The sequence below is a fragment of the Myotis yumanensis genome, unplaced genomic scaffold (genome assembly GCF_028538775.1).
Source record: "Myotis yumanensis isolate MYYU_CA2020_CCGP unplaced genomic scaffold, mMyoYum1.0.hap1 SCAF_8, whole genome shotgun sequence".
Taxonomy (NCBI): Eukaryota; Metazoa; Chordata; class Mammalia; order Chiroptera; family Vespertilionidae; genus Myotis; species Myotis yumanensis.
This window is the reverse complement of record NW_027223759.1, coordinates 9,807,018-9,918,705: the sequence shown is the minus strand read 5'-3', so window position 1 is coordinate 9,918,705 and position 111,688 is coordinate 9,807,018. Positions and strand designations below refer to the sequence as shown.

The window sequence follows — 111,688 nt, the reverse complement described above, 5'->3', positions numbered from 1 at the left end:
GCCCCCCACCAACGAGGGAGTTAACCCTTTCTATGCCCCGGGTCTGGGTCCACCCACTCTTCCCTGCTGAGAAGGTTTGAGGGTGTGTGTGTGTGTGTGTGTGTGTGTGTAGACGGAGCCCCAAGGAGACAAACAAGCACCTGGAAGTCCAAACACTTACTTTTAAATCCTGTGGTCTCCGCCCAGCCTCGATTCGATGGCACTTGCTCCTCCACTCTCAGCCACTGGGCTGGGCGTGTGTGACTTGGGAAAAGGAATGAGGGTGCGATTTGTTTCTATCACATAATCCTTCATCCTCAGGAAACGGAGGGACTGTTGGTTTCCTCTTGAGGCCTCCCACGCCAGAAGGCCAACTTGGTAGGTGTGCAGTTTCACACCCGGGGCGTCTCCCATCAGGGGACCAGCGGGGCAGACGGGAAGGAAAACATCCCTGGATCCAGCTGGGGTCCCCTCCTGCTCTGTGGGAGGGTTGGGGAGCAGCCAGGGAGGCCTGGACCAGGGCAGGGCAGGGTGTTACTAGGTGGCAGGAGCCGGAACAAATGTGGGTGAAGTGGACGAAGTTTAATTTAGCAAAGGAAGTGTCATAACCGTCTCTTCAGTAACCACAAGGTACACACTCTGGGGAGCTTGACTGTCTGCACGCCCTTATTTAAAGATCCATATATACCCATGAGTATTAATAATGCAAAATGGACTCTTTTTTAAAATTTCAGTGGTAAGATTTTTGGCTAAAAATCAGTGTTTACGCTAAAGGTTTTTCTGAAGCTGCCCAGTTAAACTCAAAATTAAAAACAAGCAACAAGCCTGGCTGGGTGGTTCAGTTGGTTGGAGCGATGTCCCATACACCAAAAGGTCACAGGTTCAATTCCTGGTCAGGGCACATACCTAGGTTTCGGGTTCGATCCCCAGAGTGTAGGGGAAGCAACCCGTCGATATTCTCTCACATCCATGTTTATCTGTCACATCGGTGTTTCTTTCTTTCTCCCTCCCTCTCAAAATGAATTAAAAAAACATATCCTCGGGTGCGGATAAAGATAAATTAAAAACAACAATATTCTGCCTTTATTCCCAACTTCTAAGCTGCCTGTCTCTTCTCTTAAACCTTGGCTCATGCCATGCTGTGGTTTCTGTATATTCCCCCCTCCTCTCCCCGTGGAGAAACATCTCAATCAGTCAACAGTCTTTACAGATCCAATAGACAGGGCCGAGTCGCTGCGTGCCAGAGTATGGGGGGTGCCTGCCTTCAACCCAGCAGCCCCTGCGCTCCACACGGGAAGATGACAACAAAGTACAGAAGGCAAGTGCCCAGATGACCTGAGCTTCCTTCTCTCACCCAGGGTGCTCTCTCTGTGCCACACTTAGTGACTTCCTCCGTTTAACCTCAGTTGTGTTCTGATACTAATACTAATTGTTAACACTAATTGCTAACATTATTGAGTGCTTGCCATGTGCCAGGCACGGCACTACAACAGTCACTTACATTTTCCCTTGATGTCTTCATGTCAAGCTGGTATTCCTCTCCCATTTTTCAGATGAGGAAACAGAGGCTCAGAGGCACTGACTGGCTTGAAGGCACCAGGCTCAGAGTTGGTAAAGCCTGTGCTTGGGCCTCCATGTATCTTGTCTCCAAATCCTATGTGCTTTAAAAAAATATATTTATTTTTTAGACAGGAGGAGGAGGACGGAGAGGAGGAGGAGGACGAGGAGGAGAGAGAAACATCGATTTGTTGTTCCACTTATTTATGCATTAATTGGTTGCTTCTTATATGTGCCCTGACTGGGGATCGAACCCACAACCTTGGCATGTCGGGATGACGCTCTAACCAACTGAGGTACTCTGCTAGGGCAATCCTAAATCCTATGCGCTTTTTATTGCACCAATGCCCTCTACAGCAACCCTGTGAAACAGGTATTGTTCATCCCATTAGCCAATAGGGAAACCGAGGCTGAGAGAGTCCAAGTGATGATTGCCCACAGGTTTACCACTAGGAAATAGCAAAGCTGGAACTAGAACTTGGGTTTTTTGACTCCAAACTCAATGCTCCTGCCCTTCCTCCTGCAGTAGCCCCGGGTCACTGGCAAATTAAGAAAGGAGAGAAAGCTGGTTCATCATTCCTCCAGGGCCCCTGGCCTTGACCTGTCATTACCTAAGCCCTGAACTCAGCTACAGGCACCTTCAGAGCCCTTGGGTTGAGCGAGCAGATGACCCTCCAAGGCACCTGTCATCAAACAATCACTTTTCAGGGCAATTGAACCACAACTGTCCTCACCTTGGCTGGGCTCCTGTTATTGATTCTCAAGGTCCCTCCTGGGTCCTTCTCCATGAAGATTCCCCTTCCCAGCCCCCCCTCTCCAGGCGACCTGCCTTCCCTCTTTGGCTCAGGTTACTCTGCTGGAACCTTCTGGTGATGTTGGCTGTTTTCCCCTGGACTTTTCTGCCCTGGGTCATGCATGTGTCTATGCTAAGTCCCAGGTGTGGTCTCCAGCGCCCCCTTGAAGGCCTACCCCACCTATGGTGAGCTAGGAAACCCAATGGGCCCTCTTCCTGGCACCTTCTCCAGAACCATTCCCAGTTCTGCTGCTACCACCTTGGGCTCACCTCCTGGAAGAGGTTTGAGTTGGCAATGGAGTTAACGCAATCCAGTTCTCGCTTGAGGGAGAGCTTGGCACTGGTCATAAACCTTCTCATCGCCAGGGCGGCCCTGCTCTCTGTCATCCTCTGCTCCTTCCCCCCAATAAAATGACCCACTGAAACCAGATTTTTCTTATTAATGAGCCTCTGCTAAATGGCTTCAGCTGTGCTTGTTGATTTATGGGGCTCCGAAAGCAATGCTCAGCCGTGCGGTCCCAGTGGGTCCAAGGGCCTACCTGCGTCGTCTGGTCCTGGTGGCACCGTGGGAGGGCAGGAGCCACCCCCCATGTGGCAGCAACAGGGGCAGCTTCTCTTCCTTCTTACTGTTTTCATTTTCAAAATGCTCAAACGCACAAAATTTAAAAAATAATATGATGGGACCCTTGAACCATCACCTTGTTTTCTGGGTGTCTCCCTGCTTCCTGAGCTGCCCCCACCCGCTACATAATTGTAAGTTAAATACAAAACACTTTATCGTTTCGCCGATGAATATTTCTGTATATTTTCTAAAAGGTAAAGTCTTTTAACATAACCATAAGACCATGATCGCATTAAAAATATTAACAATACCTCAATATTATCTAATATCCACTCAGTATTCAAATTTTCTTAATTGTCCCATAATTTTTTTTATATTTGATTCATTTATGTCAGGAACTAATCAATGCTCCCAGTTGCATTTGATGAATATGACTCTTACGTTTCTTTTTAATCTATAACAGTTTTCCTCCTCTTTCATTTTCCCCAGGGGTATCTTGATGTAGACAAGTTCCCCAAACATATGTTCACTGTGTGGTCGCCAACAAGGAAATCCTGAGGGCATCCTGGTCAGCGGAGACCTTCCTTACACCATGGGTTAAGAGATCTATCCCCTTACACATGGCTCTAACCCACGGGCCTCCGCCGGCTGTCCTCGGAACATCTTAAGAAGGTTAAATCATCTTGTCCCCATACTGGTTGCAGTTACCAACCCACTCACCCCAATAGTAAGTCATATTTATTAGCACCTTTGTGTTTCCCACCACACACCAGGATTGGTCCTCTGCTACCCCTATTTCCAGAAGAGGAGGAAGATAGGAGGAACTGTCTGCTCTCTCTGATTGGTGGATTTGGGCTTTGAAATTAGACCGTCTGATGGATTCGCCCACTTGCTTAGCCATGGAGAGGCCCTGCCTCATGGCGCAAGGCCTCATTTCCCACCAGGGGCTCTGCTGGGCTTCCAGGCCCCTCTCAGGCGGGGCAGCAGGGGAAGAGGAGACATTTTGATTAGTAGGACGAGTTTGCAGTTCTGGGGGGAGATAAGGGCAAGGAGGCAGCAGAGAGGCGCAGCCCACACAGAGCTCCGGATCTGCCGCGGCTTCCCTTTGTCCGGGCTGGGCTTGTGCCCATACCCGCGCAGTCCCCGAGGGAGGCTGTGAGCAGGCCTCCCCACCTCCTCTGTTTCACAAGTCCACACAAACCATCATTACCACACACTCTCAAGCCCACACAAATACCACATCCACATGCCCTCAGACCCACACCACTCAGCAGCAGGCCAGCCCCCACACAGCTCATTCCAGCAAGCACAAACTTGCCGACACACAGACACACACCTCACTGTGCTGAACAAACAGACTCTGGAGGCAGTGGGGGGGGTGGTGGTGGTGGTGGTGGTGGTGGTGTCCTGGTGGCAGCCAGAACAAAAGGCTATCTGACTTTAGATCTTTAGATAGAAAGGCTGTCTGTCTATCTATCTATCTATCTATCTATCTATCTATTATCTATCTTCTATCTATTACCTATCTATCTATTTATTATCTATCTATCTATCTATCTATCTATCTATCTATCTATCTATCTATCATCTATCTATGTTTAATAGGCCTTCTTTAGTTCTGGAAAAGGCAAAGGCTTTGAAGCTCCTGGGCTATGTAGGTCCAGGAAGTCTGAGAGAAGCCTGAGGGTTATAGTGAAGCCAGGACCGGGAGCTGGGGAGGGGTGAGGAGCCGGCTGGTTAAATAGGGCTAAATCGAATCCCCACCCACCCCCTGTCTGAAGGAGGGAGGATCTCTATCTGTGGTTCTAAGAGAGAGAAAAACACCAACTGCCAGCAAGATAATCCAATTTCCTTTCTCCTCCTCTGAAGGGGCCGGCCCTGGCCCTCCTGCTCCACTTCCCGCTGGGTCTCAGTCTGGCTCGAACTCTCTACCCCTCCAGCAGAACTCATATCAAAGCCTCAGCCCCCAGGGCTCATTAGGAGGCATTTATTTCTGCATATTCTTGGAGAGCAGGAGGGAGGATAACTTGATTCGCAATGCAAATTGCTTGGCTGTAATTTCACCTCTCCCTCCCTTCTCACAGGGAGACTTTGCAGGTCATTAAAAATATATGATTGCCTCCAAAATAGCAGTGACAGCCGCTCTGCTGGGCAGGGCCAGGTGCTGGGGCTTGAGAGCCACTGAAGAGCTGCCGGGGCCAACGGAGCCAGGCCCTCGCTCCTGTTCCAGCCTCTAGGCTCCAGAGCACAGGGTTGGTGCCGGGTTCCACTCAGACCCACCCTGGGTTCAGTTCGGCTTTGCTGTCTACCGCTGCAGGGCACCTGAGCTCTTGGGTTCCCACCTCCCGGCTCTTGGCTTCTTCCTCTGTAAAGATGGCGGGCAATTGCGGAGCTAGACCCGGAGCACCTGGTGCTAGGAGACGATGAGCATCTTCCCTGCCATCCAGGCCACTCCCCACCCAGGCGTCACCCCATCGCTCTCCCCAGTGTGGGCTCCAAGGACCGAACCAGTCAAAGAAATATTGCCCAGATGTTCTGGTCGCCATGGGTCTCACTTGGTGTTTCCATCCCTGTATGGCCATGGGAATTCAGAAGCCTCATGACTCCAGGGCTGTGTCTTCAACCTAATTGATCCTGTAGACATTGGTCAATGTATAGAGGGAGGGGGCGTCTACGGCCTCATTTTATACCTCTCCATAAAACCAAGAAAAGATTTTAGGTGAGGCAGGAAGGAAACGGTCCTTCCATGAGTCTGAGGCACCAAACCCGATCCCCCCAGGAAGATGAGATCCTGTTAGGCTTGGCCCCCTGAGTCCCCGGATGCTGCAGCCCTGAATTCGGGGATAAAGATGTCCTTTTTATACAATAAACACGTAACCCTGGAGGAGCACGGATTGCTGTGTACAATTGTTAGAGGGGAGGCATATCTTTTGAAGGTTTAAAGTTGCCTTTTAAATCAGATTTTAAGCTATATGAGAAGACAGTTTGGCAGTTTCTCAAAATGCCAGAATTACCACATGACCCAACAATTTCATTCCTAGATCTTAAAGAAAGGAAAACATGGGACCATGTGAAGACTTGTGCATAAAGGGTCACAGAAGCATTATTTGAAATAGTCCCACAGTGAAAACAACCCAAATGGGCCATCAAAGAATGAAGGGATAAACAAAATGTTCTCTCTCTCATACACACGCACACACACACACAACCCTGCCTACATTTCTGGCCTCGTTTCTATAGTTTAATGAAAATACCAGGAGTCTTCTCCATAGAAGGGTCTGGAGCCAGGTTTACTCCAGGAGCCTGGAAAGAGAGGTCCCTCCTCCCAGCCTCACCCGAGCTGTTCCTCTGATGTCCTTCCTCCTAGTCACCTTCTGCTTCTGCTGCCTCAACTTTTTGCAGTTCTGGGGGCCCTCGGGGACTGCACCCGGCCTTGGAAGGCCTTCCTCCTGCTTCTCCGCCCATCGGACACCTACTTGTCTTCCAGAGTCTCCCCATCTTCTCCTTTTGCCGGAAGTTCCCTGACCTTCCCCTCCCTGAACCACGGCTCCTCCTCAGGCTCTGGTGCAGTTTGTGGCTGTCCCCTGAGTAGGGAGCAAGCACTGCCCCTCCTGGACCGTGTGCCCTGAGGCACAGGAACTGGGGTTCCCTCACTCAAATCCTGGCACAACTCAGGACAGGCGCTCAGTGAGGATGGAAAGGGAAAAGGAAAAGAAGGCAGAGGGGCAGAAGGAAATGGGAGACCATTTTTGTATCATTTCTATTTGTAGACACTAACATTTAAAAAGAAGGGAAAGGAATTCATGACAAAAGGTCTTTGCATTCTATGTAATTTTAATTAATAAAGTGGAAAAGGAGAAATTCAGGCATCTTTTACATTCTCATGCCATTCAAGTAGACTTAAGGACCTAAAATGGTTCTCTTCTCTAGTCAATATTCATTTCTTCCCTATAGAATAATCATTTTTTCTCTCCAAGAATGACCTTGGTCCTTACTGTTTCTAGGAAAATGGGGTTTGAGGATGGAGTTTCTTTTCTCTTTGTTCAAGTGGAAAGTACACACACAGTCGTGGCCTTTCAAATCAGAAGGAGCTTAACTTCTTTTCTTTGGCCCAAGCCCACCCCCCTTAACACTCCCTGTGTACAAATGCATCAAGTTTATAGACTTCAAAGGGAGTTCCACATGAGCGCTGGAGATATGGGGGTTCGGGAGGTGGGAATGGCCCCTCTTTATTAGTTAGCATTTACCAAGCCTTTATAATCATTAACTAGTTACACTGTTGGAGCAATTCCCACAGATGAGGATTGTATGACTATATCAGCGTAGCAACTGACCTGCTGACTTGTAACTCTAGTCCTGTCCCTAAAGAGGTCCCTTAATTTTGTTATTTTTTAAAAAAAATATTTTTATTGATTTCAGAGAAGAAGGGAGAGGGGGGGGAGAGAGAGAGAAATATCAATGATGAGAGAGAATCATTGATTAGTTGCCTCCTGCACGCCCCACACTAGGGATCGAGCCCACAAGCTGGGCATGTGCCCTTGACCAGGAATCGAACCGTGACCTCCTGGTTCATAGGTTGTGCACCGGCCGGGCTAACCAAGTCCCTTTAGGAAGTGCTTTTCAGAACTGGGGGCAGGCAGTATGGGAGAGGAAAACACATCGAACTGACTCTTGTTCCCACTTTGTCGTTAACCAGCTCTGTGACCTTGGCTGTACTATGGCTGGTCTCAATCAGGGGGAGCACACGGTCGCTTATGTGCCACGTCGATGCTCTCCTGCCACCAGGGCAGACATTGCCCATCAACCCCAGCCCTTTTCCTGAGCCTGGACGGAGCTCCCGAAGCCCCCACATCTGCGGTGGATCAGACGGCCTCGGAGCTGCGGCTTCTTCGCCACGCCTGGGTTCGATGGTCTCCTTCCGTCCCTTCCAAGACTAACAGCCAATCATTCTAAGTATTACAGCTATTTGTTTTGTTGTGGCAACCACCACCACAGACTCCATGAAATTGCGCTAGTCCATTCCAAGGCTCACAAAGAATTTCCTTCCTCAAAGCACTTGCTAAGACCCAGAGAAATAGGCATTCCATTCCAACCGTCCCAGAGGTGGAGGCTGCTGAAACGAAGGGGGTGGCCTCCGTGCTCTCCAACAAGTTCCAAGCGGGGCTGAACGCACAGGCGGCCACGGCAAACACTTCCCACTTCTTCCCTGGGGATTCGGGGCCAGGAGCCAGTGCTGGAACCGGAGGGGAATTCCTATAGGAGTTAATGAGAACTTGGCATGCAAATGAATAGGTTCCTCTCATACGCTGCTGGTGGGAACGTGAAATGGAGCCACTGCTTTGGAAAACAGTCTGGCAGTTCTTCAAAATGTTAAACACAGAGATACCATATGACCCAGCAATTTATTCCTAGGGACACACCCAAGAGAAATAAAAGCACATGTCCACGTAAAAATCACATGAATGTTCCTAGTAGCATGGTTCATAGTAGCAACGAAGTAGACATAACCAAGATGTCCATTGACTGACGGAGTAAAAAAATCAAATGTGCTACATCCACCCAGTGGAATAGTATTCAGCCATAAAAAGGAATGAAGTACTGATACATACAGAAACGAGCCTTGAAAACACGATACTAAGTGAAAATAGCCAGTTACAAAAGACCACAAATTTTGTCATTTCATTTACATGAAATTTCCAGAATAACCAAATCTATACAGACAGAAAGTAGATTCTTGGTTTCCTCGGGCTGTGGGGATTGAGCAGTTGGGGGTGATGGCTAAGAGCTATGAGGTTTCTTTTTTTGGGGTGTTGAAAATGTCCTGACATTGTGCAACTCTATGAATATACCAAAAGCCACTAAATTCACTTTGAATAAGTGAATTATATGGTATGTGAATTGTATTTTTTTGTGAATTATATTTCAATAAAGCTATTAAAAAACAAAGCTATTATATTAAAAATTTTTTTAAAAAATGAATAGATTCCAGTTTTAAGGAGTCAATGTGCAAGTTAAAGGCAGTGTTTTGTGTGTGTGTGTGTGTGTGTGTGCCCTAATAGTGACAATAGAATAACATCCTATAAAGTATCTTATGGCCTTTTGGTCATTAACACAACTAAATACTGATCTGATTATTTTTTCAATCACAGTTTACAATCAATAGCACTGATCTGAGTTTTTAAGGTTTGACTAATGTGTCCCAGTCCATCCCCAATACCTTTAATTTAATGATGCAAAAGGGGAAAACTATATATTTGCTCCTCTGTGGGGTGCACAATCATGCTGGTCTCCTTCGATTGCTCTCCTCTGACTATAAGATAAAGTCAGAACATAAGCAACTCTTAGCAAGCTGCCCCCTACTTAACTTACTAGATCATCTCCGGTCACTTCCCCTAACACCTTCTATTCTCTAGTCATTCAGAATGGTTATCTAGTCGTCCTGTGCAATTTCACACCTCCGAGCCTTCACAGATAAGGTTCCCTCCTCCTTAATGCTTTGCTCCATCCACTCAACTCTTCCTTATCTGGCAAAATTCAACCCACTCCTTGGGCAGCTAAAGCCTCTGGGTCCCTAGGCAGGTTACTTGTGCCCCGAACTCTGTATAAACCCCATCACTTCACACATGCTTTGCTGACTTGTTCATCTGCCTCATGCCTCGGCGAGCACCTTAAGGGAGGGGTGATGTCATGAGATTTATTAATTCCAGGGCCTCGCGACATACCTGACACATAAGTGAATGAATGAACACTCGAGGGCCCTGAGCTCGTGACAGTAAAACTGCATTATTTTAGAAGGTTATGTGTTTGTTTTCTTTTCTTTTGGAATGGAGGAGAGGCAACCAAGTTCATGTGCAAACAGAACCTTCAAGAGTTTGGTTTCATTCTGATGACAGCTTTTTCTACAAAAATCCGATTGTTGTGTGGAATATAGGCACACCACCCACCTAATTAGGGATGTCTCTTCCCTCGGACTCAGGATAATCCTCTTCAACGTGGAGGAAAATTCTTGATCGTTTCAGTCAGTAGGAACAGAGAAAAGAATGAAAGGTACAGTTTCTCTGGAGAAGGTACAGTTTCTTGTGAGAAAACCACCACATGGCCACTGGTCACCACCATCAATGACAGCGTAAGTCTGGCTCACTCCAATACACCTGCAGTTATAAATCATGTGTACACAACCCAGCCAGTGTGGCTCAGTGGTTGAGTATCGACCTATGAACTGGGAGGTCACGGTTAGATTCCCAGTCAGGGCACATGCCTAGGTTGTGGGCTCAGTCCCTAGTGGGGGATGTGCAGGAGGCAGCCGATCAATGATTCTCTCTCATCGTTGACATTTCTATCTTTCTCTTCCTCTCCCTTTCTCTCTGAAATCAATAAAAATATTTTTTTAAAAAATAAAGCATGGCCCTGACTGGTTTGGCTCAGTGGATAGAGCATCGGCCTGCGGACTGAAGGGTCCCGGGTTCGATTCCGGTCAAAGGCATGTACCTTGGTTGCGGGCACATCCCCAGTGGGGGGCGTGCAGGAGGCAGCTGATCGATGTTTCTCTCCCATCGATGTTTCTAACTCTCTATCCCTCTCCCTTCCTCTCTGTAAAAAATCAATAGACTATATTAAAAAAAATAAAAATTAAGCATGTATATCTGCTGTACTCATTGTATACGTGCTAAATCACACAAGGGTTTTATGTATAAAAACACACACATACATATATAATATAGTTCTAACCCTTGTGTGCATTTAAATTTAAATATTTAACAACTATTTATATTTATTAGTGTGTATATAATAATATAATCCTGTATAAGAAAAGGCTAATATGCAAACAGACCGAATGGTGGAACAACCGGAACAACTGAACAACCAAACAACCAGTCGCTATGACGTGTGCTGGCCACCAGGGGGCATGTGCAGAACATGGCGGGTGTCGGCTGCGGCGGGATGGTGGAGCAGGTGAGCGGGGGTGCCAGATCAAGGCGGGCGCTGGTTACTGTCATTGAGGCAAGCCTCTGGTGGTTACTGAAAATTCTTTGCTCCCACATGCCTCAATCCCACCTGGTGCTTGCACTCGCTGCCGGTGCCTGGCACCAGCACCGATCCCGATCACCCTGCACCATCAGCAGGTGCGAGTACAGCTGCCAGCTCTGATCGCCCCTGAGGGCTTTTCCACCTCCCCCTGCTCCTGAGGTGCGATCAGGGCAGCAGCCACCACTCGCACCTGCTGCTGGCGGTGGCCCAATCATTCTGCACTGTCAGTGGGGCCGGCGCTGTCAGCGGGCATAGGAGCAGCAGTGGCGGGAGCAGGGCTGCTGACAGACAGAGGACCAGGGGGCAGAGGATGGGCCGAGACCCACCCCTGTGCCTACAGCAGCCTCATGGCCCACAGTTCCTTTCAAGGTGCACGAATTGGTGCACTGGGTCCCTAGTATTATATAAATGCAACGATATTCATAAATTCAAATTTTTTCCAGTAGCTTAAAGAATCTTACTCTGTATTGCTACTCCCTTCCCACTCTGCCTCCAATTTGGGGCCTACTGATCTAATTTAGCACAATTCCAGGCAGCATACGGATGAGAAACACAGGCTCAGGGAGTTCAAGGAACAGCTTCAAGCCCCACAGCCCATAGACGGCAGAGCCAGGCCTCACCCTTCCCAGATAGTCTCATGCTCATCCCACCGGCCCCAGTGGCAGGGGAGGTGCCAGGGGCTGCGTGGGGAGAGTCCGCAAGAAATGGGAAGGGCAGCTACACGCTGCAGAGCCAGAAATGCTGTGCAAATCATTTAAGAACGAATGGGAACCAATCCTCAGCCCCATTTGAAAATATTGGAACCTGCAAAATACGTGTTTTAGTGAAGTGTCTCTGCTCCAAACAATTCCAGGGCCTGAGACCTTGCACGCAGTGAGTGAGGTCAGAGGGCAAGGCAGCCTTCTGTGCATGTGTGCCGAAGGCAGGGCCCCATAAAGCATGGCTTCTTTAATCCGGAGGGAGCACCCCTAACAAGACACCGAGGGCACAGCTGTGTTTACTCTGGGGTCGCCTCCTGTTATTTATAATAAACGCTTTCGCTTTTGTGCTCCGGCGACCACCTTCTCCTTTCCAGGATATGATGTAGGTTTTCACAGAACCAGACGCCGTTAATGGGCCCTCACGGCTAACACACACCCCAGCTGGTCCTCGACTTTATAGCATCCATCACGGGACACCAGGGTCCTTATGAAAGAAGAGACTCTTACAGCCCTTCTCAGAGCATCATATTTGCTAAACCCGCTGCAGCGAGCGAGACTGCCTCACAGGCCATGAGAGGGGTCTGGGCCCGACGGGGAGGGGAGAAAACCAGCAAACGGTATTTATTATGTGCCGTCCTGTGTCGACTTGGCTCCCGGGGCCAGACGTGGAAAGGTGGACCATCCTGATGCTTCTCCCCCAGGAACTTCCATTCGGAAAGGGAACGCCGAGACCTACGTACAACTTGTGACCCAATTCGCCGTTTACAAGGTGGAGCAAAAATGCAATTAACTTTGATTTACAGCGTGTAGTACAGACCTTGATCTGCTCACCCCTTCGGGCCACCAGCAGTTCTTCTCCATTTCGACCCTTGTTTAATAGCTTATCAGCCGGTCTCGGGCCCCTTTTCCTATTTAGGAAGCGGAGTTTGCCGAATAGAATCTTATCTTTCTTTGGGGGCCAAGAATGGTGCAGTGTCAGATGGATGTTTGTGGACGTTAACTCGCTCCCTGAGGACTAGCTCTGTTCTCCGTGTGCTCAGTGGTGGACGGGATTAAGTGGGGCAGCTCAGATGGCTTTGATGTCAAAACCCCACTCTGCCACTTCACAAGCTGGGTGGCCCGGGACGAGCTGCTTCACCAGCCTGGGCGTCTGAGCCTCAGTGTCCACATCTGTGAAATGGAACTGGTAGGAGCTACTCCCTAGGATTCGGGATGATAAATGTAGAGTCCGTAAGCATAGTAGTATCTGCTATCTAAGAAACACCAAACCAGAATAGTTCTTCTTATCTGTCGTATCAATATGAGATGGAATATAGATCCCTCTGAGGACATTCCCCAGAAATATTGCTTGCAGCGTGTGAATGCTATGGTGCCTGTCCGGATCTCTCCTCCCGGCCAACCCACCTGGTCCCAGGAGCTGGGAATGTCAGCTGCTGCTGATTCACAGTGTGTTTCTAGCTGGGCATTTCTCTCAGTCACCAGGAACTGCCTGGCCCAAGGCTATGCTCCCTCCTAGAATGGATGCTGTGGACACAAAAGTTCAGCCCCGTTGCCTCAATTTGGGGCAACTTTGAGGGGCTCTCCCAGCTCCCGAGTTGCCTGTAGAATCAGCTGAGGCCTCAGATACAGGACCTTGGCCAGCCCCTCACCTCTTACTGGAGTGTGTCCCCAGAGTTCTTCCCAATAACCCTGTGCCCCTCCCCAGGCCCCCCGAAACTTTACCTGTCAGAGTCTATTTCAAGAGACCGAGACCCAATATAAAATCCCACTTAAAAGTAAATTGTTGAGCCCTGGCTAGTGTGGCTCAGTTGGTTGAGCATCATCTCATGAACTGACAGGTTGCTGGTTGGATTCCCCGTCAGGGCACATGCCTAGGTTTTGGGCTTGATCCCCTGTAGGGGGTGTGTAGGAGGCAGCCAGTTGATGCTTCTCCCTCCTTCTCTCACTACAACTAATAAAAACATATTTTTTAAAAAGTAAATTGTTTATTTAAGCTTTTCTTGAGATTTGGCTATTTCTCTCAAAAGTGGTAAGTGGAAAAAATGTCAGTGAGTTGTATTTTTTGGTTATTTAGGTCCTAGCTATTTAGTTTCCTCTTGCTGCTGTAACAAATCACATAATCAGAAATTCAGGGGCTTGAGGCACACAAATTTATTATCTTAAATGCTGTTGTTCATATGTCTGAAATAGGTCTCACTAGGCTAAAATCGAGGTCTCCGCAGGACTGCCTTCCATTTTGGAGGCCGAGGGGAGAACCGGTATCCTTGACCTTTCTAGCTTCTAAAAGCTGCCCACACTCTTCAGTTCATGGCCTTCCTTCTCCATCTTTTTTCTCTTTTTTTAAATCTTCACCCAAGGATATTTTTTCATTGATTTTCAGAGAGTGGAAGAGAGAGGGAAAGACAGAAAAAAGTGTCGATGTGAGAGAAACACATAGACTTGTTGCCTCCTGCACATACCCTGACCAGGTCCCAGGCCAGGGAGGAGCTTGCAACCTAGGTATGTGCCCTTGACCAGAATCAAACCTGGGACCCTTCCGTCCACAGGCTGATGCTCTATCCACTGAGCCAAATCCACTAGGGCCCTCCTCCATCTTCACAGCCAGCAATAGAGGGTCCAGTTTTGTATTGCATAATTCTGACCTCCTCTCTTACACTTTGAAGGACCTTGCCATAGCATTAGCTCTACCTCGATAATCCAGGATAAACTCCCTGTTTCAAGGTCAGTTGATTACAACATTGATTCCATCTGCAACTTTAATTCTTCTCAGTCATGTCATATAACATATTCATGGTTTCCTGGCTTAGGATGTGAACATCTTTGAGGAGCCATTATTCTGCCTACCATTCTAATCAAAGTTTTACTATTTAACTGATAAGACAAATGGGAACCAGACCAGAGTAAGTGAAGATGGACTGACTTGGACAATTACAATGTGTATACATTTTGTCATCTGGGTTATTTTAGGATTGCGAACATCTGGGAAGCACAGGATGGTGGAGGGGGAGCTTTGGGAGGAGCTGAGCAGCAGTGTAGGCAAAACTAAAAGGGGCCAGAGCTCGACACAATCAAAGTTAGGCTACTGCAAAAAGTCAAAGGGCCGTGCTTCGAGAAACTTTGAAAGGAGGGGTTTCTGTAGGGGCTGATGCAATGGCTAAACCCAGATAGGATGGGTTAGTAGTATTTGCCATATAAGAAACACCAAAACAAAACAGTTCTTATCTGTCATATCAATGTGAGATGCAATATAGATCCCTCTGAGGACATACCTCAGAAATATTGGGCTGAGTTAGCCACCCTGGCTCCTCACGTGCTGGAGATTGAGAAAGGCTATGGAAGGATGGTCCCACATGCCCGACACTACATTGATTAAAAACCAAATGGAGAAATTTTATCAAAAGTTATCTGGCACTAGCCAGGGTCAGATGCAATACCAGGATTCTAGCAATTGGGAGGTGTTTAAGTTTAGGATAGCTCCGTGAATGAATTTGCTGACTTCCTATCAAAACAGCTGTACCCAATACTTTCCTTTGTCTTTTCAGAGCCCAGGACTCTCTGGTTTAGGGCTCAGAATTGCAGAACAGAGAGCAGGTTCAAGGTGTGTGTGTGTGTAGGGGTGTCTTTGTTTAAGTGCTGGGGCAGGGTGGTGTCCCTTTCCGCAATGAACACGTTCGCTTATGTTTATAATCCACATAATAAATGTTTAAAAGTCTGGACAAGACACAATTGAAAAGGGCTCGCTGACCCGATCCCTTTCCCTTGTCTTAGCCGAGCTGAGTGTCTGGGGCTTTCAGACAAGTTACTTGTGAATATATATGAGGAAACCGAAGGTATGTTTTAAATAAACATACCAGGGCTTATGCATCCCACATGAGTCTCCCCTTCAAAGCCACCTCCTTGGAAGACGAACCACTTATTCCAAAGGTACTGTTAAAAACACTCTGGGTCGTTTCTTTTTAGACACTTAAGAGCATTCTTTGTAGTATCTGGATGGGGCCAATATTTATTCTTTAAAGGTGGACTTGATTTTTAACAACAGGCAAAATACATTTAGATCAAAGTCTGGGGGATAAGGTGGATAATCGAGTGAAGTAATGCCGTCTTAGATTAAAAGATGAGGCTGATATAATTGAATGAGACCAGTCTTCCCGTGAGGGCTGTGGATGGTGCTGAGGGCCAGTGAGTCAGACAATGGCAGCATTGATGGGATAAGTTGGCACCTTTCAAAGCGATTTCTTTAAAAGATCACACAGTTGAAGGGAGCAACTTTTGGAATTTTTTAAGTTCATTACTCCAGAGAGACACTGTGTCTTAGTAGTTAGAAGCGCAGGTTCTGAGTCAGGGCTGAAACCAAAGTTCAGCTCCATCGTTTGTTAGGTGCGTGACCTTAAATGAGTCACTTAACCCTCTCTGAGCTGCATTTTCTTCATCTGAAGAGGAGGATTATAATATTAACTACCTCAGAGGGTGGCTACAAGGAATAAAGTCATTTATGTGAAACATAAGGTCATGCATATAAAGCACCCTGTCTACCGCATGATCCAGAGTAGGTGCTCAATAAATGGTGGCTACTGTTTTTCTCCATCAACACATTGTGTACACACAGACACATGCACACCTAGGCAACCCCAGGTGGAAGCAAATTCATAATAGTGATTCAATTTGTGATGATATGATAATATTAATAACTATCATTTATGGAACATCCTTGGTGGGTCAGACCCTCTCAACCCTCCCTATAACCTCCTCAGAGGTAGGTACTAGTATTAGGCCCATTTTAAAGATGAGGAAACTGAGGCCCAATGAGGTTAAAGAACTTGCTACAAAGCCGTGGAGCCAAGATTCCGACTCCTAAATTGACACATTTCACCCTTTCTAACACGGCTGCTTATGAAGGCTGGTTGGTCCCCTTCACAGTGACATGAGAGTAGGGGTTCGAACATGGACTTTGGAACCACGTGGGCTAGATCTGAATGATTTGTCCTGTGGCGCTTCCGTTTTCTCAACTGTCACGTGGGACTAACCAAGAGGTTCTGTAGGAGCGGTGTCGTGCACAGAGTCGGTACTTGGAAAACAGGGGCTATAATCCAACCTGAATGAAAACCTCAATTAATAGAACATTCTGCAGAGTGGCTTTTGGCCACACATCCTCCTGCCCTTGAGATGTACATGCCTCCAGGGGAGAGCCTATCGCGGCTCTGAAAGCCTTTGGTGATAGCCTAAGTATGAAAACAGCCTTACTGATAGTGGAAAATTCTCCTGAAAGTGGGCAAAGTGTTTCCATCAGATTATGGCTGAATTCCAGTGGGGGTGGAGGAGGTGACAGACAGAACCACTTAGTGTTCCTACTCAGCCCACAAGTTGACTCTCTGATCAAGCACTTTTCCTAACACGTGTTCCTGGAGAGCAGCTTGTTATCTGGGACTGGGGGCTGCCTGCTGACCCCTACTCCTGCCTGGGACTCCCCCTCCTCGCCTCCCCTCTCCAATATGGCTTCTTACATAGTGACCTTAAGAAAAACCCTGCCCAGCTGGTGTGGCTCAGTGGTTGAGCATCAACCTATGAACTAGGAAGTCACGGTTCCATTCCCGGTCAGAGTACATGCCCAGGTGGAGGGCTTGATCCCCAGTGTGGAGTGTGCAGGAGGCAGCCGATCAGTAATTCTCTCTCATCATTGATGTTTTTGTCTCTCTCCCTTCCTCTCTGAAATAAAAAAATATCTATATATAATTAAAAAAAAAAAGAAAAAAGAAAAGAAAAACACTGAGTGGCCAGAGGAAAACCTATCACTGTTTGCAGTTTAGTGTCTGGCTGGTCTAGATCAGTGGTCTCCAGCCAGTGGTCCGCGGACCACCAGTGGGCCGAAAGGTTGGCGACCGCTGTTCTAGATCATTCATTCATTTGTTCGTCCGTTCATTTGTTATCGTTCATCTGCATGAGAGAAGTAAGCAGCCAGTCTTGCAGCTAAGAGGCCTACTATGGGCTGAATCGTGTTCTCCCCCAAATTCACATGTAACGTCCTATCCCCAATACCTCAGAATGTGGCTGTATTTGGAGACAGGGCCTTTAAAGAGGTGATTAAGGTAAAATGAGTTCATTTAGGAGACCCTAATCCAGTATGACTGGTGTCCTCATCAGAAGAGGACATCAGGACACAGACCTAGGGATGACCATGTGAGGACACAGTGAGAAAGTGCCATCTGCCAGCCAAGGAGAGGCCGCCAAAGAAACCAACCCTGCGACACCTTGATCTTGACTTCCAGCCTCCAGAGCTGTGAGGAAATAAATTCCTGTAGTTTAAGCCACCAGTCTGGTGTTTTGTTATGGCACCTCCAGAAAACTAATACAAGGCCTGCATTTCATTTTCAGGCTTGCCTACAAGGTTAGGGGAGGGTGTAGATGCCTCCCAAGGAGGGTCCTACATGGATATGCTTCCTGGAGATCAGGGCACCTGACCAGTTTGGCACAAAGCGCATCCTGGATTTTCCTCCTGCACATCTGAGACCAAGGATCAAACCCACAGCCTTGGTCTGTGCCCTCACCTGGAACTGAACCCGTGACCTTTAGTGCATGGGATGATGCTCAACCAACTGAGCCAAACCAGCCAGGTCCCTTCCTGACATCTAAGTCCCGTCACTCCAGCTCAAACTGCTTTCAGACCTTTTGGGAGTGGCTCAGATCTTCGGGGCAGGTCTACTGAGGTGATTCATTTTTAAAAGAGGCTTATTTAAGTGATGGTATCTGCTAATGCTTTTATCCATTTCTGTTGTTGCTTGAATAACACCTGTTAAATGATCCAAATTTGTGCCCTCTACCTGCCTTTTGAAAGGACACAGTAACATGAATTTAAATGCATAGTGGGTAAAAGGTGTTTTATTTTCCGAGAGAGGAACTATGTAATCTGGAATTGATAACACTCAAAGGTGCCGCCAGCGATCCGTGCCCCCACCCCCCTAAAATTCTTCTCAACCTCTCAGTTTCTCACCACATGACATATTGTTCACTCAACAAGTCACCGTTAGGACAGACTTTTACCAACATGGACTGGTATTCCTACCTGGTCAGCAGCAGTTTGTGACCCAGGAACTCGTTATTAAACATTGACACTACAATGGCTTTCCTGGTTGGTTATCTCCATTTGCTCACCTGTAAGTAAGGAGCTTTAAGGATGATCTCTAAGAAATGTTCCAGCTGCCAAGACTGCAATTTTCTGTTTTGTAAGATGGGCAAATATGTGAGTCTCTCTATGCTCCCCAAGCAGCAAGCCATCATTCGAACCCAAATACTATTCATTGCATTCATTAGCTTAATAAATGCTGTTGACCGAGGGGCTGACTTAATGATGGAATGCCACTGGGTTCCCAGCCCTAGGGATCTCACAGGCAGTTTCTGCCTATCAAGAGCTCATACGCAGATGTAAGAACAGATGCGCTCCTCAGCTCAACTTTTTTTGTTTTGTTTTCAGTTAATTTTAGTTAATATAATAATATAAACTTTATTTCATGCCCACTCTGTGTGAAGCACACTGTGGGGTGCTATACAATGAATCTCTGTACACTACAAAGTAGATATTGGTGACGTTATTTTAAAGATTAAAAAATGAAGGTCTGCAAGTGACAAAACGTAGGTCTAGTTGACCCCTGTTCATATTTATACTACGAGCTATGTGAGCTTTACTGATTCTAGACAGAAGAGCAGAATGGCACCAAACGCTGATCTCAACAAAAGGCAGCAGGAGTTGATCATGTTTTCAGTTCATTCAGATAACAGACATTTATTCAGCATCTTCTTAATGTCCAACCTGTATTAGACACTGGGGACAAAATTAAAAAGCTAAGCATACTTCTGACCTGGTCTGATACAATCAGTTAGAGTGAAGGAGGAAGATGTGTCACTAATAATTACAATGCGATAGGACCAATACTATGGTGTAATAGCAACAGAGAGCTCTGGGATCCCCAAGGAGAGGATTGCTGACTCGGGGGCAGGTGACCTTTGAGCGAAGTCTTTTTTTTTTTTTTTTTAAATATATTTTATTACAGAGAGGAAGGGAGAGAGACAGAGAGCCAGAAACATCGATGAGAGAGAAACATCGACCAGCCGCCTCCTGCACATCTCCCACTGGGGATGTGCCCGCAACCCAGGCACATGCCCTTGACCGGAATCGAACCCGGGACCCCTCAGTCCGCAGGCCGACGCTCCATCCACCGAGCCAAACCGGCTTCGGCAAGCGAAGTCTTGAATAGGAATTCACCAGAAAGAAAGAAAGAAAAAAAGAAAGAAGAAGGACGCTCTAAGCCAGTGGTTCTTAACCTTCCTAATGCTGCGACCCTTTAATACAGTTCCTCATGTTGTGGTGACCCCCAATTTCATTGTTACAAATTGAACATAATTAAAGCACAGTGATAAATCACAAAAACAATTTGTAATCATATATGTGTTTTCCGATGGTCTTAGGCGACCCCTGTGAAAGGGTCGTTCGACCCCCAAAGGGGTCGAGACTCACAGGTTGAGAACCGCTGCTAAGCAGAGGAACAGAAAGTGCAAAAGTCTGGCTGTGAACAGAATACTGCTTTGGGGGAATGAAGAGAAATTCTGTGTGGCTGGGTGTAGGGGGAGCTAGTGAGACTCAAGGTTAATGAAGCCATTGGGAGAGGTTGCAGGAGCCATGCTGAAGAGTTAATTAAGAATTATCCTGAGAGAAACCAAGATGGCGGCATAGGTAAACACTGGAGTTTGCTGCCTCGAACAACCACTTCAAAAATACAACTAAAAGACGGAACGGACATCATCCAGAACCACAGGAAGACTGGCTGAGTGGAAGTTCTACAACTAGGAGGAAAGAGAAAAGCATACCGAGGCTCAGGGGAGGCGCAGTGCTGAAGTAAAATACTAAGGTTCGGAGTGCATGCAGAGCGGGCTGGCTGCTGAGGGCGCGGTTGTCGTTTTCAATCGGGAGGGAGTCTCAGGCTCTGAGCTCCAGTTCCGGGTGAGTCTCTAGGGACCCAGACTCATACGGGAGAAGTGGGACTGTCTGGCATTGCTCAGAACCCTAGGGCAGCTTTCTCTCCGTGGGGCTTGCAGCGATTACTGGGACACTGAGAAGCAGAGCCTCTGAGGGCAAGACTGAGAGCAGCCATAATTGCTAACCCCACTCTGTTGATCCTGTGGGACCCGCCCCGCCCAAGCCCTGCAGGGAGACTCTTGCTGGATAGCCTCAGGCAAAGGCTAGATTAGCACCTCCCTAGAGATCCAGGAGCCAAGAAGCCCAGAGGTCAGAGTGGGACCATCCAGTTTGCAGCTCCATGGAACCATAAAAGACACACTCAGGGGGCAGACTCAGTGAGCACCAAAGCCCCATCGAAGCAAGTCTAGCCCCAGAGGGGTGTCTCCAGCACAGAAATTCTCCCACTGCAGACACAGCTGATTCTCACAGCCAATTGGCCTGGAGGTCAATTTCTCACAGTGATAATTACAACAATCAAAGCTTAACTACAACAAGACTGTGCACAAATCCCACAAGGGGGTGCACCAAGAGTGTCTACCTCAGGTAATTGGGACACTTAGTACAGAAAGGCACTCTATCAACACAGTGAAGCATAAAAAATGCCGAGACAAAGAAACAGGACACAAACGACAGAATTGGAGGAAAGCAAAGTGTTGGATATAGAGTTCAAAATCACACTTTTAAGGTCTTTAAAGAACTGTCTAGAAGCCGCCGATAAATTTAATAAGGCCCTTGAAAAGACTGGTGAGACTGCCGATAAATGTAGTGAGATCTTCAAGAAGACTGGTGAGACCACTGATAAATGTAGTGAGATCCTCAAGAAATCTAATGAGACCCTCGATGTTGTGATAAAGGACCAACTAGAAATTAAGCATACACTGACTGAAATAAAGAACATTATACAGACTCCCAACAGCAGACCAGAGGATCACAAGAATCAAGTCAAAGATTTGAAATACGAAGAAGCAAAAAACACCCAACTGGAAAAGCAAAATGAAAAAAGAATCCAAAAATACGAAGATAGTGTAAGGAAACTCTGGGACAGCTTCAAGTGTACCAACATCTGAATTATAGGGGTGCCAGAAGATGAGAGAGAGCAAGACATTGAAAACCTATTTGAAGAAATAATGACAGAAAACTTCCCCTACCTGGTGAAAGAAATAGACTTCCAAGTCCAGGAAGCGCAGAGAACCCCAAACAAAAGGAACCCAAAGAGGACCACACCAAGACACATCATAATTAAAATGCCAAGAGCAAAAGACAAAGAGAGAATCCTAAAAGCAGCAAGAGAAAGAAAATCAGTTACCAACAAGGGAGTACCCATACGACTGTCAGCTGATTTCTCAACAGAAACTTTGCAGGCCAGAACGGAGTGGCAAGAAATATTCAAAGTGATGAATACCAAGAACCTACAACCAAGACTACTTTATCCAGCAAAGCTATCATTCAGAAGTGAAGGCCAGATAAAGAGCTTCACAGATAAGAAAAAGCTAAAGGAGTTCATCACCACCAAACCAGTATTATATGAAATACTGAAAGGTATCCTTTAAGAAGAGGAAGAAGAAAAAGGTAAAGATACAAATTGTGAACAACAAACATGCATCTATCAACAAGTGAATCTAAAAATCAAGTGAATAAATAATCTGATGAACAGTATGAACTGGTGATTGTAATAGAATCAGGGACATAGAATGGGAATGGACTGACTATTCTTGGGGCGGGGGAAAGGGGTGGGGGGGGTGAGTGAAGAGATTAGACAATAATCGTGCACCTATGGATGAGGACAGTGGGTGGGGAGTGAGGGCGGAGGGTGGGGTGGGAACTGGGTGGAGGGGAGTTATGGTGGGAAAAAAGAGTAACTAATGTAATAATCTGAACAATAAAGATTTAATTAAAAAAAAAAAAGAATTATCCTATGGTGGATGGAGACTTTCTAGGGAGGATAGTGACACCATCTGCTTTGTTTTTTTAACAAGACAGCCCTGGCTTCAGTGTGGAGCAGTGATGATCAGTCCTGGCTGTACATCAGAATAACATGGGGAGCTTTAAACAAATCCAATGCCCAATGCTGCACACCTCCCAGTTTCTTCTCAATGGGACAAGAGTTCCCAGGAGAGGAACCCAAACATAGGTGTTTTTAAAAAACAACTCTCTAGGTAATTCCATTGTGCAGCCAAGGTGGGGAACCACTGGTATAGAGAATACTCCAGAAAGAAAGAATTGGTGGCTGGAGGGCAGTAAGGGGACCTTTGGACAAGGCCTGGAGAACACTGCCAGGGTGATGGTTCTCCAACTGCAGACTTGTGGGGGCCCAGCTCACAGCTTCTGGTTCAGTGGGTCTGGGGTGAGGACTGAGGATTTGCATTTCTAACCATTTCCTAGGTGGTGCTGATGCGGCAGGTGCGAACCACAGTTCTGTTGCCTGGCAGTGGAGATGGAGAGGAGAACATAGACTGGAAGGTATTTCAGAGGTAGGGAGAGGGTCCAGTCAACTGGGTGGACAGTGATGCTGTTGACCAAAATGGGAATGAAGAAGCCTGTTTTGCTTTGTATATGATATGGGGGGAATACGTTCAGACACGGAGCACTTGACATATTTGTCAGAAATATCTAAGTGAAGGCATCTTTTCTAGCTATCAAGAAGAAACGAGGCAAATTCTGGGACCAATCAGGACCTCAGACTTAGGCTAACTCAAGATAGAAGAGACTTATACATAGTTTGTAAATATATATTACTTCTACTGGAGCCATTTTTTTTCCCCTGATGACAATATGACGAATCAACAAAAGACTATGATGGTGTTTTTTTAGCCACTATGCAAAGAAAAAGATCACATTATACATAACCCATTAAACTCAGTTGTTAAGTACATGTAGGTCAAATGTCATACTGCCTCCACCAGGTTTTTCCATATATTTTCACATATGAATTTGAAAAGTAAATATGACCTTTATTTCTTTGTGTGTGTGTGTGTGTGTGTGTGTGTGTGTATGTTTCTTTAATTAAAATTTTTTGTTGTTGTTGACTTTGGGGAGAGAGAGAAAGAAAAACATTGATTTGTTGTTCCACTTATTTATGCGTTCATTGGTTGGTTCTTGTATGTGCCCTGACCAGGGTTGGAACCCACAACCTTGGCATATCAGGATGATGCTCTACCCAACTGAGCTACTCAGCCATGGCTTCTTTGTATATATTATGTTTGCCTCTTATTTGTGAGCCAAGTTCAAGGCACTTGGCCATGGCTCTGTTTTCCCAGGGATGAGCCAGGGGGGGATGGATTTTGTGACTTCCAACTCCGGCACCCCATGAATGTGCCTTTGATTCTGTGTCAGTTTTGCCAGAAGGATCTCCAGGGGCTGGCAACACTGGAAAAGTTTTCTTGCCTATTTTAATTTAACTTTTTTAGAGTACATTTCTATCAAAAAAACAGTAAGGCTTTATTGTCAGAGCTATGTCTTAAAGGTATTTCCAATCTTGTTTCTTATTCCTCACTTGACAAGTGCTGTCACAGGGCTCCATCACTCCTAGGCTAACAGCTACCAATAAACAGAAAATTATTTCCAACCAGCTAACATGCTGTTTACTTTCCAGAAAAATTGCACTATCCAATCTGACAGTTGATCAAGGGGTACCCTGCTGCTGTCAGCAGGGAGAAATGTTTAAACACACAGATAGGAGTTTAAACATTTTCTCATTATCACAGAATAAGGGGGAAAAAACACAAATAAATAAATAAGTAAAAATGGCATCCAGACTCTCCAACCCCCTGCTGGGAGAGTAATGAAGCTGTGTCACGTGACCAGAAGAAGCGGGCTTTTATCTCTAGCCCCAGTCTCGGTACTCAAGTGACACCTGTCACATGACCCAACTCCAGTCTTTTATCTGCCTTCCCTAGCCACACTTTTGGGGAATTGTCTTTTTGAGAGATGTGTGGCCTGTTGTGGTCATTGTAGTGGGCTCTGTAGTTAGTGCTATTAGCTTGGTGTTTTGTGTAGTCTGCCTCAAATCCTCTAGATCTTTCCTCAAACATTATTTAAACATGACAAACGAAAAAACACCTATAAACTAAAAGACAAAAAAAATTTCAGAGAAGACACACACACAAAAACCCAACAATGCTGTTATTATGTTTTATACAAGCTTGCAGGAATTAAAACTTGTCTAGAGAGAAAAATATCTATATTTCAAAGGACTAATCTTCATTTTTGAATGTTTAATAGAGCAAGAGATTAATAAAACCTGAGTACATTTTGTTGTAAAAGTGCCTGCAACTTTAACTAGCCAGGCTCACTGTGCTGATCCATTGTCTTATTATTTTTTTACTCCTCCGTGGAGGACATGTTCGTTGATTTTTAGAGAGAGGAGAAGAGAAACATCCGTGTGAAAGAGAAACATTGATCAGTTGCCTTCCACGTGTGCCCTGACCAGGGCCCGAGACTGAACCTGAAACCTAGGTATGTGCCCTGACCAGGAACCGAACCTGCAACCTTTTGGTGTACAGGGTGACACTCGAACCAATTGAGCCACACTAGCCACGGCTAACTCCTTTAACCTTTAGCTTGTTTTTTTATTGTCCCCCTGGACTCCTGTCTTACCTTGCTACCTAGAACCCCATGGCTTTGGCACCTTTACTTCCCTTGTTTTCTTTTTCTTCTACTTTACTGTGACTAGCACCACTACCACCATATGACTACCACCTCCATCATCACCCCCACCACCACCACTACCACCCTTACTACCACCAGCACTACCACCACCACCACTACTACCACCATCTCTACCACTATTACCACCACCACTAACACCACCACTATCACTACCACCACCACCACCACTACCATCACCACTACTCCACCATCACCACCACCACCACCACCACCACCACCACCACCACCACCATTATTAGCTAATTTTTCTAGTGCTTATTACATGCCAGGCACTGTTTAAAATCCTTTAAATGTGTTAACTCATCTAATTCTCATATGCAAACTCTATGAGATAGATACTATTATCACCGCCATTTTACAAAGGAGGCAATGAAAGCACGGAGAAGGGTTTCTTCTCTTTGTCTGTGTTCTCTTGGACAATCACATCGTTGGCACTTCAAGGACATCCTTATGTAGGGGATGACCACATAGAGCCAGTCCTCATTTCCTGGTCCCAGGCCAGTAGTTCCAATTGTCTGGTGTACATGGCAAACTCAAGATGTTTAGAAATAAGCTCATAACTTTCTCCCCCAAACTAATGACCTGACTCTGAATGATCTTACACGTCATCCAGGCCCCAGATGGGAATCCTTGCAGCCATTCTTCACCCCTCCTCCCACTCCCAAACCAGGAGAACCACAGTTGGTTAGCTGCTGTGGCAGATTCTATTGGTGGTCATTCTCCACTTCTTCCTCAGTTAAAAGAAAACTGATTACTCAGGAATATGAACATCAGGAGAAGTCCTAGCTTCAGGTCAGGAGCAAATCCTGGCCGTTCTAAAGCAGTCGTCTAGCTTCCCTTGCTAGCAGTTTAGGAGAGGAGTGTGCCAGTCTGAACAGTAAGATGTGAAGAGAATGGGCCTTTGAAAAAGAAGCACATGGGAAGGGACATCCTCTTCTTCTGGACACTATCGTACCTGCGTGTGATGCCTGCGACTGTGACAGCATCTTGTGACCATGACAGGGACCAGCCTGAGGATTAAGGCCAAAGAATGCTGGAGACAAAGAGAAAAAAAAGACAGAAAGAACCTGGGTTGTCAGTGATGCTGACCCCTCAAATTACTCAATCCTGGAACCAACGGGTACTTCTGGATTTCTTGTGTGGAATAATATCCCCATGCATTAAGACATTGAATTAGGGTCTTCAATTCTTTTTTTTTTTTTTTTTAATATATTTTATTGATTTTTTACAGAGAGGAAGGGAGAGAGATAGAGAGTTAGAAACATCGATGAGAGAGACATCGATCAGCTGCCTCCTGCACATCCCCCACCGGGGATGTGCCCGCAACCCAGGTACATGCCCTTGACCGGAATCGAACCCGGGACCTTTCAGTCCGCAGGCCGACGCTCTATCCACTGAGCCAAACCGGTTTCGGCTAGGTCTTCAATTCTTTACAGCTAAATATGTCCTGTGCCTTCTATATTTTCCTCTATATCTTCTCATCCCCTCAGTTGCCTGCCTGGCAAACTCTCACTTCAAGGCTTAACTGTCATCTCTTCTGTGACAGGCCACACTGATATGTTGTCATTGGTCTTGTATTTATTTCCATCTAACTCTCCATTAGATTATAGGACCCCTGGAGGGACTATTAATTTTTGTATTTCTAGTGCCTAGATGTTTGTTGAATGAATTAATCAATAGATGGGTTGGTTTACTTTATATTTTGGTTCAATTTTGGGCTCCCACAAGATTTTATTGTAGTGTCCAATGTTAGCTCTTAAGATAGAAACACAATTTTACAAGCATGTTAATAAACTTGAATGAATTCATTACTGAACACCTCAGATCTTACACCAGGTGCTGTTAAGCAACTTAGGGAGAGAGAAGCGTGAGGAGTAGAGAATGTGAACAGCTTCAGACAGGAAGGACTAAAATAAAACTACTCTGGGAATTCATTTACAAAAGGTGTCAAGGGTAACAAAAAGGCAGGAATCCTCTGTGTCAATGTAACCTTCAGGAAAAGACCTTCAGTTCTAAGAAATGGAACCGCTTTGAGTGATGTATTTTCCTCCAGAAGGTAACCTCCACTGGATGCTCCCAGAGATTTCATTTAAAAGAGGTGAAACTTTTGGAGAATAACGCCAAGGTGGTATTAGATGTATACTTAAAATATCAAGAAATCATTGATATTATCTTCTATACTTAGAAGATATCATTACCAACTCATGAAAATCCCAAGCACTGCTCAGCACTGTTCAACAGCACGTTCTTCAACAACGAAAACGTTGTGTATCTGCATTGGGCATTAAGGTTGCCTCTAGCCCAGTGATGGCGAACCTTTTGAGCTTGGCGTGCCAGCATTTTGAAAAACCCTAACTTAACTCTGGTGCCATGTCACATATAGAAATTTTTTTATATTTTCAACCATAGTAAAACAAAGACTTATATTTTTGATATTTATTTTATATATTTAAATGCCATTTAACAAAGAAAAATCAACCAAAAAAATGAGTTCGCGTGTCACAGGTTCGCCATCACTGCTCTAGCCACATGCAGTTATTGAGCCCTTGAGATGTGGTTAGTGGGACTGAGGAATTGAATGTTGAACTTAATTAAATGTAAATATGAATTTACATGTAGCTGGTAGCTACCATGTTGGACAGTGCAGGTATATGTTTTACTTGCCCTGGTGCTGCTAGTCAGGGTAGGCTAGAGCTAGACTGTATTGCAGTAACAACCCCAAAATTTTAGTGGCTTAAAGCAATAAAGTTTTATTCCTCTTTCCTGCCACACATCCATCATATGTCATCAGGGGACTCTGTTCTACATCTCTTCATTCTGGGACCATTCTGAATGCATCTGGTCATTGTAACAGAGGGAAAAGAAGAATGATCTGGAGGGTCTTGCACTGGCAATCAAATGAATGCTGGGCCTGGAAGTGACACGTATCACCTCCACTCACAATTCACTGGCCAGCACGAAGATAGCCCTGCCCACCCACAGAGGGCCGGGAAGTGCCATCCAGTCACGGAGCTCTGCAGGCAAATATTAGGTGAGTAGCACTCGTGAGTTAGTAAGTAAGCATCACTAAAATAACTCACATATCACATTGAACAAAATTAAATTACGTTTTAAAAAGTCAGGTGCATGTCATACAAAAGAATCAATAAAAACGTGGGAGGAAAAACATCTGCACAAACACCAGGCATGCTCCTTTCACAAAATCAAGGAAGAAAGAGTGGAATGGTATTTTGTTGTTTTATATAAAAATTTTATTAAGTTTTTAAAGAAGTGAATTTATGAATTAAAGATAAAGAAGGAAGCATAAGCATAATTTATCTTCCATTGTAATTAGAGAGGATAATTTTAATGATTTCTATTTTTTTAAAATCCCCTTTTAACAATAAAACAAATCTACCCATTCTTGCAACAATAGGATCTTACTATAATTTAAAGTATAGTCTGTCAACAGCTGTTCAAAGCCATTGTCAGACAATGTTGGAATTAGAGGGGACCTTAGAGAATCGCCAATATGAGGATCCCTCCTACAGCTTTCCATATCTTCTGGGTGTAGAGGAAGCCCACTAGAGAGTGGAACTCATTCCATTGGTGGCAGGTTGAAAGTGTTGGAGAACTCTTCCTGCTGTGTAAACAGCACTTTCTCTGAGCTTTCTACGTATTTGTCCTGGCTCCACAGCCACCCAGCAGAAGGCCAACCACTTTGCTCTGTGAGAACCCTCAACCCTCTGGATGGAATTTCTCTGTCTCCTGGGTTTTCTCTCTTGAGCTGTTCTTCCTTGTGCCTTGATCCCCATGCCCTCTGTTCTCCTTGTAGCCCTTCTTGAAGCATGCGGCACAGAGCTGGGGCTAGGGGTGCAAAAAGCACAGACTTTGGGGACAGAGTCTGAGTATCAAATCCTAGTTATTTACATTTGATTCTGTGTTCTCTGTGAAGTGGGGAAGAGCTACATCCACCTCTTAGTCTTAGGAGGATCAAACAGAATTGAGTCTGTAAACTAATAAATGCACAAGAAATATTTCCTTCCATGTGGTGTTTCTTTCAAAGTGTGATGGATAGAGTTAAACTTCATCGTTTGGATGTGATCTCGTCAGAGGAGTAAACTCCATCCCCTCTCTGTGACACCATCCTATGACTTCATTTATCTCACTTAAAAGTGTAGCATTATCTTTTGTGGATGGTCAGACATACTATTAATTCATATTGTACCAATTTCCACTAAGTCACAGCCTTATTTAACTTGTTGACATTTTGAGCCTGAAGTGTAAGAAGTTCAATCAGATGAAATTTGATTGGAATAAAGGTTGTATTGGCTTGTTGCAAATTAGTTATTTACATGTTGTTTGTTTTTAAGACTTTATTTTTTTAGAGCAACTTTAGGTTCAGAGAAATATTCAGCAGAAGTTACAGAGAGCTCCCATATACCCCAGCCCCCACCAGGCGTGGCCTTCCCCATCGTCAACATCCCCAACAGAGTAAGATATTCATTATAGTTGATGAACCTACATTGACACATCATTATCGACCAAAGTCTACTAGTGTAGTTTACATTAGGATTCACTCTTGGGGCTGTGCATTCTATGGATGTGGACAATTTATAGTGACATGTCTCTGCCGTTACAGTACCAAACATAGTTTCATTGTCCTAAGAACCCTCTGTGCTCTGTCTTTTCATCATCTCCTCCCTCCTAACCCCTTGGCAACCTCTGATCCTTTCAGTGTCTCCATAGTTTTTACCTTAACTCTGGTGTACTACCTTGGAGGAGTTAACTTCTCTGAGCTTCCGTTTTCTCCTTTGTAAAATGGAAATAATAAATGAATAATAACAGTATTTACTTCAGTGGGTTGTATGAATAAATTGTGTACCTTCTCTGATTTTTACTCAACTGATTAATAAAAATATTTGACCAGGATGGGACTCAAGACTGAACCTTGTAACACACCACTATCAGCCTTTCTCTAGGTTGAATAACCACCGTTCTTTGAATTCACGTATCTGTCCCATCCACCCAGCCCACACAGTTTTGTATTTCAGGTATATCTGGACAGGCTTTGTCACATGCCTTACCAAAACCAAGTACTCACTAAGGTAGATTTCGTTGGACTGTTTGTATCCCTTTTCCCTTCTTCCATCTCAGATTTTGGGTGGATAGGTACTATTTTTTAATTCTTTCTTAATGAGTTTCTCCTTGTTCTTCTGAAGGATCCATAAAGGTCTCTGGTTTCCAGGCTACCACATTTCCTGAGTAGATGATCCTTTGACAAAGTAATTTGAGTTGTCCTGGCTTCTTTCAGAAGGAGTCATTGAAGAAGATGATACATGTGTTAGTTGAGACAAATCTCCCATTTCATTTCAGGGTCACATGTGTGCATATATGCATGCATGTCTGATGGTGCAACAGCATTTGAATTACGTCTTTGGAACTCTTTGCTCCTATCTGTTTACCCAGTATCTCCACCATCAAACCAGAGCTTAGGTTCCTCATCACTTTTGCAATCATCACAGACAATTAGGATTCAATAGAAGGAGATAAACTGAAATTTAATTCTAAGCAGCAGCTCAATCCAAACTCCTAAAATCTGGCTGGCTGGGGCGGTAAAGTGTTTTGATGGTGCAGGAAGCGAGGGAAGGAGTGCCCTAGGAAACCATAACAAAGAGTCTTAAGCAAGTCCTTTGGTCGACAACTTTATCCAAGAAACCATCTTCTCTGGAGGCTGTTTTAAACCTTAGACGAATCCTCTCCTTGCCACAGAAGTCCTTTTGTTGGGAGGAATTGTAAGTGAACACAGGAGTGACAGGCTTCCGTAAGCACAAGCCCAGACTCCGAATTCTTTCCATTGTCACTCTCCCGTCTGTCCCGTTGTCCTTCCTGCCAGGGATCTATCAGATAACGAAAGGGACAGCATTACTCAGAAGTCCTCTTCTCAGACTGTTTCAGGATGTCTAATGTTTGAGCCAATCACTGTGAAATTCTAGGCAAATGACAATAGCAATAGCCTTCCATTGCTTTTCCTTCAAGTATGATGTACCGTGGACATAACACATTTAAAATATTTCAGGTCACAGGTGATATTTAAAATCCTGGTCCAGTGTGGAGTTAAATTAGAAACTTCTCAGTAAGCTGAAGCAAATTAAAACAGAAACAGCAGTAATGCAGCCCTGGACGTAAATGAAGAATAAACAAAAAATAAAAATAATAATGACATTGTACAGACTGAGTCAGGAAAACCTGTTAAAGATTATTGCAAAGTTATTGATGGAATTATATCTATTGATAGAAAAGGTGATAATAAATGGTAACAGAGGCAGCATTACCCTTGGTAATAAGAACTCGGTAAACTTTTAAAATAATCAAAAATCTATCTTTGGATCTACAGACTATAGTTGCACCACTTTACACCCCACTGTTCAAAACACACCGAGCTTTGAAGTAAGATGTGTGAAGTGCCTGGCACATGGTATATGCACAGTAAGTCTTAGTGCCCCCTATGTCTCCACTGTGGACACCATCTACATTCTTACCAGACCTGAAACTGACATTTTGAGGGTCTTTTAAGAGTCTTAATGTTGAGGCGCTGCTGGCAGTTATAAGTCCTAATACCCCAATTTACATTTTGAATCTCTTGAAAAGTGAATATTTTAACATAAATTCAATTTAGTGGAAAAGACTTTCAGGCCCCAAGTGTCCGCTGATTACCACTTTAGTCTCTTTAACTTCCAGATTTTGCTGATACCAAGCCATTTATTAAGCAGTTTAATTGCTTTAGCTTTTCCCTTTTGTGGTTCATCTCCGATGGGTTTTATCTCCTTGCATTAGTACCAGGGGCCCAGGGACATGGTGAGATTACTCCAGTAGAGGCCCCCGCCCTCCTTCAATTGTTGGCATAAGCATCTCGTTTGCCACCCTGCATTTAACCGATTTTCCATTGTGACCAATTCACATCTACAGGTAACAATTCTTCGTGAAAAGTCACTATTGGTCAGAGAGGCAGGTTCTAAATAAAGCAAAATAACAACAATAGAAGTGATAAAAATGCGTAATGTAGCACCACTATCTGAAACCATCTCCATCCCTGTCGTTGATAATTCTATGAAGCACAAATCCCACACTGTTTAGAATGTAGCTAAAGTAATTCTATTCTCATAACTAGTGGGTTTTAAATGGCATAATTACACAATATAATCTCTGCCCTAGAAAACATTCTGCTGGGGAAATTTCACATTATTGTATTGCCGGTTGTAATTCCAATTATATATTGTCAAAATACAAACTTAGGTAGTTCATAAAATGCTCTGAGGAATAGCTATAATTCTAAACATCCCTGATCTTTCCAAATTTCTAAGATTCTTATAAGATCCAGAGGGGAGACTCCTAGATGTGTACATCATGTCTTTAGATATCAACAGCCAAGGAAAGAGCCGAGACAAAGTGGCAAAGAGCTGAGTCCTGCCATGTGAACAATGTTGGGGTGTAGGGGAGTATGCCAGTGGTGACCATTCAGGTCCCAAAAGTTCTGTTAGGAAGCATAGCCAAGCGTGGTTGCCAAATGGGTGGCCAAATCATAGTCTAAGGTTTGTGGCTTGGGATCTAGCCAGAGTCACCTAAAAGGATGGCTGGCTGGCTGGCTGGCTCTATGCGTGGGTCCCACCTTGAGTCCTCTGTTTAGATCACTTCCCCCTCTGCCCTCCATGGAAGGCCTGGTGCGAGAAGTGCTCTTGTAGCATCGAGGGATGTCTGTACTATGGTAGCTTTGGGGGTTGCCCCACCTGACTTCCTGTGCCTACAGCAGAACTACCTTTAGGGTAGCTTTGGGGAATCCTTCACAGCACCTCTTCCTCCTCAAGATTACTGTGGAAGGCTGGGCTACCCCTGGTTGGTAGAGGGGACACTTGAGAGCAGCTGTGTCTGGGACATTTGTGGATGACTCCTGAACTCACCCTGAATGAAAGGACTCCCTGTAACAACTCCCAGAAGGTGTGGTCTAAGAAGCCTGTAGTAGTGATGACTTGACTCTCATTGGCCTCTAAAACCGTCTCCTGGTCAGGGCCAGGCTCTGGACCAGGTCTTCTCTGGCATATGGAGGCAGGTCAGGTGGTCACTTGCACCACCACAGCGACCAAGCATCCTGGTTCACCTGGAACTGGGTCAGTTTTAGCACCAAACGTCCCACAGTCCCAAGACACCCCCAGGCTCAAGCGCACAGGGATGGTTGCTCACCCTGACCTTTGATTGTGTCCTATTGGCAGACAGAGGAAATGCTGTAGTTAAGGGAATACAGTATGACAGCTGTAACCCTTTATTCCACGCATGTCAGCTGAAGGCCTCACCATGACCTTCCAGCTTTGCTAGGAGCCTTGTCACTCCTTTGGGAATGGGAGAGACAGGTGGTACCCACCATCGCCCTCTTTCACAGCCAGAGGAGGCAGGGCCGCCTGTCCCTAGAGAAGGAATGAAGCGCCAAACACAGGGCAGAGGTGCTCTGGGTCCGTGAACCAGGGCCTCCCCTTCAGGCGGCGATCACTTCTCAATCCTGCCCACCAGGAGCCTCTCTGTTGGGACCACTTACCTGAAGGATCTGGGCGATGTTGCCTTCCTTTTCACCAGCATTTGCTAAAGTGGCCTGTGCGGTGACCTTTCCGGTAGGAAGACAAAAGGTCATACATTTCTGGCTTCAGCCCCACTCCTGAAACTGTAAACAAAGACTCCTCTGTATGGGAAAAAAGGAGAAAAGCACCAACGTATTATTTCCTGGGATTTCACGGTGTACGTTTTATGTCTTTGTAATATTCGTCACCCGAAGAGACATCAAAATATGAGCCAGACGTACCCACCAATAAATTACACTGACTCATGGATAACTGACTTCACCGATTCTGCTAACATCTGTCAAGCGGCTCCTGTTCAATCCACTTCAATGCATGTTTACCAAATGAACACTCGGGTAAGGCCTAGGTGTGGAAGGTGGTAAATGTAGGAATAGAACGGGGAGACACACACACTAACAAACAAGGGCCAAAAGTGCAAACAAAGAACCAGGACAGCCCCTCCCCTAAGTCTACAAGGAGCCTGGGAAAGGCATGGGCAAGGCCCTAGGTGCCTTGAAGGATGGCCCCATCAATAGTCAAGGACTTCTAGGGAGGGCATTTCTGGCTGAGGGATCAGCCTAAGGAAAGGCATGAAGGAAGCAAAGTGTTTGAGAGAATTGCCAGTAATTGTGCATGGTTAGAGCAAGGCGAACTGGGAGATAAAATTGGAAAAATAGAACCAGAAGGTGAAGGGAGTTAGTTATCAAGCCAAGGAGTCTGAACATTTGTCCCAGGGACGATAGGCAGTGGGCGCCTTGCTGGGTTAGGTATGTTTTGGAAAGTTTCAGACCCTGTTACATTAGATACCTTTAGGCAATCTATTTAAATAGACTCTAAATGCAACTTTTGTAAATTAAAACTTTTTTTGAAAAAAGATATATTACATTTGTCATCTGACTGATGTATTTGGGTAGCAGAGTGCGGGCAGTTCGTGTGATTGTAAATGCCTGTGTCTGCTAAGTGTATTGTTCCTGGTGCTTCCTACACTGACGTCATGGGCCGAGACCTCCTAAAGGTAACATGTTAAGGGGCTCATCTGCAGAATGGGGATAATACAACGTCCTGGCAGATTGTTCTACGTCTGAAGAAGACCTATACGAAACATCTTGGGTGGTTCCTGATACATTATATACTTTTAACAACTATAGCCGTTGTTACAAGCATCAGCAGAGATTTCAACTGAGCGAAAGTAAGAGGCAACAGCCACATTGTCACCAAGCACACCCACAACACCTCCTAGGGCATCTTTCCACACAGGCAAGGCTTTGCCAGGCTCACAACCGGAGCAAACCCGCGTGGCTGTAAATATCCCGCAGTTTACAGAAAGAGAAGCTTCTAGATCTGGCGCACCGAGGGCCTAAAACGCCTGAATAATATTGTTTGCTGGGAGCTGCTCACACCCGAAGGGAGGAACTAAATCTGCAGAGTGGGCCCCGCCTCGCTCGGCCTGCGCTGACGCTGTGAGTGATCTGTGGCCTGACCCCTTGGGCTTGGAAACACATATTTTCCAGGGTTGAAAGGGGAGACATCAAGTTTTGTTGATACGCCTAATACATTTCCAGAGGTGCATTTTAATATGCAATTTTATATTCAACTTCCTTTTTAGCTCATGCCATAGCATAAACAGTCAAGCAGCTAAAACAAACAGTGCAGAAACGATGGATTACTCTCAAATCAACGCAAGTCCGAACCGTCTTGGGAACTTCCCTCAGGGGGGAGAGTCTTCTGGCCTTGGGGACCGTGACATGAAGGTCCCCTGAGGCTTCCTTGCCCCTCAAGAGCAGCAGCTCCTCAAAAGCAAGGAGAGAGGGAAGAGGGAGAGGGGGGAGAGAAAGGGAGTGAGGGGAAAAATAAGGGAGAGAGAGAGAGAGACTATCTGACGGAACAGTCCTGGGAAAGCAATCAGTTAATCAAAAGGATTCCAATTTGGCCACGGACTGCCCCACTCTCCTTCCCAATTCATTGGGGGGAAAAAGAAAGAAAAGAAAAGAGAAAAAGAAAGAAGGAAAGAAGCATCTGAGCAGCTATCCTGCAGCAATCTCACAGACGCAAAGCCTTCCACTGGCTGACTCCTCATTAGCTTACTGAGTCTGACAGCATAATTATCGCGGCCGCTCGCGCTTAGAATAAATAAATACGAAAGTGGGTGTTTAAACACTTTTTGAGAAGAATTTGCAGTCATCTAGACAGTCCGTAGGACAAGTTTATTTAAAACTTTTAGAGTTTTATGTATTCAGATCATTTCGGAACAGGATAATGAGATAGTTGTCTTTCAGTCTAATTGAGTTCCTAAGCTCCTGTCACCCCTTTCAAACTTTGCTTTAACTTTCCTTCCTTTAGAAATCGGATCCTGGTGTCTCCGTTTACTCTTCCTGGCTGAGGACCGGGGGAAGGCGCAGGGCACTGGAGTGCAGAAAGCGGCTTAATGGGATTGAGGAGCTAAATAACCTTTCAAGGAAACCGGATAATCAAATCTCTTCTACTTGTCTGTAATGGCTAAAAGAGAGAGCACAAGTTAAAAAGAAAGCTTGGAAATAAGACCATCATTTCAAAATGTCCTGCAATTTCTCGTGTCACGTGGTTTTTGCACTGCTCTCACCCATCGTCAGCCCATCAGCCAGCGTTGCTAAGTCCACTGAATTATTCCGAGTGCACACAGCCGTGTGAGCACGCGGTCATTTTAGCTCATGTGTATGCATATAAGCTTCACATCTGTAAAGCCCAAAGGATCATACGGGGCTTTAAATGGAAGTTGCTAACTAACAAGGAGTTCACTTAAACCTCTGAGTAAGGGCACAGCACATACGCATTTCCGATGAAAGCAGATGATCTTTCCTTATATAACTAATTAGTGCCTATTTATCTTTTCCTCTCCCTCCCACCTCTCATTCTCCCAGGACCAAATTTATATGGACCCTTACATTCAGTAAGTTAAAAGCTTTATAAAATAAACATTCTGCCAATCTGGGATAAAGGAAACGAGTATTAACCCGTTGTGCAGGTTGAGAAATTGAGGTTTATGAAGGTCCATAATGCATCTTACATTGGGGGAAAAAGGAGAAATCTCGGGTCCTTTACTTCTCAATTCAGAGCTTAGAATTCCTGCAGCGTTTGCCATATTTCATTCTTTTAACAATAGAGGCAATATAACATCAACATTAAAGAAAACTTTACAAGAGGAAAAAATTACCCACAATCCTCTTAAATTGGAAGAGCATTTTTATTTTTATATCCCACCTTTCCATTTTGTTGACATGTATAACTCGTTTCACAGGTGCATCATAATATGTAATTTTTTAAAAATATATTTTATTGATTTTTACAGAGAGGAAGGGAGAGGGATAGAGAGTTAGAAACATCGATGAGAGAGAAACATCGACCAGCTGCCTCCTGCACACCTCCTACTGGGAATGTGCCCGCAACCAAGGTACATGCCCTTGACCGGAATCGAACCTGGGACCCTTCAGTCCGCAGGCCGACGCTCTATCCACTGAGCCAAACCGGTTAGGGCCATAATATGTAATTTGTATCCTACTTTTAGCTCATGTCATAGCATAAACATTTCCATATTACCGCACACTCCTGTGAATGATTTGAAATGGTAATGTAGTACTGTGTGCTGAGTCAGTACGCCAATGTTTGTTCAATTGGTTCTCTAGTGTTGAATAGATTGTTTCCTTCATTTTTATTTTGTAATTTTTCAAAATCGTAGACAACACTGCAATGAACATTTTTATGCCCAGAGGGTTTTTTTTTCCTGTTTAATTGTGGGGTTTTTTTTTTTGTATAATTTCCAGGAAACAAAGCATAGGGTTGAAAGTTGTGACCATTTTTATAACTCCTGATATGTATGCCATAATGCTTTGCAAAGATTTCCCCAACTGACACCAACATCAGCAGAGAATTCTTTTACCATAATCTCACAAACACTAGGGGTCATTAGATTAAGGGAAAAAATAAACTAATTTATTAACATTTATTTGTATTTATTTAATCACCAGTAAGGCTGTCTATTCATTCCATGTGCTGATATATTTTTTTCCCTTTGCAGAAATTGCTATTTTATACCTTTGCCCAATTTTCCATTGGATTCCCAACATTTTTCTTATAAAATTGAATGAGTTATAGTGAAACAAAAAATAAACCACCATTGATTAATAAATTGAAAAACCCAAGGTGATTTTTGTATTAAAAAAAAAAAAAGAACAGAAACTAAAACAAAAGGCCAGGGGTCTCTGTTAAACATAAATGGAGCCCTCTTCATTGTGAGGTATTAGACATGTTACCTGGGGACATATGGAAACTTTCCTGGGGAGGCTTTAAAATAAACATAGATAGAACAAGAGATCGTGGAAAGGTCATGGGAATCAAAATCTTGGTTCCAATCTGCATTTTGCTACTAAGTTACCATGTGGTCGTTAGGGAGCAGCAATAAGTAAAATGAAAGAGTGGCTTGAGAGTCTGAAGTCCAATCTTGGCTCTCCCACTTACTAGCTGTGTAACTCAGAGCAATTTACTTAGCCTCTCTCAGACTCAATTTTCTAATCTACATATATAAAAGGCTAATATGCAAAGTGTCCCCTTGGGAGTTTGACCAGGAGACTGGTATTTCCATCGATCACTATGACGTGTGCTGATCATCAGGGGGTGGCCCAGAACAAAGAAAGGCCCCGGCAGGCAGCCGGCAGCTGGGGAAGGAAGGCCCTAGCTTGCTGGTCCTGATTGGCCCTGATCGCCAGCCAGGCCTGGGGACCCTACCCGTGCACGAATTATGAGGATAAGAATACCAGCTTCACCCATTAGTGTATAGATTAAATAAGAATTTATGTAAAGCACATAGATGCCCAACAAGTGGCAACCACTCTTATTCTTCCCTGGGTGCCAGGGATTCATCTATGAACTTTATATAATGATTCTATATAAAAACGAGAATATGAAACAGCAAGTCTCTAAGATCCTTTTCCACTCAAAGGTCTCTAATTCTTTCTTGAAAGGTTTGTCTTTACTTGGAGACTTTTTCATGCCAACAAATTAAGGGCTTGGTGGGGGTGAGCAACTTGGTTGACCCAGACTTCTCCTAGCAACACAACCGTATGCAACCCCATGAGCTGGGTCTCAATCCAACATCTCATCTAATGGACTGGAATGGGTTGAGGACAACTTTGGGCATAGAGGGTGAAGAGGTATGTTATGGAGGACACTTCTTAACTTGCTTCTTGAGTACTGATTAATAAAGGATTTAAAAGGTAGAGGGAGTTTCTGAGTTAGGTGACAAACTCCCAGAGGCAGAATAGAGTCCAGAGACCTGGCTTAGAATCTCCCTTCTCTCTTCCCTGCCAACCCTCACCCTTGAAACCTGGCTTCTAGAATGACAAAATATTCTGGTTAAATTTTGAATAGATAGACAATAAAAGCGATAAATAGATTTGATATCATTAGTATATAAAAACTAGACTAAATTTCACTAATACATGTTAAAGAATGTTTACATTGTTGCAAGAAGAAGGTGGATAGATAGATAGATAGATAGATAGATAAGGAGTAAAAATCCGAATGAAATATAAGTCAGAATTGGGCTACTATTATTAAAAAAAAGACACATTCAGAATAATGTTAGATGGTATTAAGAGGAGGATGACATTCTTCTCCCTGGATATTCTTCCTCCCTAACCATCCAGACCTCATCATCTTTCACGACCCACTCACAAAGCCATCCTCCATCCCCAGGAGCTAATTTTTTCACTTCCTTTGAATACCCAGAGCACTTCACACTTGATCTGCAGCTGTTTAGATAGTTGTCTCATTTCCTTAAGGACTGTAAGCTCCTTGAGGACAGGGTCCATGACTAATTCATTTTTGTATCCCTCAACATCTCACCCATAAATCTCCGATGGATGAACTGGAACATAATTCTTCCACTATGTTAGGAAGCTGAGTCTATGTTGGGTCCATAATCTCAGAGGTAAGCAAAATAATTGGAACAGGTTCAGAATAGAATCATGAAACAAAATGATGAAAGAGTGAGAAAAACAGAACTTATATTTGGGGGGAGAGGAAGGTCAAAGAAAGTCAGCCTAGAGAAGTTTGGAAAGTGATAGCAAGGGATCTTCAAACATATTAAAGAAATAGTATTAAAAGGAGGCCTGAAGTTCTTTTTATTAGAGAAAAAAACAAAAAATTACTCAGGTTTTAATGGGCATTATGAGTCAGCCTGCCGAAGACAGACCAGAGCTTAGCTACTAGCGCGGCGTGATGAATGGCTGAGGTATGCCATACTTACCCCATTCCCTACAAGAATGAAAGTGTGACAAGAAGGACTCTGGTAAATTGTTTTTGCAAAATTACTTGTAAACAATTGCAAGCTTTTAAATTTTAGGGTTTTTCCCCCAAGATGCTGAAACCTGTTTAAAGGAGAAGGGGCAGTTAGCCCAGGAAAGAATGGTAGGGACCCGCCTGGGATTTGGAAAGCAAGATGGGTCCAATCCACAAAAAGACAGACGGCCTTTGATGTCCTGGCGATCAAGGACCAGGGCTTAAGGACCAGACTCTTAAATCGCGTGGCATTTACTGCCCTAGATTAAAAATAAAAAAAAAATACTTTTGTGCATCAGTGTCTGTGATTCAACACATGGCAAGCTTCCAAATTCAGTCCTAACCCTCAGGGGGTAACGTTTGGACGGCTCCCGGCAGGAACAGCGTGGAGCGCGTTTCTGGAAGGGGCAGCTTAATGGTTTTCTGCTCTCCCCACCCCAAAACCATTACAGCGTTCCTTTCCCAGAGCCCAGGTTCAAGCCGAGGGCAAAGGGAATTAAATGAAGAAGCTGAAACTGCAGCTAAGACCAGGGAGTTGCCAAGGGCCTAATTTTAGGCCCTGGCTGCCCCAGCTGATGCCCTGCTCTGCTGGCTCGGCCAGGAGGACCCCGGCGTGGCCGTCCCGGTGACGGTGACGGGGTGAGAAGAGCGTCTGCCTAGCCATCTGCAAAAGCGATCAGCGTGGCGTTGGTGTGTTTTCAGAGGGAATCCCAGTGACTTCTCCTTCGGCAAATGTTTCTTCAGGTGTTCGAGAATCAATAAGGGAAAACGTCGGCACCGGGCAGAAGTCCCCACATGTTTGTCCTTCTAACAGTCACGCTTCTCCACCTCGGAGTGCTCCCCAAAAGGGAACCGATCCCGGAATCCCTGGATTTTCCTGGCAAGCAACTCCCTGCTTTCCTCTGGCCACAGCTCACTGCCACAGCCTCAGTGCTGCCCAGCACGCCTCAGGCTCTGTGACATGCACCTGGAGGGGTGGCAGCCATGCTTGCTCTTGGGGAAGAATTTCTAGGTCTCTCCCCCACTGGGGTTCAGGCTGTCCTTCCTCTCTTCACCTATTTCCCAGCCGCAGGTTTCATGCTTAAGGCGTCCCCTGCAGAGGGTAGACAGTGAGACCTGGCCTCTCCCAGATCAAAGGGGAAACAATAGATTTTAAAGCGACAACTTTGTTATCCTGCACCCGGAATAATACACGGATAGAAATATAAGCCCCCAAATCACACTCCACTCTGAATTGTCACCAGAGAGCAACACTGCTTGCAGAATTATGGCAAAGGAAACTCCCTTCACAAACCACTCCCAAGAGCATGTCTTCCTTTTGCACAATTCTCATGCCTGGGCCCCCCGCTGGGGACGGGGGATACACATTCTGTGTCCCTACAGGTTGGGAACTATGATCATCGGCCGGTGTTCCCTATCCGAAAAGGAGACTGTTTTTTATACATTTTTTTAAAGAATTTATTTTTATTGACTTCAGAGAGGAAGGGAGAGGGAGAGAGAGAGATAGAAACATCAATGATGAGAAAGAATCATGGATCGGCTGCCTCCTGCACGCCCCACACTGGGGATGGAGCCCACAACCTGGGCTTGTGCCCTGACCGGGAATCGAACTGAGACCTCCTGGTTCATAGGTCGACGCTCAACCACTGAGCCACGCCGCCCGGGTGAGACTGTTAATAAAGGCTCACGGCGACGGGCGATGAAAAAGCAGGCTGGCACTGCAGGCCGAGGGAGAGCATCCCTCAGGGGCTGTGCCCTGGGTGAGGCCCACTGTTGTCGAGGGGCACAAACTGGCCCCACCACTTCTCCCTCTTCCTCTGTTTTCCTTCCAGTTTTCCTGGAAGATTCGCTTTCCCTGTCTACTTGTCCCAAGTCCCCCGTGTTGGTCTGTCTCTAAACCTGCTTCTGCAGCCCTCCCGCATGCACACATACACACATACACGCACATGCGCGCCCCTGCCGCCCCCCTTCCCGTCTCTTGGCGCTGGCCCTTTCATCCTCTCCCTCGGGGATTTGAGATGTCGCTGCAGGAAGTGCTTGTCGGCCTAGGCAGCAGCAGCAGGGCCCTGTGGCTTTGACAAACCTCATTTAATTGGGAGGAAGCCAGGAGAATTTGAAAGAACTGAAACATCCACGATGCTCCTTTTATCAGGCATAATTTAAACTCTGCATGGAAAAACCCCTATATGTATAAAGAAAAGTCAACTTCCCTCCTGCTGCGAGCACTCTCCGTCTCCCCCCCAGCGCAGGCCGCCTCCTGCAAGATTTCACCTTTTCATTTCTCTGAAAGTGTCAAAGCAGATTTGGGCCCTGTGGCTGGGCGAACAGCGAAGGAATACAGATCGTCCTCTCTGTTACACCCACATGCGTGCGCGCTCCCCCCCCACCGCCCCCCGCGGAGCCCCTCTGTCAGTGGCTGTGCTTCAGATGGCCCGGAAAATCAAAACCCACGTTCCTCACAACACGTCAGTGTGGACGGTGCTGTTTCTTCCTAATTACCCTTCATCAGGCAAAAGCTGACGCCAGAGAACTTGGAAGATCCCAGCAGTTCTCTGTGTGTAGAATAACAGATCCTGGAGGAGGACCAATGGGAGACGTTTCTTTAAGTGGAGAGAGGGGAGTGTGTGTGTGTGTACACCCAAGCGTGTATACTTGCCTGGCGTGGTAGCTAGAAGTCCTAAGCCCCAGAGGAGAAAGCTAAGGAGAGATAGAGGGGCTCAGAGTGGAGAGAGAGGAGGGGATGGGGATGCAGTGGGGGGTGAGGGACCAGGAAGGTACCAGTAAGAATTCCAGGTCCCCGGGAATGCGTTTTGCTCAGCCACAGGCCAAACCATGTCCCTTCCCTCCTTTCAAATTCCGCTCCAGGCTCAAACCAAGATGGCGGCATAGGTAAACACCGGAGTTTGCTGCCTCGAACAACCACTTCAAAAATACAACTAAAAGACGGAACGGACATCATCCAGAACCACAGGAAAGCTGGCTGAGTGGATGTTCTACAACTAGGAGGAAAGAGAAAAGCATACCGAGGCTCAGAGGAGGCGCAGTGCTGAAGTAAAATACTAAGGTTCGGAGTGCATGTGGAGCGGGCTGGAGGCTGAGGGCGCGGTTGCTTTCAATCGGGAGGGAGTCTCAGGCTCTGAGCTCCAGTTCTGGGCGAGTCTCTAAGGACCCAGACTCATACGGGAGAAGCGGGACTGTCTGGCATCGCTCAGAACCCTAGGGCAGCTTTCTCTCCGTGGGGCTTGCAGCGACTACTGGGGCACTGAGAAGCAGAGCCTCTGAGGGCAAGACTGAGAGCAGCCATAATTGCTAACCCCGCCCTGTTGATCCCGTGGGACCCGCCCCACCCAAGCCCTGCAGGGAGGCTTTTGCTGGATAGCCTCAGGCAAAGGCTAGATTAGCACCTCCCTAGAGATCCAGGAGCCAGGAAGCCCAGAGGTCAGAGTGGGACCATCCAGCTTTAAGCTCCATGGAACCATAAAAGACACACTCAGGAGGCAGACTCAGTGAGCACCAAAGCCCCATCGAAGCAAGTCTAGCCCCAGAGGGGTGTCTCCAGCACAGAAGTTCTCCCACCGCAGACACAGCTGATTCTCACAGCCAATTGACCTGGAGGTCAATTCCTCACAGTGATAACTACAACAATCAAGGCTTAACCACAACAAGACTGTGCACAAAGCCCACAAGGGGGTGCACCAAGAGTGTCTACCTTAGGTAATTGGGACACTTAGCACAGAAAGGCACTCTATCGACACAGCGAAGCATAAAAAAATGCCGAGACAAAGAAACAGGACACAAACGACAGAATTGGAGGAAAGCAAACTGTTGGATATAGAGTTCAAAACCACACTTTTAAGGTCTTTAAAGAACTGTTTAGAAGCCCTCGAAAAGACTGGTAAGACCACCGATAAATGTAGTGAGATCCTCAAGAAATCTAATGAGACCCTCGATGTTGTGATAAAGGACCAACTAGAAATTAAGCATACACTGAAATAAAGAATATTATACAGACTCCCAACAGCAGACCAGAGGGTCGCAAGGATCAAGTCAAAGATTTGAAATACGAAGAAGCAAAAAACACCCAACCGGAAAAGCAAAGTGAAAAAAGAATCCGAAAATATGAAGATAGTGTAAGGAGCCTCTGGGACAGCTTCAAGCGTACCAACATCCGAATTATAGGGGTGCCAGAAGATGAGAGAGAGCAAGATATTGAAAACCTATTTGAAGAAATAATGACAGAAAACTTCCCCTACCTGGTGAAAGGAATAGACTTCCAAGTCCAGGAAGCGCAGAGAACCCCAAACAAAAGGAATCCAAAGAGGACCACACCAAGACACATCATAATTAAAATGCCAAGAGCAAAAGACAAAGAGAGAATCCTAAAAGCAGCAAGAGAAAGAAAATCAGTTACCTACAAGGGAGTACCCATACGACTGTCAGCTGATTTCTCAACAGAAACTTTGCAGGCCAGAAGGGAATGGCAAGAAATATTCAAAGTGATGAATACCAAGAACCTACAACCAAGACTACTTTATCCAGCAAAGCTATCATTCAGAAGTGAAGGCCAGATAAAGAGCTTCACAGATAAGAAAAAGCTAAAGGAGTTCATCACCACCAAACCAGTATTATATGAAATACTGAAAGGTATCCTGTAAGAAGAGGAAGAAGAAGAAAAAGGTAAAGATACAAATTATGAACAACAAATACACATCTATCAACAAGTGAATCTAAAAATCAAGTGAATAAATAATCTGATGAACTGGTGATTGTAATAGAATCAGGGACATAGAAAGGGAATGGACTGACTATTCTTGTGGGGGGCGGGAGAAAGGGGTGTGGGGGTGAGTGAAGAGATTAGACAACAATCGTGCACTTATGGATGAGGACAGTGGGTGGGGAGTGAGGGCAGAGGGTGGGGTTGGAACTGGGTGGAGGGGAGTTATGGTGGGAAAAAAGAGTAACTAATGTAATAATCTGAACAATAAAGATTTAATTAAAAAAAAAAAGACCAGAAAAAAAAAAAAAAATTCCGCTCCAGGTCCACTTCCAGTCTCATCCATCTCACTTGAGTTATTCTAGTTCCTCCGAAGACTTGCCTTGAGCGCACACACATTCCCCGAACATCTGCGGCTGATTACGCACAGACTGGAGCTGTTTAGATGTGATTTGTGCTAATATGTGTACGAGGGTGCCCCGCTTCCTCTCCCTCACCCTCTCTTCCTCCCACGCCGCGGGATCCTGGAGGTCAAGGACAAGCCTCTTCCCCCCTCAGTTTTTATAGCGCTTACTATGTTCTTCACACTTAATGGCAACCTAATAACTGCTGACGACTGACTCTTCTCACAGGGTCACGTCAGGTACATTAACCCCAGCCCAGGATGGTGGTTATTTTTGGAGACCCTCAGCAACTCACTTCAATAATAAAATACCTTGAGAAATCCCAAACGAAGAGCTCGGGGCTGTGGCAGGATAATGTCTAGGATGTAGTGGGGCTGCGTTTGCAACCCTGGAGACTCCGGCCAGACCAGATGTCTAAGGACCTTGGTCAGAAGCTCCTCACCCCATCCTGGCACCTTCTTCCCCGTCTGAGCCCCTAGACCAGTGATGGCGAACCTATGACACGCGTGTCAGAGGTGACACGCGAACTCATTTTTTGGTTGATTTTTCTGTGTTAAATGGCATTTAAATATATAAAATAAATATCAAAAATATAAGTCTTTGTTTTACTATGGTTGCAAAGATCAAAAAATTTCTATATGTGACACGGCACCAGAGTTAAGTTAGGGTTTTTCAAAATGCTGACACGCCGAGCTCAAAAGGTTCGCCATCACTGTCCTAGACCCTTCTTCTTAGCTTTCTTCTCTCCAGCTTAGGACTCCTAAAAACTGCTTACAGTTGAATGGTGGGTGTTTTCAAAGAAACCCCACCTAAGGCTAGTCCCCCCCGCCCGCCCCAAACAGCCGGGCATGACCGCACCGCCCACATCCTCCGCGCAGCCCTTCCTGGCCGCAGTCGGAGGAACACGAGGAGAGCTCCCGCCACATGATCCCTCAGCAGATTGCACATTTGGAGGATGACTTCAGGCCCCGGCAGCTAAGCTGATTTCAGGGTAACTTGTGTTTCCCATGGGCCTCCGGCCTGGCGGACGCTCCCCTCCCCTGGCGCCCGCCTCGGTACTTCCCTTGGCAGCATCAGATCACCCATCAAGACCCGCTCAGCCTCCTCTCTGACATATCCATGTCACCTCTCATCTTACTCTCCGTGGAGAGAGACGGGGTTGTTAGCAGCTTTGGTTCTGCTGCTCCTGGCAGATGCCCGCGAAAGCAAGCAGCTCCAGGGCAACTTTCGTCTCACCCAGTTTCGCAGAGTAAGTGTGTGGGGGGAAATGTTTGGATCATCACAGGGAGGTCTGTGTCACCGCAATCCTCCTGTGCCTTTGAGTTTGAGAGAATCTCATGCAACACTCAAGCGAGATGGGTCCCACCTTGCTTCTCCTGGGCTAATTGATCTCCAAGCTCACTTCTGGCTGTCAAGTCTATCATTCTCCAGGGCTCAGAGGAAATACTTCACACCGAGACGGACACGTGTGTACACACACACACACATACACACACACTCACCGTCGGGAAGCTGGTGCAGCTGAGATGGCAGGGAGCTGAAATAATCATGGACCAGGGCCTCCTGGGCGGAGACGCGGTCTCTAGGGAAGCCTTTCAGCATTTGCGAGGCCAGGTCTTCGGCTTCCGGAATCCTGCCCAACCTGAAAACGTGGGGGAGAAAAAGTGAGTTTCTCCAGAGAGCTCCCTTCCAAAAAAAATAAACGGGGAAAGAAGAACAGTAAAGAAAAAGGTGTGTCAAACAGAATTTTCCTGGGATCAGTAATGCTGATGGCAAGTGGAAAAATCATCCCCACACGGAAGCTCTTACCTGTCCTGTTACTAAGAGGAAGGGAAAATCTGTGTTCTATCATTTACCCACCTCCCCCGCCAGCCTCCATAGTGTCTCTGGCACCATCTGTATTATCAAAACCCAGTGGGCCTAACGCCGTAACGACCGGTCACCAGGAGGTGTGGTGGGGTCTGCAGGGGGGTCTGGGGTCCCCCGGTGGCGCCAGGTGGGCAGGGCTGTGAACGCGGCCACGCGATTTCATGCAGTGGACCTCTAGTGTATACATAAAGGATCCAGAATTATAATTATAGAAGCAGAAATATGTAATTAAGGACTCTTCTTTGAGGGATATGGCAGAAAAGCCCTACTGGAAATATGCTCCCAGGGCAGCAAGCACAGACTCCTGCCGGGGGAGGAGGGAGAGAAGCAATGAAAGCTCGGGTGGAAAACACCCTGAGGTACAGTGCATCTGAAGCTCAGCTCCCAGGGTCCTGAGGCAAGATGCTCTCTTGGTTCTCCCTGAGATGGAGCCTGGAAAGAGACATAGTTAAGTATCCAAATTACAGTGAGGACAGAGCCTCGTGTTGGCCTGATGTTGAATTACAAAGCTGGGGATGAGTAAATCCATTAGTTAAGCAGCTACTATGTGTTGTAGGTGCGTGGCTCTGAGAGATACAGGCAAGACTCTGCCCTCTGGCAGCTTGGTCTAGCAGAGGAGTCAGACACTAGACAAATTATCATACAAACGTGCGAGTACAACTGTGAAGGGAAAGGCCCAGGTACCTGACTGAGAGTGGGAGGAGCTGGTCAGGGAAGGCTTCCCTGAGGAAGCGGCATTTGAGCTGAGAGCTGAGGAACTGGGGTAGGCGATGTAGGCAGAGATGTGTGGTGCTCATACAGATCCTGGGGTGGAGGGGAGAGGAGTGACTTTAAGGGGAGAAAGGCCCGTGGGGTGGCCTGGACAAAGAGTGGGGACAGATCTGAAGATAGGGAGGGTGGCAGGGGCTAATCCTCCAGGCCTTGTGGGCCTTTATGCTTCCCATTGACTGACAATGTTTGAAAGTCTTTGCTAATCGAGTGCCAGTCATTTAAGTACACCCATCTCCAGAGCCCGCAGAAGGGTTTACAAGGGGAAAGCCACAGGAGCAGGTCCCAGGAGGCAATTAACCACAGGGCTGATGTCTGACATTCAGAATTAAATTGCATGGCCATGCAAATTGCCAACTAAGCAAAAATAGAGGGGCTTAGTTAATGTCAACTATCCTACCAGCCTGAAGCACAGAGAGCTGACACCCGTCCAGGATGCGGGGATGCTGGGACTCCTGGCCCAGAATCCTAATTTGCCTAATTTTTGCATAAGATTTACATGATAAACTTTCAGGTGTCTCATTCCCATGACATGAAACTGTTTCTACAAACAGGTAACTTTACCCTCACACTCAAGAGTCATTGCTTTATAGACTTAAAGAAAACATTTGCAAATCCTCAGTCCTTGCAAATTTCCAAGCCAGTTAAGAGACAAGGGAACCTGGGCAGAGGCCTGCCCGGTACCTGGTAGCCAGAAGAAGGGCTAGTGGGTACGGGTGCCCTGTCCAGGTTTGTGTTTTCAGGACTGATGAAATGGGGTTGGAGTGGGAAAGCTGGTACTAATCACTAGGGCCTGGTATCACTCCAGATGGAGATTCAGGGAAAACCTTGTGAGAAAACGGTTCTAGGTTCACCCTTGCTATAGGGTGGAAGGATGTGTGCCAAACTTGGGGCCTGAACACACTCTGTGAATTCCCAGGGGGTGGGTGGGTAGGTGGCTATAGTGAGGAGGGAGCAATGCATCTATCGGCGCCCACCTCCGCACTCCCACCCCAATCAGCACTCTGTTCCCTCCGCACATTCCCACGTGTGAGCTCCTCACAATTGAATTGTTACGAGGCAGGCAGGCGAGGAAGGCTGCAGGACTGCTGTGGACTAGTGTGAGCAGGGCGTGCATACTGCCTTATTTAGGCTGTTTATGCCGATGGCTGGGGAAACCAGGAAGAGCTGATGGAGCTCAGGGGATAGTAGGGACACATGGAAAGAACAGGCCACTCTTACCAGAAAATTCAAAGAAAGAAGAGTAGGGCTCTTTTTTGATTGATGACAAGAGGGCTTCTGTTTTAGGACTTTCCTCTTCAACGAACTAACCCTCCCCGCACCCTTCCCACAAGGTTGTACCAAGGCTTCTACTGGTGTCAGGATGGGTCTCAGTCCCTCGGCCTCCACACTATGACCGTCACCACCCACTCCCTCTGCCCCTTGGCTGGCAGAGGCGGCGGCCAGGGCAAAGTGTACCAACGAAGGCTTCTCCTCCTGCGAGCCAGTCTCATGTTGGTCTTCCAGGTGTAAGCCACGGGGCGGTGCTAAAATACATCTATCTAGATGGGGCGATTGGGCGGGGGGGGGGGGGGGGGGCGGGGGGGGACGGGGCCTGTACGCTGGCCAGAGAACATTCGTACTTTTTGAAAGAAATGATAAACAGCAGTTCCCTGGAGCTTGTCTTCAAAACAACAGGGACTTTCGGGGGGGTGCAGTGCATTTGAAAATAAAGTGTGGGTGGGTGGACACCCTTATGGGGGTGGCCGGGCGGAGAGGTGGCTCCCAATAAGAGATCCTTTGCTAATTCATGGCTCTACAGCCCGACCTACGCTACTCTTTGCACTCTGGTAGGCACTCCACATGGAGGCTTTCTGAGGCGCGTGAACGCTGTGTCTGGGGAAATGAAACGGAATTTGGTTGGGTTCAACGCGACCACATTTTCAGGGAAGAACAACATGGAATGTTCCGTTGGGATCTCCCCCCTCCTCCCCACCTGCGAGAGTGTGTTTTTCTTTGACATTTGAGCCTGTTCCCCTGTCTCTGATGTTTCCCTCACTGCCCTTTTTGCCTCTTCACTGGAGCAAAAAGAACAGAGCCTCGGCTAATTACTCTCAGATCAAATAATACTGGTTATTGTAATTGGTCATTGTCCGAAAACACTGAGTTCTTCTTAGCCCGGAGGTTGCCTGGCACGGCTTAGTTAGCTAACTATTCCGGGAATGTCGCTATTATCTGTTTTACTTTGCAAAAGAAACTAGGGATTTGTTGAAAGCTGGTAATAAAAGTCGGCCCTGGTCTGCGCTGAGACTGGGTGGAGAGGGCCTGGGAAAGCATGACCCCCATGAATCAAGCCGCCCCCCCCCCCCCTCCAATCGCCACTCAATGATGTTATTTGGTTTCTCTGTGTCGGGGAATAATAAACCCACTAGGTTTTCTTGCAGGCCAACACTCCCTGTTCTCAGGGCCTCGGGCATGGTGGAGGGGCCCAGGACAATTTTAATGACCAAACGCAGTGAAAGTAAAATGGTTCATAGAGAAAAACCCACAGGCTCCCAGGTGGCTGGCTCTCCCAGAGGCCTCTTCCTGGGGCATGGCCCCCGGATCGAGGTGCTCGGTGGACTGAGGTCGGGAAAACGCCCCTTCAAACCCTGCTTCCCAAGGTGGTGCTCACCTGTTCCAGACGTTCTGAAGGCTCTGAGGTTTAAGCAGTGGGAACCATTCTGAAAGGGACACACAGACACGTTACAAAGCAAAACAACCCTAAACTCCTGTTTCCAAAAATATTAAAATCCAAAATGTTCTCCTTGGCCTGGAGGAAGGGGGAATCCGGGTTCAGGTAGGCAAAGTAAAGGATGTGGACGGCCTCTTCTCACTGTGAATATTTTATGATTCTGTGTCAGGTCACTATTATGGGGTGAATTGTGTACCCTCTCCCCCCAAATGCATATGTTGAAGTCCTAACCTCAGGCACCTCAGGATTTTACCTTATATGGAAATAGGGTCGTTACAGATATAATTAATTAAGATGAAATCATTAGGGTGGGCCTTAATCCAATATGATTGGAGCCTGGCCGGTGTGGCTCAGGGATTGAGCATCGACCCAGGAACCAAGAAGTCACCAGTTCCTTTCCAACCAGGGCACCTGCCCGATTTGCAGGCTCCATCCCCAGTAGGGGGTGTGCAGGAGGCAGCCTATCAATGATGTTCCTCTCTCATCGTTATTTCTATCCCTCTCCCTTCCTCTTGCTCCAAAAATCAATAAAAACATTTTTTAAAATCAGGGGACACAGAGACAGACATGTACACGGGAAGACAACCTGAAGAGACAAACGGAGAAGCCAGCCATCTGCAGGAGAGGCCTGCAGCAGACCCTCCCTCAGCGCCCTCGGAAGGAACCCATCCTGCCCACACCTCAATTTCAGATCTGCCTCCGGAGCTGTGAGATAATACATTTCTGTGGTGTATGCCATCCCGTTTGTGGTATTCTGTGATGGTAGCCCTAGCAAACTTATTATAGTTTGTAAAGCCAACAAACATTGATTGAGCCTTGACTGTGTGCAGAGCATGTGCCACGTGCTGGGACAGCACAGAGGAAGTCGGTCCACCCTCTCCGAGCTTATAATTCATCGGAGAGAACAAAGTTTGCTCGCATGAAAAGCCATGTGACCGATGATGATGGGGCAAAGTCTCAAAAGAGGTCAAAAGTAACGGGGCTAATTTTATATATTACTTGCAGGAAAAATGGAAGTGGATCCTGGCTTGAATGATCCAAAATGGATGACCATAAAATATGTAATTTTCTTTGGAGCATTCTTTATAACATTTACGTGTGTATACATGTGTTTCTATTATTCTTGGTATTGACACTATTTAGCCCAAAATAAAACCACCATAAAAGGGAAATTCCTTCAGGAAATACTAATTGAATGCTTCCTCTATGTAAGGGCCATAAAAGGAGCTGTAGGGGAGATGAGCAGATTCTCCTATCAAATCTCTGCTTCCCACTCCAGAGAGAAAAGAGGATTTCAACTCCCATTTACAACGATGTCTTCGCCTTGTACTTTTCTTGGGCCTGAAATGTAATTGTTTTGGTTTTTAAAAGATCTCTTCTTCCAGCTCCTGCAGGAATGGAAAACACCAAGACTGTTTACCCAACAAAGAATTGAACCGATTTTGCTAATGCTGACAAATTCATGTTTGCATGTGCACAGCGAATGACCTGGGAGGCTGCGCACCAGTGATGGTGGTTACACACGGGCTTCCCTCCATGTTTACTTTCTTAAATTTATTATTTTAATCAAAATCACATATTCTTTTGAAACTTCAAAAGTAATTTCTTTTTTTTTTTTTTTTTTAGTAATTTCTTTTTTTAAAATATTTTTTTATTGATTTCAGGAAGGGAGAGGGAGAGAGAGATAGAAACATCAATGATGAGAGAGAATCCTTGATTGGCTGTCTCCTGCACACCCCCTATTGGGGACCAAGCCCACAACCTGGGCATGTGCCCTGACAGGGAATCAAACTGTGACCTCTTGGTTCATAGGTCGAAGCTCAACTACTGAGCCACGCCAGTCGGGCTTCAAAAGTAATTTCAATTAAAAATGAAATGTAAATTGCCGAAACCGGTTTGGCTCAGTGGATAGAGCGTCCGCCTTTGGACTGAAAGGTCCCAGGTTCGATTCTGGTCAAGGGCATGTACCTGGGTTGCGGGCACATCCCCAGTGGGAGATGTGCAGGAGGCAGCTGATTGATGTTTCTCTCTCATCGATGTTTCTGGCTCTCTATCTCTCTCCCTTTCTCCCTGTAAAAAAAAATCAATATAATATATTTAAAAAAAAAGAAATGTAAAGCCCTAGCCGGTTTGGCTCAGTGGACAGAGCATTGGCCTGCAGACTGAAAGGTCTCAGGTTTGATTTCGGTCAAGGGCACATGCCCAGGTTGCAGGCTCAATCCTTGAGGATCAAGCAGGAGGCAGCCAATCAATGATTCTCTCTCATCATTGATGTTTCTATCTCTCCCTCTCTATCCTCTCTCTGAATATATATATATATATATATATTTATAAATATAATATATATATATATATATATATATATATATATATATATATATAGTGCTAAACATTGTAGAGGGAAAGGAGTGGTTAAAGAATGCAACTGAAGTCAAGTTTTCAAGGTCAGATGCAATCAAATGTGACCACTCTGCTGGCGTTTCACAGCCCCAGGTAGGCACTAAGGGAAGCCCTTGCACATACAGGTTATTTACTCTCCGGTCAGATGATTTTGCCTAAATTCAAATAACCAGTGAAGATAAGAATATCTGGCATTTGTTTCGAATGTTTATTTCCAAATCACTTTCTGCTGGCTATTTGCAGTTCTTCCCTGACCAAACAAAATTAAAATATTTCCTTGTTCCTAATGAAATCCATTTCAATCCTCTCCCACGGTCTGTTTTTTCCATACACAGAGCCCTACACGCCGTGTTTGTTGACCCTTTGTATTTTAATGCTACTTCTAACTTTAGTGTTGTTCTTGTGGAACATGGGTTTGGAGTAAACTGAATTAGGGTTTGAACACTGAACCTAGGGTATGGAACTGCTGATTCAGTTTCACTGAGACCGTAAGTGAGATACTTTAACCCTGGCCAGCCTGCTTCCTTGACTCAAATTAGAGGCCATAGTCTCTCCACAAGGATGAAGTGATTCCCAGAATTCATTGATTCATTGAGATAATGAATGTACAGTGTCTGCCCCAGAGCATTAAACAAAATGAATCCTGTTTGCTGCTCTTCTTCTTACTCTTCCTTTGAAAAGTGACGGTGAGTAAACTGTGTGGTTAGGACCCTGGACCTGGGGTTGGAATCCACACTGTGCCACTTACCAGCTGTGTAACCTGCAGGTGTTGCTTAACCTCACTGGGCCTCAGTTTTCCCATCTGCAGAAGTGGAATGATTATAGTTCCTACTGCCCGGGGTTGCTGTGAGAATTCAGGTAGTGAATGTAATAGAAGTAGTTCCTTATGCTTCGCCTCTGCTCTTTCTCTTGTCTGATGCACCATGCTTTTCTCTCTCCTCTCAGGTACTTCCACCTTACTGTTCTCCTTGGAAACCCTCTATCACTTGCTATTGCACTCTACTCAAATTCTCCTGTGCTCCAAGCTTACATTCTTATAAGCCTAGCTTGATGTCTCTTGATTCCTCAGTGTGGGTTAGAGGCATGTTTCTTAGCTATGTGGTGTAGTAACATGAACACAACCCGGGCTCAAATCACCTTTCTGCCATTTATAAACTCGGTAATTTGGGGTAAATTCCTTAATCTCTGTGGTTAAGTAACTCCAAAGTTTTCAAATCTGTAAAATGGGAATAATTTGCCCCCGTTGTATGGGAGGATTAGATAAGATTACACACTGGGTGTGTAGTAGGGGCTCAGTAAATGTTAGTCTTATGCATTTTCCTTTTTTCTTCTTGTTTTTCCTTCTCATTTTGGAAAGCTAGCATGGGCTAACAGCATGGTTCTCAAGCCAAGCTGCACATTAGCATCCACCATTTGGGAGAGTTTTGAAGCCCTGGCTCCACACCCCAGAGAGTCTGATTCACCAAGCCTGGGGCGGGCCCAGCATCGGTCCATTGTTGTGTTGTTATTATTGTCTTTAATGGTCTCCAGATGTTTCCAGTGTGGCAAACGTGAGGCGGAAGAGGCTGGCCTAGCAAGGAGGCCAGGGTTGACCACTCACCAGTGACTCCCACATACTTCTCTGAGCTTCTTGGGAGGATTCAATTAAACAATGTATATAAAAATTGCGGAACATAGTGTCTGACACATAAAATATGTTTTTCAAGGATGGGAAAGAGGAAGCCTGATAAGGGAAAAATCAGTTTCCATAAATTCTCCCAGGAAAGGATGACCTGTAAGAGTTGCACAGGGAGGCAATGTAATAACATTGAACTTGAGGTTCCCTGTCTTGCATAGATGGTACCTGACTCTCTTCCCACATCTATTTGGTAGCTGCATGAGCTGAGATAGAGGGATTGATGTGTCCAGAGTCAGCCAGGGTGCTGTTATGAAGCCCAGCCAAAGCCCAATGCTGGTTCCTAGCCTTCCTTCTCATTCCTATGCAGTAACCTGATGTTGAATGACCTTGCTTCTCTCTTATTGATTTCTCTTCCCAGTAGTTAAGCTGCAAGGGATCAATGAGAGAATGATCCACAAACAGATAGGCATTGTACACACCACCATTTTAAGAACAGTCTTCTTACTCTGGCTTCAGTTGTCTCTAAAAATCATAGGTCTGTAGGCAGCGCATTTCCCTTCTCCTACCAAAGATGATAGTAAATCATTAGAGCAGATTTTTCTCCATTTCCTCTTTCTGCAGTTCTCTTTATAAGAGCTCTCATTGGGGTTCAATGGGCATTCGAGGTAGGAAAAGCAAAGTAAGCTGCCAAAGGAAACTTAAAAAGCTGAACTTTAAGTTTCCCAACTAAATAGAGTAAAATTAAAATGATGGCAGAACTGTCGCTCTCATAATCAGATAATGCATTTTTTTCATAAACATTTAAGAAAGCTCATTTCAAGAACAGGGACCTTAGTCAACAGAGATTTGTTGGTTGATTGATAAAACATCACCAGAATCATTTTGAGTCTTACCTCCAAGTAAAACATTTTCTAGTTACTATAGTCTTGCCACAATCACCCTAAGGTTATCTTATAGCTGTCCACTGAACTACACCTCTGGAGTTTCCCAAATACAATGCATTCTTGAGATACCATATATTTAAGTAGTTGATAATGTTGTTAGCCTTATTCACTATCTCTCAAGCAGTAACTTTAAAACTGCACCACAGAAATCTGCAGCTCTTCTCCTGTCTCTCTGTAGCTCTGCTCCACCCCAAATGCATACATTCACCCCTCCCAACTGCTTGCTTCCCTCTTCCTCAGTGACCTGGCTTGGAAGCTCCCCTGGTCTTTGGCTCAAGGACTCTAAATTAGGCTCTTCTGCCACTTTGCATTAGCAGTCTTTAAATTCCTATTTGGGTATCAGGACACCAAAGCCAGTGCTCTCATGGAGGGTGCTCCTTGGCATTTGAGCCTGGCACTCCAATTTATGCTTCTGGTGTATCCCTTTTCTAACTGCATCAAATCTTTCTGTAGATTCAAAGAAAATATCCCACCCTCTGAAGCCTACCCCTAAGGTAACGGTCTCAGTAGAGGACAGGGAGGTTAGACTTTGCTCCTTGTGGGTGGATGGAGAGGTGGAGGGGATGGCATTGCCAGGGGTCTCTCATCTTTTCCCAGGGCAGTACCATGTTTAATGTCTGTCCACCACCACCACCCCCCGCCCCCAGCCCCGCAAATGATGTTTGAGCTATAGCTTGACCATGCCATTCGATGTTTATGGTATTTAATAATGCATCATCTGACAACATTTACCATTCCCCTGTGGTCTCAAAAATGTCTAAGGGCTCCCCCAGGGAGGCACTGTGCTCAGCAGTGAGGATATGCAGAAATGATACTGGCCTTCCCCCTAAAGAACTTACAGCCATACAATTTCTGCGGCACATTACCATCATCATCATCATCATCATCATCATCATCATCTCCTGGTCTTCCCCAGCCCCTCTGGCTATTCCTTCTCAGCTTCCAATGACCCCTTCCCCCTCTGGCTGATCCTCAGTACTGGCCCCCCAGGGTCCCATCATAGTCTTCTTTCTCTACACACTCTCCCTTGGGCAAATGAATTCACATCTGGGGCTTCACATACCACTTTAAGCAGATGACTTCCATTTTGTATTTCTAGATTGGACTCTTGTAATCACAGGCTTGTATTCCTAACTGCTTTCTAGATATCTCCATTTGGTGGCTTCACAGATATCTTAAACTCAGAATATCCAAACCTTCTATGCATTACCTTCTTCACAAATCTATGTCTCCCCCCCTTTATTTCCTGTGACAGTGAGTGGAGCTCTCATTCTCTTGCCCACTGCAGACGGGTTTTCCCTTCACAACTCAACTCCAATCAGTTACCACTTCCCCCTCACTTTGCCTCCCAGATACTCTGCAGGTTTGTCCCCTCCGTTCCTCATCCTTTGCCATGGCTCTAGTTGAGACCTTCTATTTGTCTTTGAGAATCTAGAGCATTGCCACATTGCTTCTGGCCAACTGATTCGACATATAGTCTCCAAGCAAGTTCTTCTAAATTTAAATCCTGCCCTATCACATGCCTGCGAACAATCATCCAATGGCTCTCTTTGTTTACTGGTCAAGCCCAAATCCTTGGGGTGATTACAAAGCACTTCCCCATCTATTCCCCATTCACCCTTCTAGGTCAATCTATAGCAATGTCCCACCACAAAACCAACACTCTAGCTTCCCTGAGCAGTTTACCTGCTTGGCACATTACCACATATACCTGCTTTCCTAGTCCTCTGTGTCAATGTCCTTTGTCTGGAATGCCCTTTCCCCTTGTTCACCTGGGAAAAGCCCACTTTGTCGTCTTTGAGACCCAACTCAGGCCTTTCTCTCAAACAGCCCCCGAATTCCCCAGACAAACCAAGGGGCCTTTTTCCTAGTCTTCCTAGAGGTTCCCAGGGGATGTGGCTATATTAATACTTTCCACATTGTGTTGTTTATATTTCCCCCTCCAGACTGTGTGCCTTGAAGGCAGGTATCGACGTCTTATTTATTTTTTAATCTCCCAGTCCCAACACCTAGCATTCAACAATATTTGTTGAATGGATGAAAAATTGATGCTTGGATAAAAAATTAAAATGAAATAAATTTACTAAACCTTATTCTTAAAGTGCAAAAAAGTAACTAAAGAAAGCCCACATGTGCATCCTGCTCTGTGTCTTACAGAGATCAGGGACACAGGCGCTGGCCAGGAAGGTGGGGAAGGAGCCTCCTGCTTGAGCTAGTTCCATGATATTCAGAAACTTAAGGCTCCTTTTCTTAAACTAGGAAGGAACATAGCAGGGTGTAACTTGAAAAAAAATTTTTTTCACTTGCTTTCACTCATTTGCAATTTTTCCTCATCTTAACTACTTTAAGATCATCTAGTCCCCCTCAATAAAAACTAATAATTGCCACCAAATAAATTAAAGATGAGAAAACTAAAAATAAATGTAGAAACTGGAAGAGACTATTAATGAAGATCAAAGTGGGCTGTGTATCTAAATGAATTTCACTGACTGGTTTGGGGGACGGGTTAATAAAGATGTTAATAGTAACTCCCCAGGGGCTTTGGGCAGTGCTCAGAGTGCAATGGTAATGAGCCCAATCAGGGTTCACAGCTTGGAGAGCGCCAGTGGCTTCATTAGCTGGAGCAAGGGGTGGGGGTGGGGTGGCTGCTGGAGTCTCAGGGTAGGAACTCCACTCACAGCACAATCCAGAAGCATGTCGCCAATCTCACAGATTCCAAAATCCAGTCTGGGTGGAAGGACATAATCATTTAGAAATGGACTTGGAAAAGTGTTCCGAGCTGGTCCCCAGTCTGGGTCATTGTTCTGTTACCAAATCATTATATTTGCCCTTTGATGGCTGGAAGATAATGTGGCAAACTGTCAGAGCGCTGCCTTGGAGTCCAACAGACCTGGGTGTTCTGGGTCACCCCCTCCCTGGCGAGGTGACACTAGGCAACACACACACCTCCCTAAGCCTCAGCTCTCTCCTCTATACCGTTGGGATGAGAACACTGTCCCCATCTGATAGGGCTGTTGTAAATCAGAGTAGAACAGTGTATGTAAAGCCTAACTCATAGTTAGTGCTTAACAGCAGTGGTTATATTATCCAGTAATAAGGTGAATGATAAGTTACATATGCTTTCTTGGCAAAGCAGGCAGAACAGGTATTTATTTATGTTTTTATTTATTTCAGAGAGGAAGGAAGGGAGAGAGAGAGAGATAGAAACATCAATGGGGATCAATCCTGCAACCCAAGCATGTGCACTGACTGGGAATTGAACTGTGACCTCCTGGTTCATAGGTCGATGCTCAACCCACTGAGCCATACCAATTGGGCCAGAACAGGACATTTAGAGTTCTAGCAAGTACGATGGGAACTAAAACCCAGGTTCTCTAACTTCTAGTCATTGATTTCATCCTATATATTAAAGGGTAATATGCTAAGTGTCCGACCGATTGGTCACTATGACATGCACTGACCACCAGGGGGCAGACGCTCTGGTAGGTTAGCTTGCTGGTTGGGTCCAGCCAATCAGGACTGGGCAAGAGGGCTGGACATGCCCTGGAGCCCTCCCGCAGTCCCTCCCCAGCTGGCCGATCCCATCGGCCCCAATCAGGACTGGGCAAAATAGCCCTGATCAGCCCCGATTGCTGATCAGGCCGAGGGACCCCACCTGTGCACGACTTCGTGCACCAGGCCTCTAGTTTAACATTAGTTAGTGACTTTATGTGCCAGTTAGGGGGGCATGTGTAAAATACTAGAAACACTAAAAGGGGTCAGGTGTGCTCTGTAGAAAACTTCAGGACTCTTTCCACTATGCCATGCTTTGGGTGAAATCAATAATAATGACACTAATGTTATCTGTGATTTAGTCGCCCTTACTGGTACCCATTATGTAGCATGTAGATAATAAGGGCCCTCCCAGGAAAGAGGCCCGAGGCCATAGAGTGGACAGGCATCTCACCACAGCTGGGGGCAGGGAGAGAAGCAGAATGGAGCCTTCACCAGCAGTCAGCTTCAACAGGCCCTCAAAACTGACTTAGGTCGGTGTTTGGAAACTGAAGGTCAGCTCTTAGGGTGTGCAAATTCAAACACTATTTAGCTCCAAGCAAGCAAAAACAAAACTCAGTTCTGGAGCCAGTTCTGGAGCCTGACATCTAGAAGAAAGCCAGAATGCAAGGGAGCAAAACATCAAGAGAGAGGCATGGCATCAGCTCTCACACATCTGTCACCGAGTCACAGCTCGATGCACCTCCACACGGAGTAGAAAACAGAACGACCACATGCTTTGGTTGAGAAGCTACTAGAAGGCACCATGTGTGGCGACTCGTGTTCACTAGACTTAGTATGGCGACCATGCCACACTATATACATAAATCAAGTCATTATGTTGTACACCTAAAACAACTACGATGTTATATATCAATTATATCTCAAAAAAAAATTAGATCCCATGGCAGATGCAGATGAATAATTTCCCATGTAGATGAATAATAATTTCTCAGAATGGCCCTGCAAAATGAGACTCAGGGATTAGTCGGTTAGTGGGAGAAGAACAATATTTGGCTGTGGACTGGCCCCCTGTCCATTCAGAAATGCTTCTGTGGGGACCGGGAAGAAAGCCTTGGCTTTGTGGTGTAAGATCATGGTACTCCCACCAGCATGGACCCTGGCAGGCAGGAGGAAGGACTAGCAGTTATGTATGTGCTTGGCACACAGGGAACACTTTTCCAATGATAGGATTGTCCCCATTTTGCACATTAGGGAACTGGGAAATAAATAACTTCCTCCAGAAAATACAAGGTGGAGCTTGGACTTGCCCGTCCATGGGAGAGTTGATGCTCTTAGTTAAAACCTCCCTCCCCAGTGCCTGCCCCCCGGTCCAGCCCACTGAATATCTCCTAACTCCCTTGGCTAACAGGTCGAGTGACTGAGCGGATGCCAATCACAACAAACACACAGAGACTTGCTCAAAACCCTTTGAGCCCAAAGCACGGTAGTGCTTTAGCATCCCAATAGAGACAAGGGTCATTTTAGATTTTAATCATCATCTGTCCCACCGTAGTGACCAACGAAGCAAAGCTTCACTGGATTTCAGGTCAAAAGAAAACATTCCGAGAGAAAGGCTAGATTAGCTCGCTGATAATGCTGTCTGGTGTCAGCCTGCCTGTTATTTCCGTCCCTGCTATTTCTTGCTTCCACCTGGTGGTCAGAGGTTGAAAGAGCAGGCAGACTGAAAAGGACGAGGCGTGAGCAGGCTCCATTGCCTATGCCCACAGTCCATCCGAGTCTGGGTCCCTGTAGGGCTTTTAGTACCGCTTTCCTGCCTTTAGATCTCCACTGAGTTCCTCGAGTGGAAAATTTCTCCCTGTGCAGCCTTCTTCCCCGGGGCTGGGCCGACCGGGTAATCCCGGATGCGGCCCTGCCGCTGAGCTCATGCCACAAATCAGGCCTGATTTTCAGCAGATATTCCTTTAAACGTCTGAAGGCCTCTGCGGACTCCATTCCCTTCTCAATGGGAACGAGCATCAAAGAGACAGGAATGAGATGCTTTGCACGCACATCAGGAACTAATTGCCAATTTGGCAAATGCATCGCCTAATGTCATGCACTGTTATTTCTAAATCCTCTCCTGTCCTTGACCCCAGGATCTAGATGTAAACTTGGAACCATTAGTGAAGAAGGATAAAGTCTTCTGGTGCCCCAAATGGAATTGAGAGGGATTTAAACTCGGCGCTTTTGAGTGTGGTGAAATGAACCCAGCAGTACATTAATGCTAGGATTTGCGCTCACACAGCATGAGTGCTTTCAGAAACCGTGTTTAAGGAAGCAAACAGAGCCACGGCAGACCCTTTGAGCGGAGCAAAAGAAGCTGGATGAAACAATCAATGACACATTAAAAACCACAACTGGGCTGCAATCATGTGGCAGGAAAAAGTTTCTCTTTCTCACAGGATCTCTGCATCTAATGAGATGGCGACTGGCAGCCTCCAGGGGAGTGAGGCCTCTGTTGACTTTAGCTGAGAAATGTCTAAATATTTAGTTGAGTCTTTTTAAAAGCCTTACACAATTCCGTGGCAAACCCGTCTCTAAGGTACGATCTTATGAGCTCTAGATTGCCATTGGAAAATCCACGTAGAGGAGATTTGGAAAAGAAAAGCCAGAAGATGAAACACACGAATGTGGCCCTGGCTGGTACAGCTTAGCTGGTTGGAGCCTCATACCGGAGGCTGCAGGTTGGATTCCGGTCAGAGCACATACTGGAGTCACTGTTTCTCTCTCACCTTTCTCTCTCTCTTTCTCTCTCTCTTTCTCCCATCAATATACATATCCTCAGGTAAGGGTTTTTTTTTAAAGCACAAATGTTAACTTATTTTTTAATCTCAAAATTAACTATTTTTAATGGCTTCCAAATACTTCATTTAGAACCAAACTCCTTATCAGTTAATACCTTCTCTTATTGATTCTAAATAGTTCTCTACTTTTTATCTATGCTTTACTCCTATTGGTTCCAGTTGGGGGGTATAAAGTACTTGAGGCTCAAAAGGGAAGGGACCCCTGAATTTTTTTTCTTGGGGCAGGGGGTAAGGGAACTTTGTAGAAACGTCCACAGGGGCCCACCCTTTCCATTCACACTACTGTCGTGCATTAGCAGATGTTAGCCAAGACCAATATCCAGTTTGCTCTAAGCTTCTGGGGTCTTCTGTGCCACAAACCCAGCGTTTCACAGTTACGGCATCAGTTGGGGTTTTCCCCTTTTTAGACTTTCTGAGAGAATCCCCTCTAGCATGCTGTCCTTTATCATTGCTTCCTGCGGACTCTTATTAAGGATCACAAAACTGCCCCCTTCCCCCCCTGCAGGAGGCCAGCACAGCCCCAACTCCCGCCAGTTTGATTAATGTGTCTTGGCTAATTGTGTGAGGGATGGCAGGCCTTTAGCAAGTGTGACCAGCTCATTGTTCAGCCAATCACAGGCGCCTCGGTTAGCATGTGAAAAGGGGGTGTGTTGCCAGGGGAGGGTGAGTGTTCTGGCGGCTGAGTCAAAGGAGGAGCATTTTGGGGGGGTCACAGAGCAACACCCACTTCTTTGAGGGGATGTTACTATGCTCTACTAAACCTGTAAACCTCGTCCTCAAAGCACTTTTTTTCTCCTCCCTCTTTTTTCAAGGAGACCTTTTTTTCCCAGGGTGCGAGCAGGCGAGACACTGGCTACTCTGCAGATGGAGTTCACGTTCCAGGGTTTTTAATATTTCACTTTTATATTTCTGTTAGAGAATGATCCTGCTGAGAGTCTGGGAATCCACGCTCGTCAGAACCCCCTCACTGACACTTGGATATATTGCTCTGAAAGCTATCCCAGGAGAAAAGATTAAACAAAAAAGAAAAAAAGAAAAGAAAGAAAGCCTACTTTTCAAAGGCTACTTCTTAATCTGCCCACATCAAAATAAGACAACTGGCCCTTTGAAGTAGAGGACACAGAGTTCTCAGCCGGCTTGCTTACAATGGGGGTGGGGGAGAGGGACGGAAGGAAAGAGGAAGGAAAGAAGGAAGGAAGGAAAGAAGGAAGGAAGGAAGGGAGGAAGGAAGGAAGGAAGGGAAAGAGGGAGGGAGGAAGCAAAGAAGGAAGGAAAGGGAAAAAAGAAGGAAGTAAGGAAGAAAAAGAGAGAGAGAGAGACCAGTCTCTAAAATTATGCACCTCTTCCATTACCCCGATTTAATCAGGCACAGCAGTCTGAATTGAGGGCTAGAATACCTGCAACCCTGCTCACCAGTGTCCCTAGAAGACAGGTAACTGCTCAGACAGATCCGCCAGCGGGCCGGGTTTTGTTTGTGTTAACCTACACACAGAGGGACCGTGTTGTCTTCCTAGACACAGTCCAGGCATGGCCGGGAAATGGCAGAGTGGGCGCAGATGGAAACTGGAGGATTTGCCAAGTTCTGAGCTCTTTGGCTCCCTCAAAATTGCGGTGCCAGCTGAGTTCAAAGTTTGGGGTCCTTACTACAACTTAGAACAGAAAGGAAAACAATGGAAAGCTCATCCACAATGGTGTCCACACCTCTGCTCAGTGACATTTTTCTGGCTCTCATCCCCTCTCTGGTCTCTTAGCCATTGGAGTACAAGGGCATGAAGCAGCAACAGCAGCTCAGAGCGGGGTGGGGTTGCTAGGGAAGGGGATTCAGAGAGACTTGTCGATTCACAGAGGGGGTGTTCCTGGAACACAGAGGCGGACGACCCCTTTAAAACAGTCCTTATGATTGAGTCATTGATGGTATTGATCCCAGACCCAAGAGAAGCTGGACTGTTAAGATGTACAGATAGGGGTTTACATCTTGGCTGTGGCTGAGGCTATAACTCTCGTCCTTCCACAAGCTCTGCCCACAGCCACTCACTGCTCAAGCCCATGGACACAGGGCTCACACATGAGCACCCTGCCCCTCAGGAGGAGAGCTGGGGAAAGGGTGTGGGCGAGTAAATACAAACCCAAGCTCTTCAACAGCCAAGAACAGACCCAGCACCCAGCACAGCAGAGAGTAGGTGCTTAAAATGGTTGGGCTCATTTGAATTACACTGAATGCTTCCTAGAAAAACAATGCAAAGTCTGAACCCCATTGATGCTGAATCTGGAGATTTCTCTCCAGAAATAAAAAAATTGCACATGACTTTGAAACGACAGCAAAATGAAAGATGTCACATATTTCTCACTGTTTGATTGGAACCCCAGTTACCTTATTTAGTCCAGAATCTGGCAGCGGAGCATTTGGCCAAGTTCCTATCATTGTTGTTCTCAACAAGGCCTTCTGTACTGAGAAACTGTTTATTGCCTGAACCAACCTGAAACCCAAATGTTTGAAGTTTGGGGAAACATCACATGCTCACTGTGGCAGCTTTGTATCAACATTATCCAAATTGTTTTCTACAACCCATCTGTGACCCTAAACTTCTGCTTGCACCCATTGCAGAAAACTGGGGGTGGGGGTGGGGTCCCATTTTCACCTGGAGGAGAGCATATAGGCGGGGTGAAGAGAGGTATGGGCAGGGTCGGAAAAGACGAAAGCCAGACTCTCCTAGAAACCATGGCAACAGGAGAGAGGACCTATTGCAGCCTGGGTCCTGGTCTCCACAAGAAGCCTGTTCTTTTTTCTCTCTATCTCAGACCAAAGGCAAGGCCCTGTGGCCAGACAGCAGCATTTTCTCAGGTGCCAAACTAGCAAAATGGTTAGAAATGGTAACCTATGTGTGAGTGACCCTAAAGCCATTTAGCGATGCCTACAGCCATTCACACAAAGCTGAAATGACTTTATGATTTGTCTTTAGCTTGCTATAAGGTATCTGTAATCCTAGTTAGTTCAAGATCTCTGATCCCCGTGGATAGCTGTTTGAGCAAAAATAGTAGATGCTACAGAGAGAAAGAAAGCCATCCCTAGCCTCCATTGTCCACTGTTTTTCTCTTTAACCACCTTTTCCATCCCTCTCCAGCGTCTTGCTCTCAGGAAGCCCTTGCAGGATAAGCTCATACCAATGTTCACAGTGACAACAGTTTGAAAAAAAAAAAATCCGTTTTTAGTCATGGGGCACCACCGTAAGACTATGAAGACTAGAAAAGGTGACTTGGGCCACATTCACCCTAACCTCGTCCTTCTCTGTGCATATCTACCTCTCCTTCCATCCTGGCAGCAGGAGTCCAGCTCTCGTGTGGCCATTCTTGCTTCTCCAGCATCGGATACATCCCTTCATCCTATAGCTCACCGCTTGGCTCCGCCCTTCTGTCTCTACATCTTTGATGTGACAACTGGTTAATCTGTCCCCTCTGCCATGGTCTTGGGACCATTCCTCACAGACCTCCCCCGTGGACAACATGTCTAACACTTCCATATCCACCCTAGGAGCTAGTCTTGGAGGACCAAATATGTGACAGAAAATGACCCAGTGGTGAACTCTTGTACAATCTAGACACATCTTAGCTGTCCTGCCCAAGGCCTAATGAGCCAAATGAGTTTCTACCTCCCCTCTGTTGTAGAAGCATAGAAATCCATGACAGCCCTGGGCTCAAAAGTGACACTATCTTTGTAGTTGCTTCATTTGGCACTTGTGTATTTGGAAATGGATGTGGAATCCACAGTAACAGTCATTTCAAATGCTCATTCGGTTTGCTACTTGTGGTTTACAGAGCTTGAGAACTAATCTAACCTCAACTACTATTTCAGTGTCCTCCTCGTAAAAGGATTAGTCAGGGAATTCAAGAACCGAAAAATTTGTCTAGACCTATCTTCCCTGTTGAATTAACAACAATAGAACACACTGTGTACCTAAATCTCTCACACTGCTAATTCTCAGAGCACTCCAAAGCTCAAATCAAATGTTACCTGGATTGTAGTTAGGTAGTTTGGAAACTCCAGGCCAGGTGTCCTCGGTAGGGACTCCCAACACCTATGCAAAGCCAAAGAAAGACAGAGAGAAGTTAGGGGAGACGTGAGGCGGATGGAGCAGGTGTGAAGACATGAAGGACAGATCAGGGAAGAATTAGACGTAGGTCACATTACACCAGCTGATGTATCCAAGAAAGAAACTTTTGTGTTTCCCTATTTGTAGCTGTATGGGCAAAACTAGTATATTCCTGTGGTCCTGTAATGGTCAATTTTATGGGTGAACTTGATTGAGGCAAGGGATGCCCAGATAGCTAGTAAAACATCTTTTCTGGGTGTGCCTGTGAGATGTTTCAGGAAGAGATTAGCATTTGAATCAGTGGACTGAGTAGAGACCCGTCCTCACTCACCTGGGAAGCATCTTCCAACCCATTGAGGGCTCCAAGAGGAACAAAAAGGGGGAGGAAGGGCATGATCTCTCTCTTCTTGAGCTGGGATGTCCGATTTCTCCTGCCCTCAGACATCAGTGCCCCTGGCTCTCGGGTCTTCAGACTCAGAGTTATCACCGGCAGCCCCCACAGTTCTCGGGCCCTTGGCCTGGGACTAAATTATAGCAGAACCACTGGCTTTTCTGGTCTCCAGTTTGCAAATGGCATATTTCAGCCTCCATGACTGCATGAGCCAATTCCAACAATAGATCTCCTCTTATAGATCTCTAGATATCCTATTGGCTTTGTTTCTCTGGAGAATCCTAATACAGGTCCTGAGCTTGTGTGTCCACTAACTCACTTGTTCTGAAGCAGATCATACAGCCTTGCTTGAAGTCATATCCTCATCATTAAATATCTATTGCACGACCAACATACATTAGGATGCTATGTTGGGAGCTGGGATATAAAGAAGCAGGAGGGATGTCCCTTTGCCTTACATTAGAGAACTATATATATATCCAACAGGAGGCATTGACAGCCTACATTATGCCCCAGCCTGGCGTTCAGCTGTTCCACAATACGCTCAAATTAAAAGGGTTCAGATTACTGACCTTGAGGCAGTGGAATGTTGGCTAAAAATGATCCCCAGCCCAACCCCAGTCCTTTCTACCAAATTCATCTCATTTGCTTGAGTTTTCTGTGGCCCAACAGCTTGGAGTCTGGTATTTGGGTTTTAACTGGTGCGTAGTAATAGTAACAACATCACTAAAGAAAACCTCCTTTGTACTTTGGCTTACCAAATTAAAGCTCTAGTTTTGAATTAATGGGAAAATAACAGTCCTTGGGAATACAACGACAAAACATTTCAGATTTGGGATGGTGATGTTTCTGAGTTTCCTTATAGGTATCGCCTTATCATTTTTTAAAAAAGATAATCATAAAAGCCCAATGTTAGTTATATCTGGGAGCTAGAATAACACTGTTTTTATAAAATGTTAGTAAAATACTAATAGCTTTTATTACACCATTACAATATAGTTCTTCTTAGAAGCATTTCTTATAGAAAGAGGCTACAGAATCCATTTGTAAAATGCTGGACAGAGACAGTAAGAAGTCAACTGCCCAACAAGTGGCTGATGATCATCAATGAAGAATCCAGAACCTTAATACCCACCAGCTTGCTGACCAGGACTCTGGCAGGAAAGTACATTTTGTGGTGCCTGTTAAGCTTGTCCTCGAACAAAAGACACCAAAGTGCTATTTTCCCTCATAGAATGAAAAATCACACCACACAGCAAAATCTTCTTTCTTTGATCCACTCCCTAAACAAGCTGAAAAGCTACCGGGAGGATTACAGGCGTCTCCTATCAACCACCCGAGCCCAAGGAGCACTAAAGGTCCTGAATCCATTGTGAAAAGCCAACGGGACTACTTCTACTTTTGTAGGAGTGGGCAGGAGGGTAGGAAGCTAATTCCTCATTTTTAACCTACCATCATATGCATTGGATGCTTATTGCACAGGGGTGCATGTAAGCCAGTGGATGTGACTCGCAGAGAGCCATGCGTCTTCTGTTAATGGGCAAAGTACAGTGAAAAGAAAGCAAAGATAACGAAGAGAAAGCAATAAGGGAAATAAATAACGACCACATCCATATTTTTCTGAGGCGAAAGTTACCAGAATGGTTATTTTGTGTTATGTTTAATTAAATCAGCAAAATGGATACCAATAATGTTTATTATGTTAAAAGCTGTAAGCTTGAGATTTTAAACGTTTAAACAAAATTCAATATCCTTTATTTGGAAATTTGATGCTGAGTTTCTATTTGAAAGTTATTGAATTTGTTTTCACTTGAGAAAATTACTAAATCTCCACTTCAGTCTGGGAAACTGAAAACCAAAAATTGTTGATTTACGCTCTCCCTAAAGGCTCCTAAAAAGGCAGCTAGTGAGTGCTATATTTGAAAACAGTGGGCTGCAGGGGCTGTTTTCTGCCTTTGTTGGAATGGAAACTGAAGGCATTTTGATTAATGGATTCAAGGTCTGCATAGTTTGTTTTATTCTGATTTTAGAACCACAGCTGGGATTATTTGCTAAAACTGCTTATTGAAAGAATTAGGTCCCAGAAAGCCAGTGACAGCTATTCAGATGTGAACACACACACACACACACACACACACACACACACACACTTCAGGAAGATAGTAAAAGAAAAATTCAGGACTTCTCACAATGTCTTTATTCCTAAGAGTGAGACCTCAGGATAAATCTAGAGGAAGGTTGTGTTTAGAGACAGGGAGATTTAGAATGGACGCGTTGCGTTCAAAAAAGCCATTCCTACATCCACTCTCGTAGACTGGAAATGGATTTCCTATTCTCATTTGGGTAGACCATGTTTAGTAAAACATAAGTTCAGGAACTATTTGTAATGTTTATATTTCTAACCCGCCTGAGATGTCGTAGCAGAAAGACATCACACTGCTGAATGGGGTGACTTTTCCACTTTGCCCTCAGAGTGTGGAGCTACAGCTGGGATAAATGTCAATGATGACAAAACCCTTGTCCTCCTTCGACAGGACCAGGTAGGAATGAGACATAATGAATCTGACCTCCTGCTGCTCACAAAGTATTGCTAGGCAATATGGAACTGTATCCTTGGTCAGTACAGATCAAAAGTCAACAATGAGCTATGCAAGTTGACAAACTCGATAAAAACTACCTGGGTGGGTGGTGGAATCAGATAAACAGAGAAGAATATTATGATTTTAAATGATGGGAGCTACAAGATTCTTCTTGTTCAAAGAAGTCACAACTTCATGGAATCAGAAAATCAAATACAAGTGGTCCCGGACTTACTATGGTTTGATTTATGACATTTTCAGCTTATGATGGGTTTATGGGGAGGTAACCTGTCATAGGTTGAGGAGCCTCTGTAACATGTATCATGCTGGAAACCCAGGGAGGTCGGTGATGTGAATTGCTCTCCCTCATAACTTAAAGTTAGAGCTGGGTTCAGAACTCACGTCTTCTGACTGCAGGCCAGTGGTATTTCTAATATGGTCACTTGTTTTAAATTTGCAATGAGTTGTCATAAATGTCAAAATAAAGTCCCGTTGGTTGACTGCAGTGTGATAAAGACAATGGTAGACATGAACATGGCTTTCTGGGCAGGAACTATTTGTCAAGACATGTTTGTTTTTGCTGTTAAGACATGTTTGTTTTGGTACTTAATGTCCAGGTTCAAGTGCAAATTCTTTCACTTACTGAATTACCAAACACATCTTCAGATGGCCAGTGTCAGTCAGCGAGGCCAGTCCTGGAAACTTGAACCAATAACTAGAGAGCCATCGGGTCCTGGGAAATGTCTGGCCCATTCTTTCTGTTCTGTGATATCTAAGTACTTCCTCTAGTGTGGACAAGAAGTAAGACCACACGGAGGAACAATGAGGCTGTATATCAGGAAAGGCTTTTCCGCACTTAGGTGATTGAAACATCTCTACAATCATAATTTATCTGACAGGGAAAGGCAGCAGATATTTCTTGAGCACTTTTGGCACAGGAAACTTGCTATGCATCTGACCTTATGGAATTCTGACAGAAGGCTAGGAAGTCATGACCGCCAGCCCCATTTAACAAATGAGTAAACGGGAAGCTCAAAGGAGCTCCACAGCCTGCCCACATTTGTTTAGCTAAAAAGTCGCTAGAATTCAAACCCTGGTTTTACAGCTTTAAAGCTATTATTACGCTAAGCTGCCTCCAGCTTAGACAATGTTTTGGCACCCAGTGATGCTGTTTGAAGAGAAATAGCATTTATCTGTCTTGCAGGGGAGCTTGGAGAAGAAAAAAAATCAGTATTTCCTATGTTGCTCCATAATAGCCCCCATATATCAAAAAGAAAATTTTAATGGCAGTAATTAATCTCTATAAAATGTCTTAATTTCTCAAAGCACATTTTATTTTAGCCAGAAGACAGTGTCTTCTGGGTCATGAATTTCTAGCACGAGGCTGGCATAGAATTTCTTCATCGAGGTGAGACAATAACTTTCCAGAACTGGCAACTAATTATTTTCCCCTTTCCCCAGTGTTCCCTAAAGTTTTCCGCACTTTTATGTGTGTATTAAAGATAATTTCTAGTATGGCCAGTATGGCTCAGTGGTTGAGTGTTGAACTATGAACCAGGCAGTCACAGTTTGATTCCTGGTCAGAGCAAATGCCCGGATTGTGGGCTTGGTCCCCAGTAGGGGGCGTGCAGGAGACAGCCAATCAATGATTTTCTCTAATCATTGATGTTTCTCTCTCTCTCTCTCTCCCTTCCTCTCAGAAATCAATAAAAATATATTTAAAAAACACACAATGAGATATCACCTCACACCTGTCAGAATGGGTATCATCAGAAAATCAACAAACAACTTTTGGCAAGGATGTGGAGAAAAGGGAAACCCCATGCACTATTGGTGGGATTGCAGATTGGTGCAGCCACTATGAAAAACAGCATGGAGGTTCTTCAAAAAAGTAAAAATGGAACTGCCTTATGACTCAGTGATTCCACTTCTGGGTACATATCCAAAGAAACTCAAAACACTAATTCGAAAGAATACATGCACCCCTATGTTCACTGCAGTGTTATTTACAATAGCCAAGATATGGAAGCAAAATAGATCCAGAGACAAAGAAGAATGGAACAGAATCTCAGAGGGAAGGCAGGGGTGGGTGGTGAGTGGGGAGAGATTATCTGTATATATGCATAACCCATAGACACAGACAATAGTGAGATGAAGGCCTGGGAGGGCAGGGTGGAGCGGTCAATGGGAGAAAAAAGGGACATCTGTAATACTTTCAACAATAAAGATAAATTTTTAAAAAAGATATGGAAGCAGTCCAAGTGTCTATCAATAGAGAGTGGACATGCAATGAAATATTACTTGGCTATATAAAAGAATAACATCTTACCATTTATGACAGCATGGATGAACCTAGAGGGTATTATGCTAAGTGACATAAATCAGTCAGAGAAACACAAATACCATATGATTTCACTTGTATGTGGAGTCTAAAGACCAAACTACATGAGCAAACAAAATTGAAACAGACTCAGAGACACAGGGAACAGACTGATAGTTGCCAAAGGGGAGGAGTTTGGGGGAACTGGGTGACAAAGGTGAAGGGATTAAGAAGTACAAATTGGTAGCTACAAGAGAGTTATGGAGATGTAAAGTACAGCACAGGAAACGTGGTCAATAATATTGCAATAACTATGTATGGTGCTGGGTGGGTACTGGACATACCAGGGAAATCACTTTATAAAGTATATGATTGTCTAACCACTATGCTGTACACCTGAAACTAATACAAAATAATATGGAATGTAAATCATAATTAAAAATAAACTTAAGAATAAAAGAAATGGAACCACACACGCAAAAGCACCTTAACATCTTAGGCATTTGGTTTTGGAAGAGCATGATAAATACAGTATTTCTCTCACACGAACATGCTAGGCCTTCGTTTCCATTGGAGTTCTATGACAATTTAGGGCCTTGTCTTCAGTTGACAAAGATTCAGGGCCAGACATATAGTAGAATTCGAGCTGGGGGTGGCCAGGCAGAAATGTGCTTAAGTAGGAATGGCAGAAATCGCCCCAAGAAACCGAGACTATACTATAGGGCGCAGGTGGATTCATGGGATGTTACAGGACAACGGGGGTTTCTGGACACTCATTCCTAAGGTACTTATACTGTTGCAAATACCGCAGTCTCCATGACCTTAACATGGAGCTTCACATCTCAAAGCAGATGGACTGCGTCATTTGTCTCAAAGGCAAATTTGATTTAAAGTTTGAAACGCAGATATTTCTTCTTCCTAAGAGGAATTCTTCTCTTACCTCCCAGATCTTCTCCAGCTGTTCAAAGATGCTGGTAACCCCAGGAAACAAAGGTTGACCCTGGAACATTTCAATAAAGATGCAGCCGGCACCCCTAGCAAAAGAAATAAGAGTCAACAGACCGTTTCAAGGAAACCAGACCTGCAAAACTGAACTACTAGCATTTCTCCTCCCAGGAAATATTTTGGGGACAGTTAAATAGAGGCCACATGCTATTATAAAATCTTGGGCAAAAAAAAAATAAAAGTCCCTTTGTCAACCAAAAAAATAAGAACAGCCTGCAGCTTTTTGTTAAACTGGAATGCAACCAGCATTTAGGAACACAGTACAGGGAGCAAACATTCTGGCTCATTCAAGCTCATTAACTGTCCATTTTATGAGAGGAGGGGAAAGTTCTAAACCTCCAAACTGAACGCTCTCTTCCACTGAACGAACCTAAGATGCTGTCATTGTAAGAAGCACCACTATTGTGTGTGCCATTAAGAAACAAAACACCTGCGAGTTAAACTATGACATGCTCAGAATGTTGCCTTTACACTTATTGAAAGGGCTGCTATACACTTAATTAGACACATTATTTCATCCTATGTCGTACTTGTACATACAAAAACTGGAACATAAAGTGAAAGACATTGGTTTAGGTGTTCCTGAAACTTTTTTCCACATTCAGCATTTGACTCAGACTCTTTGATGTCTATGTTTATCCACGGTATCGCCCTCGACATCAGGAGTTTGATGACACAGCATGTCTTAAAATAATCCATTAGAGAACTAACAGTCACTGGTGCTGGGCTCCCAAGCTGACCTTGCAGTTACATAGCCTACTTCTATGTCACCTTTTTACATAGGTGACTCCTGCTTAAAGAATGTTGCTAGACGTGTCTGATTCACTCTCTTTCCACAACCGTTTGGTTCTTGGGGGAGGGAGGGAGGGGGAGGGAGGGGGAGGGGGAAGGGGCACTCTTCTGTCAGCAAGATTCTTCCAAGTCACTGACACTCATGCTGCAAGTCCTGACGCTGGCATGTTTGACGTTCACACATGTGCAATGGCAACTAGAGTACAGCCGGGCTGATGGCTACGGTAAGATGCTGCTGATTGTAAGCCGCATGCGGATTTAAGGTGCAACAAGAGTGTGCGTCTGAAAATAGATTAAATGGGGTGAAACATGTTTCCTTTCCTATGTAGTCAAATGAGAGAGTCATTGTTGAGAGACAGTAAGAAGTATGATTTATTTTGCTAATAATGCACACTTTTCTTCTGATCATCTCTGGGTGATAAGAATGGTTCAGTGGACAGATTACAGAGATTTTCCCCACGGACCAATACTTTGGCTCCAAATCCCTTTCACCATAACACACACTTCTGCAAACTCCCTGAACCAGCTTGACATTTTTTGGCCTGGCATGATAAAGGATATATAAGTAAAGCATTTTATTACAAATCATCATATTATTAAAGATTCATATTAAATATGGTCTTTAATATTATTCATATGTATTTATCCCATGTGATAAATTTTTATTTTTTCCATCTGACTATAGACACACGCTATTTAATTTACTTTAACTTGGGTAGGAGAAAGCAGAATTCTTATATATATAATTAAAATCTAACTGTATTTTATTATTTCTAAAGAAATATAGACTGTTTTCATGAGATAATATTGAGTTTGCATTTTAAATAATCACCTGGCTTATTCTTAGACTTTTGTACGTATGTGAATAAAAGCTACCAGATTGAGGTTTGCAAGCAGATTTCTTCCCCCTCAAACAACAGGTTGCTTTTATCCCCAATTTTTAAAAAGTCAATTTGGATATAATAGCCACATGTTTACTTTTTAATGATTTTTCATGTCTAGGAGACATCTTGATATGTGTTAAAACATCTTTGATCAGACAAATGTAACTTAAGAATCTGGTTAGCTCTAGCCGGTTTGGCTCAGTGGATAGAGCGTTGGCCTGTGGACTGAAGGGTCCTGGGTTTGATTCTGGTCAAGGGCATGTACTCTCTCTCTGTCTCTTCCCCTCCTTCCACTCTCTCTAAAAAAATCAATGGAAAAAGTATCCTCAGGTGAGGATTAACAAAGAATCTGGTCAGTAGTGTCTTGAGTCAAATTTTTAGAACTATTGTCATTTTAAAGCTTCTCATTAGCTTGTCTTTAAATATCCACATTCTTTTTTGCTTCTTATCTTTAAAGCAACAGATATTAGGGTGTCCCAAAATTCACACAAGAAGTACAGTGGAGCCTTGACTTACGAGTGTCCCGACTAATGAGTTTTTCGAGATATGAGCCGTCTCTCGGCCGATTTTTTGCTTTGAGTTGCGAGCTAAAATTAGGGTTATGAGCCAGCTTCAGATACCCCACCACTAGTTGGCGCAGCGAACGTCACAACATCAGCCCAGCATCACGTGTCTCACTCGTTCACTTTAAGATTTGACATACGAGTAATTTGAGTTACGAGCTCTGTCACGGAACGAATTAAACTCGTAAGTCAATGCCCCACTGTAATTTTGATAGAAAACACAGGTTTATAATTAAAAATTGTAAATTTTTTATTGATTCATAAAGTATACAGCATAGGGTTATGTATGGAATAGCACATCAGGTAAATGGCCTCCATGGCTTTGCTGGCACATACACAAAGCTGTGGTCTTCATTGGTCTTCATTGTCCCTGCTCCTGGGCCATAATTGGTACTTGGTAATGCTTATCAAATTGAAGGGATTGAAATCAAAGGGCAACAGATATTAGAATCAGATTCAATAAACCAAGTAAAATTAGGCTTTTATTTTTTGTTGTTGTTGTTAATGCTCACGCAAAATTCAAATGTTGCATGAATTTTGGGACACCCTATAAAAGGTGTAATTTAAAAACAGTAAGTGGAGAAGACTAGAAGTAATGGAAAACTGTCAAATGGTTTAAAATCATTTTGGTTGCTAGCAATGGTCAACTATGAGATAAGCCAACTCAGAAACTGAGCTGGTGAATACCATCCAATGGTCTCCACCCCCTGCCCTAACCCCTCTCTGTGTGTGCTGGCACCGGAGATTAGGAAATCAATGCTGCAGATACACTGGGGGAAATTTCTGCAACCTTTCTCAATTCTTTGGGAAATCTAAAGCTTAGTTTAGCCTTTTAGGATACTGTCTAATGCTTTTAATCCATTATTGATTTTTTTTTTAAACAGTGCCTACCGTTTATATATGACCTTCTAAGGTCTTGAAAGAAGTCCATGTATTTTTTTTTACCTTTGAGGAGGTGCCTATGATTGTGGTTACCACACATCTAACTGTGGCTCCCACATGCCTGAGATATTTCAGGAATAAGGTCTAGATAACATAACACCACTGCCCTAGGAAGGAGGAGTGCCTGAGAGCCCACACTCATCACCACATCCCTTTAATCCAAGAGCCTCCCCAACAATGTGGTTCTACTTGACACCATCTATCTTGTTCTTACACTTGAACTACCATCCCATTTAACCCCTCAAGGGGAGAGTTTGTTACCCTCATTTTAAAAATAGAGAAACATAGACATAAAGAGGATACATGGCTTTTTCAAGATAACAGAATCCAGAGAAACTGATTAGAAGTAGAATTGGCATAAAAATCAGGTCTCCTTTTGCCACCAGGCTCTGAACTATGTTTGGACATGTGTGAGCATGCATGTACAGACGAGTGTGTGTGTGTGTGTGTGTGTGTGTGTGTGTGCGTGTGTGTGTTGGGAGTGTGTGTGTGTTTCTCTGAGGACAAGGAGAAAAGACAAAGGATTGACGAGAAGAGCTAGGAGGTGAGGCATGATAGAAAGAAAATAGGATTCAGATGCGTTGGGCAAGACTGATCTGAGTCTCAGTTTCTTTAACTGTAAAAACTTATAGAATGATTGGAAAAATCAAATGGGATAGGTATTTGAAAGCACTTTATGTTTCTGTAGACAAATGTGATTGTCATTAGAATTATTATTTAAAATGTAGTACAGATGATAAAGTAACCCTCAAGGGTAGGGTGACTCCTATTTTTGGGGCACTAGCTCTTACCATATGTCCAGTTCAGAGGAATATTCAGTGGCTCCCAGCAAGGCATCAGGAGGGCGGTACCAGAGGGTCACAACTTCTGAAGAGTATGTCTGGCTGGGAATGGACTTGGCCCGAGCAAGACCTGACCAAAGGGGAGAAGCACAGAACTCATTACCTGGGATCTGGAGCACAGTGACACATTCTACCAGGAAGGGTTTAGCTGGCTGAGTAAACAATATTTAAAAATAACACACACTCTCTGGGTGCTTTTAAGAAAGCTACTCAACTACCTTCACCCTTGTGCACTTCTCCATCAAGTCCATTTCTCAAAGTTTGGCCGACTTTGCAGCTAGATGTGGCCTTCCTGGCAGCTAAGTGTAATGAGTGACTAAATCTTGCCTGCACAATACAAACAGGAGTGATGTGTGAACTTCTAGATCTCCCTCCTCCCGGCTGTAATAGGAAGGAGGCGGCAGCCATCTTGAAATATGCACCTGGGGCAACACCCTGGGGACGGGGGGCCACAGACAGAAGGAGGGTGCACCACGCACCGGGGTGCCACCTGACACGTACTGACTGCTCAGCTCAGACGGTTATGTGAGAGTAAGTAAGCTTCTAGCATGTTTCTGCCTCTGTAATTCTGGGTCTCTGTAACAGCGACAGAACTCACTTCCTAACCAATACGGCCGCCCTCCATGTCTGCAGCCCAGGAATCCCCAGTTAGATAAAGGGTGGGGGTTGCTAATCCAAATTGGTTAGTTTGGTAGGACCTTAGATGAGTCATTTTCAAGGGCTCTCCTGCAAAATGAGAGCACTTTGTCAGCCAGCCACTGATCTCACAGAACCACAAGATCTACAGCCGGAAGAATACTCAATAGATGAGTCACTGTGTGGGGCTTGGATAAATGAATGTCTGTTCAATGTTTACGTACATACTCGGATGAAAGCTACTATCTCAGAATAAAGTGCTGCAGCGACAGTACAACTCTCTGACATCTGCCAAACAGGGAAGAGCAGCTCCCCAGCTCCCACGGAACCAGCTCTTCAACTATTTGTTGAGCACTTACTATGATGCCAGGCACTAGGGATACAACATTCAGCAAAAATGGACCCAGGCCGCCATGATAATGCCCATAGTCTAGTGGAGGAGTCAAAATTGTCACACAAATGTGTGTGTGTGTGTGTGTGTGTGTGATTATAAACTGTGATAAGTGCTAAAATGGAAAGATATAGTAATACTCAGGAGAAATCGGCATCACTTTGGTGGAAATAAAAGCCTCACCTATATAGATACAAAGAGCCTTCATTGCAGGAAGAGTCTATTCGACAATCTGGGGCTTGATCCTGTCATTCTGGGATATCCTCAATCTACTCTGATAGAATCTGTCTCTCCACCCAGATATACAGAAAACTACCAAGTACAGTCCACTCTATAAATGTCTCTATATCAAAAAAGGCAGTAGACTAGTAGGGGTGCCCAAGTTTTAGGATCTGACCAGACTGGAGCTTGATATGATCCTAGAGAGCTGCAATCTCTCCATGTCTTGCCTCGCACTTCCTATATGGTAGTTTGATATCCTCACAAAGCATCGCTCTCCCTGAGCCTCAACTTTTCAAAGGCCAGGACTCGTCGATGCTTTAAACACGTGTGCACAAAAGCATCATTGTTCACAGCCCAGAAAGAGACTCGAGGGGCAGCTTACCAAAGTCAGCCAGCTTGAGCTCTCCCAGGTGACTGATGAGAATGTTCTGAGGTTTCAGGTCCCTGTGAAGAACGTGTTGGTGGTGGATGTACGCCAGGCCCCGCAAAAGTTGAAACATGAAAAGCTGGAAGGAATGAACACCTTATCTAAACAGATTTGAGCCACTATGTGTGGATTTCTTCTCTAAATCAAAAACAGTCATCCGTAGAATATAGTAAAAAGTGTCTCTTGAGAGATAAAAAAAAAAAGGAAATTAAAAAAAAGAGGAGATTTTCTATTCAGAGGGGGAAGAAAGTACAAGTAAGTAGGCCATGTCCTAAACAAAGGGATTCTGGATTTCCCTGACATCTCATGTCTTTGGTATTGAAGGAATTACCCTTCCTTAAAATCTAGAGTGAAACTTTGAAGTTTCTCTTGGAACACTAGTTATTGATTTAGATTTGGGAGATTTAATTTTTTTTTTTTCCCACCGACAAACTTGGCATGTAAGATCAAAGTTGACCTGGAAATGATATTCTAAGGTTTACAACTGCTTACATTTCCCAAGCTCTCTGATATGAAAGCCTTTTAAAAACACAACACAAGGAGACCAGACTGGGAAACGTATCCTTAGATAGTAAAAGGAAAGAAAGGGACCATTATCTTTTTAAACCTATTTTTAAAGTCTTAGGTTGAAAGTTGAAAATAAGGGAAATATACAGTAGAGATTAAGAGGGAAGAGAGACCAAAAGAAATTAGACCCTCCCCCCTCCAAAAAAAAAAAATCAAAAGAGACTGAGGAATAAGTAGCAGAGAGAAGAAAGAAGAGGGAATGGGAAACAACAGAAAAAATACATTCAGGGCCCCAAATTTTAAATGTTGCACATGGTTATAAGGCACAGTAACCAGACATTTTCAGATCCCCACCATTATAGAAGTTTAAGGGGAAAAAGAATGCTCCGTTTTCCAAGTGTCTTTTGCTATTTTCCAGCGCCCCTGGCAATTGAGAATTCAAATACCAACAATTCGTGTTTACAAAGACCAATGCCAACTGCAAACATGTTCTGACAGTTTAGAAAAGAAAGGACCAGCCCCAGGCTTCCTGTGGACGCAGGCAAAATAGCAGGCACAGAGCTGTGTGGATGAATCCACTTTCCCACCACACCTTGGAAACTAGGAACTGCGGAGACGCTAGGACCTGTACTGATCTCACAATGACTTGGACACACTGGAGCCAAGTTCATGAGCAGCCTGGTCTGACCGAAGCAGGAGCCTTTGGGGGGGTTACCTACCACAGCACTCTGTGGCCGTAGGTTTGATACAGATCCCACATCAGTTTCATAAGCCATTTAGGAATGTTAACAATTTCTTGAGTCCTAGCAAGTTTTGCTCAGTGGATAGAGTTGGCCTCCAGACTGAAGGGTCCCAGGCTCAGTTCTGGTCGGGGGCACGTGCCCGGATTGCGGGCTTGCTCCCCAGTATGGGGTGTGCAGGAGGCAGCCGATCAATGATTCCCTCTCACCATTGATGTTTCTATCTCTCTCCCTTCCTCTCTGAAATCAATTAAAAAAATATGTATATTTAAAAAAAAAAACTTCTTGAGACTCCTACTTCAAATGTTCTCTGGTCCTATGAATCTTCCCAAGGCTTTATCTTCTTCGTGCTTCAAATACACACACTATTTACTTTTCCACTCATCAAACCACTACGCTACCGAAACACAAAATTCTTATACCATCATTTAAACCTTCCAATTGGTTATAATGTTTATGGAAAAGACAATATAAAAAAAAATCCAACTGAAATCCCAGCTGAAAGATACGTTGCCACAGTCGATGTTTTTCAATGGGACAGTATAGGAGAGAGGGAGATGGAGACAGGAGAGCGACAGAAGACAGAAAGATGGAGATCAGCGAGGGAGAGACAGAAGAAGGAAGACAGGGAAAGTGCCGTTTATTGAATGCCTGTCACCTTTTGTAATCAATCCCCAATACACCCCTGTGAGGAAGGTATGCTTGCCCTCACTTCACAGATAAGAAAAATAGGAAACTTTGAAAACATGTCTAGAAAGAGTCAGGGCCACAGCTCAAATTCAGACGTGCCTGACTCCACTACACCAGCCTGGGAAGCCAGAGAAAAGACAGAAAGTCAAAACATGACAGGGAAAGGGAGTGGGCGGGCTGAGTCAGCCACAGAGCTTCTCAGAGGGAGGGCCGGGCCGGTTGAAGTGCCTTTCATGTCCCAAGGAGAGGCTGTTCTCACTAATTAGTCACACCCGCCTCCCACCTTCTTGCTCTCAGTCTTTCCTCCTTGGCTCCACGTCTCTGTCTGCAAGCTTGTGTGCACAGTAAAGCACCCGTGGTGGTCAGGCATGGGGTCCCCCAGCCACACTTCTCCAAACGGCAGTGTGTGCTGACGAAGCTCACCACCCACTCACTCTTCAATCCTTTCCAGCCTGGAGTCTTCCCTCAACCCTGCCGAAGCTTCACCGATAATGACCCATTCGGATGGTGCTTTTTCTCAGTCAACATCAAGCCAGATCGTGGGTGACTCTTTCCAGAGAGGCTTCCTGTACCTCAGGGGTTAGTTCTATTTCCAACACAGTGAGGCTCTTGGGAACAAAATGTAATTCGTTTGGGCTACTGCCATCTGGGCTGGAATCCCTCAAAACACAATCAGATGAGTCAGCCAAGTCTGCAGGGAAGCCCTGAGTGCTCCACTCACCAGGGATCCCTGGGGTTTGTTAAATCCCAGGCGGTCCCCATCATGTCTTCTGTGGTCACTACTCAAAATGTAAGCCTCTCAGACTATTCTTTTTCCCTCCCATAAGCTCATCTCTGTATTGCTCTGTGCTTCCTTTCACGTAATCCATGGTTCCTTCCTCTCCCAGACCTTTTCACTGCTCACTCTTCGCGCCTCAATCCTGGATTAAAACTCTCTACAGCGCAACCTCTGATGGATTTTCTTCTGGCTCCTTTCCTTCAGTGGGACCTTGAGCTCACTGCTCCTTTATAGCATTCATACGTGGATGCTAGCTTTTCTACAGCTCACTCATACATCCGATCGCAGGGGGGTGGGGGCAGCTGCCTCCTGACTCCTCAACCCCACTTCAAAACCATTCCTTCTCTACCCTTAAGTAAAAACCCCTGTTGCTTAGACTTTCTTGACATCCAGCTACATCTTCCTCTACTCCTCTTGTCACTCTCATCCACACACCCACCACCCGGCATCATTCTCTCGAGATCACAGCTGTTGCTCCCTTGACATCAGTGTAACATGGCAAGCTGACCTCCATCGGTCTGCTTCTCCAGGCACCCTCACTCCATGATAACACAGTAGGTCTTGCCATCATAAGCAACTATTTTGATCATGTCATTCATTAGGTGTTGTTGTTGTTTTACCATGGTCACCAATGCCTTTTGCTGTGGAAATCCAATGGATACCTCTCATTCCTTCTCTTTGCAGCATTTGGAATTGTTGACCTTCCTGAAGCTCTTCCTTGGTAACACAACCTTATAATTTTTCTCCTACTTCTCTGAAGTCTCTTTTTTTATGGGTTCTATCCACTTCCTCTACTGATCTCCAATATATTTAAATTCCTTAGGGCTCCATCCTGGACCTTCTCTTATCACTCCACATACTCCCCCTTAGCCATCTTATCTACTAACTGACTCAATTAACAACAGTATTCTGCAGATTTCAAAATCTTTATCTCCAACTCAGACTCTCTCTTGAACTTTAGACCCAAATAGTCTGAAGTTCACTTGGACATCCTATAATCACATCAAACTCAAAATGTCCAAAACTTAACTCACTATTTCCCTCTAAGATCCACATTCCTCTTTTCTCCTCTCTCTCTCTCTCTCTCTCTCTCTCTCTCTCTCTCTCTCCATATATATATATATATAATATATATATATATATATATATATATATATATAACTTTAACCCTAACCTCAACTAGGAGCTCATTCCATCTAAGATAGGACTCCTCCTCTTCTCCAAACCAACTTCTTCTATTTCTAGTAATAGAGCTATAATTCTCCTGGTCAATCAAACTCAAAATCAGCCATGTTTGTCCCCACCCTCTCCCTCTTCATGTCCTGGATGAACTCTTCATTGTTTCCATTTTTCACATTCCTTTCCATTCTCGCCTTCACTCCAATAATCTAGGCCTTTATTACGTCTTACCTAGATCCTTGCTATTCAAAGTTTGTTCCTTGACCAGCAGCATCCACATCCCCCGGGATCATGTTAGAAACAGAAGCTCAGGCTCACTGTAGGCTGCCTGGATCAGACCCCCAAGTCATTCATCTGCTCACTGAAGTTTGAGAAGCACTGGGCTAGACCACATCAATAAACTCCCAACTGGAATTTCTGACTCCAGTCTCCTCTCTTTAATCCATCCCACAGACCACAGTTACATAAATTTCCTTCTGATCATGTCATGCTCTCTCAACTCAACCCCCTTTAATAACTCTAATGTTTAAGGAATAGAGTCCACATCTTAGGAAGTGAGGCTCTTGGCCACCTACCCAATCAATTTCCCCAGACTTATGTACCCCACTTCACTAATATATTCTACATGTCAGGCCAACAGGACCAGAGGTGCAATATGGCAGTAGTGGAAAAGCATCCTAACCAAGAATCATATTTAGCTATGGCAAGGGCTGTTTCTATAACCTCTGGCAAAATATTTGTCCTCTCAAATCTTAGATTCCAATTCGGCAAAACAAAAAAGTTAGATCAGCCCAGTGTTTTTAAAACTTTTTTTTGTATTGCAACCAAATATATATGTACCCAGTATTTACATCCATATCCAGATATAAGTACAGTTTCAACTAGAACAAAAGTTGCACAAAACATTTTCTATTCTCTTCTAACCCATTTCATTTCATTTTTTAAAATGTTGGTTGCTAATCACCACATTGATTTCATAACCCACTAATGCAGGGGTGGGCAAACTTTTTGACTCGAGGGCCACAATGGGTTCTTAAACTGGACCGGAGGGCCGGAACAAAAGCATGGATGGAGTGTTTGTGTGAACTAATATAAATTCAAAGTAAACATCATTACATAAAAGGGTACGGTCTTTTTTTTTTTTTTTAGTTTTATTCATTTCAAACAGGCCGGATTCGGCCCGCGGGCCGTAGTTTGCCCACAGCTGCACTAATGGGTCAGAACCCGAAAACTGAAAACCACTGTCGGCCCCGTCGCCCTAACAGTCCATGATTCTGGGATCCTCTTCCTTGAATACATCCTCTATTTCCCTGCTCTGTACCTTTGGTGAACACGTTCCTCCTTTCTATAACATCTTCCCCTATTTCAGCCTCTTAAAATGAATGTATGTTTTGATTTCTGGCTTAAATGAAGCCTCTTAAAATGAGAAAATATATTCTACTTCTTTACACATCTACAAACTAGGTCTTATTTCTTACTTGGCATTATTCACAAATGCCATGTAATAGTATTGGTGTGTATTTCTTTTATCTTGTTTTTGGATGTAAGTGTCTTGAGGGCCAGAATCTGTCTTCCATGTCTTTTTTTCCTCTGAAGCATTTAGCACAGTGACTTATATGTGAGTCACATAAGCCTGAAAATCTTTCTCACCGTTATTTTTCCTGCAACCGTTTTTCTATGTAATCAACACCTCTAGTCTAGTTTCTTGACTCTTCTGCTTTCTACCTAGCTTTCCGCACTCTGCCTATCTTCACGTCTTCCCTCAGTTTAGAAGCCACTGACCACCAGCTTAACCTTTTGACATTCTCTTCAATTCTCTTGCCAAATGGTCTTTTCCTCTCACTTATCTGGCAAAACCCCAACTCTGAATCAATAAACTGTCTACTTTCTCTGCTCCTCTATTCCAGCGGTTCTTAATCTGTGGGTCGCGACCCCTTTGGGGGTCGAACGACCCTTTCACAGGGGTTGCCTAAGACCATCGGAAAACACATATATAATTACATATTGTTTTTGTGATTAATCACTATGCTTTCATTATGTTCAATTTGTAACAATGAAAATACATCCTGCATATCAGATATTTACATGATGATTCATAACAGTAGCAAAATTACAGTTATGAAGTAGCAACAAAAATAATTTTATGGTTGGGGGTCACCACAACATGAGGAACTGCATTAATGGGTCGCGACATTAGGAAGATTGAGAACCACTGCTCTATTCAAATGGCTAAGCACTGCCATTTATTTATTTATTTATTTATTTGTTAATCTTCACCTGAGGATATTTTTCCATTGACTTTTAGAGTGGAAGGAAGGGGGAGAGAGAGAGAGAGAGAAACATTGATGTGAGAGAGACACATCAATTGGTTGCCTCTCACATGTGCCTCTGACCAGGGCCAGGGATCCAGCCTGCAACCCACATATATGACCTTGACCAGAATCCAATCTGGGACCCTTCAGTCCTCAGGGCTGACGCTCTATCCACTGAGCAACACTGGCTATGGCAGCACTGCCATTTAAAAAATAATCCCATAAACATGCAGATAGCTTAATGATTTTCATTCTCATTAGAATATTTAATACACTCCTAGACTTCCTTGGTTTCCCTAGTTAGTTCCCTACCCCATTCTCCAATAGCTATTAAGATTTCTTCATTCCTCTCAACTCCTCACCCCTCAACCTTTCCCCACTTGCCTCTAAGAGGAGATTAAGCTGCTCATTAAGAGTCTCATAATATTCCTATCAACACAGCCATAGCCTTGTCACTTTGCTTCTCACTGCCCATTTAAGTCCACATTATCTTACTGGGCTTTAAGCACACTGAAAGTAAGAAATACAACTTATTCATTAGTAAAACCTCAGAACTTAATATAGTACTAAGACCTCAATAAGTATTTCTTGAATGAATAAATTAATACATAAATTATTATTTAAATGAATGAGTACATATGCAAATCTCATGTGTCTAGGTTAATTAATTAAATGCCAATAAAACTTTAGAGAATGAAAAGTATAAAATACAAATGATTTATAACACAAGTAGAATTACATCTGTTAAGAGGTCATTATTATTTCTATTCTAATGACTGGGAAAAAATGGAAGCTAGCTCCATAGACAACAGGACCTGATCGGACAGGCAAAAAGGTAACTGATCAGGATCCAACACAGGTGATTTGTTGGCTAATTCTAGTGGGAACTATAAATACAACACAAACTTTATCACAGAGCACAGCAGTCTGCCATGAAGAAGGTATTTATTTTATAAAAGATGGCCTACCTCCACTTGTTTTTCTCAGTGCAATTCTTTTCATTGGCTTATGCTTCTAGGCACACATTTGCATGATAGCAATGACTGACAAGGTTAGGCTATCCAGAAAACCACTAAACATTGCTCCATATCTTGAAGGACAATTTTCTTTTTTTTTTTTTTAACTTTTCTCTAGAATATTAATGATGGCCATCTTCTTATTTTGTGTCCTGGGACTTTGCTTTGCACTGTCAGCCTGTTTCAAAATTCTCCTGTGGTGGGCGAGCCAGAGAGGCCTGCGCCTCGCAGCACTCACCCTGACGTTGTGAGGGTGCAGTCCGCCCGGGTGCTGGGACATGTACTGGGCCAGGTCCGTGTGCTACAGGAAACGGGGGAGAGGCTGTTGTTAGTGGTGCTTGCACAGTGCCCTACAGCAGACCGCACATTTGACTGCCAGAGGTCGTACAAAGTTCAGGTTTTTGAGAATAAGGGGCAGAAGGCACACAGCCAGGTTTTCTGAGACCCCACTGCTGAGGTCAAACCCAGTGTGTCTTTCTAACTGGCTGCTCTTAGAAGGAAGCTTGTTTCCCGGCACAACAAGATGCTCTATTTAGGTAAATGACTGTCCCTGAACACCATGACACAGGGAGTTTCCACTCTTCTCGGGGGCAAGTCAAGTACACATACCGTATGATTTCTTTCTGCTAATATTTGAATAGTTTTCCCTCTCAGAAATACTACAGTGAGTTATTCTTTAGTAAACTTATATACAATGTTTTAAAACCTGGTGGCTTATATCTTCATTATCAATGAAAAATGTTGGGCTCTGCTCAGCTGGTGGTTAAAAATAGATTTTTTTAAAAGTGTAAACGTTTTATTTAGGAGGCAAACACAAAATTCTTATTAATTACTGCTGGTGAGGGGAAAGAGACAGCAAATACAATGGGCAAAGAGGCAAGATTCAGGAATAAGCATAAGAACAATAGGCTCTGTTAATCGTAATAATGAAAATTTCCATGACACTTTCCACATTGTAATGAAAATTTTATCATGCCATAAAATATTAACAGATTCATTATACAAGCACCAGGCTTTTCCCTCATGCTTTGTAAAATGCTGGGGCAACTCACCATGTATTCGAAAACGAATGTCAGTGTCTCTTTGGTGTGGATTATGTCATGCAGGAGCACAATATTGGCATGTTTCAGACCCTTCAAAAGAGAAGCTAGAAAAATTCAACAAAATGTTAACTCAATCAACGATCTTGAAAGCCCTGCTTTAAAGATATCAAACAGTATTTATATTTTTAAACATTTCAAAGCAAGCAGTTCTGGTTTTTTATTGCTGGAAATATCTCTTGTGAAATAATATTTAAAATGACAAAGTACCTTCATTATTTGTTAAATGGTGAGTCATTGCATTTGCATACCTTACTTTTTTAATAGGCTAGAGCAGTTTGAAAAGAAATATGTTTCCATTTACCCAATCAATTTCATCAAAGCACTCAGAGCACTTTGCAAATGCTTTCCTCTGGGGACCTTATCATCTCTGTTTCAGAGTCACAGGAGAGGAGGCCTGAGAGATAAGGCCATGGGGGGGGGGGGGGGGGGGCGGAGGCGGGCAGGAAATGGAGTGGCCTGCCTTCTAGAGCAGGACTTTGCAACACGTAATCATTTTCTAAAATTCAAAGTCCCACAGGGGCTCAGAAGGGATGTTGGGTGGGACTGGGAGAAGGCAGGGATAAGAGCATAGGGTGAAAAATGGTTAAACCATAATAAACAGTGGAGGGGACTTCTTAAGGGGAGAACTGCAAACTTGAAAAGGGGACAGAGCCAAACTTGGGAGCCCAGAGGAGTGTGTGGGGAGGGCTGAGGACTTTTTGCAGCTTCAATAACAGGTTGTTATTTGGTCAGTAAGAGCAGCCTTAATGGAAAAGTCACCACAAAAGGCCAGCGAGTGCCTGGCTGGGGGGTTCTTTATTTATTTATTTAAATCTTTATTGTTGAAAGTATTCCATAGGTCCTCCCTGTCCCCCTATTAACCTCTCCCAGCCTGCTCCTGGCAGGGGGGTTAAAAGGCTGTGTCTTTGGTGGTTTCAGAGATAAAACAGAAGGGAAGAGAGCAGAAAAGGCACAAAAAAGGGATGTCTCAACTCAGAGTATCCCTATATGAAGAAACAGTGTCCTTCACACTTAAGGGGAAGGAAAAATTAAAACTCAAATAAAAACTCAAAGCCATGTTCTGCAGGGGATGCCCGTATATCATGAATCTCGGGCAACAGCTCTCCTCCGGAATTCTGTAAGATTGACAACAAGCTCAAATGCTCCCTTCAAATTTTGCAACATTACTTCCTTCAATGACCCTTTCCCATTGTAATGCAACTCTGGCAGCCATTCCCGCTTCCAGGGGGGGGGGGCCTCCATTTTCCTCTGGAGAAGCAAACCCTCCCCTACTCAGTGCCTGCTATTCCGTGGGGCTGACCCACCCTTACCCAAGACTGGGCTTGTGACCCTGGCCCGTCCAATCAGAGCACAGCCACCCTTTGGCCACAGTGATTGGTTCAGAGACAGGCACAAAGCCCTAGCGTGGGAGAGCCCCACTTTGCCAGTGTCATGAGGATAGAAGTGCTTTCGTCTACACGGTGAAAGCTGAGCTTGTAGGCTTTAACCAGGAGCTGCCCTGGCCAGCTTACCCACACCTGGGAATAAAACTAAGGCAGAGAAAAACAGTGTTGGGGATGGACAGGCCCGGACTCCTGGTGACATCATTGGCTCCCTGCTAGTGTGTAGTTTCCAGGCCTCCGAGCCAGCAAATTTCCTTCTTTGCTCACCTTAGTTTGAGCTGGCAACCTCTTACCACCCAGGGAGCCCTGCTCTGTCCATGAACCCTACCTTGCTCTACTGACGAATAGTATAACTTTACTGTTTGCCACCCCGAATCCTTATGAGCTAAATGTATTACTTCACTCTTACACGTCCATTGCTTTGTACATGTACAGTCTTATAGGTATCTGCTTAATATCCCTAGTCCCAGACTGAAGGCTATATGCGAATAGCGGGAGTGACTTTCTCTTTCAGTTGCCGCCACACCACCCGGTACAACACTCAGCCAAGACTAAGCACTTAATTTATCAAGTATATTTATTGAGTGTCTTAATGGAGAGCTGGCTGTGGAGCCAGGAGCCCTCCTATGGATCCTGCCACTTTCTAGCCAAGTGAGCTCGGGGCAGTATCTCAACCCAAGTCTCAGTTCACTCCTTGTGAGAAAGAGATAACGCCTTCCCCAACCTGACTTCATAGGATTGACATGAGGATGGAACCAGATTCCGTGCTCGGATCCCTGGCAAATGTCAAGCAGCACACGGTTGCAAATTAGAATTAATATCCCAGACAACAGGTACTTGGCCCTCCCTTCCACCTTGAGCCCCACTAAATCCCCACTCCCAGGTTAATAAATTAAAATTTTGTTTCTGTCAACTCATAGATACAGAGAACATTATGATGGTTGCCAGATGGGAGGGGGGTTGGGTGAAAAGGAGAAGGGATTAAGGTGTGCAAGCTGCCAGTTATTAAAACAGTCATGGGAATGTAAAGTACAGTAAATAGAACGTAGTCAACAATACTGTGTTAACTATGTATGGTGTCAGATATGGAAGCTGAACTTATTGGGGTGATCATTTTATAAGTTATGTAAATGTCTAATCACTATGTTGTATACCTGAAACTAATATAATATTGTATTTATTGCATCCAATTGTAATTTAAATTTTTAAAAATTTTGTTTATATCTGTTTCTGCTAGAGTTTCCAACACCTTCCATACTTACAATGACTTCTAACCATCAGTTAAACATGCTGGTATTTTATGTGTATTTTTATTTGCAAATTATGTTCATTTTCTCTCTCTATGCCCCCCCCCCCAATATTACAAAACATGCACCAAAATTCGATTTTAAATGGATATGGTGAAGCTGAAATTACTAAGAATATTGTAAAGATATTTAAATTTATTTTTAATACAAAATTTAGTCTCGCTTAAATATGATGTTACTAAAATTCCTGATGCTTATTTTTAAAATTATGATGGCATGTTTTGTTCATTACAATGGCTCCAAACTATCATTTGCTAAAAAGCTCAGTTTGATGTTCACTTAGGATGAGGCTCACTGCTAATATCAGTGACTATAAATCTTTATTTCATACAGAGTTCTTGATAATTTCTGCCCTCGTCAACTCACACTCCCTATCCTTGCTCACTTGGCTCTAGACATATTGGCCTCCTACCTATTCCTTGGACATTTCCAAACACATTTCCTCCCTGGGTGTTCACAGTCACCTTCTTGTCTCAGCTCCCTGCACGCCTCCTCCCTCCCTTTCTTCAGGTCTCTGCTCAAAGTCTTGGCTTCCCTGACACCCCCACCCCAGTGATCTCCATCCCTGTGCCCTGCTTTATCCTTCTTCATAGAACTTATCACCCCTGGCATATTGTAGCACTTGTTACACTGACATATTATATATCTGTTTATTGTCTGTTTCCACCCTTAGGAATATAAACTCCATTAAGAGCAGGCATTTTTGTCTTGTGCTTATGGCTGTGTCTTCAGTATCTAGAACAACGTCTGCTATATTGTAAGCATTCAATAAATATTTACTATTGAGTCTGTGGTCACCAATTGCCTAATATCATTTCTATACCTATAATTGGTTGGTATAGGGTGTTTTGGCTGATGGTGCTTTTATTTCTTGTTTCTTTTAGTTGTCTTCCTGACTGTTGTGTTATGGCCGTGTCTACTACTGCTTTTTTTTTTTTTTTTTTTTAACACCCAAGAAATACTGAAATACTTACAGGGCAACTGTGACTTTTAATGACTAGGAATAGGGAATTTACATGAAAGAGTAGATGATGTTTAAAGCATGTATCTCATGGCGTTGGTATATTGTTTGGTCCATCCACCAGAGGAATCTAAAATGCCCACAGCCTCAGATGTGTGGGCCTCAAACCCAGAAAGGGAAGATCTTTCTTCTAATTTCAAGGCTGCCTCATAAACTTCACAGCGGGATGTGGTGTCTTCTGCATGCTAAGCAGCCGAGGGAGAAGGGAGAGGTCTTAAAACCAGAGCATCCTGATTCCTGTAAAATTATTGTTTTTATAATTCACATATTCTGAGTCTACTAATTTTTGTTTTTCTTCAAAGAAAAAACACAATGATAAATCGGGCAGTCTTTAAAGCTCCAGACAAATGGGATCACGATGGAATTTCTTTGAGGGCTTCCAAAATACTTTGATGATGATGATGATGATGATGATGATGATAGCTAACACTCATTGAGCATTTACCACATGCCAGGCATTGTTGTAAGAATTCTGCATATGTTAACTTGGTATGATCATGAGAACACCCAGAAAAGCCAAAGAGAAAAACCTGAAAAAAAGACAGCATAACCCCAAAGATCAAGGAGAATGACCCACAACGGAAAGTTATTAAGCATGTTTTAAAAAATGCAAGGTATTTCTTTCTTTATTTTCAATGTCCATAAAGGTGTTTAGGATGACTGACTGGTTTAACATTACATGGAATTTAATTCAATTCTCATATATGTAAGATATTTAATAATTTAGGAAAAAAGTTATTTTTATCTTGCAACTATATGAGAATATTTAATTTCTTGGTTTTGTTCATTTCATTGGGGTTTGTGGTTCAGTCAAGTTTTTTGAAAATGGATGCTTTGCAGGTGTAATGGGTCATGAAATTTTGAGGATACTCTACTCTGTTCTGCTTCAGTTTATTATTTTTTAAAAAACACTTTTATTGACCTCAGAGAGGAAAGGCGAGGGAGAGAAACCTCAATGATGAGAGAGAATCATTGATCGGCTCCTGCACGCCTTCTACTGGGGACTGAACCCACAATTCAGGCACGTGCCCTTGACCGGAATTGAACCCAAGACACTTCAGTCTGCAGGCCGACACTCTATCCACTGAGCCAAACCAGTTAGGGCTATTCTGCTTTAGTTTATCATCTAAAGGAAAGGTTAAAGATGATGATTACCTGGAAGAACAAGGCTGACTCAAAGTCCTAGGGCACAGGTATATATGGTAGTCAACACCCTTTCTAGGCTGTGAGCTCCTCAAAGGCATGTCCTGTTCCTGTCCCTGTCTTTGCATCTCCAGCCCGCAGCCTGTGCCGGCACGTGGTGCTCATAAGGCCTCGTGAATTAATGAAGGCCAGGCAGTTGAAACGAGTTTATGTAGGAGTCAATAATGGAGCCAATTCCTTCCCAACCCCCACTAGGCATTGAATTAAAAAGAATTTGTATTTCCTGATGTTGCATTTCCTCTGGCCTAGGTGTCACAGATCAAGTAAGTGAGTCAAGTTATGCATTCCAAGAAAAGAAATCATCAAGGTAAATATTAAAACAAATGTTAAATAAGTAGTTATTATCTGATTTCTTTGGAATTGTAATTTGATCACGTAGCATCATCCTGGCAAGATTTTGTTTTATAAAAATGTAAGTATGCTATGTCCTCGATATGATTTGATTGCATTTAATGAAGAACTTCTTGTCAACCTGATCTGCTCAATCTATTTGTGGAAATCAGTGAATCAGTGGTTCTAATTGGTATTCTGTACCTCACCATATGACCTTAGGGGAACCTTAGTCTAGTTTTGGCTCAGTTTTATCATATATGAACTGGGAATAATTATTTTGTAATGTTTTTTACTAGAGAATGATCTTAAAAGATTCTTAGCTAAAACTGTTTCTAATTTAGGCACTGCAGTTACTGGTGCTGTAGAGTTCATGATAAAATCAAAATTGACAAGTATGATATATATCATTTTTTTAAATGTTTCTTCTGCATTTTGCTTAACATTTATACAAAATGTATCATAAAAACAGATTTTTACTTTTACTGTTGCTAAAGAAGAAATGCTTGAGTTAAGAAGTTCTACATTTATCACAATACAATAAATTTTATCTACTACCTAACAACTTTGATTCCTAGTTCTGAGATCTCAGTCAACTTACCTAACCTCTCTAAAGTTCAGATTCCTTCATCTCTACAACAAGAACAACACACTTTACCTACTGGAGTTGGTGTAAGGGTTTTTAAAAAAGACAATGTGTGTGTGTGTGTGTGTGTGTGTGTGTGTGTGTCTTGGGGGAGGGGGAAATATGTCATATGCTTAGTCCTCAAAAAAGGTTAGTTCTATGACTGCTCCTAAAAAATGCTGCTAACAGGCTGAAAGTCCTGGTTTTAAACCAAAAGGTTCTAATTTTTTAGGAAGATATTTAAAATACTACACATTATCAAAATATTGATACACTGTTTAATAAAACTAGGGAACATATTCTTATACAAAAACGTATAATATCAGCCTACTCCTAGTTGTAAACATAAACATTTAAAATATAACTCTAGAGCCACTTATGAATGATTTTCTAAGTTGCTGGAAGGTAGCTAATCCTTTTAATTAGCAAAGGAATGAGGGTAGAGAAAGGGCCTATCGTGTGCTCTACTGTGCGTCCGGTGGCCAGCAAAATACCTGGCCATAGTAGGTGCTCAATAAATATTTGTAGCATGAATGCATAGACGGTGTACAAATGTTCGAATGAGAGAGATTTGGTTTGAATTACAGCTATATATTAGAAGAAAAAGAATATCTCTCTTCAAAGGTTGTTAAGAGAATCGAAAGAGGTAATATGGGAAGATTATCTGGCATGGGTGTTAAAACATGTTTCCCTTAGTGCTGTTCATACTTTTGCTAATTTCGTATTACATGTTAAGATCAAATAAGTATTCCAAATGACCAGATTATTAAACTGCCACAGGTATTCCACTTACATAGAGACCATACATACAGTAAAATCATACTCAATAAATCTTTGGCTGCTAGAGCATCAGTGCAGCCAAACTGGTCAGGAAAAGTAATTCCTTCTTCAAGGCTTTTTAAAGAAGTCTGCATTACTCGTTCAGTTTTCCTGCACGTGGCTTTCAGTTGCCTTTTTAGCTAGTGACCCTGGATTTGAACTAATGAATTCCAGCTGTTCCTACTTTGCCTTCCAGCCCTTCCCATTTAGCCTCCCGTCTCCCTGGCCTCACGTCCTTAAAGTTCTTGCAGGAGAAGTGGGACAGTGCCAACGTTTTCCAGCGAGGCCTTCTATCTCCTTGAGGGGAGAAGGCGGCTCTAACAAGGGCCCACAGCTTCTGCACTGGTGGGAAAGGAAACACTCATTGTTGGAAATTAGATGCCTGGCGACCTGCAATGTGTCACCAATCCCTGTGTGGTTTTTCATATCGTGAAGCAACGCATTCAGTAAGGTAAGTCCATAAAGCCAGCCTACAAAGTCCACCGTTGAATCCTAAGTGTAATTGCAAACACCTGTGATGGAGAGCCAACTCCTGGTAAATGTGCAGTAAAAGAAACGCTTCGCATACAGAGCAACACGGGCCCAGCTTTCCTGAACCATGCTGAGAAGCATCGGGTGGCAACACTGGCAAAAAAGGATTGGTCAAATATCACCCCGAAAAACTTGGCTGCGGGCAAAATCTTGGAGTGAGGCAAGTCTGAAGCAACAGACAAGTGCATGGAGGATGGGGTGAACCTGGGCCTGGAGTCCCTCCCTGTGCTGGTGACCTGGGGACTTGTGTTACATGCAGAAATGCTCCTTAACCTACATACATCTCTTTCTAAATCTGATCGCTCTTTAATGGGGACCACCGATAAGTGCATTCGTAAATGCAGTTTCCATTATATTAAAACCATGCTTTCGTCCAGAATGCACCTGATCCTACCAGGCTGAATCCCCAGATAACCTGACAGCCATTTGGCCCTTCCAGTTAAATTCAAAAGAACACATGTCCCAGGGGCTCTGAAAGACTTTTGAAAGTGGCATCAAATTCAGTTATAAACTCATTTTCTGAATTGCTTTTTTCTGTGCCTGTTTGCATAGTCCATCCTTCCAAGCTCCTTTCAAAGTCTACTCACTCCATTAGCCACACGGATGCTAACTGGTTCTCATCTCAGTTTATGTTGTATTTTTTTTTTTTTTTAAAAAAAACCTCCATTATAACACTGGTTGTAACTGGAACCATCTGCTCTGTTACATCTGAAAATGATATAGAGCAAAGATTGGGCTTTTTCTTCTCATCCATCTCAACACCCCCCCCTCCCCCCCCCCACCCCCCCCCCCCCCCCCACCCCAGAGTGGTGCAGGCAGGATGTGCACATACAGAAGGGAAGGGAGAATGAAGTCGTTTAACGGGGAAAGTGAGGCCAGGGAAGAGCCATTTCTCTGGGTTTTTGATGAAATGGACAGCAATCTCATTCTCATTTTATTTCAAATGGCTCTTGTAAAAGGTTAATAAGTGGAATTTTAAAGATTTATATTCACGATAGTGGTTTTTTGGTGGTGAACAAGTCATCACTGAGGGAAATAAAACAAGAATGGAATGATAATGGCCAGCATTTGTTGAATTCTGAAAATGGACCGTGATTAGTGCTCTAAGTGCATATTCTCATTTAATCCTCATAACAACGAAAAGAAATAGGTAATATTATTATCCTCTTTCTGCAATAAGCCAAGTCTTAAATAGGTAAAGTAATCTACCCACAGTCACACTAGTAATTGGTAGATCTAAGATTCAAACCCAAGTCCACCCTCACCCCCTTGCTATACTCCCCAGGGTACAGAGACAATACAGGCACAACAATAGACATACATGCCTTCCCAAAGAGGTTTTCAAATGCTATCTAAACCACTTATTATTTTCAAGTAAATTGTTTATTAATTGTAATTATATTATTAATTTTATCTTTTATATGGATTTTTCTGAGGTTATTAGCTATAGCCTTAGCACTTAGTATGGGACCAAACACACAAGAAGACACTAAATAAATACTCATTGAGTGTATAGTCTTGGTCAACTAATACAATACTTTTGAATCTTGATTTCCTCAAAAATGAGTAGCAAAATGATAGTGTAACTATACTTGAAAAACTGGTAGGAAGAATAAAATTACAATTATATTATTACTTCTAGAAATATCAAAAGCTAGATACTGAATGGATAGACTCAATGCATTCCCTCTCCCCGCCCCCCCCCCCCCAATCAATGAGTTAAAACAGGGGTCCTCAAACTTTTTAAACAGGGGCCAGTTCACTGTCCCTCAGACCGTTGGAGGGCCGGACTATAGTTTTAAAAAAAAAACTATGAACAAATTCCTATGCACACAGCAGCGGCAAAAACACCCGGCGAGCCGGATAAATGTTTTCGGCGGGCCGCATGTGGCCCTCGGGCCGTAGTTTGAGGACCCCTGAGTTAAAACATATCGGTTGGGTCCATTTCACTCCTCTTACCTTCTCGGATGGCTGTAAATGGGACTCCTTCCTCTTCATTCATGCTGATGACTTTTAAAGCCACTAGTTGTCTGTTTATTCTAGAAGAATGGGGGGAAGGGGCGCACATTAAGATGGCTCATTACAATTTAACATAAACAAGTTTTCCTTCCAAATATATTCTAGCATACGAATCTACAATTTTTCAAAATAAAAAATGTTAAAAGTCATATAATATGTATATGTATACCAAAACATTTTTTTCTCTTTACCAAAGTGATCCATGTTTATTATAAAAATAATTTGGAGATACAGAAATCAGAGAATGCCCCCACCCCCCATCAGATCCTTCCTCGTAATATTTTGATGTACTATATTGTTCCTTTTATTTTCCTTTGTGCACTTATCTCAGCTATCCTTATTTTTCATCTGAATCATTGTACTAACCTCCTAACAATCTCCTTGCTTGTACATAAACAATCACTTAACACATATTTTGTATGTTTTATGTATTGTATATTGCTTCCTTACAATAAAGTAAGCTAGAGAAAAGCAAATGTTACTAAGAAAATCCTGAGGAGGAGAAAATACATTTACGGTATTTGTTGAAAAAAAATCTGTGTATAAGTGGACCCGTGTTGTTTGAGGGTCGACCGTAAACTGTGTGCACATGGAAGACAAAATGCACACGTGCACAAAAGTGATAGAGTACAGACAATCTTTAAGTCTTCAACACTCATTTGCTGGTATATATTACCTTTCCTTTTTATAGCATGTATGACTTTTTCATTTTATTTCAAAATGTTTTCTTACAGTAACTATTATTTCTTCTAAAGTGGATATCAGTAGATGTGTAAATTTATGAAATCAAGTTTTTATCTTAGTCTTCTTCTAAATTGAGATATAATTGGCATATGTTGTGCAAGTTAAAGGTGTACAATGTGCTGATCTGATACATTTATATATTGCCATATGGTTACCAGGATTTCTTTAGTTCTTGCCTAATGTCCCTTTTCTGTTCCAGGACCCCATCCAGAATACCAGATTACATGTAGTTGTCATGTCTCTTTAGGCTCCTCTTGGCTGTGACAATTTTCCAGACTTTCCTTGTTTTTGAGCACCTTGGCACCTTAGTCAAGAATTTTGTAGGATACCTCTCTGTTGGAGGTTTTCTTATGATTATAACACTGGGGTTAGGGGTGTGGAGGAGGGAGAGTACCATTTTCATCACACCATAGTAAGGGCGCATATCATCGTAATTATGACTTGATGTTGGCCTTAATCACCTGGCTGAGGTAATGTTTGTCCGATTTCTTCCCTGTAGTTACCCCCCACCCCCACCCCCAACACTATACTTAGGGAAGAATGTCCCTGTGAGTAGCTCACACTTAAGGAGTGAGGAGCTGTGCTCCCCCTCCTTGAGGGTGGGATAGCTACACATTTGCGGGGTTGGTTTTAAGAGCATGCTTTTATCTTCATCTTTTTGGCCTATTTATAGATAAAAAGGATTACCACATTTTAATTTCTATGTCTTTAGTTGTGGAACTGAATTTTCATAAATGTATTGGTCTTTTCTGTTCTTTTATGATTTGCCTTATCTGCCCACCATTTTATTAAACTATTTTGCATATACTCTTCAACAATTTCTTTTGTTTGCCTTATCATGTCTTTGACATGTTGAAATTTAAAAACTTTATGATGTTCAACGTTTTCTAAAATACTCCTCCCCGCCTCCCACCCCCCTCAACCTGTGTAACCTGCTTCAGTGCCTGGGCCTATGGGCAGAGGCCAGGCTATGGTTCAAGGTCACAGTTTGCTCTGGCATGGGGCACTACAAAATGTTTTACTCAGAGCATAGCTCTTTGAAATTCTCACCACTCCTCCAAAAAAGTTTTTTGGTCAAATATGTTTAGAAAATCCTTTATGCTTTAAAATTTTCTCAGCCTTTCTTAGATAGTACTGGTATACATGCACATTTTAAAGATGTTGAGAGCACCTACAATGAAGGTCACATTTTAGTTTGTTCCGGGGTTCCCAGTGTCAATTTTACCACAGTAACTCTTTCAATAAAACCTCTGTTAAGGTGTCGCAAAATTGGGGCTTTGTAGAACATACTTGGACAGATGGGGCCCCATGGACACTTCCAATCTTCCCTTATGGGTTCTGACTTAAGTGTTATGTACACACAGAATTCTCTTATCTGTTCTTCTAGTTCCTGGATTTTTTTTTTTTTTTATTTAACTCTTTAACCCACTGGGAATTTATATTTCCAAGTTGCTAACTATTGTCCCAGCTCCATGTATTGGACTGTCTTCTTTTCCTTGCTGATTTGAAGTGCCACCATGATTATATATGAGATCTTACTAATACTTGGATTTGTGACTATTCAGAACTTTAAAAACTCATACTTCTTTGATCTGTCTTTTCTTATACTTGTGCTACACTATTTTAATTATTGTAGCTTTTGAACACATTTACAATGCAGTAAAACTCTAAATTAGAGAATTATTAACATCTTTGCACTATTAGATGTTCTAATCCAAATATCCTTACAACAGCCCCTGGAATGATCTTCAAGACCCTATACACCTGTCCTACGGCAGCTGTGTCTTGTCCCTGTCTTCATCTGCTTCCACTCTCCCCTCCCAGCACCAGGCCTGCTCCGGCCTCAGGGATTTCTCACCTGCCGTTCCCTCTGCCTGAAGCTCTTCCACCTCACATGTGCACAGCTCCCAGCTCCCTGTGTCAGAGTCTGTTCGAGTGTTCCCTTCTCAGTGCGGCCCCCTGTCATCATTCTTTTAAAATAGTAATCCACCCCTTACCCCTCTTCCCTGTTTTATCCTTTTTCAAAGCACTTTTCACTCTCTGACAAACTCAGTATTTTACTAAGTTTAATAATTGTCTATCTCACTCCCCCCCCCCCCCCCCCCCCCCCCCGCTTCCCCCGCGACTAGAAAGTACAATCCATATGAGCAGGGGGTTTTGTCTCCTTCTTGGAGGAATCCTTATTGGCTACAGTAATGCCTGGCACACAGTGAGTGCTTAAAAAATATTAGTAGACTGAATGAGTGCCCGTATGAAAAAAAAATGAATGCCCTTATGGCTCTTCAAGTGTTTAATGTTCCTTAATAAATCTTTATATAAATCCTGCCTATTTGTTGAAGCAAATGCTTTTTGTTACTGCTACTGTGAGAGTAATTTCTCCCACTATACTTTCTCTTAAATGGTTATTGCTAATACATAAAGACAACTTTTGATAAGGATATTTTTATTTTGTAACTGATCTTACTGTTTATCATACTGATTTTGATAGTTTTGTGGGTTTTTAGGTAGACAAGTCTATAAGCCCCCAAAAAGTGATATTCATTCTTCTTTTCCTCATTGCATTGGCTAGAACATTAACAGTAATCTTTAACTATATAATAAAGAGGTAATATGCAAATTGACCATCACACCCTCGCACAAGATGGGGGGGGTAGTTGTGGGTGATCAGGCCAGCAGGGGAGGGCAGTTAGGGGTGACCAGGCCAGCAGGGTAGGGCAGTTGGGGGGGACGAGGCTGGCAGAGGAGGGCAGTTAGGGGCAACCAGGCTGCCAGGGGAGGACAGTTGGGGGTGACCAGGCTAGCAGGAGAGGGCAATTGAGGGTGACTAGGCCAGCAGGGGAGGAGTTAGGCATCGATCAGGCTGGCAGGGGAGTGGTTGGGGTGATCAGGCCAGCAGGCAGAAGCAGTTAGGGGCAATCAGGCAGGCAAGTGGTTGGGAGCCAGCAGTCCTGGATTGTGAGAGGGATGTCTGAGGGCTCCCATATTGGAGAGGGCGCAGGCTGGGCTGAGGGACACTCCCCCCACTAGTGCATGAATTTTGTGCACCGGGCCTCTAGTAAAAGATAATGGGCACTCTTGCCTATCTCTAACTTAATGGTGCTGTCTCTCTAGTAATTAACAACAACAACAACAACAAAAAGTGTGTGGGCTGTTGATGTGAAATATTCTATAACATAGTGAGGAAGTATCATCCCATTCCTATTTTGCTCAGAGTTTTAAAAACTAGTAGTTGATGTTGAACTTTTATCACATGCCTTTTTGGCATCTATTTCTATGATATTTTAAAATTTGCTCTTAAATTACAAATATAATGAATGTCTTTGTGCTGAGGAATAAAGTGAAAAGTTTTAGTGATCTTTCTTTCCCCATCCCAGTGTCAACCACTAGAAGTATCTACTTTTAAGAATATCTTGTGTATTTTTTCAAGACTTCACTATGCACATACAAATTTATACATGTATAATAAGTACATTTGAGTGATTTTTTTTCTAAATGAGATCATAGAGCACATATTGTTCTGTAACTTGCTTTTTGTCTCTTAAAATATTGGACATCTCCCTTGCCAGTTTGGCTCAGTAGATAGAGCGTCAGCCTTCAGACCGAAGGGTTCTGTTTTGATTCCAGTCAAGGGCACATACCTCAGTTAAGCCATTTTATTTTTCAACATCGAAGTGACATAAAGAAATCAGACCTCCATCTTTTTTTTTTTTTACTAAAGAGCAGTGGAGTTCACAGATCTTTCATACATGTTTGACAAAGTTTATTGTTAGCCAAATGGGCACTTGGCTTCTGGATTAGCAGTATTTTTATTCTTCAGCCATTTTGTTTATTTTACGAGTGTAGAAAACGCAGGATTAATCACTTTTTGCATATACCATGCTTTGTAGAAACGAACTTCAGTTTCTCCTCTGAAGGCAAGTGGAAGAATGAAGGAGCAAACTCAAGGTTGCCATTGCAAACTTCCACTGTATTTTAGGGGGAGAGCAAGTCTACTTTGCATTGAAATCAAGAGAAGGAACGCTGACAAACATTATAGTGGGCTGGTTTTAATTGGGGCAGGAGAAATTTGCTTTTCTTGCAAGGTTGTTTAAGTCATCATGTCTTTCCCTGTTGGCCATGGTGTCTTGCACGGGTCCTGAACTTCTGCAATGTGTCACCTGGCTTTACAATGTCAAACCAAGGGGAGGGATCCTCATCTCTAAAGTCTCTCCAGCTATGGGTCACTCACCTGCTAATCCCCTTGTAAACCGTAGCATAGGAACCTTCACCCAGCTTCTCCAAGTTCAAGTAGGATGAGGCTGCCCCAAAAGGGAGGAGGCTCTTCGTGGGCTTAAAGGGAACAGGTAGGGGTGAGAGGTGGGAAAGAAAGAAAGAGCACTTTTTTTTTAGTGTTGACTCCCTCCCCCCCCCCCCCCCAGGAATTTGCTGGAATGTACTTGGAAGGTCAGCTCAGTAATTGCCCTGGAGGTGGGGCCAGCCTCGCTAGACAAGCACACATGAAACCCTCTTGATCAGCATCAGCTGCTCACTCACCCACTGAAAGCCCTGCCTCAGATCCTCTTCCTGAAAAGACTCACTGTTACTGCGTGGCCTTTTGCTCTTGCACTTCCGGGCATGGGCAGCCTGACGTCCCCTGGGGTGAAATGAAGTCATGGAACGTGATGCTTCTTTGAGGTCTGTTAGCTAGAGAAAAAAAGGAAAGTGCAGGAATAAAATGTATGCAATGTCAAGACCTAGTGGCTGGCATAAACAATGCTTTCATTTTTTTTTTTTTTTTGCCTGATTTTCACTTTTCAAATATTTCCTAAGCTTCTGTACCCTCATAAGGCACCTTTCCTGAAGGTCAGATCACTTAAACACACACACACACACACACACACACACAAAATTTAAGAATATCCATTGTTGAAACACTACATTCTTTCTTCACCTAAAAATATGTCCTTGAAAACTTGGCTAACCTAAATTTCTTTGATGGATGGTTTCCAATGTATCTCTGTTTACCTCACACTTGTTTTCCCCCCATGTCCCCTTCACTTATCCCTGTAGGGGGATAATTTTCTACTGTGGCATTGCTAACCACCACGAGCTGATTACTGAACATTTAAGCCCACAGCATCGCAATACTGCAGCTTGCTTTGTACGCGGAGGTCAGCCCTGCTCTTCAGTCCTGGAGAGGTTTCAAGAGAATAACAACTCCTCTCTCAACCTCAAGCCCACTGAGTTTCAGGCGGCCCAAAGCCTCGGGTTATTTTTTCCCTTTTGGTTTACAAGCAAATCTCCAAATTTGATAACAACGGCCATAAATTCCCTGTGACTTTAATAGAAATTCCTTTTTATTGGTTGAGACCTACCGCAGAACAATCAGACCCTGCCTGCCACGGAGAAGGGGGTCGGTCTCTGCTCTCCTGGGTTTGTCAGCAGAGAAAGATGCTGCTGCTGCTGCTGGCAGACAAGTACCTGGATGGCAGCCTCGGTCCTCTCGGGCGCTCTCCTCTGACAGCTGCGAGCATCGCCTCCCTCCCAGCAGCGATGGCAGCTGCAGCCCGGCCGGAGAGTCTTTGCACACAGCTCCTGGCCCATAGTCTTCCAGGCTCCAGGAGAAAGCTCGCGCTGGAGCCTCTCCTTCTCGGCCTCTCCTGTCCTCGGTCACTGCCTTTTCGCCAGAGGTCAGCAGCGCTGGAGCTTTCATATGACTCACATGAGGGCTCTGCTGGGGCGGCCTCATGACTTCAGCAGTTTTTTCCTCATCGGCAGGAGAAAGCATCCATTGGAACCGCCGCTGCCGGCTCTCCCGTGTGCACCCCTGGAAGCAGGTCGGCTGCTATTGGGTGCAAGGAAACTTGGCCCGTTACAGTCAGAGATTCCAGCCCCAAGTTAGCTCTGGGGGTATACGTGGTCTTTATGCACTGACGGTGCTTGTCCGTGTAAACAATCATGATACGAATGATTCAAGTGGGTGCGTTGAGATGTGTTTTCCCCCTGCCTGTTCTCTGAGAGCATTTTGCTTTTCAGGCTTTAAAATATATTTGCAGCCTAACCAGTTCTTAAAAGTCAAAGAAACCACAGAATCATAAAACAGGAAAAAAGCTGAAGATGCTTACTCCATCTCTTCACCTTCAAGCAATAGTGCATCTGGTACTCCCAGAGGGGTAGTCATTCATTCATTCATTCATTCACTCATTCACTCATTCAAAAACTATCTGGTGAGTCCCTGGGTTGTTCTTACGATACAGATACTGTTGCCCATTGGCAGAGAGAGAGGAGTTGGCATAAAATATCTCCTTCTTTTCCTCTGTCCTTCCCTCTCCCCCCCTTCCTTTCACATCAATGTAATTAATGTTTACGATATTAATAGGATGCCACATCAAGGATCTAGCTTAAGCTAGTTTGTAGCCTTTGAACAGAACTTTTTACTTTCCTAGACTCCTAAGGTTGGTTATTGCCACGATAATGTACTAACCTGGGTGAGACAGAATGTAGGACACACACACACACAATCATCATCATTAAAGGAAAAAATGAGGCTTATTTATGTATATTTGACATAATGAGCCTCACAATGGTTTAAAAAACTTTTCAGATGATTTGATTATGAGCATGTATTAAAGTTTTACTTTAATATTTTAATATTGCCACAAGAGAAAATACCTAGAACAGGCCAATTCAAAGAGTCACTCAAATTAGAGACATGTAGTTTTTTGTTTTTGTTTTTTTTAGGTGACTGCTTAGATCAGAGGTTCTCAACCTGTGGGTCGCGACCCTTTTGGAGGTCGAATGACCCTTTCACAGGGGTTGCCTAAGACCATCGGAAAACACATATATAATTACATATTTTTTGTGATTAATCACTATGCTTTAATTATGTTCAACTTGTAACAATGAAATTGGGGGTCACCACAACATGAGGAACTGTATTAAAGGGTCGCAGCATTAGGAAGGTTGAGAACCACTGACTTATATTAATACAAAAAGATAAAATAGTATTTGGTTAAAGACTATTTAACTTTTGATTGACAACCAACACAGAGTGAGAAAAGCTAATTTCTCAGAATATTTCATAATTCCTTTAGAATTTATCACAATTAGATTATAGTTTGTCAGAAATGATGATTTCTTCCTAAAAAGGAGATTGTCAATGTTATCATACAAAAGTTTTATCCCAGACAAGGTTTGAGACAGTTTTTCATGATCACCCTCTAATGATCATAACTTTTCTAATTTTTAAATGGTTAGCATATGAATTAGCCCAGGGGGTGAGTCACCTAAGTCACAAGTTGCTGAAATAGCATAGCCTGATTTTTTTTTAAAGGTGTAAAATGCTCTGTTTTGATACTAAAATGGGCTACTGAGAAATTGTGAAAGATCCTTCAAATTTTTCAAAAATAAAATAATTCATGCTTTGTCTAAAGTCAATTAAGTGACTTCTTTTTTTAAAAAAGTATATTTTTATTGATTTCAGAGAGGAAGAAGAGGAGGAGAGAGATGTAGAAACATCAATGATGAGAGAGAATCATTGATTGGCTGTCTCTTGCACACCCCACACTGGGGATAGAACCTGCAACCCAGGCAAGTGCCCTGACCTGGAATCAAACTGTGACCTCCTGGTTGATAGGTTGGTGCTCAACCACTGAGTCACACCAGCTGGGCAGGATATGTTTTTATTGATTTTAGAGGTGGGGAGAGAGAAGGGGGGGCATTGATGTGAGAGACAAACATCGATTGGTTGCCTCCTGTAAGTGCCCTGACTGGGGATGAAACCCATAGCCTAGGTATGTGCCCTGGTGGGAATCGAACCTACCACCTTTGGGTGCACAGGGTGGTGCTCCAAACTGAGCCACCCGCCAGGGCTGATGTAGTTTTGACTAAAGAAAAAAAATTTAGTCTGAACCTAATCAAGTGTCTAGATCTCATACCAAATTACAAGAAATACAGAGGACAGAGAAGTTAAATAACACTACAAGGAAGCAAACATGAACAAAGATGAACAACCTGCTTTATCTAACAAATCAATGGCATAAAAAAAGAAGATAATTCAGAAATCTTAAGAGCTTCAACAGATGCAATATGTAGACCTTGTTTGAATCCTAATTAGAACAAATCAACTGTAAAACATCTCTCTCCCCAACCAGCTTTATGGAGGCATCATGGACAAACAAAATTGTATATAGTATTTAAGGTATACAAGATTATGTTCTGACATATGTGTTCATTGTAAAATGTTTACCACAATCAAGCTAATTAACATATCTGTCCCTGCACATAGTTAATTTTTTGTTTGCGAGAACAATTAGGAGCAGTTATTTTAGCAAATTTCAAGTATGCAATACAGTATTGCTAACTATAGTCACCCTGCTGAATATCTCCAGAATTTATTCATCCTGCAAATCTGAATTTATATATACATATCTTTGACCAACATTTCCCCATTTCCCCCATGCCCCAGAGACAAATATGAAAAATTAAATATGGTATTAGATGATCTTAAGAATCATTTTTAATTTTGCATGGTAATTATGTTTTAAGACAATCCTACAGTTAAAAATGCATACTAAATATTTATAGGCAGAATGATATAATTTCCTTGTTTTAAAATATTCCAGAAAAATAATGGTGGGAATAAAAATAACAAAATTAGTAAAAATGTTGATGAATGTTTAAGCTAGATGGTGGTTTAATGGAGGTTCACTTTTGTGTATTTAAGAATTTTCTAAATAAGAAAGTAGAAAAAAAATTATTTTTTAAAAATACGTTTTTATTGATTTTTAGAGAGAGAAGGGAGAGGAGTAGAGAGAAAGTTCATTGATTTGCTGCCTCCTGCACATGCCTCCACCAGGGCCTGAGTCCAAAACCCTGGGCATGTGACCTGACCAGAAATCGAACCTAGACCTCTTGGTTCCTGGGTCAATACTCAACCACTGGAGCCACACTGGCTGGGCAAAAACAATATTCTTAAAAACACATTCACGTGAAATCCATACATTTTGATTATTTATTTATCTCTTTTGATTATTTATTTATATTCATTTCTGCCTACTTCTAATGTGTGTGTGTGTGTGTGTGTGTGTCTTTAGATAAAAGTACAATAGTAGTTTGACCACCAAAGGGAGTCTTGCCCCCTCTCTAGGTAGAAATCAGGAGAGGAGGCAAAACAAATCCAAAAGGTAGAGAGAAAGAAGAAAGGGAGTGAGCCTGATGCACCAGGGGAGCATAGACTAACAACAGCATGGCTCCCCCAAACTGCCGCTGGGGTCAGGCTTATATAGGGCGGGGCTCTTCACGCAGGCGCAGAGGGAGCTCTTTGCTTTCCAGGCTCCCCCCATTGGCGGGTATCTCCTGGAGCAGGTGCGGAGCAGATCTCTGAAGAGAAACTTTAAACTTATCCAGGAGAGGCTTAAAAAAAACTAACTGAAGAGCATTCCCATCTGTTTAGGAGAGGCTCGGCCTATCTCAGTAGTAGTAGTAACAACAATAACAGCTTGCTCTGCGTCAGCCTCCTGCTGATCCTCCAGCCCATGACGGCGAGTAGGCAACATTATTATCCCCACTTAATCATGAGGGTCCCGAGTCTCAGAGAACCGATGTAACCTTCCCAAGGTTACTAATCTAGCAAACAGTAAAAAATACCTGTAAAGACTACTGAATTTTCCAAATTTCATTTAACGAGGAGACACTGGTCATTGAATTTGCACAAAAGGCAAAAAAAAAAAAAAAAAAAAAAATCTCTGTTTGGTCTCATTTCTCATTAGGACTAGATTGAAATTAGTTATTCTATTTAAGGTGAACCAGTAATAGTGAAGTGACTCTGTTCATTCATCAAAACTCACGTGACATCATCTTCGGTCCAAATAACAGCTACAGAGTATGATTCTTCAATCCTGTCTCTCTTCTTCCTGGAGTACTTTCAACTCTTGTTTCCCCCGAAACGTTTACAGGCGGACAGTGCTGTCTGCTGACTGTAAGCAGAACTGCAAGCACGTGGTGTCCGGGTCTCCTCTGTAACTACACGCATCTGTGGTCCTTCTTCCCATCCCACTGTTACTGCGGGTCAGTGTGCTGTTTGTGTGCTTGCACTTCGTTTTCACGAGGAAGTTGGTGGTATAGGTTCCAGTGCTACCTTCTATTTCCACTGCCTTCGGGAAAGACGAGGGTTCAAAACTAACAAGTTAAGGAGAAAAAAATATGTGGAGCAAGATGGCCATGTTTCCAAATTTCACAAGCTCTTACTGAGGTAAGAACAGGCCTACAGCCCTTGGAAATTTCTGCTCAGAAATGCCAAATGCCCCAGTTCCAGTTTTCTAGCCTGAAGTTCCGTGCTCCTGGCTGTAACACTAGATTCCATCTCCCTTTCGGGCTCTCCCCACATCCTGGCCTTCACTTGGAAAGAGTAGTTAAACCTGTTGTGGATCAAAACTGTGAGCTACAGATGGAACGCTCCAGCGTGCTGAGCGATTCCATATGTGTAGGTCCACCCTCTGAAACTACTGGGAAGTAATGACAGGTTAAAAGAGACATTTCACAGGCAGGTAAAGAAATCTAATTGCAAGGTGTTCCTGTGACACAATGGTTTAGCTTGTGAAACAACGCAATTAGACTGAGCACTGTGCCTAAAAAGGACCCTTTGTCTAAAACTATATAGGAATCTTCAGGAATCTGTAGGTGCAGGGAAAGTGGGAGACTCCCTATTTTCAGGATAAACTAAAACTGTGCTTCTGCAGACCAGATGTCTTCTGTTGTGGTTTTTTTTATTTTTTGCATTTGTATGATTGCTTGTCTTCATTTCTGGAGTCAAGGCATTGACGGAAAATTCCAGAAATGACTTGAACTGAGGATTGGTGGCCCACGGATATAGAGGACGCCAATTTTATATTTAATCTTCCACTTTCGACATAACATCATGGTTTTTAAAAGAGTGATTTAATGTTCTTTTAATAAAGAATAGATTTGTAAATATAGTCAGGTCCCATGGTGAGGCAACTCGCTACATATTTAGTCAAAGCCTCCTGGCTATCGGTAGGGGAAAAAGCGACTAATAATAAGGCAAAGACATGGCTTACTTGTAATTTACTCACGACAATTCTGCCGTCAGACGTATTAAATAATTTGCCCAGGGCCACACAAGAAAGAAGTGGTGAAACCAGGATTTGAGCCAAGGCAGAGCAGCTGCAAAGTCCACACTTTAAACCTACTTCGCCTTCCTTCTTGAGACAACAAGTCACACGGGAGAGTTTCCACGCCTGTTCGTGGCCCTCCCTTCCTTTACGAGGCAGTTCCACCTCCTATGGCTACCATTTCCTTTGGTCTGTTCTAAGCAAGCACTTCATACACATCATCTCATTTAAATTCCGCGACATAGATATTGACCACCCCAATTGTAGATGAGGAAACTGGGGAGTGTCCAAAGTTTCTTAGAGGGCAAGTGTCAGAGTTTAAACGCACTGGTATTGATTTTAGGATCTATGCTCTTCACCACACAGTGAGTACCCTTTTCCCCGACACACAGTGGGTCCATCAACTCAGCACACAGGCTTTCTGTTTCTTGGTACTCAGAATGGGATCCTAAACCCTGTGGAAGAGCCTTCTTTCCGACAGGAAACACGCATCCCTGAGAACAGAAGCTGAGGTGCATGCCCACTCCATGCCTCTCCTCCTACCAGCCCCCCAGTCAAGGTGCACTCGGGACAGTCAGTTTACTGTAGAAGTGATCAGGCTGCTGACTAAAGAATAATGACCCCTGTGTACAAGTTGTCATTGCACATTTCTATGAACTACATCAAATGCTCCCAGAACTCTCTTTAACATTGCCCTGAAGTTTCTTGCTCTGTCTAGCCAAGGGGACAGCTTGTGGAAACCCATCCTTTGTCATGCTGAAGAGTAGCGCATTCCACAGGACTCGGCGCAGTAGAGTTTTAGTACTGTTTGTTACTGTGCTTTAAAATATCCATATATTGTGGGTACATAAATACAAATAAGCAAAACTTACAAAAACCTGACTTGTAAATTTCTGATACTCACAAACTGTATGGAGGACCCTCTGTGGCTCCCTCTCCCCATCTCCATCCCAGGGTGCCTGGCGCCTTCTAGCCCAAGTCCAGAAAGCAGCCAGCCTTGTGCCAACAGCACCACTCGGTGGCCAGGATGGAGAACTGGACAAATCCACTTTTCTTCCCTCCAACCTTCTTTTTCCTTAAGAGAAGACTCCTCCAAACCCCAAATCTCTCCTCCCACCACAATTCACCTCAGTTGTTGCTAATCCTCACCTGAGGATACTCTTTCTATCTCTAGAGAGAGTGGAAGGGAGTGGGGGGGAGGGGAGGAGAGAAACACTGATGTGAGAGAGACATATCAATCAGTTGCCTCCCGCAAGTAGGATTGAACCTGCAACCCAGGAACATGCCCTTGACCAGAAATCGAACCCTTGACCCTTCAGTATGTGGGGCCGATGCTCTAACTACTGACTACACCACCCATCACTTCAGTTTTCTGTGTGCTTTGCCACTCACAGCCAAGGTGACTCCACCTCAGGCAAACTCTCAAAGTTACACGCGTCCTTTTACAAAAGTCTTTTTTCTTATCCCCACCCGGTTACTTCAGGCGTTTACTCCTGCACCTGCCTTTATCGCATACTGAAGCCTAGCAGTCGCGAGGGCTGGTCAAACCAGACGTGGCCCCAACTCTCTAAAACTTAAAGGGTTTAACCAGCTTTTTAAAAATTAAGCATTTTAAAATCTGTGCAAATCGATGAGGCCTCTTCCCCTCAGAACTCCTTTGCCTGCCCCAGCCCCCAGCCCCCAGGAGCCCCCTGCCCTGGAAGGGCCTTCAATAGCAGCCAGGGAAAGTGAGGGAGCTGGAGACCCAGAGAAAGAAAAGTCCATTTAAAAAAATAATTAAAAGATAGGAAGGGGGAGGGGAGGAGGAGCAAGAGGGAGAGCGAGGGAGAAGGAAGGGAGGGAAGAAAGAAGAGGGGGGAAAGTTTAACCGGGGGCTTCCTCCCTGCTTCCCACCAGTGCCTGGGTTGGGGTAAGGCAGAGGACACACACACACACACACACACACACACACACACACACACACCTCGGAATCAAGTCAAATAAAAATCATCTTAATGCAATATTTTAAAATTAAATTAAAAATTGATGTAAAAAAATCGATGGTGAACAAAGTACAGTAGCAACATTTTAAATAAAAACGAGCTACTCCTGCGTGTTTTATGGTCTGTGCAAAGGGAACAGTCAGGGGTTTCCCCCAGTGGCTGCAGGGGTTCCCCCCCTTCCCACCTCCAGCCCTGCCTGGGCGGGGCAGGCGGGTTTATGAGGGTTGACAATGGTGTGTGAGTAGATTGGCAACACGGGGTTTTACTTATAGGTGTTTTTCCAAACTGTTAGGCTTTTATGAACTTCTTCCTATTGATTCCAAATATGAGAAGCTATTTTGATCCACGTACGCATAGGATGCATGTTTTTTCTTGTTGCCTCCGGCTCCAGTGTGGCTGGATCGGCTGTTTCCCACTAACTACCCCTTCCCCTCTGCAAGCCAGAGCTCCACAACTTCCATCCGACTCTTCATCCTTGTCCCTTAAAACCTGCTTTTCTGTAAGTACCAGCACCTATGAAAAAGTACTTAGTACCAAGGGCTTCTCCTCTTTTTAAATTATAAAGCATTGCAAAAGTATTGCTTCCTTTTTTTTTTCCATTGCAAATGCACATTATATGAACATCACAAATCACATAACATTTGTAGATTAGTCCAGGAACAAATACAGTATTTACTTCACTGTTTCTATAGGAAAACATGTTCTAAGTTACAAACTCACTTGCAAATAAATATTTGGGATGCTATTTTTTGTAGGTTGGGCCTAAATGCTTTCTTTAAATGTTTATAATTTACATGTTATATACTGTAGTACACACACAAAAAAGAGGCCCTTTGGCCCAAACCACTGCTCTTTATTTTTAGCACACCACAAAAAAAAGTGACTGTAATGCCCAGCTTGAGAAGTGTAACATTATTAAGCATATCCTATACAATAAAAGGCCAGTGACCATAATGGCGTAATGACCAGAACGGCCAATCGACTAGTCGCTATGAGGTGCATTGACCACCTCTCGGTCCCTCCCCCCATCCTGGAGGCTCTGATCGCTGGATGGCGAACAGGAAACCACGGGGAACCGGGGTGGGTGTCGTCGGCGGGGCGGGACTGGGGACTGGCGAACCCACGGAAGATGGCCCTGATCGCAGGCTAGGCCTAGGGACCCTGCCCACGCACGATTTCAGGAACCAGGCCTCTAGTATTACATAAAAGTAACTCAGATACAGAAGAATATGTAGATATTTACATTTTATTAAAATATGTTTGCTCCAGTGGTTACTTTTATGTCATAATGCAGGATTTATGAACATGTGCCTCAACAACTCTCAAATAACTTCATGCTTCCAGTCTAAAAATAAGTCACCATTTGCTTACCTACATCTGGTGATTAGTCATTCAATCCACTAATTACTGTTGGTATGAGATGAGTAGAAGCATTTCTATTTAAATCATTCCCCAAAATTACAACATGCCACCAGCAGGTCTTTGCTCCTCATTTGGTTCATTATCTTCTTGCATGAAGTTCAGCCACATAGTAAAGTGCTCCCAGATGTCAACGAGAGTTGGGTGCCCTGTTCTAAAATCTCAACCACTCGGAATCTCAGCATCCATTTTTGAAAACAAAGGTCTAAGTTGTTTAAACTCCCCTGTTTAATTTGGGATAGAAAGAGATGTAATCTAATTCAGTAAGAATAAAAAGTGTAACACACACATACACACAGCCTCTATTTTAATGGTTAGGTAGAATGCGATACACAGACTACAGCTTTACTTTAAAAGCCCAGAATATCTCTCTCCGGTATACTTTTAAAATACCCTTTTGATCATTTCTGGTTAAATATCCTCAAAGAAACCCCCCTCCCCCCGCCACACACACACACACACACACACACACACACACACACTCCCAATGGAATCAGCCTACATTCCTGGGCTTGGCTCTGACAACCTGACTTTACCCTGCCCCGCCCACCACAATTCCCCAGTCATCCACCTACACGTCACGGCAGCCACACCGGTAGCCTCACTGTCCAACACACTGTCCAACTCACTGTTTCTCATCTGACATGCTCTTCCCTTGGCGGTCTCTACCCCTCCTTCAAGGCCTAGCTCAGGTTCCAACTTTGCTCTGAACCTTTCCTTACCTCTCTGGTTCTCCCCACCACTACCCCCATCTCCTGAAAGGCTGAGCTCCTGGATCACTGATTGTCTGAACTGTGTTTTCTAAGGACTAATTTCACTGTTTTCCTA

General features: G+C 44.0%; 1 protein-coding gene and 1 non-coding gene across 7 annotated transcripts; both read right to left on the bottom strand.

Moving 5' to 3' along the window:
* Positions 1-28,671: 28,671 nt before the first annotated feature.
* Positions 28,672-102,132, bottom strand: CDK15 (cyclin dependent kinase 15). Of its 6 annotated transcripts, none has more exons than XM_070421859.1 (14): positions 101,809-102,132; positions 100,882-101,031; positions 100,577-100,677; positions 95,545-95,624; positions 86,317-86,411; positions 85,503-85,565; positions 77,998-78,121; positions 76,316-76,436; positions 72,279-72,372; positions 65,970-66,033; positions 50,601-50,649; positions 46,813-46,952; positions 33,862-34,002; positions 28,672-31,453 (listed from the first exon to the last, which is right to left on the bottom strand). In XM_070421859.1, the coding sequence occupies exons 1-13, from the start codon at positions 101,929-101,931 to the stop codon at positions 33,893-33,895; spliced, it is 1,314 nt and encodes a 437-aa protein (XP_070277960.1). In that variant the 5' UTR covers positions 101,932-102,132; the 3' UTR covers positions 28,672-31,453; positions 33,862-33,892. The 6 variants fall into 6 exon arrangements, with proteins under 6 accessions (XP_070277960.1, XP_070277961.1, XP_070277959.1 ...); XM_070421860.1 differs by having other exon boundaries at positions 28,672-31,415; XM_070421858.1 differs by having other exon boundaries at positions 28,672-31,174.
* On the bottom strand, positions 97,270-97,404 carry LOC139015895 (small nucleolar RNA SNORA42/SNORA80 family). Its single transcript, XR_011472543.1, has one exon. It is a non-coding gene; the product is annotated as a small nucleolar RNA SNORA42/SNORA80 family (small nucleolar RNA).
* Positions 102,133-111,688: the final 9,556 nt, after the last annotated feature.

Bases quoted from the DNA above. Each gene is read 5' to 3' on its own strand.
- CDK15 (XM_070421859.1), bottom strand. From the start codon at position 101,931: ATGGGCCAGGAGCTGTGTGCAAAGACTCTCCGGCCGGGCTGCAGCTGC. The intron at 76,437-77,997 runs GTAAGCTGCCCC...CCCTTTGGTCAG, and splicing joins GCTCAAGCTGGCTGACTTTG to GTCTTGCTCGGGCCAAGTCC. The intron at 72,373-76,315 runs GTAAGAGCTAGT...TTCTTTTGCTAG, and splicing joins TCCTCTGAACTGGACATATG to GGGTGCCGGCTGCATCTTTA.